Source organism: Daucus carota, chromosome 5, assembly GCF_001625215.2.
Source record: "Daucus carota subsp. sativus chromosome 5, DH1 v3.0, whole genome shotgun sequence".
Classification (NCBI taxonomy): Eukaryota; Viridiplantae; Streptophyta; class Magnoliopsida; order Apiales; family Apiaceae; genus Daucus; species Daucus carota.
In genome coordinates this window covers 10,348,017-10,475,333 of record NC_030385.2, presented here as the reverse complement: position 1 = coordinate 10,475,333, position 127,317 = coordinate 10,348,017, and the positions used below count along the sequence as shown (strand labels likewise).

General features: G+C 33.8%; 17 protein-coding genes across 19 annotated transcripts; 11 read left to right on the top strand and 6 right to left on the bottom strand.

Moving 5' to 3' along the window:
- The first annotated feature begins 4,318 nt into the window (after positions 1–4,318).
- On the top strand, positions 4,319–6,199 carry LOC108223875 (delta(12) fatty acid desaturase FAD2). Its single transcript, XM_017398328.2, has 2 exons — positions 4,319–4,620; positions 4,819–6,199. Exon 2 carries the CDS (start codon positions 4,828–4,830, stop codon positions 5,977–5,979), a length of 1,152 nt encoding a protein of 383 aa, XP_017253817.1. The 5' UTR covers positions 4,319–4,620; positions 4,819–4,827; the 3' UTR covers positions 5,980–6,199.
- An 8,828-nt stretch (positions 6,200–15,027) lies between these two features.
- Positions 15,028–16,689, top strand: LOC108224006 (delta(12)-fatty-acid desaturase FAD2). Its single transcript, XM_017398522.2, has 2 exons — positions 15,028–15,289; positions 15,377–16,689. Exon 2 carries the CDS (start codon positions 15,390–15,392, stop codon positions 16,539–16,541), a length of 1,152 nt encoding a protein of 383 aa, XP_017254011.1. The 5' UTR covers positions 15,028–15,289; positions 15,377–15,389; the 3' UTR covers positions 16,542–16,689.
- A 4,034-nt stretch (positions 16,690–20,723) lies between these two features.
- On the top strand, positions 20,724–27,063 carry LOC108220458 (DNA polymerase delta small subunit). Its single transcript, XM_017394236.2, has 15 exons — positions 20,724–20,879; positions 20,953–21,082; positions 22,255–22,361; positions 22,458–22,584; positions 23,473–23,580; positions 24,259–24,374; positions 24,472–24,555; positions 25,032–25,100; positions 25,174–25,245; positions 25,338–25,429; positions 25,517–25,644; positions 25,864–25,965; positions 26,051–26,118; positions 26,566–26,633; positions 26,733–27,063. The coding sequence occupies exons 1-14, from the start codon at positions 20,817–20,819 to the stop codon at positions 26,623–26,625; spliced, it is 1,326 nt and encodes a 441-aa protein (XP_017249725.1). The 5' UTR covers positions 20,724–20,816; the 3' UTR covers positions 26,626–26,633; positions 26,733–27,063.
- Positions 27,064–27,536: 473 nt separating this feature from the next.
- On the top strand, positions 27,537–29,533 carry LOC108222276 (uncharacterized). Its single transcript, XM_017396196.2, has 2 exons — positions 27,537–28,061; positions 29,308–29,533. Exons 1-2 carry the CDS (start codon positions 27,654–27,656, stop codon positions 29,395–29,397), a joined length of 498 nt encoding a protein of 165 aa, XP_017251685.1. The 5' UTR covers positions 27,537–27,653; the 3' UTR covers positions 29,398–29,533.
- Positions 29,534–32,303: 2,770 nt separating this feature from the next.
- On the top strand, positions 32,304–35,165 carry LOC108220832 (probable protein phosphatase 2C 25). Its single transcript, XM_017394697.2, has 4 exons — positions 32,304–33,040; positions 33,344–33,708; positions 34,173–34,409; positions 34,509–35,165. The coding sequence occupies exons 1-4, from the start codon at positions 32,698–32,700 to the stop codon at positions 34,770–34,772; spliced, it is 1,209 nt and encodes a 402-aa protein (XP_017250186.1). The 5' UTR covers positions 32,304–32,697; the 3' UTR covers positions 34,773–35,165.
- Positions 35,166–39,289: 4,124 nt separating this feature from the next.
- On the bottom strand, positions 39,290–40,003 carry LOC108222509 (protein VACUOLELESS GAMETOPHYTES). The gene has a single exon (XM_017396430.2). It carries the CDS (start codon positions 40,001–40,003, stop codon positions 39,290–39,292), a length of 714 nt encoding a protein of 237 aa, XP_017251919.1.
- Positions 40,004–43,848: 3,845 nt separating this feature from the next.
- Positions 43,849–45,509, top strand: LOC108222505 (uncharacterized). Of its 2 annotated transcripts, none has more exons than XM_017396426.2 (2): positions 43,849–45,186; positions 45,283–45,509. In XM_017396426.2, exons 1-2 carry the CDS (start codon positions 44,101–44,103, stop codon positions 45,343–45,345), a joined length of 1,149 nt encoding a protein of 382 aa, XP_017251915.1. In that variant the 5' UTR covers positions 43,849–44,100; the 3' UTR covers positions 45,346–45,509. The 2 variants fall into 2 exon arrangements, with proteins under 2 accessions (XP_017251915.1, XP_017251916.1); XM_017396427.2 differs by having other exon boundaries at positions 43,850–45,186; positions 45,286–45,509.
- Positions 45,510–47,170: 1,661 nt separating this feature from the next.
- On the bottom strand, positions 47,171–49,354 carry LOC108220368 (uncharacterized). Its single transcript, XM_017394112.2, has 4 exons — positions 48,926–49,354; positions 48,678–48,718; positions 48,152–48,225; positions 47,171–48,028 (listed from the first exon to the last, which is right to left on the bottom strand). The coding sequence occupies exons 1-4, from the start codon at positions 49,151–49,153 to the stop codon at positions 47,313–47,315; spliced, it is 1,059 nt and encodes a 352-aa protein (XP_017249601.1). The 5' UTR covers positions 49,154–49,354; the 3' UTR covers positions 47,171–47,312.
- A 3,253-nt stretch (positions 49,355–52,607) lies between these two features.
- On the top strand, positions 52,608–55,589 carry LOC108220355 (chaperone protein dnaJ 6). Its single transcript, XM_017394096.2, has 8 exons — positions 52,608–52,967; positions 53,826–53,924; positions 54,021–54,122; positions 54,520–54,579; positions 54,686–54,792; positions 54,863–54,945; positions 55,057–55,147; positions 55,242–55,589. The coding sequence occupies exons 1-8, from the start codon at positions 52,863–52,865 to the stop codon at positions 55,453–55,455; spliced, it is 861 nt and encodes a 286-aa protein (XP_017249585.1). The 5' UTR covers positions 52,608–52,862; the 3' UTR covers positions 55,456–55,589.
- A 924-nt stretch (positions 55,590–56,513) lies between these two features.
- Positions 56,514–62,895, top strand: LOC108221306 (uncharacterized). Its single transcript, XM_064094647.1, has 2 exons — positions 56,514–56,654; positions 62,305–62,895. The coding sequence occupies exon 2, from the start codon at positions 62,323–62,325 to the stop codon at positions 62,854–62,856; it is 534 nt and encodes a 177-aa protein (XP_063950717.1). The 5' UTR covers positions 56,514–56,654; positions 62,305–62,322; the 3' UTR covers positions 62,857–62,895.
- A 2,978-nt stretch (positions 62,896–65,873) lies between these two features.
- On the top strand, positions 65,874–70,392 carry LOC108220186 (serine/threonine-protein kinase Nek6). 2 transcript variants are annotated; one of them, XM_017393879.2, is made up of 14 exons: positions 65,874–66,014; positions 66,124–66,249; positions 66,534–66,600; positions 67,084–67,146; positions 67,237–67,283; positions 67,551–67,596; positions 67,690–67,770; positions 67,847–67,889; positions 67,977–68,026; positions 68,106–68,187; positions 68,264–68,313; positions 68,416–68,489; positions 68,736–68,787; positions 68,870–70,079. In XM_017393879.2, exons 2-14 carry the CDS (start codon positions 66,128–66,130, stop codon positions 69,962–69,964), a joined length of 1,872 nt encoding a protein of 623 aa, XP_017249368.1. In that variant the 5' UTR covers positions 65,874–66,014; positions 66,124–66,127; the 3' UTR covers positions 69,965–70,079. The 2 variants fall into 2 exon arrangements, with proteins under 2 accessions (XP_017249368.1, XP_017249367.1); XM_017393878.2 differs by having other exon boundaries at positions 65,875–66,014; positions 66,115–66,249; positions 68,870–70,392.
- An 8,953-nt stretch (positions 70,393–79,345) lies between these two features.
- LOC108222111 (zinc finger protein WIP2) lies at positions 79,346–81,843 on the bottom strand. The gene is made up of 2 exons (XM_017396013.2): positions 80,959–81,843; positions 79,346–79,931 (listed from the first exon to the last, which is right to left on the bottom strand). Exons 1-2 carry the CDS (start codon positions 81,613–81,615, stop codon positions 79,476–79,478), a joined length of 1,113 nt encoding a protein of 370 aa, XP_017251502.1. The 5' UTR covers positions 81,616–81,843; the 3' UTR covers positions 79,346–79,475.
- A 13,384-nt stretch (positions 81,844–95,227) lies between these two features.
- LOC108220109 (target of rapamycin complex subunit LST8) lies at positions 95,228–99,491 on the top strand. Its single transcript, XM_017393784.2, has 11 exons — positions 95,228–95,440; positions 95,521–95,647; positions 96,270–96,371; positions 96,467–96,579; positions 96,662–96,731; positions 97,149–97,226; positions 98,049–98,165; positions 98,277–98,371; positions 98,510–98,589; positions 98,669–98,728; positions 99,194–99,491. The coding sequence occupies exons 2-11, from the start codon at positions 95,537–95,539 to the stop codon at positions 99,316–99,318; spliced, it is 951 nt and encodes a 316-aa protein (XP_017249273.1). The 5' UTR covers positions 95,228–95,440; positions 95,521–95,536; the 3' UTR covers positions 99,319–99,491.
- A 2,620-nt stretch (positions 99,492–102,111) lies between these two features.
- On the bottom strand, positions 102,112–102,600 carry LOC108221305 (uncharacterized). Its single transcript, XM_017395194.2, has one exon. The coding sequence runs from the start codon at positions 102,598–102,600 to the stop codon at positions 102,112–102,114; it is 489 nt and encodes a 162-aa protein (XP_017250683.2).
- Positions 102,601–104,534: 1,934 nt separating this feature from the next.
- On the top strand, positions 104,535–108,519 carry LOC108223669 (adenylosuccinate synthetase, chloroplastic). Its single transcript, XM_017398040.2, has 4 exons — positions 104,535–104,910; positions 105,481–106,173; positions 106,638–106,949; positions 107,934–108,519. The coding sequence occupies exons 1-4, from the start codon at positions 104,644–104,646 to the stop codon at positions 108,102–108,104; spliced, it is 1,443 nt and encodes a 480-aa protein (XP_017253529.1). The 5' UTR covers positions 104,535–104,643; the 3' UTR covers positions 108,105–108,519.
- A 280-nt stretch (positions 108,520–108,799) lies between these two features.
- On the bottom strand, positions 108,800–110,591 carry LOC108223670 (dehydration-responsive element-binding protein 2F). The gene has a single exon (XM_017398041.2). It carries the CDS (start codon positions 109,887–109,889, stop codon positions 108,993–108,995), a length of 897 nt encoding a protein of 298 aa, XP_017253530.1. The 5' UTR covers positions 109,890–110,591; the 3' UTR covers positions 108,800–108,992.
- Positions 110,592–121,486: 10,895 nt separating this feature from the next.
- LOC108222099 (DNA replication licensing factor MCM5) lies at positions 121,487–123,603 on the bottom strand. The gene is made up of 4 exons (XM_017395998.2): positions 122,601–123,603; positions 122,390–122,522; positions 122,218–122,314; positions 121,487–121,940 (listed from the first exon to the last, which is right to left on the bottom strand). Exons 1-4 carry the CDS (start codon positions 122,615–122,617, stop codon positions 121,924–121,926), a joined length of 264 nt encoding a protein of 87 aa, XP_017251487.1. The 5' UTR covers positions 122,618–123,603; the 3' UTR covers positions 121,487–121,923.
- Between the last annotated feature and the right edge of the window lie 3,714 nt (positions 123,604–127,317).

The window sequence follows — 127,317 nt, the reverse complement described above, 5'->3', positions numbered from 1 at the left end:
CTTAAATATCTAATCATTAACATGATCATACAAATTTTTTTTTTGGAATATATGTACGAGATTCTCTAAGATATTTTATTATTTTTAATAGTAAATATTTGTGTCATGCAAGATTCTTTTAAAATATTTGTTTTACCAAAATTCTCTTAAGTACTTTAGTATAAATTTAAATAATAAAATTTTTGTCGCATCAAGATTCTCCTAAGTACTTTAGTATAAATTTGATAAAATATTTGTTTTACCAAGATTCTCCCAAGTGATCGTAAATATTTATTTTACTAAGATTCTCCTAAATAATAAAATATTTGTTTTACCAAGATTGTCTTAAGTATTTTAGTATAAATTTAATAAAAAATTTGTTTTACCAAGATTCTCCTCAGTAATACATAGTAAAATTTTTAAAAATATATTTGCAAAGTTGAATTAAAAAATGTATTATAATATATAGTAGATGAAAGATTCTTTACAATACCCGTTAAAATATTTTTCAAGTGAGGGATCTTTAAAATGTTGTTTCAATATTTAAATTTTATATTAAAAACAAAAGATAATTAAAAAAAACTTAAGTCATTGTATACAATTTTTAATAAATTTGCAATATTATTTTATGATATTTTTCAAGATTGCAATAAAATATTTATTTTAAATTTAATAAATTTAAAACAAAATTTCATACAAAGATCTTAAACCCTTAAATTATATTTTGCTTCCCTTTAATTATATTTTGCTTCTACTATAAAATTTAATATATTTTTTCAAAAAAAATTTAAATTTTCAATTTTATACATCTTGCATCTTTGTTTATGATTTCAATTAAAAAGATTAATTTTGGTGTTCTAGCGGAAGATTAAATTTTTATTATTTTATGAGTATGGATTATACTTATTTTTTTAAAAAAATAAAGATTCATTTAGATATTCAACTATAAATTTAATTTTATTCATTTTTTTTTATGTGCTTATATTTCACTTATCTTATATAAGATTCATTTAAGTGATCTAGTGCAAGATTTGATTTTTTTATCACTATATCTATATATATTTATAATACAAGATTCAATTTATTATTATTATTATTATTATTATTTTTTTACGTAGGAACCCGCAGCCGCTACCCTTCCGGTGCGCACTCAGTAAAGCCACGAGCTCACGCAATAGCCTGCAAACTACGTGAACCAAGGTAAACGGCACCTAAGCGCGACAGGCTCTGATCCAGGAGGCATAATCACAAATTCTGCTCCTTTCGGGAGTCGAACTGTGACCAAGAGGATACTTGTCAAATGATGGTTATTTATTAAAAATAAAACATAAATCTTGTTTTACACGTTAGTTTATTTATTTTCTGTATTTGTGGGTTTAATATTTTTTTTATCGAAACCTTTTAACATCTAATCACAAGCAAATCATTATACAGTGAATTAAAGAAGAAAATTAGTAAAGAATTTTTGAAATTCAAAATTATGAAGTGGAGTGTAGAAAACCGAATGCATACATCATTAATTAGAATATACTGTACGAGATTCTTTAACATATTTTATTATTTTAATTATTAGAATAAAATAATACTACCAAAAATATGAAAAGAAAATCCAGCTTTTTGAGGTTCTGTACAATCTTATTTTAATGACTAATTTATATATTTTTTATATTATATCACTAAGTTATTTTCACAAAATTATTTAAGGTGTTACTTTCACAAGATTCCTTAAGGTGTCGCGAGATAAAAATAGTCTATTTACTTATACCCACCTCCGGTCATGATGTTATTTTAAAAGGAATTTATGAACACTTTAGAATACCTGAGATAATAGTTATGACTCCTTCATTAAACACCATTAATAACCTTAAAAAAATATATATATTCACAATTACTATTAGTTCTTTCTGGGTATGTTGTGCGTATTCCTTGCAAGTTCTTGAATCGAGATACTATCATGTATTCCTTGTAACAATTAAAGCCTTGATCAAGTTCATTTTGAGCCACTGATATGTAGCTAAGTTCTGTATATAAACTCCAAAATCTTCAAATAAACTTGGATCATCAAGAATATTGTTGCTCCAAACACCTATGAATAATAAACAACAAAAGAAGTATGCATGCTTATATATCTGTTTTACAAAAACTTCGAGAACTTGAAAATATTTAAAAACTTACCAGTAGTTGACTGGATTGCTTCATTTGAATCTGTGTTCTCCATTGAAACTTGAGAGAGATGAGAATGCATAACAAGAGTAAAAAAATTGATGCGTAGTGTTATGCAATTATGGAAACAATATGCAATAATGATCTTGACGTTTCTTCTGCAACAGAAACGTACATCATGCAATTATGAAAAAAATATTCTCTACAATCTTATTGCACATTGTAATATTCTGATTGATTATGTGTAATTCTATATTCCTAAACTACCCTTTATTAACTAGATTTAATTGCTTATTTTATAAATTATTGATTAGATCATGATTATAAGATCAACGGTAGATAGACGGGTTCCTCAGTTTTCTTGATAAGCTGGGTTTTCTTAGGATCTTCCCCCCTATATATATATATATATATATATATATATATATATATATATATATATATATATATATATATATATATTTTGATAAGACTAATCGACTATTTAGTAAAAATATGTTTAGAGTCTACGGAACTCTCATTTTTTGGAACAACATGATGCCGAAAATACATGCATCTCACCTGGGTTAGAAAATTAATTCTAAGTGTCAAAAAAAATAAATGACTTTTCTGAAATAATCTCAAATCAGCCTATGCTATTAGAGAAAACAAAAAACTTATATTGGTCCAAACGACGTCTTAGATTATGTACTTACTGAAATAAAATCCAGGGCTACAACTGTTATTATCATCACGTCAATCTCCATACAAAATCGTAAGCGGTTTAGGCGACAAATAACAAATATAACCACAAGCTACACTTTCTTTTTCTGTCGCATATTGATGGATTGTTTATAATGCTCCGCCCAAGCTATTATGGACGTGAAAACGTGTATCCTAGCTAAATGGATATAGTGGCTTAACATTACTTTTCTCCAAGGAAATCTATAGTGGCTTAACTTTATATGCGTTGTACTAGTTCATTCATCACCTGCTACCAATTAACAGGGCTCTTGTTTGATTTATTCTTACAATGCAATAAAATTGAAACAAAGCATCTCCGACACAATCATGCAAGCATTGTGATTGACGAACACACAAAGAAATTTCCTTTAACAGTAGTGAAGATACGGTATCCTCGCACCACATAGTTAAGGATCTGAAAAAGGTTCTTGCACTATACCTTATCAAGATTATTATATCATTTATATGTATTCAGTTCAATGTAGTTTCAAATAGTATTGTATTCTCTTTAAATTGCTAAATATTCAATACAACGATTAAAAAAAATCTAGATGAAGTCGTCAAGTTATTATTGATAACAAACTGTTCAATTTTTTTTTTTTATTGTGAAAAAACTAAAATCCCAACATGAGTGTACAAACGTGTACCCTATATTTATGTCTTTCGATGATAAAATCTTTGTAAAAAATGATTGTCATATCTAATAATTATATTATTTGTACTTTATTTAAGAGATTTTTGCCTCTACAGAGTTTTTTCTTCCTCAGTTTAAAAGATAATGCAGTTTTATGTTTGCGAAGAACGACAAACTACCCCTGTATCAATGTTGGATTCAAAGTCATAAAATTACTACGATATTTAAATGCAGTGGTGTTCCCCTACTTTAACGTGCACTAACATAATTGTAATAATATTATAATCAGTCGGTTCCATCTTTTGGAAAAAATAATTGTTCAAAATACTTGTCATGTCTCTTCTAAAATAATTTTTAACATATGTATATGAATCAATTGATACATTACATTTATCAGAGAAAGATTAAAAAAATGAATATATTCATCTAATATTGGGGGTGTTCGATCGGTTTTAAAAGTCAGGCTTCTAAATTTTAGGTTAGAAATATTTAATTGTACCGTTTGTGTAAAAATCAATAACTACTTATAAGAACTTAGAAATACTGGTTTTCGTTTCATGAATTCTACTTCTTTCCCAAACACTTGAATCACTTATAAATCTTAATTTGCTTCTCACTTCTATTTCACTTCTTTACTTTAATCACTTCTATCTTGAAATATTTCCTTCAAAAAAAATTATCTTAAAATATTTAATATTTTCAAAAAGAAAGGTGCGGCATAACGTCATACACGTTTGATTATTAGTGAACTTGTATGCCAAATCTGACTTTGGAGCTTAGTGATTCGTCTTGAACAGCCGAAAACAACTTCACTCCATTCTCCTGCTCGGGGATCGTGGGGCGCCCGCCTTAAAAGACCTTGGTAATCAAAAAATATGAGTAAACAACATAGTAATATTTTGTTAACCAAATATTCAAATTCATCAGCCGGCGTGACAAAAATTCTACACTTGCGCAAATATTTTCATGCTTGTGGCGGGCGTTTTACGAGCTATATATACTTCACTCCCTTGTGCTTATTTCCCTATCCTTCCTCACACTTATATCAACAAGGGGAGGAACAAAAGAGTACTAGGAGGAGAAGCCCCAACCACAAGCACATTCTCTCTGAAAATATTTTGGTATAGTCCCCCTCATTTCTAACTTTGTTTATTTCTCTTTTGCTTATCAAGTTTCGATCTTGGTTGTCGACAGAGATTGGTGCAGCGGTTGAGCTCTTGGCCCCTTTGCGGGAGATCAGGGGTTCAACTTCTGACGTCTGCGTGTGTAATCAATTTGATAAAATATAAAGTTTCTTATGTTGGTTGTTCTGATTTCAGGATTAACAGATGGGTGCAGGAGGCCGAATGTCGGATCCCCCGGGTGGGAAGAAGACTGCAGCAGGAGCGCTTAAACGCGCTCCTCATGAGAAACCTCCATTCACAATAGGAGACCTCAAGAAAGCCATTCCAGCACATTGCTTCGAGAAGTCTCTTGTCACTTCTTTCCGGTACCTCATCCAGGATCTCCTCATGGCTTATGCTCTCTACTATGTGGCCACCAACTACATAGACCAGTATCTCCCGAGCCCCGTCAACTACTTGGCTTGGGCCGCGTACATTGCGGTCCAGGGCTGCGTCCTCACGGGCGCTTGGGTCGTCGGTCACGAGTGCGACCACGACGCCTTCAGCAACTACAACTGGATCAACGACCTCGTCGGCCTCGTCGTCCATTCGTCTCTTCTCGTCCCTTACTTCTCCTGGAAAATCAGCCACCGTCGCCACCACGCCAACACCCAATCCCTCGAAAACGACGAGGTCTACGTCCCCAGATTCAAGTCCAACATCCGAAACTACTACAAATTACTCAACAACCCACCCGGCCGAGTCCTCGTCTGGCTCACCACACTCCTCATCGGCTTCCCATTGTACCTCATGTTCAACGTCTCGGGGCACAAGTACGAGAGGTGGACTTCGCACTACGATCCCCACAGCCCGCTCTACTCGGACCGTGAGCGCAAGGAAATCATCATCTCCGACATCGCAATTCTCGCTGTCATCTACGGACTCTACAAACTCGTCCTCGCCAAAGGCTTCGCATGGGTTTTCTTTGTCTACGGAGGTCCATTGCTCGTCGTCAACGGCTGGTTCGTCTTAATCACTATACTAAACCACACTCACCCTTCGTTGCCTTACTACGACTCCACCGAATGGGACTGGCTACGAGGCGCTCTCTGCACCGTGGACCGGGACTACGGAATCTTGAACAAGGTGTTCCACAACGTCTGCAACGCTCATGTTTGTCACCACATCTTTTCTATGATCCCGCATTACCATGGTCTCGAAGCGACCGAAGCAATGAAGCCGATACTGGGAGAGTATTATCAGTACGACGGGACCCCGATCCTGAAAGCGATGTACAGAGAAATGAAGGAATGCATTTACGTGGAGAAGGATGAAGGCGAGACGAAGGGAGTGTATTGGTACCGGAGCCAGTTTTAAAGCAACAATAAGGCAAGGAATAAGTGAACATTGTTGTTAGCTATATGGTTTAAGCAAAATGCATGGTTTGTATGCCAATATAAGAACAGCTTTTGTTGTGTTTGTTTCTTAATAATTCGGCATCTCTCAGATTCAGGAACGTTAAGGTTGTAGCTGTGAATATGATTGAAATGTATGCTTGCCGATATACTAGCTAAATAAAATCCAGACATTAAGGTCATATTTTGTCCTCCCTCGGTCACGATTTGTTGCCCTCGTGTTGTTATTACTTACTTGTGACCCATTTTTAAGTCGGTATACACTATATTCTCACAATTGGTTTTTCAATAAAAAATTTAAATATTAAATTTTATTCAGATGAGAAAATGTTGAAATTATATAATAAATTATATTTTGAAGTATTGAAATGTGTGCCAAACGATTCGAAGGATGAACGGAATATTATTTTATGTTTTCATTAATTACTTTCGGATTACATATTTTATTTAAACCAACTTATGAAATGGGAAATGCATAGATTTACTAGTAATATTTGTTATTTTATTTTAGATAAATTTTTTGTGAAGATAAAATTATGTTAGAAAGGTTATATATCTTTTTAACTAAAATAGATTTTTTAATAATTAATAAAGATGCTGATTAATATATTTGTGTTGGGTTATTAAATAACTTTTTTATTTAATATATTAAATCAATTTTAATAGTTAAGTACATCAAAGAATAATTAAAAATTGACCTGAAAAATATATTTTAATATAGTTTAATTATGATAAATGACACATTTTATAAATTGAGGAACCTTGCAAACTGACAAAGAGGCTGGGAATACGGACACTAGTTTTTTAGCATCTTTTTACCGGATCTGGCGAGCAAGAGCCAAGAGGCTGTTAATATGGATACTCCCTCTTTTCGAAGCGTCTCGAGTGATTCTCTGTTTTTCAAGTCTCATTTCAGAAACAAATCAAATACAATCAGAGGGTTGATTAACAGGCCCTTTAAGACTATAGCAGAACTGCAGAAGCACAGACAGGCACGAGAATAGGCTCACTCGAATGAAAATCAGGAATGCATTATACAGTGTGATTAAAACTAGTTAAATCTGTCAATGTGATAGAGCTAATTTATTAAACTAAAAGTGTCATATGAACAACGGCATTAGTATTTCTTATTGCTTTCAAGGTACTATATAAAATATCTATCTATTTTCATTTGGACTGAAATGTTGAATAAAGCTTAGGATTTTTCTTTGAGAGAAAATGGGGAAGGGGCTGCGAAATCGAAACTAACGCCCTGCTCCCGAGTTTGATTAGGAAGGAAAGCAAGTGAAAATGAAGTAAAGTTATGTAACTTTCATCCTGAGTTCTCTAACACCCTGCTCCCGAGTTTTAAGGAGGGAGGAAAGAAAGTGAAGAGAAAATAAAATTTTTTAACTTTCACTCATATTCATACTTTTAAGTTTTTTAAAAGGACGAAAGCAAATGAAAGTGACTGCAAATATAGAATAGTTTCATTCCAAAACTTTCACTCCTAAAGTGGGATGAAAGTGAAAGCACACTTGTTTTCACTTGCTTTCTGTCCTAAAAAACTCGGGAGCAATGCCTAAAAATTTTCGATGCATCTAATAATAGAGAATTGAGACACTGATTTTAATAAGAAATGTTGCAAAAATTAAAGTAACATGCTCCAATATGGTAAATACAAAGTTAAACAGTTGTTAAAATAATATCAAAAATATAGTATAAATGCAAATTAAATCTAGATAACGAATTTTTTGATAGAAACTGAGCCAGATCTGAATAGATTCAATTAAAAGGAGACAAAAAGATGATGAAATACAACTCTGATATCTGGAGAATATTGTTCAGGCTTGCAGTACTGAAGAAGACATAACAGGAATCTCTTCTTTTAATAACCAAAACCACAATCGTTTCATATTGCAGTGTGTCGTACAGCTCGACCCCGGTCCCCCTGCTTCCCTTCTGTCTTCTAAACTTTCGACATTATTGACTAAAAAGTAAAAACAAGTACTCGTAATTCTTAACTTTAATTAGGCTCGACACTATGATGATAGAAAAATGCTTGATACATATAATTGTCTATTTGTACAAAATAACATATGGTGGTTTTAACTGAAATGGGGTTCTGTATCCACATCGATCAACAATCCTAATTAATATATCTCATATCAATTATCATGTTATTATGTACAAATTTTTTATATACAATTATGAACACCTAACACTACTCATAATGATATATCGGGGGACAGGATATACCTCTGTGTTATGACAGATTTTTATAATAAAATTAGAGGAATTCTAATTATTATTTTTAATGGAAGGTGCATTATGTATTTTGATGCATATTAGCAAATTTTGTTGTTTTAAAAATCTTTATTTTACCGCTCATTTTATACACTGATATTGTCACGTGTTGTTAACCATTAAACAGAACATTTATTTTGGTTTATAAGCTTTTTATCTTAAGTCCTTTTCATCGTGATAATATTTGGGTGGATATGTTCATTATGTTGTAATTTTATAGAATACTGAAATCCCCTGTGTTCCGTTACATTTGTTAGGGTGCATTTTGACGGCTGTCAACAAATTGAAAAACGAAGCTAAATGGCGGTCATTTTTTTGTCATTTTTAAAATTCTACCATATTTATACAAATTGATGTTAAATATAACTACATCCATGTAATTTATTTAAATAAAAAAGATATATACATTCAGGAAGAAAATTTAATGTTATAGTGACCAACAAATCTGAAGATACAACCAAATATATAAGCCATATATCAAAAGAATAGCAACACCTACGTAAGCTTGTGATGAATCAAGAACATAGTTCCAAAAAACGCATCAACAATTATTAAATACAGATATGAATCAACTAAAACCCTTGACACCAAAATAGTTGGAATTTTAAACCTACAAATTAATATTTTATAATTGATATCTATAAGAAAAATTGCAAAATATCTGGGATTAGAGCGCATATATATTAAGAACAAGTGAATGATGCATTTCTTCTAACTAATCAGTATTTATGAGCGAATCAATACCCTCCTATCACACTAACTGTCCAATTAATATTAGAAGCAACATATTAAATATAGTAATCTGTAATTTATATAAATTATTCACTTAATGAATATGCATTTATAACTCTCACGTCTCTCTCTCAATATATATATATATGTGTGTGTCTATATATGTGTGTGTATACATAGGCTCGTGATCAAATACAAACCACCCTCTGAATACAAAGTAAAAACCTCTTCTTTTATACTACCCAAAAACTCCACCTCATCTCTTTCATCAACCCCACTTCATCTCCTTCCACCTCTATCACCACATCCTTACCGACACACTCTCACCAACATTGTCACCCATGTCAATATTTCCGATTTCACCATCATCATCACCACCTCTACCACCTGCTGCTGATATGTTTACAAAATTTGGTGATATTTAGATGTACAATTTAGTGATATCAGTTGTACATTTTAGTGATATTCGTTTTAGAAATTAGTGATATTCGCTATATATAGACATTAGTGATATTCGTGAAAATTTCTAGAACTTGATGTAAACCTCAAGAACCTATTCTTGATTGTTGATTTTGGTGGTGATAGCGATGGTGGAGATGGAGGTGGGAGACATATAGGGGGCGGGGGCATGGAGCATGCTGGGATCGAGGTTGATTTGGCGAAGGTAGAGTTCGAGGTGGAGTTATGGCAGAGGTAGGGGCTAAGATAGCGCGCGGAGGTAAACGTGATGGTGGTAGAAGTCGAGGTGGAAGTGATAATGGCAGAGGTCGAAATAAAGGTGATGGAGGAGGTGGAGGTAGAGACGGTGGTGGAGGAGGAATGGTGGGATGGCGGACGTGAACGTGGCGGAAGGAGGTCACAAACGTGGAGGGAGCGATGGACATGGTGTCGCCGGAAGTAGAGGCGGAGCTGATGAAGATGGAGGTGAAGGCGGGGTTGGTCAAAGATTTAGTGATACTATGTTTAGAATTTAGTGATATTGCAGCTGTGTTTTTAGTTTGTAGAATAGGAGGGTTCGTATTAGAGTAGTACTCTATGTGTGTGTGTGTGTGTATATATATATATATATATATATATATATATATATATATATATATATATATATATATATAGGCAAGTGATCAAATAGAAACCAATTTTATTCTAGAAACTAGAAACCATTCCTTGAATTATTGTTTATAACCACATGCATCACTAGTTTTAATGTTGCTAATCACTATTTTATACAGTATATTCATCAGTTTTTAATTCTAATAATTGAGCAAATTTATTCATGATCTGACATTCGTGGTCTCGATTATTGATGATCAATTATAGTTGTAGAAGGCCTATGATGGTAGCAAGTGACTGGATGAGCCGGTCGGTTATGATATTTACATTAAAACGGTGTCGTAACCCCTTCTCTGACGAGTTTATGTAATCCATTTTCCACATAAAATAAAAAAATATATATATGTATATAATAGGATAAAACCGACCGCTAGCGATCGGTTTTGGTTTTCGCGATTAAACGGCGTCGTTCAAACTCATAATTTATTTAAAAATCAATTAAATTTTTAAAAAAACATAACCGACCGACACCGTGGTCGGTTATGAACCGTACACGTCAGACGTAAAACCGACCGCTCTTGTTCTGGTCGGTTATAAAATGTCTGGCCTTGCCAGCAAGGCAAAACGACGTCGTACTGCAGTGTAACCGACCGATTTAGGACGGTCGGTTTTAAGTCGACACTTTTTTTTGGCGGTCGGTTTTAGCCGGTCGGTTTTGTCCTGTTTTTTTGTAGTGGGTGTGTGGTGATGATAGATAGCAATTAGTAGTGGCAAGTTATGATGACAAACGGTGATAGGCAAATAATGGTTGTAAGTGAAGGCGGCAGTAGTGGAAGGGGTTGACAATGATGCCCGGAATTTTATCAATGTAGTACGATTGATTGATTGGAGATGATGATGATATACGTTGTTTATATGTGTATTTATATATCTATATTTGTCAGATTTTGCATATATAAATTAGTGATTTCCGATATACAAATGAGTGATATTTGTAGTTAAGGACAGTGATGAAAAACTGGTCAGTGACTAGTTTATAGGCTAATTTAGTTTCTAGTGGAGTAAGCCCCTATTTATATATAAAGTCCTACTCCAATGGAAACCAAATTAGCCTAAAAACTAAAAACCAGTTTCTGGACAGTTTATTATCACTATTTTTAACTACGGAAATAACTAATTTGTACATAACATATCACTAATATATATAGCATATCTCGCGAATATAAATATATATATACACATATATGCAACGTATATGACCATCATCTTCACCCAAATTGTAATAATGGACCTCTAACCACCATTACCAAACGATTCTATGACTTGCCACCATTGTCTATCATCACCAATAGTCACATACACTTTCCATCATAAATTACAAAACTAACGACTACTTACCATCATCATACAACTTCTTTTGCGGCTTCCTACCACCAAGAACCTTCTTACGGATGATATTAATCATCTATAATCGATTATCTATAACTTAGATAAGTAAATTTTCTCAATTTTGATAATAAAAATCGTTGTTTTCATACGGTATAAAAACAGTGATTAGTGCAGTATAAATTAGTGATACCCGTAGTTATAAATAGTGGTAGAGAAACTGGTTTCTAGTTTTTATTTTAAGAGTAGTTTCTATTTGATCATGAGCCTATATAAATATTTAATCTCAAAACATAAAATTAATATATTTTACTTTTGTGTATAAAAATAAGTCAAATACAGCAAGTTTCAGCACGATTAAGATTCATATAGCAGGCCTAAAACTAAACAATCAGATCCCAACATTGATCGCATGAATTAGCAGAAAATTTTACGTAATTAAATCCCACATGTACATAGTTGAGAACGAATGATGACTGGAAAAATTATGTACAGTACATGGACAATCATTCCAGTGGAACACAATCATCGTATCTACTATCGTAAGTCAGATCAAATTATTTAGATGCATGCATATGTGTTTCACGACGGGAATATATTTGTCTGCCAGGCTGGCATGCCTTTAGGTGATGCATTCATTCTATGTTCCTTTTTACATTTATTCTTTATTCACTGTAGTTACATAAATGAATTTAAATCAAATAGATTATTTAAAAATATGGTTATATGAACACAAATTATCGATGAGCGAGTTTGTTCGTACTTTATCCAGATTCTCTAGATTTGGTGCACAAAGAAACAAATGGCGTTGGTTCTTACAAAGATATCCCACCGTTTAAAATCTCTCTCAGATTTTGTAAACAGAAAATATACGCCAGAGTTATACGTAACCATCGAGTGTTTCGTTGAATAAAATCGAGAGTACCGGTACAACAACACATAGAAATTAGGGTTGGTGATGGTACTCCAACGTAGAATACTCTATTTCGCAAATTGTGTTACCAGCTAGCTAGCTTGTTCAATTTTGTATGCGTGGGATGAGATCCTTTTTAAGTTTTTAATTTCAAATTCTTACGTATCTGCTTCAAAGGATTACCGAAGAAAGTAAGACAAGAAATTGCCAAAAATAAATATATAGGACTGATATTTATTGTGCAAAGAAATTTGCCAGGATCGGGAGTAGAATCCGTAGTAGAATTTATTCACTGTAATATATAGCAAAATGAGAACACAAATGCGTCCAAAATATTGACACACCAGACCATATCCTGGGTCACAATATTCCTGGGTTCTACTTTTCAATATTAACATGTATATATAATAAAAAAATGCAGCATTTAAAACTCTAAATATACTCTTATATATATTTGTTAAAAAAATTGGGTAATGTTAACATTTATTCATATTATTGTGTTACTCCAAATATATAAATATTTAAACTCAAGTTGATTTTATCCCGAACTTTACAAAATAGTGGTTTTATAGATTCAAATCAATCAATATACTTATATAAAGGAGAAGCGAGGGGCGTGTAGGTGGCGTGGCGCCTCTCAGATAGCTCCGTTCTATTTTTCTAATTTTTTGGAATTTTTGGATGAAAGATATCAAAAAAAATTGTTTCAGATTAATTGATATGGTATATATCTTGGCATAAATTAATCTGATTCTGTTTCAGATTATTTATGGAATATAATAAATTGCAAGTATTAATTTGATTCTGTTTCAGATTATTTATGGAATATAATAAATTGCAAGTATTAATCTGATTCTGTTTCAGATTATTTATGAAATATAGTAGTTTGCAAGTTTTTTTAATCTGATTCTATTTCAGATTATTTAATTATGGAAAAGAGTAGCATACAAATCTCTTTGCACCTATAAATACCCCTATAGGTTGTAGGGTTTTAGATCATCTAAACACAACCTACACACCCTCTCAATATCACAGTTAGGGGTGTGCATTCGGTTTGGTTAACCGAAAACCGAACCGAATAACCGAAATAATTTTGGTTCAGTTAATCGAAATTTATATTTCAGTTCGGTTTTCGGTAGCCAAATTTTCATTTTTCGATTATTCGCTTTTTTAATCGCAGTTAACCGAAAACCAAACGGTTAACCAAAGTTTTATTTACTTTATAAAAAAATATCAGGTACAAGTGACATTATCAAATGAAGATATCAGGTGCAGGAACAGAGGGCTAGCTTCTGGCTGAAGACACTTTTTATTAACCTGGATTGTGAACTTAAATATCTTTAACTACTGTCTTAAAGTGACTCATTGGAGACTTGCAGTTATAATTTTTAAGTAACAAATTATCTTAATTCTTGATGTAATGATGTTTATTTCAAATTATTTTCATAGTTTTCACTTTTCAGAAGTTTTCTAAAAATTTCGGTTAATAATTTCGGTTTTCGGTATTAATCGAAATTTAAATTTCGATTCGGTTACAAAATCGAAATTAATTCGGTTCGGTATTCGGTAGAGTTTTTCATAGAATTTCAGTTTCGGTTAACCGAAATAAATTTCGGTTTCGATTTGGGTTAACCGAACCTAATCATATTGATATATGTTTGTTGGTTATTCTTTTGTAATATTTCTTTTGGTCGTCGGACGTATTTGTTGTTGTTTGCAAGCTTATTGTCTGTTTTATTGGGCGATCGATGTATATGGCTAGATGTCATCAATCAGTTCTGTTAAAATGTCGTGTATTTTTTTTATATGCAGGGAGTGGTGTATATGTCTAAGAAGTAGTGTGTGGAAAAATTAATGACAATGTTAGTCAAGAACATGATTAATTTTAAAAAAAAACACAATTAGAATAGTTAATGATAATGTTAGTCAAGAGCATGATTACTTTTCAAAAAAAAAAAAAACACAATTAAAATTAAGATTCGTCGTGCTTTAAATCGTTAATTACATGTAAAAATTTATTATCATTTTTTCACTAATGAATTATAGTCCAGTTTTATAATTTAAATATTAATATTGGTATTGTATCGAGATGTTTATAATATAAAATTTATTTTATTCTACAAATATTAATTTTGAATCATTAATATAATTTTTATAGGTCGCCGCAACGCGCGGCTTTTCAACTAGTTTTATATATCTTTGGATATCATAAAAGTAAATATGAGATCATATAAAGCCGATCCAAGCCGGATAAAATTTTTGAATGCGTTCCTGATCAAAATTCTAATAATATCGGTATACATAGATTGATGAGTAATATGAACTGTCGCAACAAAATAAAGTGTTGCCGTAGATGCTTCTAATACGACACTAGTATATCTGTCACCTTTAGTAGCAGCTTCACTAGTAATGCACTTATTAGTTACTGTTACAAAAAAAAAAAATTGCAAATTCAGTGCAGGCATACAATATATACTTGTTGGTCATCATTTATCAGTTGTACTTATTTGACCCAGGACCCTCTCTAAACAAAAGAGGAACTGACAAATGAGACACTAAAGCAAAAGAGCCGAAGCAGGTGAGACACGTATAGCCAACAGGAGACGTATTAGATAACTTAAATCATGTAGTAGTAAACAAATCAAACGAGGAATTTTAGTTCATGGCTGGCTGGCTCGCTCGCTGCCTGGCGTGCTACTCTCGTTTTTATTAAATTTATTTTTAGTGGAATTTTGTCCATGGCGGGCTACATAATTGACCATACTTTCTGCATTTGCAATGCATTGTGCATTGGACATTGGATATATATATAACTGAGGCTGAGCACTCCACTTTTAATACCCAAAACACAACAATAACTAAAGGGACAGAGATCTTGGGAGAGATTCAGAGAGATTTATCCATTGTAAGAGCCAGAGCATTAAGCTCTGTTTTTCTTTACAACTCTATTCCTCTGTTTTTACTGTTTTCTAACTCTTGTTGTGTTCATTAGGTGTCATTTAACAATGGGTAAAGGTGGTCGAATGCCGGTTGCTGATGGGGAGGTTCAGCAAGCTGAGAATTCTGTCCGGAGAGTTCCTCATGAAAAACCACCGTTTACAATTGCAGACATCAAGAAAGCCATCCCACCTCATTGCTTTGAGCGTTCCCTCATTCGATCCTTCTCGTACCTTGTTTACGACTTGGCTGTCTGCTTCCTACTATACTATGCAGCCACAAACTACATAAATCTCCTCCCTAAACCCTTATCTTACCTTGCATGGACCGCTTATGTCTATGTCCAGGGTTGCTTCATGTTCGCGGTGTGGGTGGTTGCTCACGAATGTGGCCATCACGGCTTCAGCAACTACCATTGGCTCAACGACACGGTTGGCTTTGTCCTCCATTCTCTCCTCCTCGTCCCTTACTTCTCCTGGAAAATTAGTCACCGTCGCCACCACGCCAACACCAATTCTCTTGACCGCGATGAAAACCATATCCCTCGATTCAAAGAAACCATCCGGTCCTACTACCACCACTTCAACAACCCTTTAGGCCGCGTCTTCATCATCGCCTTCACACTCACACTAGGCTGGCCTTTGTACCTAATCGTCAACATAGCCGGCCGAACCTACGACCGCCACGCTTCCCACTTCGACCCCTACAGCCCAATCTACTCCGAACGCGAGCGAGTCCAAATCCTCCTCTCAGACATTGGTTTCCTCGCAGGATGCTATTTGGTCTACAGAGTAGCTCTCGTAAAAGGCTTCACATGGGTGATGCTCGTCTACGGCGCTCCTCTCCACGTCGTAAATGGCTTCCTAGTAATGGTCACTTTGCTGCACCACACTCATCTTTCTTTACCTCATTACGATTCATCCGAGTGGGACTGGCTCAGGGGAGCCCTGGCCACAGTGGACCGAGACTACGGAATCCTCAACAAGGTGTTCCACCACATTGCCGACACTCACGTGCTTCACCATTTGATCTCCAGCATTCCGCATTATCACGCCGAGGAGGCCACTGAGGCGATCAAGCCCGTGCTGGGGGATTACTACCATTACGATGGAACTCCGTTTTACGTGGCCATGTGGAGAGAGGCTAAAGAGTGTCTATACGTCGAGGCAGAGGATAATGACAAGGCCAAGGGGGTTTATTGGTTCAAAAACAAGCTTTAGAGTCGTGGGGTTTGATTATGAATCAAAGATGTGGCACTACCAAGATTTCGATATTAGATGAAAAAGTATCATCAGTACAGAAATAAAGTTGTATGATTGTATTATGTCATCTTCTTTTGAATGGAAATGCATGCACTGCTTGGTGTTAGTTGTTGCCATTAGACACTAATCCACTATCACATTTACATTTTTTTCATATCAATCGTTTAAAACTTATATATCTTCTATTGTGGTTTATGATGATGTCTCTTTCGAGAACAAATGATTCACGTTGAGCTGTTTAGAAAATAAGATACCAGTTGCTGTCCGGCTGATCATGAATAGAGTCTAGCCGAATTTTGACTGAACCGAACTCGTTAACAATTGAGTCGAACACGAGTTTCTTCATGAACAAATATAAGTCGAGTAAGTCGAGCCGAGCGGAAAAAAATAAGATCAAACCGCTACTTGACTCTTAAAATAGAAAACCAAATAAAATTATTTTTCCAAAAATTTTGGTTACATCACTAAAATATATAAATGTTGACATTCATACGGTTGGCTTGATAAAACATATTTTTGAAAAAACTAAAACATCAGTTCAAGACTAAACACTTGATGTGCTAAAAACATTTACTTTAAATATCACAAGTGCACGACCGTCGTTTTAATATTTGATATTCGAACCAGAAATACAATGAATTTATACTCGTAAACCTTAATTTTCAATCTAGGCGAATTAGAACAATTAAAATGTGAAGGGGTATATTTTAAAAACTAACATTGACAAGCTCATGATTTATTGACTTAATGCTTCTCATGCTCAAACATTGACAAGCTGAGAGTTTAAAATATTTGTTCGGATAATTTTGATTATTAATGATTTATAAGTTAATAAAAGTAAAAATAATTTATAGGTAATTTATGTCTAATTATGAGTAATTTTTATAAAAAAAATAGAAAATTAATTCATTGAAAAATTTATCTTAAACTAACTTTCTGCTTATTTATGTCAGTTTCTGATTTATTTCTAACCTTAAATCGGCTTCTGACTTGTTACAAAAACATGTACTTTTCAAACAGCCGGCACTAAATAGGCTCTTAAAGTAGCATTATACTAATGACTTTTAACCGTCACTATAATTACAGAAATGTCCTACTTGTTCTTTTCATTTTCTTATCTAAAAACTTAAATTGATTTAATATTCTGGTTCACTTACAAAAAATTATTTTTATTTTTTTATTTTTCTTATACTTTTTATTATTTGTACGGAATACTGGTATGACCTTTTATATTATTTATTTTTTCAATTTAATATTTATATAAGTTTTTTATGTCTAATTTTTTTATATGAAAATCTTGAAAGATACTTTTACTCTTGCCGCTACTTTACTTGTACATCTATCTTTTATTTTCATTTTCTTATCTAAAAATTGAAACTAATTTATCGTCTCTATTCAATATTTAGATAAGAAAATAAAAATAAAAGATAGGTTTAAAAGTATAGTGGTCGACAAGACTAAAAAATTATTTTTGAGAATTTAATATAAAAAGTTAAAACTAGTATTAAATGTAAAAATAATATAAAAAAGATATAAATAATAAGAAAAGTGTAAAAAGTTTTGAAAATAAAAATTATTTTTTTTGTAGGTGGACTAAACATCAAATCAATTTAAATTGTTAGATAAGAAAATGAAAATATAAGATAGGTGTATAAATGATAGAGTATATTTTATATATATTTTAAATGATTTTATTCTCATATTATTTTGAAAAGAAAATCTTCTTCTATCAAGAGGAGATACTCGTTTATAGTATCGAACCATCCTGCTATAGTATCGAACCATCCATAGCAAGTTCGTGACCCCCGGATGCCGAAGGCGGCCTTGGGGATCTCGTAGTTCTTCCGGAGGTGGAGATGATGGGATCGGTCCATTTATTTTCCTTCTTTTTTTTTGCATTTTGCTTAAAGGGTTGAAGAGAGATAGTGCATCAAGTTGTTCGCAAGGCCAACTTCAATCGAATCACTGTTTGCGACACGTACACATTTTTTTCCTTATCAATAAATAGACCTCTTTACTTAAAGGTCGAAGTAAAAGAATTCTCTTTGATATATTAATAAAATTGATATATTGATATATTAATAAAAAGATGAAGGGAAATTAATGTGATTTCCCCAAACAAAGTTTGCTTTTGATTTGTAGCGATTCCCGGAAACAACTCGCAAAGCGCTGCCGGATTAGCTCGCGCAGCCTCCCAACTTAGGCTTTCTTATTTCTTCATGTTCAAAATAATAAGACTGTTTACATCTGATGGATCTAACTCTCATCCATTTTTCCGTGCTAAAAAAGGGATTTTTTTTAAATGTATACACGATTTATATGAGGAAAAATTAGGCTAGAGTCAAGTTGATAATTTTTCTTACATCTTTTTCCGGAGCCGAGGTATCATAGACACCATCAAAATAAAGAGCTTGGTAGGTGTGATCCATTGGACTTAGATCCAGTTTTTCCTTTTTTATGGATTCTTTCGAATTTAACTTTCCTGTTGATCAAGACACCATTATGTCGAGATATCTTATCTTGTCTCTTCAGGAAAATGGATATCTCCATAAATGACCCAAATGGTGAAAGAATCATCGCATGCCCCGGAGGATAGATTATTACGAGCCATACTTGGCATTCAGAAGTTTCAATTGTCAGAAATGAATTTGTAGACTTCTGGATTTATCGACATTGAGCTCATAATGTAAAAACAACAAAATTTTGCTGAAGTTGTTGCTCATGCACTTAAAGAAAAGAAAGCGGCAAATGGGGGATATAATTGTGAAATGAGCAGGCAAGAAGTTAGGGATGTTACGCGCATACGAATTGGAGATATCGATCAAAGATTCTTCCTGAATCTATGTGAGTCGGAGACTTCGTAATGGATGGAAATCAAAGAGTTTAACACTTGAGGCAAGTCGGCTTAGGACTCCTAAGAATGACTTTGAATCCTAGTTAGCTAACCAAATGTTGACCTGTTTGTGGTACAACCCCGGTTCTAATCTCGGTAGAATGTCCTTTCAATCACAAAGGAGTTCGTTTGGATATATTATTAAAATGATTAACACTGTCTATAAACCTCTTACATAAAAATTTGAATAGTTTTATACGTTGGTAACTTGGTATGAATTCTTGAAAGATGATCTTTTTTTCAGTTTGTATAGCAATTTTTGGCCGAATTAAGAACAAGAATTTCATTTTAATTCTATTCCAAATTCCTTTTCTTTAGAGCGTTCGACACCACGAACAGTTAAATATTCGAATTTGGTGCTTGTTTGGTATCATGGTAGAAGTTATTTCCTATAGTAACTTCTACTTCCAATCTACATTAAATATCAGGGAAGTAACACAAATGTGTTTGGTTAGACATGTTGGATATTTTACTTCCTGCATATTATTTGTTTGTATTTTTATCTTTTTGGATAATATATTTTCATAATCATAATGTCTTTTATTATAATTAAATAATAAATATCATTTTTTGATAAAAGTAATAATCATACAATATTTATATGACTTTTAAAAATTACTCCAAATTATCTAGCAATAGTCCATACTAATAATTACACAAAAAAATAAAATTAATTAATAGCATTTTTTATTTTATATAAAATTTGTATATAAAGTTATAAACAAATTAATTATTCAAACTTATTCCTGACTCTAGATTGGATTATATTTTGTAAATTTTTGACAAAATAGTATTATTAATATGTTACCGTTTTCTTATTATTTTTAAATTAAAAAAACATATTCTATATTTTTAATGAATAAATATAATTCAACAATATAATTTTGAGTTACATATAATAATAATAAATAAATAATAATCTCTAAAAATTTTAATATTTAACTTTTTTACTATTATATGTATCAATTTTAGAATTGTTTATATATTTTCACATGTATACATTAAAGTTAAATCTGGTGGAAGTGTGAGTGACCGAGGGGGGAGTGGGTAAATAACTTCCTAAGTTTTACAGGTATTACAACTTCTCAGCTAGTTAAACTTCCTGTGTTTTTGGTAAACCAAACAACCTGATAGATTGTCACTTCCCAGCCATTTAAAATACCTCAACAACTTCCTGTCAACCAAACGACCTCTTGGTGTCAAAACAGGAAATTTCATCACACTAACGAGGGTAAGATTGTCAATGACACAAACACCAAAACTATTGTTGCAAATAAATAAAGATCTCCCATTTTGAAGAAATTAGGTTTTGGGTAGCTGGAGGTTGTAATTTTCCCGCCATGGCAGTGATGGAAGAAGAACAGTCTGACATTGAAAGAAAGCAATCTCTTTACAATTCCATGGTAATTTTCTTACATTCTTCTTCAATTTCGCTAACTGGGTCTTCAATTGATTGATGGGTTTGAATTTGTCAAGGATGAGGAGTTCAAGATACAAAAGGAGATGTATAGAGGTCAACAATACAGTCAAATTTATTTTGCTCGATTACACTTGATGAGAACTCTCTTGTACTCTCTTGTACCTACTTGGAAACCCCATTTACCTGGTAACTACGTTTATGTCTGTATTTTCTGTTTCTTGGACCAGGTTTTGTGTTCTTCATTTTTTGTAGGTATTGTATCGGGTTTAAAGAACTTCTTTTTTTCCCTTTAATTTTATGTTCAAGAATATATGGATATGTGATTTATATTTGTAAAGTAATGTGTAATGGAATGAAACTTATACTTAGTCCGTCCCGCCCATTTCTTTACATTTGGGTTGGACATGTATGTTAGGAAAAAATGTTTAAAATAGTTTGAAAGAGTAGAAAAAGTGGGTGAAGTTGTGGAACCGATTACTTTTAATCGATAGATTGTGAGAAGTGGATGAAAGTATTGGATCAGAATAATTTTTATATTATAAAAGTTACTACTTTTAGAAAGTTTGAAATGTAACCAATTGAGAGAGATATCCAAGAAAGAAAAGTATAAAGAAATGGGTGGGATGGGCGGAGTATTAACTAGTGTTTTTGGTTGTGCGGTGATCAGTTACTTAGACTTGGGTACAAAGGGTCGGACATGACACATATCCGCGTGTAGGACTCCAAACATCTGAAAATTTGGGACACGGGGACATTGTCTTATTTTTGGACATGGGTACGGGGACACATCATATCATATTAATAAACGAGCATGGTAAGTAGATACCCTGATATAAAGTAACAATCAAATTTAGATTAAACACAATTTTAGAAAGAATTTTGCAAATTGGGGATTTGCTATGCTTATAATTTATTCTTGCTTCTTTCTTTTTGCTCATTTATTTTGTTTGCATTTTATATGCAACTTATTCAGTCAAAGGACCCGACACAGAATAAATGTTGTGTCCAAGTATCCAAGTGTCGGACACGTGTAAAGATGCCTAAATAGAAGAGTCGGAGTAACATAGGCGGTAATTGAGATGTGTTCATGTTAGTTTTGGGTTATGCCTCCGTAATCATGTGGATTATCAGGTCGGATTTGAGTTATGTTTCTGTAGTTATGTTTAGCTCCCCTTAAAATTTTTTGTACAAACCTGTTCTAGTTTTTTCGGTAACATTCTTTAACATTTTATGTAACATGAGGGCAAGTAATTGGTATTTTCAGGAGGATTGAGTAATTAATAATATGGTTATTTATTATGTAAATTATATTGCTTATTAGTTTATGTAATTATTGAGCTCTATTATTTATGACACAGTTTGCACCGTTCTGGGACTTGAAGGAGACAAAGAGTGCGTGATTGTTGGAACACTGTACAAGCACATGAAGCTCAAACCTTGCGTCCTTGATGAATACTCCAAGGAGGTAGAGATTCTGGTGAACGTTTCATGCTGCTTCTGTTTTTCTATGGCTTAAACTATAATAAGACTTTTTTTCCTCTTTTTCTTTTTGAACAAACAGAGATCAGTTACGCCGCTTGTACAACCTCACAATTTCGTACACTCTGATGATTACCTGATTCTTGAAGACGAAAGTGGGAGAGTTAAACTTAGTGGCACCACACTTTCACCTTCTTTTTATGTCACAGGTTGATCTCATGATTATCATATATTGATGAATTACGCAATTTGTATCTGTTTGAATATAAGTTTGTTACAACAGCAGTGAAGAAATGAAAGGTGACCTTTTCCATACGTGACACAGTTATCTGTTTTTTAATCTTTTATATCAGAATTAAATTTGAAATCTTGAAGGACAAAGTTCAGATAAGAGCACCAAAGTAATAAATTTGTATAACTGAAAGAAGTACATAGAAAACTAAAAGACTCAAGTTCATTATATGGTGAGTCTTGACTCCCAATACGGTGAGAAAGTGATATGTTTCCAATCCAACAATGTTGCAAAATCTCAAGCTAATTATTCCTTGCAAGAAATTTTCTGAGAAGCTAAGCTTCTGATGTATTACATTCTATTAAATTAGTAAGCTAGCCGTAGCTTTGACTTGTAACTTGTGTACTAGCATCTTCCTTTTCCCCTAGGAATCCAGTTTCTGGAGGTGCCTATTGTAATGAATAGAAGACGACTTCTTATAAAGTTACACGTGAACTTAGTTCTATAACTGTCTTGTCTGAGTGAGATTTTGATGAGTTTTCAGTATACTCTTATGCACTTCTATTGACCTCTTGTATATAAATTATATAAATTAATGGAATTTTATATCTAATCACAACTCACTTTTCTAGCTTCAACTCCCCTCAGAATTGCAGATACCCTTATATTGTTTCTGGTTTATTAAGCTGTTCTGTTTCTCCATCTACTCACTGTGAAACTACATACATCAAACCTGTTAATTTCTGTGGTATATTAAGCTATAATGTGGCAGTCCAAATATTCTGTTTTTTAGTAGCTAAACAGTTTACTAGTTTTATAATACAAACAACTGCCTACGAGATACGATAATAGTTTGTTGTTATAGGCATTGTGGTTGCTTTGCATGGAAAAGAAACTGGTGCTGGAGATTTTCTGGTTGAGGATGTCCTTGAGGCTGGCTTACCGCCACAACTAGACCCACCAAATAAATTGGGTACTGTAGTGATACAAATACAATTCTGTCTCTTTTATTACAACTTTCTGCTAAGCAGTTACTGTGTAAATAGTTATTTCTTTATAAATTTGCCTCATATGCAATAGTTTATTGTTGGTTCACAGAACTTCACGCTTTGCACTAAATAGTCTGCTGTATTATCACTGAAATTTTTAAACTGACTTCAGATGCAAATGTATATTGTTGGAAATGTAAGTTATAAACGTAAAGGTTATGTTAGGTCAATGTAAAATGTTCATGGTAAGATCTTAATTCTTAGAATGAAATTCCTATGTGAGATACATGTATTCTGGTCTCTTACTAATATGAGTGTTCTTCTGGTTATATAACAAACAGTGGCTGAGATGCAATATACAAGGGTCATGGTTATTTCCTTTGATATCGGTGTAAATATTTAATCTGATCTGTGAAACCTTGTATACTTTTATAAATTGATATAGTGGAGTGTTATTTAACTCATGGATCTGAGGCTTTCCTTGAAGATTTGTGTTCACATATCATATTTGATTGCTTGGGTCATATTATCTTTATCTTCTTGACAGAATAAACACTATTTATTTCTTTTATTGAAGCGGATATGTATGGTTATCTGGAAGAAACAGTAACCGGGTGAATTTATATAAGCTTTCTTTGAAGCTGTGAAATATTTCTGTACAGGAGAAGATAAATATGTTGTGTTTGTATCGGGATTGAATTTGGGAAGCAGCTCTTCTAATCCACTACAAGTTCAGCTTCTCGTTGATCACATTACAGGCCATCTTGGAGATGAGAAGGTTCTTTCTTATTTCAATCCGCATTACTTCTGTTCTTTTTGGCCTACCATATGGTTTTTCCTTTACACTCACTTTTCATGACAAATAAACCGAACAGGAACAAAATAATGCAGCTCAAATAGTTCAAGTAGTTATTGCTGGGGACTCTGTTGAGATACCTCGTGAGCTTCTTAATGGTCAGGTATTTACCCTTTTGAGAGATAGTGTACTATTCCAAATCTGGGTATACTATTTTGTCTATCTGTAGAAGTCATATGAGGAAAATATTTATTGTAATGGTAAATAAGTAATGATTATCAAGTGATTTCCTGTTTAATGTGCTTTCATGGATTTTTTTTGCCTATTGATCTGTTAGAACATGAGATTTTGTCAAAGGGTTTTCCGCTTTTACCAGTGTCGACCATGTTATCTACAATCTTATATAAGAAAATTTTAACTGATCGATAGATGCTGTTCCCTTTAAAAGGGGAACTAAAAGAGCTTTAACCTGTCCTTTAAGATACAAGATTTATTTCATGGACATAAAAAAAATAAATTCTGAAGTAGATCCACGACAAGGTACATTAGGAAAGGCTTCAACTTATAAATCTGAAAAACTAAGTCTGTTGTGTGCAATAGTTTCCTTCTTTATGGTGACTTCTGACTTGATACCTGCAGAATTTGGCACCAAAAGATCAATCTAGGTTGTCAGAGCCAATAAAAGAAGTGGATATCTTGTTGACACAGGTAGGCAGATTCCTTTATGAGTTACAAATCTGATATCAATCAAAATTATTTAAGTATTCATTGTTTTATGCAGATTGCTGCAAGTATTCCTTTGGATATTATGCCCGGACCGAATGATCCATCTAATTTCGCCATGCCACAGCAGGTTTTGACATCCTTGTTTCTCTATATTACCACTATATGTTTCATGTATGATGTAACTAAATGTTTTAGCCTGATGCTCTGTTCATTTTACAGCCTTTACATAGATGCCTTTTCCCTAGTTCTGCGTCCTACAACACTTTTAAATCCTGTACTAATCCTCATTCTTTTGAACTTGATGGTGTGAGGTAATATGTATATTTGGTGATAGATGTCATATGAGAAACAGATGCTCTACGTGGGCTTATATTTTGTCATGTTCATGTGGCTACCAGATTTCTTGGAACCTCAGGTCAAAATATACATGATTTTGAAAAGTATTCTGAGGGGAGTGAGGAAGTTGAGTTTTTGGAAAGGACATTGAAGTGGAGGCATATTGCGCCAACAGCGCCAAATACCCTTGGTAGGTTTTTGCATTAAACCATATTTATATTTTTTTATTACTTTAACTTGTGTTGTGAAGTAAAATGATTGTACAGTGAAGCTGGTATTTTGTCAGCAAAGAAATGGCAGAAAATAACCTCTTTTTTTTCCTGTCAAAAGAATCACTTTACACAGTTCATGACACTGTAATTTGTCTTTATTGTGATTGTATTGACACACTCCATATACTTTTTATCAGGTTGTTATCCCTTTACTGATAGGGATCCATTTTTCGTGGAGAGTTGTCCCCATGTTTATTTTGCTGGCAATCAAAATAAGTTTGGAACTCGCTTGATAACAGGTACTTCAATAATCAAATTGTCAGTTGTTAATGTTCAGCAAATGTCTTCTATAACAAAATAACCAATGGGGACTATTTAATTCAGGTTCAGATGGGCAGGTGGTAAGGCTTATTAGTATTCCAAGATTTAGCAAAACTGGTACTGCAGTTATGGTAAGCTCTTGCAGTTTGATGACTCAAGTACATGGAAATAGGACAGAGAGAATTACATGACACATGACATCGACATAGTTCAGCTCTCTGTATACGCTCAATTTAAGACAATAAAATGTGCAGAAGTAATAGATGAAAAACATGAGAAAGCAGGCTTTTAAGTGCTAGTGTCAGATTTTAGTGCGAGCACTGTAAGTTTATCAAACTATATCACTTTTTAAGTTTTCGAAATGTCCTCAGGGACTGCGAATCTCTGGAATCCATTTATTAAGTAATTCAGTCTGTAGAAAGCTGTTTTTCTTAAATTATACGTGCTTTTTTGTTACTTTGTAAAGTTATTTAGGCGTTCAACACGCCACTTGTAAAAGTGGTTTGAGTGTGATAGAAAAAGTTTATCTGCAACTTGCTATATGTTGACGAGCTTTTTTTTTTCCTGCCTGCTGTTAGTTAAACATGAGAAATCTTGAATGCCATGCTCTCAGCTTCGGGACAGAGTTCAGTTTATAAATAGGAAGGTATGTTATTTTGTTTATATAGAAAATGGAGCACCAATATAAAGTGTTAAGTAATGGTTGGGTAATTATATGATCCTATTGACATGTAAGCTTTGACAGGATTTTGCCTGCTGCCTATTATCAGTTTTTGCCAGGAAGCGTATCTGTTGATTCCCGAAACTCGAAACTCTCTGAGAAGGAAGCAGGTCAAGTACCTGTGCTGGTAACTATCAGGAGAATTAGAAGAGAATCTGCACAAAAATGATGTTAGAGATTGACAAAACCAGTAGCAAGTTACTTCTATGTTTAGTATCAATGTTCATATAAAAAACTTGACGAACTAAACTCCTGTAAAATTTTTAAGGACCATAGTTCTTCGTCAAACTTTATAAACTGTTGTAAACTTCATTTTTGAACTCTCACAAGCATCCAAGTAGCTTTTGTTCATCCAGATGTGTAGCTTCTTATTTCTAGCCTTCGGTGGGATAAAAATTGAAGAGTAAAAATCATCTGTCAAATACTTAAAATATGTTATGTATTTCCTTATTTATTTTTCTATACACATGTACATTCTTGCAATTCAGAGTGAGCAGAAATGAAGTTTTATTTATAAAGTTTTGGGGAACTAAATTTAAAAATTAATGAGTTTTTACCTTTTTTTACTCGAAATTCAAAATTTTGGTTTGACTACCCTGGAATATACCCCACAATCCTATCCAATACAGTAAAAACTAATTTTTCTGTTATTTAAATTAGTTGAACTATTTTGTTTGCTCTTTCTTCTCCTAGTTGAACTGGAGAGCACGCGCTGTTGTACAACTAGCAGGTGTATTGTATTGACCCATCTGATCTGGCCATGATCCCCAACGGCTATAATCTGAATCTTTAGCTTAAATAAAAATAATATCATATTCATTACAAATTTATTCCTCCTTCCCTCCAACGGTTCATTACAAATTTATTCCCCCATTTAAATTTATTCCTCCACTCTTACAACATTATCATTTCTTCAGTCTCTTGTCTTCTTTTTCTTGATAAAAAATGGAAGTCGATGCTGCCGATACGACTATTACTGCTGCTGCCGCCACCACGACGACTACTACTACTACTTCTGCTGCAAGAGTCCAGCATATAACAAAGGCGTCTTCCGATGAGCTTCTCAGTAAATTTGCTCAAGTGGGCGCTACTAGTAATAAACTTGCACTTACTCTTGTCACTAACAAGAAGAATAAGAAGTTACAATTGTCCTCGAAACGCCAGAGAAGTATTGATAGATCAAATCCAGATTGCGAAAGCCCCACAGGTGTGAGTGTTGCTGATAGGAAACTACTGCTTCCTCCTGCCAATAAGAGAGGCGCTGCCACTTTCATTCGCCGCCTTGGAATAGGAAAGGCCAAGCTCAGGTCCAGGAATATCAACAACAAGTCCCTTCTAGGAGGCATCGAAAAGGTCAGTTAAAATCTACTACTAGTATTTCTCTGCCTCCACTTAGTAATCAAGATATCTTATTGCTGCTTATTTTCTTTCTATGCTTGCATTCTATATGGATATCTACTAATTAAAAACCATGCCAGATTTGCCCAATTATTCAATGCATAGTCCATCATATTGTGATTCTTCGCGCTATGCCACATTGCTACAAATTCGAGTGAGGTTTACAACTATATAGTCTATATGTGTTAGCATTTGTGTTCATATATATTGGAAGAAGCCAAAGGACTATATGCTAATGTACTATGTTCCATTAGCTTAACTAGTTCCCTGTCCAAAATTTCAACTAACAAATCATCAGAAAGATCATAGGAGCATTTTTTTTCACATCAGCAGTAGTTCACTTGAGAATTTCAGAAATTGAAACATCCAGTTACGCAACAGCAGTAGTTGACTTGAGAATTTCAGAAATCAAACAGGATGTTTTAGGGGATTATGTTGCTAGTTTCCCCATTTCCCCCTGGTTCTTGCAATTTGACTTTTGTCTCAGAACTATGATACGTTTAATATTCCCCAAGTTACTGTAAACAGCATTTCCAATATATGAATTAGATTCAGAATTTAGGAATATAAGAATGAGAGGCGATTATTGAGCAATTCTATTGATTGCTTTGACCTTCAGATTTTCGTTGATATTGCATCTGTCATAGTGATTAGCATTGTTTAGCACATATGATACCGGATAAAAAAATTATCCATAGCTTCTTATCACCTGTACATCTTATGTAACCCACCTACAGAGTTCCTGTGCTGTCAATCCATTTTTCATACAATGCAACAATGATGCAAGTCTAAGCGAGTCAGTCCTTAGTGGAAAGCTTAAGTCCGGACTAATACATTTGTCATGGTGATTAGCAAGGTTTAGCACCTCATATGTGAAACTGGAAAGAACCATTCCAACCTTCTTATTATCACCTATCATATTATATGTTTCCGACCTGCAAAATTCCTTGTTCTGTCACTTCCTTGTTTTTTATATAAATCATGAATCACCAAATCCAGTTTCTGTATAAGCATAGCAGTATTGTTATATCTCAATTTTCACTTGGATTACGTTGTACATGTGTTGGAACTTGGAAGAGTTATTTGTAAGAAGGGAACTGTGTGCTTAACTTGTCTCAAAATTCAATAGACGATGTAACTTGAGATAAGGAGTGACTGTTGCATGAATTGATTAGTCTAATCTTTCCTCTTTCTTCTGTAGACATGGCGCAAAACTCTGAAAGGCGCTTCAAAGATCCTCATTGAAAAGCATTACAATCAGCACAAGCGCTTAATCAGTGACATTGCTTAGCTCTATTCACAATTTTTCTGGAAAAGAGCTGTCATTTTGTTTGCCTTGTCGTAAATTTCTCTTCTTATATTGCTTGTTAGATAGTAGTATCCCTTTGCTTGTTATTCTGATTTGTTTCTAGTTTCTGGAGTTACAATTGCAATATACATTAATTGCTTTAGCACATAGTTCTAGTTTCTGAGAAATGATTCAATTCCTAAAGTCTTTCTCTACATACTAAAATCTTGGTTATTATTAATATTATAATCACTTATTACCTGATATTTGATGAGAAAGTAACATATTATATCGAAGATTACAGTGATCAACTTTCAAATAACTTGTTGTAATTAACTTTCAAATTGGAATGAAAGTTTCTGAAATGACCAGACATGATTCTTAGCTAGTTACTTATTATCGCTGAACACTTTCTTAATCAGTCATGTTGTATAACAAAGACCACACGAATACAGAAGATGCTGTCATCTTTCTTAAACAAGTTGAGCAATGTAAGAGCAACTCCAACCCAAGTGTAACTTATGGTCAAGACTAACTTCACAGAAGTCAAAGCTGATTTCGGTTTAGTTTGTGGGATAAAATTGTAATTTATAATCTGCAGATATAGCCCCTGTTTGGGGATAGAAGCAAGAGCTGCTTCTGCTTCTTGCTCCTGCTTTTCTTGACCTGTTTGTGTAAAGAAGTAAGAAGTACTATTAAGAAGTCGGGAGAAAAAAATTGGAAGTAGAAAATGCTAGCTTCTCTTTGCAACTTCTGCTTATTTTCCAAACACTTTAACAACTTATAATTAGTAATTTATTTCTCACTTCTACTTCACTCCTTTACTTTAAACAAGAAGTCACTTCTTTAAAGTTAATCCAAACGGCCCCATAATCCGTAGAAAACAAGCACAGAAGTCAAAGTTTGTGGTACATGATGAAGTCAAACATTAAATGAAAAAGCAATTGGTCAAATGTTTGATGTCAAGAGTAGCATCTTGCATGAAACATGGGCAGGAGTGCAGGACTAACATATGTGGGTGAACAGTAGAAAGATGAAGAAAAAGTGAAAACATGGACGTTTTATACACTGATTAATGGCAATAAAGAAATTCACGAGTCACCTGTGAATTATCATCTCATATGTCTATCTATAACACCAGCAAATAATTTTAGAGTTTCTGGATAACATCATGCCTCTCTTACATGTGTCCTAAAAGTGCAACCTTTTCCCTTTCTTTAGGCATGAAACTATTGCTGGTTACCATCAACCTAAAGTGCACTTTTGTGTGGATGACAAAAATTAGGAGGTGATAGAGTATTACAATATACGTTTTTGGACCTAAGAAATTCAAGTTCAAAGCAAAAAGTGCTCATTTCAGATTAATGTAGTGAAAGATTTATGCACAGCCCAGATTGAAATACATATCTACACAAACGTTTGGTTCATGGTTAGTAAGTCTAGTCAACAAGAATCGGAACCTCAAATCCATATATTGATGTTTGGATTAGCAAAGTTGTGACATGGAATAGGAACAACAATCTCATTTGGAGGATAAATCATTCTCTGCACTTCCTAATTAGGACACCCATTCCCATACGCCATACCCCTCATTCCCATAACCTTCATCCTCATTCCCGATTCTCATTCTCACTCACAATGCGAACGTCCCTGAGATTTTTTTATGAAATATTTCAGTCACCGAAGTAACGTCAGCCCCGACCAATGAATTAATTATGTAAGCTGCTTCATGGCGGTGGTAGCTAAAAAGCAGCTGCTTTGTACTAGCAGGTACTGAGGGAAGGACAAGTAATACTATTACAAGAGAAATGGTCCATTTCCCCCCGTGTTGATCTGGTTGGTTCACACCAACAAATTAAAAGAAAGAAAAAGTGGTGAATAAAGTGTGACTATTTGAAACGAAAACCTCTTTTTCCCCATCTTCTCGGAGTTTACGTGAACTGTAAGGAACCCCTTATCTTCTCTCTTTTCATTTTCCTCCTGTTTTTTCTTTATCACTTCTCATTTCATTTCATTGTCCCAATCCACATATCATCACCTCAGGTCTAATAACATGTTCTTCTCACCGCAGGTTTTAATACGAGGGGTTCACTACTTATAGTTATATTTCAATGCTCTTTCAGTCTATGCTTCACTCTATATCACTCACCTCGTAAGTTTTACTAAAAGGACACTACACTGTTATATAAAGCATCCTGAGCAAAGTCGGATAAAATGGTTGGTTAAATTAATACTTGGTTAACATAAAACAACTCAACCATGGGGCAAATAAACAATTTAGTGAGAACGGTAGTAGAAATATATCTATATTATGGGGTCAAAGGGGGCAAGTACCCCCACTGCCCCCTAAATCCGTCCCTGAGTCAAGCTATATGTCCTGGGAGATTTGACAAATTTAATCAAATTGTTGAAATTTCAGCTAAACATTTGAGATTCTTGTATTGATGCAATTTTAAAAAAATGCATAATTTATCGCACATTCAATATATTTTGTTTGCTGTTCTAATATAACTGAAACAAACATAAATGATAATACAAATAACTTTTATTTATCGGTTCTCATTTCTAAGAAAAGTTTTTTTCGAAGGACTATTATAATCTTCCACTCCTATAATTCGAAAACTCATTTCTAGGTTGAAGAGTACATCACAATCGTCAATTTTTGAATTGAACTTAAATACTTCTAGCTCCAGCTCTGATATAATGCAATTCTTCTAAATATCTGGTGTGCTACAAAAATACCTTTTCCGCAGAACATTGTAATTTAACAGCCTCGGCAATAAATAATTTGTTGTCATGCGGCCTCTCACCAGTATGCCAGCTCTGCTAGCCGTACTCTCCCTACCAAAAAAAAAAAAAAAAAAAACCCCTCTGCAAAATTTTATCTGAGTTTTTTCTTCTATATATACGGGTCTGCATCTTCCTTATCTCTTCTACATCTACATTACATATCATCTCAACTTTTTCTGTCTTGTATCTAAAATTTCTACTGTATCCAGCTTGTAAGCAAATTGTATTACGTTCTTCTCCCTTTGTGTAGCCTATAATTTATAAAAATATCTTAATAAAAACCAAGTTTGTTACGGAAATCAATTTATTTGTCGTATAAAGTTTCCGTCTCTCTGCATAAGCACTTTATCTGCTTTTGCATGAGTTTTGGTTTCTCAATAATCCTCTGTTCTGATCCTTGAAGTCCAGAACTCTGCAATTGAACTGGTTTTATACTTAAATCTAATATTTGAGGTATTCATATGGTGTCGTTGTTGATAGTTTATATGGGCTTGTTGAGGTAGGAAATGAGGGATGTTTTCTTGGTTGGGAAGGATAGTAATGGCTTGTTGGCGACCGGTGAGTCAATATGCCCGTATGAACAAGGATAGTAATGGTAACAGTAACAATAGTAGTCATAATACTGATGATAATGATGATGCTAGCGTTCTGGCAGACCCTCTTCTATGGTGCAAAGACCTTGAAAAACACTTTTATGGCGAGCTGTCGTACGCCATAGTACAGGCCAATGAGGTTATCGAGGATCACAGTCAGGTTGAGACTGGCCAAATGGCCACTTTTGTTGGAGTTTATGATGGTCATGGCGGCCCTGAAGCATCCCGTTTCATTCGTGATCACTTGTTTCTTCATCTAATGAGTAAGGCCTCTTCTTCCTTGGACTTTGATACAATATCATCTACTGTGTCTGTTCTAAAAAAAAATAGCAGATATGTACAGAGGCGGATCTAGTAAGAGGCATGGGGGACATGTGTCCCCCCTAAATTTTTTTTACATGTTTTCACGACTCTAAATTTTACAATATTATATAAGTGCCCTCACAAACTTTGAAAATATACAGGTGGTTAATTTTGACATTGTTTTTTTAAGAGGGTATCAACAGTTGTTCAATAGAAGAGAGTTATTGATTTCGACTCATTTGAAGCATGTTTGGTTATTTCAGCTATTGCACGAGAAAATGGAACAATATCAGAAGACAACCTGAGGAATGCATTTTCCGCCACTGAAGATGGATTTCTCTCTCTTGTGCGAAGGACAATTGAAATAAAACCTTTAATGGCATCAATTGGTTCTTGCTGTTTGGTGGGAGTTATTTGGAAGGGAATATTATATATAGCTAATCTGGGTGATTCCAGAGCTGTTATCGGTTCTGTATCTAGATCTAATAAAATTGTTGCAGAGCAGTTGACTAGGGATCATAATGCTAGCACGGAGGAGGTTAGGAATGAACTCATTTCAGCACATCCTGAGGATTCTCATATATTAGTTATGAAGCATGGCGTGTGGCGCATAAAGGGAATCATTCAGGTTCACTTGGATATCATTTTTTAGCTGATTCTCAGTTTACTTGAATTAAATGTTATTGCACGAAATGTTAATCTAACCACCCATTTTTTCCTCCATCATACAATTGACACATTTTTGCAAGCAGCTGTTCAAAAGGTTCCCTCTATTAAAATGGAGTTGTGGGGAGAAACTTTAATTTTCTAGAATACTAGAAGGCCAGTTTAACAATGAAAAATTTGTAGCTCCCAGAGATCAACCTTTAACTTCTTTCAACTACAGATTAGGTTTCAGAGGCTTGTCTTGTAACTAATTGATTTTAAAGAATATAAATTTTGATGCACATGAATATTTTTCCCTTCTCATCGTAGTAATCAATCATACTTTTTTCCCTTCTTACATTCTAAAATCGTATTTGAATTTTTCATATTGCCTCATTTTTAGCAACTGACAACTGCGTATTTGGTATGTTGGGCAACTGGTATCAGGTATCTAGATCCATTGGAGATGCTTACTTAAAAAGGCCAGAATTCTCCCTGGATCCATCATTCCCGCGCTTCCACCTTCCTGAGCCTATTCGCAGTCCAGTACTAAGATCAGACCCATCTATCTGTACTAGAGAGTTACAACCCAATGACAAATTCATTATATTTGCATCTGATGGCCTTTGGGAACACATGTCAAATCAGGAGGCAGCTGAAATTGTACACAATAATCCCAGAGCAGTATGTTTCACTCTATCTCATGCTGTTTGTATTAAATTCATGTTCATATGCTTAACTATTAGTGTTGTAAATGTATATTGATTTTTATTATTAATTTAGGGCATTGCAAGCAGACTTCTTACAACAGCTTTGCATGAAGCAGCTCGGAAAAGACAGATGAGGTACGATGATCTTAAAAAATTACAGAAAGGGGTGAGGCGTTTCTTCCATGATGATATCACTGTTGTTGTGATCTTCATGGACAATGGGTTGTTGGAGAGAAGTATGCATGCGCCTCAACTCTCTGTACGAGGGGGCATCGACACCATTGGGCCATCAAGGTTCAACATTGTACAGACTGATGGAAATGCCAACTCCTCTTAAAGAAGAGAACATGATCTCCCTGATTTTATTCCAGAACATCCTAAACGGAATTCTTGAATTATTTGGTGGAAGGGGGTCTATGACCTTGGTTGTTGCACATAACTAGCGAGTAAACAGAGTGATGATCAATAAGTGTGATGGAAGTCGTCACCTAGCTTTTTGGGTTGAGATAGACCCAATAGCCCCTAGCGGTGTTATGGCAACTCAAGTTTTAACGACATCATGTGAAATTTGAATGAGTTTAGGGTAGCTTGTTCATGTGTTATGGGATTATAAGCTGCAGGTTGTCAAGCTTTAATATGTGAAATCCGGCCTCATAGACGAAATGTATGTTCTTCTTTTCCCGTGACTCTGCCCTGGGGTTATAATATATTTCCGACATCTTTTTGTTTCTGCTGTGACTCATAGAATCTGAAACTTTGAAAACACACACACATATTTGCTGAAGTTCTGTGACTAAATTACTGGTTATCACGGATGAGAATCATTATTTGTTACAGAATATCGATTACAGATCTCCTTGCTGGGACTATTAACGGTAGAAACACATTCAACAAATCAATATATTCAGATCTTGAAATTCTAAACATAAGTTATTAAGATCATTTGCATATAAGTATCATCATCATTTGTTTCCTTCACAATAATAGGCCTCCGCAAATCCTACGAGGCATCCACAAACAAGGCAGGCTTCACCTCGTTGGTGCCACAAAATGTGTGTACCCCAAAATCACATTCAGCACAATAGTAGCTCCAGTGCTTAGAGTCCAACTGTGTGGTACAAATGTTGCAAATTTCCCGTCCAGCACGATCCGGGTTGCCAGTAGAGAGCTTAAGCTCATGTCGATGGCACCTGTGAGTTATCTTCAACGGCATAAAAGCACATTGTACATGAAGATCCACCTGACACACTGCACAGCAATAAGAAAATGCACTTCCTGCTTTGCCACAAGCGTCACATAAAAATGAACCGGATTCGTATGTCGGGGATGGGAACAAAATGAGCGGGTGCGTGACATCTGCAGGGTGCATTATATGGCGATTAGCATTGCCACAGTGCTCGTGGAGGAAAAAACTGCAGTGGAAGCAAGCGTAAACGAATCCTGAGCTGCAGTCTGATTCGCAACCAGAGCATCGTATGTTCTGGCCCTGCTGAACTTGATGAAATATTAGATTATGATCATGGCTAAAGTGTTTATACTCCATTAATCTCTCAAACAAACTTGTTTCCTTTCTTGTGCGCGATTTTTAGGTGTGGATAGGAAGCATATATATAAATCCTTTCAGAATAAAATTCTATGGGATTGTGATAACAAAAGGCGTAAAGTCAAATGTAAAGATTCTTATCTAAACAATTGAAAGAATTAGCTGTGCATAAGCCAACTAGTTCTGGTTTAATCAAGCACTTCCAAGAAAGGGCAATTTCGAGGATGGATCATGGAAGAAACCAATGGGTTGACTTGTAATCTGATTAGGTAAAAGTCAACCAGTCGATATAGTGGCCAAGTGGGAGATGCACCATAGTCAAAAGTCAATTGGTGATGCATCTCAATGAGTTACTTTCTCATTAATCTTTTCCGTGATGAGTAGTCCTACTTATCCTAAATTCTATTCCCAAATGACGTATAAGACAGTTGATATGCATATAAGAGAATTTGATAATACTTTTTGGGATACCTAGCATTTTCCTTCAGTGACAAGGTATTTCTATAGTTTGGCAATTTAGAGAGCTCAAATTAAGTTAAATGCTTACTTGATCATTCAATTGACTTGTTAACAAGTGTTGTATAATTCTAGATGCAAGTAATGCTTGCGCATGAGATGCATGTTTTTGATTAGTGAGAAAGAACATTGAAGATGCATAAATAGGCATAATCAGATTTTGTTAGAAGAATGAACATCAACAAACGAATTCAAATAAATTTACATTGTAAACAATGCAAGCTCAAGATTTGATCTGATCAACGGTGCAGACTAGTGTTATTGATTATTACAGCAATTAATTTAAGAAATATTGAATCAGTTCAAACTCACAAAGCACGCAGTAAGTTTACAATCCCACAAAGCACGCAGCAGTATGAAAATGAACTCCCAGTTTCTCCACAAGCGTTACAGATGAATGATCCGCTGCAGTAAGTTGGTTTCGGGATGAGAACAAGAGGGTGCTGGGTGTCGGATAGATGATTTTTTATGTAACGCACAGCATTGGCACAATAGTCATGGAGAAAGTAGTTGCACTGCAAACATGCATATACATTGTTGTGGCAGAGCCTTTCACAGCGGGAGCAGCTGACGGTTTGGCCTTCTGTCAGTCGGTGGTTCTTTAAGTTGTGCTTGTGGCTGAAGTCCTTGTAATCCATTGTCTATCAAGTTAAAATTGCAAAGCACAGTAGAGACTTGAAACTTCGTGATGGATAATGTAATGTGTATAAACGGGGGAACTAATTTAAAATGTATTGAGAAATGTAAACGAAAGAATGGGCGAGTACAGAGACCATGATTATTGTAGTTCCGTTGTAGTGTGCTGTAGATTCTTTCAGCTGCATGACTGCCAAAAGTCAGTCGTCTAGACATCAAAGAGCCGGCCATTCGGGCGGGCCGGGGCGGTTCGGGCCGGTTCAGGCGGTTTCCAAACCGTCGCCAGTGAAACCGTAACTGGCACGCCAAGACTGGCGGTCCGGTCCGTGCCGGGCCGGGCTGAAGAAAATGAAAGTCGTAACCGTGTTATACGGTTCACATGGGTTAGGCGGTTTTACGGTTTACACGGTTAATACGGATTCGTGGTTCACGGTTCGCGCATTTGACGGTTCAGCATGCGGCGGGTGATATCAATCTGCTCGTGTACTTGACTACTTGTAAGTTGTATCTGTGACTGTGTGTGTAACAGCGTGCGTGCGTGTGTTTTATGTTTTTTTTTTTCTTTTTTAGTTTATTTTTTTATCACATTCTTTTTACTTTATTTAGTTTTATAGTAACAGGTTTAAATTTCATTAATTCTTAAATTTTAAAAATTCAATAATAAAATTGTTTTATATGATATTAGTTTTGGAAATTATTTTTGTTAAGTATTATTATGTAACTAATTAATAAACTGTAAACTAATAAATATTTTTTTTAGTAAACTTGAAAACTAATAAATTGTAAACGCAAGGTAATTAATTTCTAATTCAAAATCAAAAAAAACAAAATTAAATTAAATCTAAAAGCTAAAACGGAAAAAAACAACTAAATTTAAAAACTAAAATGCAATAAAATTGACAAAATTTAAAAACTTAGACAAAATAATATTAATAAGATAATAGTACTACACAGTAACACATGTGACTGTAAGAGAAGACAGCGGATTCGGTTCGGGCTAGCCGGTTCCGCGGTTTCACGGTTCGAACGAGCCGGTTCCGCGCGGTTCCAACGGTTTCGGTTCGGTTCCACCAAATTTCAACCCGTATTCGCCCCGTGTGTAGCAACGAGTCGTGCCGGTTTCGAACCGGCCCGCATTGACACGGTTCCGGGCGATTCCAAACGCGGTTCAGGGCGTGCCGGTTCAACCGGTTCGGCCCGAATGGCCGGCTCCTGTGCTCGCATGTAGGTTTTTGTGCAAATATGATAATCTGTTAGCAAACAGCTAGCAAACCTTAATATGACCGTGTTTAGAAATTAGAGGTTTGAGGTAAAATTAGATATTTGGGGTGTTTTAGAGGTTTGACCATTTCAATCTGCTAATGCTATTGTTTGATAGTTAGCGGATGAAATAGAGGTATGAGTTTAAAAAGCTACTTTGAGGAGCCTTTTGGGTTGGAGATTTTGGTATGTGTCACAAAAAACTAATCAAACAGTTATTTACCAAACAATTTTACAAAAAACCGGTAATTCAGCCCGCTAGTCAAAACATCTATTTCAATTAGTTAGTGAAGACATCTAATTCAACCCACTAACAGCTAACCGTTAACCGCTAATTCTCAACACATATTTTTGAGGTCGAATCAACTTCAGAGTATTGTTATAACGAAGCAAACTTGATTAGTACAAAGTTTGAATCAACTCAGTGTGATTAAGGCTCCGATTATTAGAAAAAAGTCAATGAATACACATACTGGGCAAGTTGAATATGCACACGCAAAAGTCAAGAGTCGTATGGTAAACATTTGAAAACAAGTGAGCTGCTTGGTGCTTACTGATTGCTAAATTAAGTTGTCCAATGTCATTCTATCCAGTTTAGGTCCATGCCTGCTCTATGAAAAGATGAGCAACTCTTACTGATTGCTTGTGAGGTCTAATTTATATATAGTCACATTCATATTCTTATTCATATGACTAAGTTAATTTTGAATGCCTTAGACATGATTTAATGAAAAGTACAGTAAACCAACTTTTTTTCCTTTTCATAATTACAGAATCCAATTTCTTAAGCTGAAATCCAGCTTAAAATTAGACCTGACTGAACTGACAGATGCACAGAAAAAACAAGCAATGAACAACATTTATTAATCATCACAGAAATTGATTCAAAATAATTCCAATCAACTTAGACTTGGATTAAACGAGGCCATCATCTGAGCAAGTCCCTGAGCCATCTGCATTTGAAGTTGAAGATTATACAACTCTACAATCACCTCTTCTGCAGTTGGTTCATTCACCGCAGCAGCCTGTGTATTAGACGACGTTGCCTCAGTATTAGCCACCGAATCATCAACCACGTACAACTCTGGTTTGACCTCATTGGTTGCACAAAAAGTGTGCACACCAAATTCACAGTCAAGACAATAATAACAAAAATTCCTAAGGCTCAACACCTTGCTACAGATCTTACAAAACTCATCAGGAACTTCATCCTTCTTATTTATAACACCAAGATACAACTTGAGCTCATGTTGGTGGGACTTATGGCTGACCCTAAGAGGCAAGAAAGCACAATGCACATGAAGATCAATCTCACAAAGCACGCAACAATAAGAAAATGAGCTCCCGGTCTCTCCACAAGCATTACATATGAATGATCCGCTGCAGTAAGTTGGCTTCGGGATGAGAACAAGAGGGTGCTGAGCATCTGATGGATGTTTTTTTATGTAACGCGCAGCGCTAGCACAATGGTCATGGAGAAAGTAGTTGCACTGCCAGCACGCGTAGACGGTGCTGTGGCAGAGCTTTTCGCAGCCAGAGCAACGGATGGTTTGGCCTTCTGTCACTTGGTGGATCTTCAGCTTGTGATGGTGGCTGAAGTGTGAGTATTCCATTGTGTAGGAGCCTGTTGAGACTTGGAAACTTTGTGATGTAATTTATGTTTGCAATTTGGTAATTCCAGTTTGATTAATATGAATAAAGTCAATGTAGAATGCAAATTCTTTAGTTCTTGATGTGCAAAGTCAGACGTTTACAACTCTACATTATTGACTAGGGAGGGGATATAATATATTTTCGTTTACATAAATAAAAACAAAACTTCAAGAGGTCTGTATAATAACGTTGACATGACAAAATGATAGACTACAATTAGGAATGATATAATTGGTTTAGCATCTTACTTTGTTATGAAAATAAACCAGACTAAGAAAGAACGAGTCAAATTTTGGAACATTCAAATCTTTTTATAGACGAAATTATATTGTTGGATGATATTACTTTCGACTCTGCTCACTAAATGGACATGTTGAAATTGTTTTCTTTGCTAATTTACAGACAAGAAAATGAGCTACAAATAACTAGGGGTATCCCTTGTGAGGCGATGAAAATGAAAATATGATCCTCGACAGCTATAACTAATGAGCAACAGCAGCTTCGCAAATAGAACCTATAAACCATAAATTCTGGGACATGCTTCATTTTTTAGTGACGCTTTCAGGATCAATCCGAGACACTGAATCGTAGATAGCGGGGCTCCTTCACATTCATAACCAACCCAAACAAATCTTTACAATTCTGACCATCCAAAAATTCACTTTTCTTGGGCTCGAACGGACACAACACGCTGGGATAAATTTTCAAACTGCCCATACAGACACAAAAGTGAGGAAAATTTTAAAATTTTGTGTTCGGCTCCTACCTGGCGGATACACTTGATGTTAAGTGTTGTGTCCGCCCCAGACAAGGGCGACTTTGGGGTGGGGAAAATTCAATTTCTTCTTATAAAAAAACAATATAAATTAAAAAACACTATAAATTCTATTCTAATTTTTTACTATTTTAATTTTGAAATATTTATTAAGGTTATATCAATAATAATAACGGATAAAAAATTAAAAATTTAAATTCTTAATTTTTTATCTAGTAGGCAGATTAGAATAAAAGTAGTAGGCAGATATTAAAACTTTTAATATTTGAAATACAAGTAATTTATAATTTTTAATTTGAAATTTTATATAAATTATAAATAATATTTGTTTTAAAAATTGGACCGATTCGGTTTTTTCAGATCGGAACCTAGCTATAACCGGAACCGAACAATCGGTTTCGGTTTTTAATTTTTCAGTTTCGGTAAGATTTTATATGGTTTGATTTTTAGCAGTTTTTAGCTGTTTCGGTTTCATGTTTTATATTTATTCGGTTTTTTGCTCACCCCTAACTTCAGCTACCAAATTTTTACTCTATCTGTTTGTGTCTAGGGACTTTGTTGATGTAGTCTACTAGTCTGTCAGCAATCTTCTTTCAGCAACCAGAGTTTGAACCATGTTAGCTTTAATCAACCTTAGCACTGGACCATCCCCATATGTTTAATAGATGGTAGCCCTTAGATAGTTTATCTTGTTTCTACTCATGCTCTCTCCCAGTCTGATGAGTCAAGGCCTTTGTGCCTCTTCATTGAAAACTAAGTGATATGTATCAAGAATGGTTTGCAGTCTAGCACTTTTTCTCATCATCTCAACTTCTAGACCAGCATCTAATATGTACTTAGGAATGTACACATCATCAGTCTTTACTCTTAAAGGATTTTTTTTGTCCAACATATATAGCCTTCTTGATATCATTTATAAGTAGCTTCATTCTTCACCTCCAAGAGATATAATATGTGCTCCAACTCATTTCATGTTTTGTTAAGAACATCAACATCTGAAAGCTTGTACACAACTCCATTCTCCATAAAATAAGTCATCTTATATTTATATTTATCACCATCATAAGAGTCTATCAAAAATTGAACAAATTCCACTCTCTTCAGATGCTTTAGAGTTATCTGTTCATTAGTTTTGTCAGTCAGAGAAAATGGATCTCTTATGACCACATGTCGTTTGGTGTATGACCTAGATTTTTTTGAACCAATCCCCTCTTTGTTACCAGCTTGCCTTCCTTTAGATTGAAAAGTCATAAAATCTTGCAAGATTATATTTTCTCTGATACGAGCTGGTTTTCTGAAGAGAAGTTTCCTCTTTTGCTCAAGAGTCAGAGAATCCAAATCAGCATGAGTAGTGTTAGAGGTTGCAGGAGCTGTAACAACTTGAGTAGTGTCAGAGGCTATTTTATTGAGATCTTCAGAGTTTGTGTTTTCTGAGACTTAAGTCTTTTGAATTTTGTTAACATGAGTAATTTCAAAGGCTAACTTATCAGAATTTGTCTCTAGCATCAAACTCTTCAAGTCTCTTTCTTTTCTTAGTGATTATCTACCAATTCTTCTTTCTATATAGAAATGTCATCATAATTGTGTATAACTTGCATAGAAGAGTTAACTCTTACCTTTGGATATAAATGTACAATATTGACGGGAAGTATTGATGGCTCATCAATTTTTTCTTTACTTTTCTTTTGTTTCCAGATCAGCTTCAGAGATTGCTTGAAATCTTGTCCTTGTCTTATTGATCTCTGAGCTATCTGTTTCCTTAATTATAATGCCCTTCTTCTTCTTGGGCCTGAGAGGCTTCTTACGTCTTTCAGACTTTGTCTCGTTCTTCTGTGCAGCAAGCCTTTCTCTCTCTTTTTTATTATTGTATTGTAGCCGACATTATTGTTGGATTTGTAGCATCTCTCGAGAATTTAATTAATACGATTATTTCTGGAACTTGTCTTGTTGTTTAATTACAGTTAAGAGCGAACATAAACAAAACTATTCCATAAATCAAATTTAAACGAACAATTTGGTAAGTACATATTCAACCCCCTATTAGTCTACTTGGGACTAATACTTAGGAATAAGAAAAATCTTATAGAAATATGTTTGAAAGTATATGACTCAATAAAATGTGTGTATATGATAATCGTAAAAAAATGTGCTTATATGATTTAAAGTGAAATGGGTTTGGACGATATTTTGTTGATATTTGTGAAATGATTGTTGACGGGAAATGTTGAGGTAATGTGATATAAGAGTTGTTTGGGCGGGCTTAAAAGTCCGGCTTCTGGATTTATGAGTTAGAAACACCTATTTATATCGTTTGGTAAAAAATCAAGAAGTTTTTATAAAAAATTGAGAATACTAATTTTTGTTTGATGAGTTTTACTTCTTTCCCAAACACTTTAATCGCTTATAAGTCTTAATTTGCTTCTAAATTCTACTTCACTTCTTTGTTCTAAAAAAGAAACATTTATTTTAATCTGACATAAACGGCCGCATAATATTCCACATGACTTTGTGCTGTAATCATAAACAAAAAATTGAGCTGGCATGATATTATAGAGCGATTAACGTGAGTTTTTTATTTTTAATCAGAAGATAATAAGATATCAACCATAATGCATTCAAAAGCTAGTGTTGGTAACAGAAATATCATTGCAACGTTGGCTTGCTTTCCTTTGATTTTTGCTTCCTAAGAAAATTTTAGAAATCAGCAGTGATATAGCAAAAACCTATAAATAATTTATCAAAAAATCAAGTAATTCATAATTTAACCTTTCGTACCGAGCCCCGGCGATGTTATTTGTAAATATCAATCTTACAGCAGATAGCATTTGACTCTTTCTTCCAGCTTGCCCAACATCGGGTTATAATTCCCCGTCTCCATTTAAAATGAGTGTGCAACTATGATTTCATATCTAATATGACAATGAAATCCAGACAAATAAAGACGGACTTAACATAAAACAGAAAGCCACATGTTCTAACGATGCTTTGTCTTTGGACAACCCTGCCGAATGTCAACAAAACAATCGCTTTCCCTTGAGCTCACAACCTTGTGTTTCACTAAAAAATTAGTACATGATTTGATTCTCTTGCCGTTTGTCTCTACAATCTCAGCTCTACATGTACTTACATTTCCAGCAGTAATTTATTTCGTCCGTCGTCTCTTGGCAATGTAACATTTGTCTCTCTTGTGCCATTCGGACCAGAAGCCTCTCGTGTTTCCTGTAGTATCCAAGGTCTATGCTCCCATATATAACACTATTCGTATTGTAGATAATCCAAGTGATGGGGAAGCCAAAAGAAGAGGTTCTTCTATCACACCATTTCAGCCATGAGCATCCACTTGAACTCACCAATTCGGTTTCGACGAAAGCCACTGCCTGCTTTGGTTGCAATCAGACTATATTTGCAGGCAAGTACTACTACAAGTGCAAGAAATGTCCCTTCTACCTTCACCAACTATGTCACAACATGCCTAAGACAGTTCAACACCCGGCTGATCCCGACCATTATTTAACTCTCCAATCTATGATTAGTTCTTCGCCTAATTCCAAATCATCCATCGACTGCAAAGCTTGTGGAGAAAACTTGTCAGGCTTCTACTATAATTGCGACAAATGTGGAGATTTCTACCATATCTTGTGCTCTGCCGTGCCTTTATCTGTCAAAACACCTACCCACCCACACGTACTGAAACTTGAGTACGAGCCACCATATGATTTCCAATGTGATTCATGTCATAGGCCTAGTTACACCGGCTGGCTGTATCGTTGTAGCTTATGTGAATTTGATGTTCACATAGCTTGTGCTATCACAAATAAAGGAGCACAGCTGCGATCTCCTAAGGCTATGGAACACAGTCCTTTGAACAAAGAGGAAGAACTAATGGAATTACTTACACGAGGACTTGGCAAGGGAGAGGCTGAAGAAGTTGAAAGGAACATGCCTCATCAAGATCAACCAAGCCTATTAGGCTCCGAACAGGATCCTTATTGTGGAAGCTATCAGTTTAGTGATGCTTGTTTCTCAATAGATTTTGCAAAATCACTTCTAGCCAGTGAAGATGGATCAACCCCTCAGAGATTTAGCAAGCTGGGACTAGCACAAGTGAACGAAACAGAAACTCCAGGGATCAACAAGATATTAGGTGATCATCCAAAGCATACCAAACAACGAAGTTCAAGCACTCATATTAGTCATCCTCATTCTAGAAATTCATCTAATGATTCGAAAATAAGACTATCATCAGTGAGTATTGGTTCCCGCATCTTACTGCATTTGGACTCCGACGCAGATAAGAACAACGGCTTTGGCTTCACACTAGCCAAGTCTGCATCTACCAGAGAGTACCGCAGTACTGCCTCAGATAATGTAAGTAATTTCATTATTTAAGATTATTTAGCCTGCATGTGCAACTTACGCAGGAACATAAACTAATTGATCATGGTTTCATCTATTTCTATATAGCAGGCGAAGACAGGATGTGGGCTACTGAACTTCTTGTACTGCAGACGTCCAAGAGCTAAATAGAGATTTCACAATCTTAAATTTTTTATTTTGAGTTCGATCCAGCTTGTATCACGCCCAAATTAAAAGTGAGATATTTTCTAGTTATCTTCGTAAATGTAATATAGTTTCAGTCTCGCGGATATGACTTTTCTCTTGACAACAGAAATCTAAATATTTGATTTTCATTCGGACCCCTCAAGAACCCGAAACAACTTATAAGTGATTTTCAGATCTTCTAAACAATTAAAGTGACAACTACTTGGTATATAGAAGTTAATAGTATAATGTACAAACATACCATTATTAATTGAATGCAGGCCTAAAGTAGAGCAGTAGTTGAAACTAACATGGCGATACAACAAAGTTAAGCGAAAAACAAAGAAACAAACAAAACTAAAGAAAAAGAGCATCAACGAGAACTTTTGCATAAACAATGACAAGGAAACAAATATGTAGGAGCTGTCATGGGCGCTAGTATAATTAAGAGGGGTGCAGTTGCATTCCCCTCACTCTCACAGCACTGTCCACCACTCCATCTCTTTGTTGTTAACGCGCACACAGCCATTGATTCCTCGATACCTTGTGGACCTCTTCGATGTTGATCCATCTTGACACTTTGCTCATGTTCCCATCAAACACAGATTAACATCAATTTGACTATATTAAACTCGATTTGCTTCCCATACATGTTAATACCAAGTACTTGCGTGAAAGAGACGGATTTAGTAAAAGGCACAGACCTAAACGAGCCGGTTTGACGAGTCGAGTGAGCTGGTTGTATAATTTTACGCTTAATCAAGCCTAAACCTTTGCCCAAACTCAACTCGTTTAATTTCACGAATCGAGTCGAGCTGGCTATTAAACAGAACGGAACTTGTAATCGAATTCGACGCGTTTAACGAGCTAAGTTGAACGAGTTCGAGCTGGACGAGCTCGCGAGCCGAGATCCAAAGAATACATATAAACTATGTAAACGATAAGTCAACCGTTACAAAGAAATAAGGAAACCGGTAATTGCCTGTTCATCCTCCCAAGCCTTGATCATAGAGTGGGTGAACAAGTCATTATTCATTCTGGAATCAACAACCATGAAGCCTGTTCGGTTGATTAAATATTAAACAGATTCAATTTTGCCTCAATTTGACCGTTTTAGCATAATATTATAATAATATAACATAATCTTGTATCATGTGGAAGCAGTACTGAAGAAGTAATTAAACATATTTTTATCCCTTGCGTTAGTTTAATAAGGCCATGCTTTAAATTCATTTTCTACTGGCACGAATAAAATGCTTATACTATTTTCATAATAAATTCATGGCTCGCCAGGTTTGATATAACAATCAAAGCAAAGAAAAAACAATATAAATGTGTGTAGGACCAGATGGTGGGAGATGGATCGAGAAACACATTAGTCATCAAAATACATTTCTGCTATTCACCAGAACATACTGCATCAAGTATGTAAACTATAACTTGCAGCTTGCTGGCTTGTAAACATTACAGATCTATACCGGTAGTGGAAAAGCGGAAATCGGATTTAATCAATGAAATCACAGAATAAGGATTAATCGAAAATTAATTGAATTGATCATGAACTACTCAGATGATTAATTGAATAATCAAAAATTTAATCAGTTTGACAAATTACAGAACATGGATTAGTTGGTGATTAATCGCCGACTTTAATTTTAAAATAGAGATCTATACATGTATAGCAGTTCACCACTCAAAAATGGCACATGCATAATGAATCGAAAGAAGCTGGCTGATGATTTAAACACATGTTCATTTTGTTATAAATAGATATTTATATAATGTGCGATCTTCAAAATAAGAACAATGGTAAAACATCAAGTACCTTTTTTCACGAATTGTAAGCGTACGAATAGTATATGAGTAACTGGATTCAAATTCATGAAAACACACTGGTCAGGCTTCTATGCCATTACAATATCCTCGTCGCTTGTTATTCTACCTCTGCATAGCTAGTTTGTTCGGTTCAGTAAGCTGCTTAAAGATCTAGCTTTCACCATACCCACCTTCATCCTCTTCTTTTTCGCAACTACTGGCTTCTTCGTCTCTTCCTCGTTATAATCATCATCGTCGTCGTCATCTTCATATTTGTCCTCCTCCTCATCATCATCATAACAGCTACCATCCAACAACATTGTGTTCTTACGATCTCGAGGTCGAGGTGATTGCACTACTGGTAAAGAGACCGGTAATTTCTTGGACGATTCATTATCATTGGTGGTATTAGCCTTAGAGGTACTATCATTAATAGAACTATCAGTAGTGACATTCTGAGGTGCAATGGTAGCAGCAGCAGCAGCAGCAGGTGTCTTTCGGCCTTTGACGTTTGAAATGCTACGAAGCCTTCCCTTACCAAGATGATGTTCGCACAAGGAATAACCCACAAGTGTTTGCTGACAACACCTCCAGCCTCTTCCATTCACACGACTGCAACGTGATCCCTCCATAATTGCACCGCCTCTCTTGTTCATCTTCTTGACAGTATTGTTGTTCAGGGTTGAATTACTCTCATCACTGCCCGCTTTAACTTGATTTTGTTGCATGCCTGAAGTACTAAATTTCTTGTTGGCCTTCGGCTTCATCTTCAACACTGTTTCTTCCTCCTCCACACCCCCTTTTCTCTTCTTCGAAGGTATCTTTTCATCCCCGTCATCCCATCTTCCCTCAACTATATATAGTCCAATCGCAAATTATTAACACAACGCAATGCAGTGAAAAACAGCTTATGCTATCAATGAACAAACATTTTACTAAGAATACGTAGTGCAAATATATGAGTACTCTTGTGTACCTGGATGAGAACTCAACGATGGCAAAACTCGAGTCTCTCCAACCGTTCCAACAGCTAAAAAGTTGTATTCCTTCCTAAATATTTACACAAATATCAATCCAAACAAGAGTTCTGGCACACAGGAGGGACGAGAATATACGCAATTCTACTGAAACCTCAAGATAGCTAGAGAGTGCAATGTATAACACATAGAGGAGGGGACGAGGATATACGCAACTGGATAGATAAAGCTGGGGACCAGCATTGATCCCACGCTAACATGCACCACATGGACACATAAATTTGTTTTTATTTTGTTGGGTAAAAAGGAAAACAAAAAGAGTAACTCTAAGTAGATTCAGATCAGATACGAGAGTTGATCCATGGTGCAGATGATCATAATCCATATTACATACATACAAATTACACCTTAAACATATTTCCACTAAGTGCATATAGACAATTTTATCGTATTTCACTTTTTCACTAATATAAATCTACAAGTTGAAGACCATGACAACACTTTTTTACTTTATTTTATTTGTACCTGGAATTGTTGTTGCTTCCATTTTCTTCTTCTCCTTCTTCCTGAAAATCATCCCCAACCAAATATAAATGCTAGTGCAATTCTAAGAGGGCTTTTTTTTTTAATTTTTTTTAATTCAAGTGCACAATTATATTACACAAACCAAATCGAAAAAAACCAAACAAAAAACTTGTGTATTGATTGATACTATCTACTATGTACATAGTATTATATAGTTGTGAAAAGACGCATACCAAACAGAAACATACCTTATGCTTGATCTCGAATTTATCGGAGTGCAAGGAGTTGTTCATCGTCGCCGGTTTTTGATCGGAGGAGAGACGGTGAGCGGCAGGATCGGAATCAGCGCCACCACCCATGTTTTGAATTGGGTGCAACGGGGAAGATGTTTGTTGCACCAGAGTTGAGCGGTTGAGTTGTGGATCTGAGACCGGAGGCGCCGTCGATAACATAGAGAATCGCTTCCTGATCCTCATGATAAATTGATAGAGGCAAGAGGAGAGAGTCGAGACTCAGAGAGACCCAAGACAAGAAACAAGTCTTGGGTAGAGAGTGCAAGAAGTTGAAGATAGTGCAGAATTTGTAGCTTTTATTCACACAGCACAAATCTCTCTCTCTCTAACTTTTGATTAGTTGCACCACACAAACAGTCTTCAACAACAGTACGAAATACATATACTGGGGAAATTAGGCTAGAGAATATAGATGCTTGGCACGTGCGAAAGGGGTCAGACCAGGTCGCGATGAGGTGACCGGGTACCGGTAAATGTGACCGGGTAACGCGAGTACGGAGGTTGACAGGGTGGATATGGCGACTACTACTTTTTGAGATGCAATGCGTGGGGCCCCGCGACCAAGATACACGGGTTTACACGTCATTTACTGCCTTCAAAACTACTCCCACTTTTGGACTGCGAAACTCGACTCTGTTTCACTTGTTCTAGATAATGGGCCTCAATCAACTTCCAAGCCCACCACGGGAACGTGCTTTTGCACTCACAATGGAACTACAAATTACTGCCTCCCTCCCTTCATAGATTGGACCCGGGCACGCATTTAAATACTTTTAGAATCTATTTTTATAAATTTATTATTTAAATATTTTCTTAAAAAAATTAATACTTTAATGTTTTTTGGAAAATGAATTTAAAAGATAATTACGAAATTATAGTTATAAAAATATTAAAATATATGTCGAACAATGAAAGAAAAACATATAAAAATAAATAGTATATAAAGTTATTTCTCAATTTATTATTCTTGAACTTAACTCAACTTTTTAAATAACTTAAAACCAAATGACTCATTAATGGTAGGGGTGAGCAGAAAAAACCGAAACCGCAAAAAAACTCTGAAAAAACCGAAAAACCAAACCGAAAATAAAACCGAAAATAACCGAAATAAAAAAACCGAAATTAATGGTGCGGTTTTATTTTCGGTTTTATGCTAAAACCGCACCGAAATTAACCGAACCGAAATATATATATATATATATTATTAATATATATACTATTATTAATATATATATATATATATATATATACATTTATTTATAATAGTAATAAAGCACCTCAATCATTTTTACACTTCACATCTTAGTTTATATCGAGGCTTCGTGTCCAGAGACACTCACTTGTTGAGTCACTTAAATAACTAAAAGGCCGCCCAAATATTTGGAGGAGCGCTTACTCGAAGACTAGGACTACTGTAGTTTGCCACATAGCAGAAATATTTATGTTGTTAATCTGCTAATCAAATTTTATTATGAAACCTATTCTATTCTTTTTATTTATATACTTTTTGAAGACTTTTTATTTGAATTTTATGATTAGTTAATATTGGATAATTATATTGACTTGACATCATCTAATTTCTTGTTGAAATATGTATGTTTTAGTTTTTATTGTGTATTAAGTTTTTTTAGATGAAAGTATGTAATGTTTCCTATATCCTCATATATGGAAACATGAGTAACCGAACATATTGTACATGTTTATGAAAATTTTATATTTTTAAAAAAAAAATTATTATGGACAACAGTAGAAAAACCGAAAAAAAACCGCAACCGACTAATGGTTACCCGCAACCGAAAAACCGTTTTAATTGGTGTGGTTACGGTTAATGATGATTAACCGAACCGAACCGCATTTAACGGTTTGGTTACGGTTGATGTCCGGAACCGCACCATGCACACCCCTAATTAATGGTATGTGTAGAAATGCTTTTACAAATTACCGTTCTGTCAGAAAAAATGCCGGTAAAAAAAAAGTGATGTTGCTGTTTGATAATTTTTTGATATGTGTTAATTTTAAGTTAAGGAGTTAAGTTCTATGGAGTACACAAAACATTGGAGTATTGGAGTACAAGTCTTAATTTTTTAGTTTAATCATAAATAATATATTTGATTATGCAAATTTATATACAATCTATCATTTATAAGTTGTCTTGCACATAATTGTCTATCAATCGTTAATATCTTTCAACTTTAACAAGTATTAACATTATTGTTCTGCTTATAAGTTATATTGCAGAACATAGAGTCTTGTAATTTATAAAAGTCATTATTCTACCTTTTGATTACAATGTTTATGTTGTAGAACATAATGTGCAGGTTATTAAATGTTTACGAATATTATTGAACAAAAAAAATTGAAATTTAGATGAATAGATTACATTTTATCCAACTTTGTACTCCAATACTCCAATATTTTGTGTACTCCATAGAACTTTACTCTTAAGTTATAATATAAAAAAATAATATTTTTGGTGAGATTTGAAAGTGATCTATAAGCTTCCTACAAAAACTGAAAAGTAGTTTTTTTCAAAAGTATGGGGGGCTGCTTTTTCTAAAAATAGCTTTTTAATCAAAAACTGCTTTTAGATTTACCAAACAATTTTCTGTTTGTTTTTCAACAAAAAACGATTGTTGCTGTCAACAGCAACGCTAAACATTACCTAAATAGCTTAAATTTAAGTACAATCAAATATGTTTGGGTTCGATAATATATAGTTTTAGATGATATCATATTTGTTTAGGGTAAATTTGTTCGGATTGATCGATTTTGAGTCGTATTCATATAATATTTCGGATTGTTTTCGAATTGTCCTTAGATTTGATTATATTGAAATAAATTCTCGGATTATTTTTGGTTCGGTTAAATTTTGAATTATCGTTCTTGAATATGAATTTGGATCTTAATTCCAAATATATACTTGGATATATCGGATCGAGGTTAATTCGCCGGGTTTATTGAGGAGACAAAGAGCATCTCCGGTAACCTCCTGACTCTCTCTTAAAAATAATAATACAAACAATGTGATTTTTAACAAATTATTACATAAACCTTGAACTCTAACAACACCTTTTATTCTTATTCTTTATTTATATTTAATTCATATATTGAATTCCATTATAACAAAGATTCAAAATATGAGGTAAGTGTTGTGAAATGATAGAACTCGGAAGGGAATGATATTTTTAATAAAATATAAGTTGAAAGTTGTGTATTCCTCTTACAACTGAGGAGAGCCGAGAGCTTCTTAACTTCTTCTTTTTTATTTTTTAAGGAGTCACTAAAAGGTTGTTAGACTTTCATTTTTGCTCATATTTTTTCATTTTTTAGCTCAAAAACTTGAATAAAGAGTTTATTGGAGATGCTCTATACTCCTTCGGTACCAATATATATTTTACATTATTTTTTGACATATATTTGAGACTTATATAAAATATAATTCCACAATATTTTTTTATTTTACTTTTTTTTGAATGAAAAATTAACTTTTACAATTTAAAGAAAATAATTAAAAAAATTATAGAACTATATTTCATGAAAATCTCAGAATACGTGAAACAGCCGACTTAAACGAGTTGACTGGATGGAAAGAGGAATGTGTGTTTGAAAACTGTCCAAGTGTTGATAAAAAAATAGAGCCTTCCACCTCAAAATTGGTAAGTCCCAGGCCTAAGGACCAAGCCCGGACGAATAGCAGGCCGGGTTAAATAAGCTGAGCAAAACCCACTGGCCACTGCTGAATAGAAGAAAGACGGGAATTATGAGCAGGCGGGAATTCTTGAAATCGAGGAATATTAACGCGGGAATCCAACCCTCTCTACATAAACCCATTTACACTCTCTAATAATCTCAATCCATCTAGTATTTGGAGAGAGATCAGAGATACAAGGAGATGGGTAAGAGAAAGAAGAGTAGGGTTTCTGAAGACGAGGAAGAACAGCAACACGAAGATCCCGGCCACTCGTCGTCTGTGTCCAACGATAAGAGCTTGTACGAGGTTTGTGGTGTTTGCAATTCTTCAATTTACCACCTTAAACACTCTATCGACAATCATCTTGGTCATGTTTCTTCAATTTGGTAGCCAATTTAAGGGTGGAAGATTAGATTTGAGTTACTACGGTAATTGGTATAACAAACCAGATTTTTATTGATTTGGTTTGATGAAGAAAATTAGTAGCAAAGAAAAATAGACATCTTTATCGTTTTGGGGGAATTGGGTTTTAGTTTAAATTGATGGTATCAATGGAATTATAGTAAGCAAGGAACGCATTGAAATTTCAAATAGTTACCTCCAAATTTTCCAGATTTATATTTCATTTCGTTTCCACTTTCCAACCCTATTACGCTCCTTCCTACTAAACAGGTTAATAGACTTGATTGTACCTGATTTTGCTATATCTACCTGATTGTAGCTTTGGTGGTTTACTTTTGTTTATTGGTAGTTTGGCATGTGTTTAGTTACTGCGATCACATCACTTAACTTTCTTATAAGTTATAAATATCCCATATTTATTAGATAATTGTAATAATACTATAATACTTGCAATTTAGCTGCATACAAGTTAAGAGCTGGATGACTTGAAAAAAAACAGTTAAGAGCTAGATGGCTTCTTTTATTTTCTTATAAACGGGGTGATTGAGCAGACACCCACTAATTTAAGATAGTAATAGTTTTTCCTCCCACGGTACAAATTATTAATTAGTATATGAGCTTTCAAACCAAAAAATATACTTGGAATAGTTATCATTTTATATTTACTCAGATCACCAAGAACTAGCTCTATTTTTTGCTTTGGAAATTTCAAGCTCCGACACAAAGTGGAAACATATGCTGAACAAGTTCTGTACCTTGCAGGTTCTTGGAGTGGAAAGGACAGCAACTCAGCAGGAGATAAAAAGAGCATATCATAAATTGGCATTGCGACTACATCCTGATAAGAACCCGGGTGATGAGGTAAAACTTATTTTGTTATTGCTTTGCAGTTTATCCCCTCTCATTTACAACTGTACTTGCTTTTCATTTAACTATTTATCAACTTTGTGTCTGCAGGGGGCCAAAGATAAATTTCAGCATTTGCAGAAGGTGATATCAATTCTTGGTGATGAAGAAAAGCGGTCACTTTATGATCAGACTGGCTGCATTGATGATGCTGTGAGTTTATATAGATCTACTACTGTGGCAGCATTTTGTGGTTTTGTTTATTTTGAATTTGAGGGACATGTCAGATTACAAGTTAGTCATAACTTTTGTTGGTGCAATACATAATACACCAATTAACGAGTTGTTATACTTATATTTTAACCAGTTAACGAGTTGTTATACTTATATCATACCAAAGCTTACCTCAGAGGATTTGCTTTTTCTTTAGAATCAGTTTCCTATTTGTTAAGTGCTGACCTAAAGAATCTTCTTACAAGATACTATTGTAATACATTTTTATTCTTGAGTTCCGTTTAGTGGTCATGTATACTGCAGATGAAATAATATCTCCATAAAGGCCATCTTGTAGCTGGGGCAAGGTTAATCTTTTTGTTGTTCTTATACTCAGGAACTTGCAGGAGATGCTGTTCGAGATTTGAAAGAATTTTTCCGAACTATGTACAAAAAGGTTTGTATATATGAGAAAGTATTGCATATACTTTTTCTTGCTTATTTGATGCTGAGAGTTACTAGTTCCTTGAATAAGCAATGATATATATGCATTTCATTTGCAGGTGACTGAAGAGGATATTGATGAGTTTGAAGCAGAATATAGGGGGTCAGACTCTGAGAAGAAGGATTTAATCGACCTATACAAGAAATACAAGGGTAACATGAAGAGGTAACATTTTAGTCATATGTATATCCTATAAATTTTGTTCATTTGTCCTAACATAATTCGCTGTTCGCAGGCTTTTCTGCTCTATGATATGTTCAGATCCTAAACTGGATTCACATAGATTCAAGGATATCCTGGATGAAACCATAGCTGCAGGTGAATAGACATCTTTTTTTTTGTGTTTTAACTGGTGGCTGGTAACGACATGTATCAATACTAGCATAGTGTGTGGTCATATTAATCTGTGTTGTTACTTTATGTTTCAAGGGGAAATAAAGTCAACTAAAGCGTATCAGAAATGGGCTGTCCAGGTTTCTGCTATGAAACCACCCACAACACCTCCAAAACGCAAGGGAAAGTAAGTCAATATGTTCAACCCAAAATAATTTCAACTCTCTATAGTACAATATTACATGATATATTAGACTAACCATGCATTCACCGGATTATAGATCAAAGAAAGAGTCGAGCGATTTATATGCTATCATCGCTCAACGACAGAGCGAGAGGAAAGGCCGCTTAGATTCCATGTTTTCATCTGTGATTAGCAAATATGGCGGCGCCAGAATAGCAGAACCGAGTGAAGAAGAATTTGAAGCAGCCCAGGCTAAAGTTGATAGTCGGAAGGCCTCCAAAAGTTCCAAGAAAAAAAAGAAGCTAAACTAAGCTTGTGTAATGATTTCAGATTTCTTTGGAACAAGTTCAATTTAAGTTGTATTTGCAAGTGCTACTTTGATTTGATTAGTAAGTTACAAGAACATGCTTTTGCTATATATGGAAATGCAGTTCTTTTAATCCAACCATCTGAAACCCTTGATGAGTGATATTGTCAAGAGTAGATTACAATCCTTTCTCTGTAGAACACAAGCAACCCCGTGTTAGTTACCCCTCCTGGTTCTGGAATGAAATATATAGTCTATACCGGTTGAAGGGAGTTAAATCACAATCAGTTCCGAGTTCGGACAGACTCATTTGTAAATCTATATGCATTTTAACTATTTGACTGAATAGTGTTGATTATAGCTATCTTTACTCAGAACAAGTACTCCAACCGTATTCACCCATTAGGCAAATTTTTAGCTATCAGAGTTTGGGACGCTACTTCTACAGATTGCAACCCTCTCTTTTATATTAATCCAGCTCATCTCGCGCTCATTCTCTCTCTCCCACAACTTCTATTTTTCTCTCCATCCAAGTTCTTATTGCAGAGGTGAGTTTGTATTTACTTTTTTGATTTTATCTTGAATCAAAATTGTTGATATCTTCTGTATTTTATTCGATCGTATGTGTATGTAATTAGGGTTTTGGTTTAGAAAGTCTATTTTAATAATGATGGAACATATATATATATATGTAATAATGCAACTAGGGTTTTGGTTTAGAATTTAGGGGTTTCCATTACTTCACTCATTCAGTTCTTGTGGTGTTGATATAGAGATGGAGGGCTTATTTATATCTTTACTTAATGAAGGATCAATCTCAGAATTTGAAGATATGATAGTTTCTGAATAAACTCAATCTCGATCACAGCCCCAAACCCATCCCCCAACCCCAAAAAGAGGTTCCGAAACTAAAGAAGCGCAAGAGGTCAATGAATTTTTTTTATTGAAGAGGATTTGTTACTTATTGCTGTGTGGCTGAATGTTTGTATGGATCCCGTGCAAGGAAATAATCAGACACATACAAACTATTGGGCCAGGATTTAAAAATATTACGATGAAAATAAAGAAAGGCTAGAGAGTGATCAGAGTGCTAATTCGTTGTGTAATCGTTGGTGCACAATAAACGAAAAAGTGGCCAAGTTTATTGGATTTTACAACCAGATTTTGGGAAGAAATCAAAGTGGATTGAGTGAGCAAGATAAGGTACATTGTTATTTACTTGATACTTTATAATTAAAAGTGTTTGTTATAGTGCTGCTACCATAAAAAGTTATGAATTATATGATCATGTGGATGATGAGATTGAGAGTTTTGTGAGCTTTGTCAATGCTCAGCTATTAGGCAATCAATTCATCTGTCTATTTTTATTTAATCTGTTTAGTGATGTTTTAACCAGAATTTTCGGGTTGAATACTAAGCAATTTAATCAATAAAAGTGTGCAAATAAAGTAAAAGAACACAAGAAAATGGTGACGCGGAAAACCCCGAAAGAGGGTAAAAAACCGCGGGAGGGCTTGGTCCTGCCAAATAAATGTTTCACTATGTTGATAATTCGAGTACAAGACTTGAGGTGTAGGGATTGTGTTTACTGCCCTTTGATTACATACGTTTATATAGCCTCAGTTACAACTAAATTATCCCTACAATTACTCCATGTTAGCCCACGTTCCTATCTATCAGCATAAGTTGGTTACAAGGTTTATCCTCCCGTTTGACTCGGTCTTCTGCAACTCAAACCCATTCTTATCCGTTAGCATGACGTCTTCGCGGCTTGGCGTCCATCAAAGGCGTCCGTCTCGTCGCCTCTACTTTACGCTCCAACAATTAGCCCCATGATTTTATAATTAATTATTTCACGTAGTATTTGTAAATTTTGGATATAACAATAGCCCCAGATTTTATTAATTAATTTAATTAATTAATAAAATCTCCTCAAATCACACGAAGCGTTTCCTTGTTTGACGTTAGCGCGTGTATCTGAATTCCATCCAAGGTTGACAACTGATATACTTTGCATCCAACATGTCAAGTTGTGACGTTGCTTTGCATTATATTTGTAAAGCCCCCTCTAGATGTTTTCTGACATGTGCAAGATATTGTTTACAATCTCGTCATTGTTAGCTGCATATTCCTATGTGTCCGTGACTTGAAATTGGTTCATGTGACCTCTTAATTGGGAGTGATTATGACGTAATGGATAGGAGTACCAACACGTAAAGTGTTTTGTAGCATGTCTTCCGTCTGTAATGTATAAGTTGTAGACATGATGTGTATCTCGTCATCATAACGTGATATGTTGTTTGGAACTGTATATGTCACTTATAATTATAATGTGTGACATGTGGTTTAATTTGTCATGACACGTGTAGGTGGTGACATGTAGAAATGTATATTGTGATCTATATGTAATGTGTCAAACTAAGGGTCATGACTAGTGTAATTTCGTGGAGCATTCGTCGTCATTATATGTTAAATACGTCGATGTATATAAACTTGTGATATGCGTAATTGTAGTCGACAAATTTATTTTTTATAACGTTGGTGCACGTAGTATATGTATTCGACAAATATATATATTCAATGAATATATAATTTTCAGACGTTGATGCATGTAGTATATGTATTCGACAAATATTTAATTTTCAAACGTTGATGTATTCGACAAATATGTTTATTTTCAAACGTCGATGCATGCATTCGTAGGCTAGTTAAAAGGCCTTTCCCTCTTGAAACTTAGCTCGTAATTGTAATTGTGATTATGTAATGTTTAAATACATAATGTTGAAATGCATCATTATTCGTGGCGTCGTAAGTTATATGTGTAATGTCTAGTGTTGTCGTCACCATCATTCGATAATGATCAACCGTAGTAGGATGGGTGATCAGCCCTCCTTGTCTATTAATATGTATCTAAAATATACTCATGCAATATCATGTCACAATAAATATCATGATGAAGACGTCAACTTTAAGCAGTTAAACATGAAGACAATTTGGAATAACTTGCATAACATATTTAATCAAGTAGAGTGGCAAGTCATGTAAGAAACAAGACCATGTAACATCATGCTTAGATAGGGCTGTAATTCGAGTCGGGCGGCTCGCGAGCTCGCCCGGCTCGAACTCGTTTAAGTGGGCTCGGCTCGGCTCGACTCGTTAAACGAGCCGAGTTCGGGTAAAGGTTTCGGCTCGTTTAATTAAACGAGCCGGCTCGACTCGACTCGTGAAATTAAACGAGCCGAGTTCGGGTAGAGGTTTGGGCTCGATTAAGTGTAAAATTATACGAGCTGGCTCGCTCGGCTCGTTAAAACCGACTCGTTTAGCTAAACGAGCCGGCTCGACTCGACTCGTGAAATTAACCGAGTCGAGTTCGGGCAAAGATTTAGGCTCGATTAGTTAATCGAGCCGGCTCGGCTCGGCTCGATTAAAGTTGGCTCGAATTAGGCTCGGCTCGGCTCGAATTACAGCCCTATGCTTAGATCACGAATCATTCAAGCAAACATTTACTCGAAGCATAAAATAACATCTAAATGGCATAAACTCAAGCAAAGATCGTTATTAACTTATTATCATATTGCTAATAAGCTGAAAGAGTAAAGAGGGTGAGTTCACTTACTTGTGTTAAAGTTTTTAATTCGACGTGTTCCAGCCCCCAGGGACTTGTGATTCGTACACATGTATCATTATATTGTGATAAAGATTTAAATGTAGTGCATCATTAAAGTAGCAAAATTTCCAACAACGATGTCAACCATGTTTTGAATATGCTATATTGTCCCCTTGTGGCGATTTTAGGAGAAGTCCCAATCATGTCCTGTTGAGATAGTAGACTTGGACTGAAATCAGCCACAAAATTAGCAAAATATGTGATGTCGATCGTTGTTTGTGACTCATAAGTGATAATGTATTCGACATGATCTGTCATGTTTCTAGAGTTCATGTCTAGCTGTCACGTCGATCATCATGTCAAGACTTCATGTCCAACTGTCACGTTGTTATTTTTATACAGTCACCATGTTTGCTAGTCATTCTGGATATTCGACTTCATGTATGATGTCTCTTTTAAATTAGTTGTCTGCTTTCCGACTGATTATCATAATGATGTTTGCTTTCCATTTGACATGTATGTGGTTTGAGTTGTCATCATTTAACTTGTATATGTTAATGTCGAGGCTGTTACCCATCGTGTCATCGTGTTCCCAATCGAAGGTGTCCATTCTTTTTGTCAAAAAATCAATTATGTCGGTCTCTCTCTTTGGTGTCACGTCATGTCCTCTTGTGGTGTTGCTTTTTGTCGTGTAGATGTCATCCATGCCTTGTTGGTTGTGTTGCGTCACGTGTGGTTTACAAGTACCTATCAGACGTGATGAGATGAGTGTAACTTGTTCCTATCGTACATGTCATGGTCGTTTGTGGTCACTTCCGCTCTGTTTAGCCTAGTCAAGTAATATCTTAACGGCTCCCTGTGTCGTTGCACTATTTTGTAGAGATCACTCGTCGTTTTTCTTCAAACACCCTATTACTAGTGAATTGTAGATTGAACGTGTCCATCAAATCTGCAAACGTGTCTATAGATTCATTCGGCAAGTTGACAAACCGTTGAAGGGTTGGTCCCGTCAACGCTGCACCATAACCCTTTCACATACATGCTTCCCTTAAGTCCCTTGTGATCAGTACTGTGAACATACGTTGTTTACATTGGGTGATGTGTTCTAGAGGATATGTCGTCCCGTCATAAGACTTCATCGTAGGTACCGTAAATCATTTTGGTATCTCGACCAGTGCGATGTTGTCAAAAAGGGGGAATCAGCGTAGCTTGTGGGAGTTGCTTTCTCCAAGGGCTTAAGTGCTCCCGAAATTCTTTAGATCATCTCTCGAAGCTCTGTTAACTCTTTTTTCACTGGTTTTAAGACGTCATCACGTGACATAGATATTTTGCGTCGTGACCTTCGTTCCTCACGATCAACATCATGTTCTTCCATGTCATCATCATGTCGTTCTTCTCGACGTTTGTCAGTGTTCCTATCGTCGGTAGTCATGTCCCTTTCTCCAATTGGTGGTTCCTCATTGTAAGCATTCTCTTCAGGTTAGTGTTTCTCAGTATCGTCCATCTCCAGGCGTCGTGCTACACTCCTCAAGACACTCTTTCTCGTTGCAACTGTGTTGGACCGCGCAGTGGTCAAATCCCGACTTAATGTTTCATTTTCCGAGCGTAAAACTTCCATCTCAGCTTGCATTTTGTTCACACCAATTTCCGCTGTAGGAACTGTTGTGTCTGACCGTGGGTTATTGGATGTCGTCGTCGGATTAAATTGATGCTTAGTAAACTTCCCACAGACGGCGCCAATTGTTTTAACCAGAATTTTCGGGTTGAATACTAAGCAATTTAATCAATAAAAGTGTGCAAATAAAGTAAAAGAACACAAGAAAATGGTGACGCGGAAAACCCCGAAAGAGGGTAAAAAACCGCGGGAGGGCTTGGCCCTGCCAAATAAATGTTTCACTATGTTGATAATTCGAGTACAAGACTTGAGGTGTAGGGATTGTGTTTACTGCCCTTTGATTACATACGTTTATATAGCCTCAGTTACAACTAAATTATCCCTACAATTACTCCATGTTAGCCCACGTTCCTATCTATCAGCATAAGTTGGTTACAAGGTTTATCCTCCCGTTTGACTCGGTCTTCTGCAACTCAAACCCATTCTTATCCGTTAGCATGACGTCTTCGCGGCTTGGCGTCCATCAAAGGCGTCCGTCTCGTCGCCTCTACTTTACGCTCCAACAATTAGCCCCATGATTTTATAATTAATTATTTCACGTAGTATCTGTAAATTTCGGATATAACAAGTGATTCTTTGAGGACAATAATATGAGGCTTGCTCTCTGTGACTGTCAAAAACCATGTGTATGCAAACGGTATTATGCAGGACAGTATTATGGAAATGGTGGTAAGATTGACAGAATGAATCAAATCACTAATTGGGTTGGTAGCAATCCAGGCATAATCTTTTCCCATCATCTGCATCTGCATCTGCTCAGCTTTCTGAAATAGACGAATTGCCAATTTTCGAGATGTATGACCCACAAAAACTCTAGATTGGTCATTTCTGAGCCTCATAAGCTCTGTGCATAATAGTAACCCTTTGCCGATTCCAAGTCTGCACAATTGCTGCTGCAGAATTCATCTGTGCATAATGATTAACTGTTGAGGCTTGCACAAGTAACTGTCACAGTTGTTTATATCTCTTATCTCTATGACTATGCATCTAGTGGTGTAGTATGAATCATATAGTTTTTGTGAAACTTATATGATGAGACACATTGATTGCAGAGTTTCAATCTTGCTTTTTCTTCTTTTTGTTCTTGTAGAGAATTTAAGTTGTAATGTGAATGTCAGTTTGGTCGAAAACTAGGACACTGGACTAGAAGTGATAACAGAAGATTGTTATAAGATGGTGTTTGATTGTTCTTTGAAAGTTTTAATAAAATAAATTTCAAAGATGGTCTAAATTTGCAAGGAAAAGAAAAAAAAATAAAATTAACCAGTGTTAGCCTAAATTTCTTGGTTGTAAAAGTTTTGACGTACATGAGTAGTAAAGAATTCGACTATTGTTACCCATTTCTACAACTCGAGATGATTCTTGCAATGTATGTGGTCCAAGAATGATTTGTACTTTCTCTACTAGTCGGTCTTCTTACTGCACAATTTATATCAGCAAGTGAATCAAAAAATTTAAGAAAATAAAGATTTGGTGCTTCCTGTGCAGATCAGTAGCACTCTTGAGTGCAGAATTTACTTGCTCAGACTACTTGTTCAGGAACATTTTTATGTGCGTCTATTATTGTGCAGGTCGACCAAACAGTAGAGATGTATGAGCGGGTTATGAAAGAGAAATTTATGTTTATACGTCACTGGAATGCACTAAAATTTTCGCCAAAATATCAAGCTAGTTTGGCAAAGAAAAACAAGCCAGCTAAAGACAAAGATGCATCTTCACAATCTGTTGATAGTCAGATTCCTACAAGCCTAGAATCCGATGAAATGATGGAACGTCCAATTAGAAGGAAAGCTACAAAGAGATTGAAAAGAGTTGTCAATGAAGCAAAAGATGAGGAGGGCTTAGAAATTCTTAAAACAATGCAGAAAGATACATTGGCCATTGCTTCTTCAAGAACAGAATCAGTTCAAATGAGCTTGCAATTACAGAAGGAAATGAGGCAGTTACAAAAAGAGAAGTTGCAGTTACGCTTAGCTAAGGAGGAGCGGGAGAGGCAAAAAGAGGAGCGAGAGAGGCAAGTTTATGAAGCTTCCATCATGGCGATTGATACTAGTAAAATGCTACCAGATCAAGCTAAATATTATGATGCACTTAAAGCTAGGATAAAGAGAAATATATCATGATATGTTTTCATTTTATGTACTGACTTTAACGTGCGAATATTATGTGGGTGTTTGGGAACTATGCTTCTCAGCTTATTTATAAAAAAAGCTGACTTTTATTATTTTAGCACCGTTTGGCAAAATTATGGAAGTGCTTATATTAGACCGTGAGAAGCCAAAAAAAGAAGTTAGCTTTTCTTGCTTCTGCTTATCCTGTGAACCACTAGGTAACAATATTGATAGGAAATACAAATACAGATAATACAGGAATATATTAATGCTCAATCCAATTATTTAGAAAAGTTAATTGACCATTCAATTCTCTGCAGCTTTCTTTTTTCTGTGCTGATATGGTTTTATTTCTTTTTTATTATAATAGAGAATTATATTTTGAACCTGTAAAATATTTCATGTATTAATGATAAGGTGTTGTATTATTATGATTATTCTTTTAAATAAAATAATATTATATTATTAAATTACCAAACTATGCTAGCTTATAAGTTAAGTTATCCAAACAGTACTAAGTAACTTATAAGTTAGGGTATCCAAACACCCTTAATAACTTATAATAACTTATAAGTCCAAACCAACTTTTCACTTATAATCAATTTCTTTATTTTAATCTATAAGTCACTTTTTTTAAGTTCAGCCAAACGGCCCCTATGTATTAGACTTGTTTTAACAATGTTAAGTGATTTCAAAGCTTCAATGATGAAAAATTAGAGATAACAGATCTTGGGATGATGAAGTTCTTTCTCAAATATTGAAGTACCGCAGAATGCAAATGGCATTTTTATCTGCCAAAAGAAATATGCAGCTGAAATTATGAAAACGTTTATAATGTTGGAAGGCAAAGCTGTTTGTAGTCCAATTGTTCCTAGTTGCAAGTTACACAGTGATGAGCATGGTGTCGCAATCGATGACTCTTTTTACAAGCAAGTACTAGGAAGCTTGATGTACCTTTACTACAACTCGTCCAGATTTGATGCATAGTGTTAGTTTAGCCAGTAAGTGTATGTGTAAACCTACTAAACTTCACTTCACTTATAAGCAGCTAAAAGGATATACTAGGGTATGTAAAAGGAACAATAGATTATGGAATTATGTACAGTTAGTTTAAGGGAGGGTGTGAAAGGATTGTTTTGTTCTTGTATTAGCAATATAGGACTCTAGATAAGTCATTAGGAATAGGGTAGTTTGATAAGTTTTTATCTTTATCAAAGATAAACTCTATCTGTTAGAAATTTTAAGTTCAGTTGTAAGGCTATATATAACCACAAGTTATGTCAATAAAATCAACTCATTTTATTCCAGATGTGTGATTAGAATTTTGATTGTGATCTTATACTCAACACAGTCCCTATTTGCGTCCGTCCATGCAGTTCGAATAACAGTGCATTTCACACAGTTGCATCGATTTATCATCTAACTCTATATCAGCTTCTGTTCGTGTATATAAAAGAGGTTCTGTGTCTGTGTGCTTCTTCATAGCATACATACAACATCAGCATATGTATATATACATGAACATGAGGCAAGTAAATAGCTTGATATTAAAGCCCTGGCTATAATGGTTGGCTTAATTGAACATATAAAATTTGTTGAACCTCAATTTGTTAAATTTGTAACCCATTTTATTTCGATGGGGTTAAATTTTAAATATCGCATGTTATTATTATTTCGAATTATTATAAATAACAGTAATTGATAACGTGACATTTGCTACATATCTGTAGTGGTTCAATAAATTAAATTATATACATTTAAATTGTGATATTTTTTGTAAAATTATTTATATATATTTATTTTTTATATAACTCATTTTTTAACTAAAGATTTTTTTGACCGGAATTATCGTTCCAGATTCTTTACCTCTATGACTCTATCCATCTGCCGCTTAAAGTCAACTGACGGTAAAATGTGTGAAATGTGCAACTTGCATGAGATTATAGAGTTGATATCATTAACTGTCATGAATAAAAATGAAGATTGTTATTTAACAATACCCGTGTTGTAAAAAGCGGGAATCGGAGTTAATTGGTGAAATTACGGAACAAGGATTAATCGGGGATTAATCGGATTGATCGATGAGTAATCGGAGATTTAATCAGTTCGATGAGTTACGGAACAGGGATTAATCGGTGATTAATCGTGATTAATCACCGACTTTTAGAACAGAGAACAATACAGATAATGTAAGTAGATTGTTAAAAGCAACTTCTACTAAATATATGTGCAAAAATAAATATGATAGAATTAAAATAATATTGTCCAAATTGTAAAACAATCATTCATGTCTACGCATTTAGAGAATAAGTTAAAAAATAAAACAATCACAATATGAAATCATTTATAACAAAATTTCCACCAAAAAATAAAAATTCATTCATCTAGCTTATCACAAACATGAATATATATAAGATAAAAAAATTATACACAACAATTTGCTCCTGTCAAAAGAGTTAATTTTAATAACAGCTTACTAATTTTGTTATCTTAATTATCTGAGATGAAGCAGTTAGAGCATCTCCAACCATACAAAGCCCTTTGGCTAAAAAATGAGTTGGCATTCCAAAATTAAAAAATATAGTCAACGTCGTGAAAAAATAGCACTCCAACCACGTGAACCTGTTGTCTATAATTTTAGCCAACCTCTTATGGATGACTAAACTTGTCGAACCTCTACAGATCTGTAAAAAATCTGTAGGAAGATTGCACATCATTTATTACCATATTAAACTGATATATTCTATTTTAACAATCTAAAAAATTAATAACATACTATTTTTAAATTATAGCCAACCAATATAGCCAATACTATTGGAAGCAAAATGTATTACAGATTTACATAATGTATTACAGGTCCAATTTAGCCAACGATTACAACCAAAACCGTTGGAAATGCTCTTACGGCAAAGCTGGGCTTTACCAAATTTGTTTTGTTAATTATTTCAGGCCAAGCAGTTACTCCTTGCACGTCTTTAATGTGTTTCACCACCACCTCTCTGTTTCTCTCTCATATTTGTCTCTACACATCGCATAGATGCTACTTGAATTTATTTATCTATCTTCATTCAACTCAAACTCAACAACCACATTCTCAAGTGGAGCCATTTATTTCCTACATTTCTTCTCTCTTGGACTCAATTTTTCTCCTTTTATTTCTACTCTACCAGGTAACTCTTAAATCATTAATTTTTTTATATAATATTCATGGAATCTGTAGATTTTAGTAAATCTTGATAAACCCATATGTCAAAATTTGACCTTTTGAAGTTTATAAAGTTCAATGGAGGCTGAGAATGGCGATACTGATAAGTCCAAGATAGAGGGTTATCAAGTGATTGAGCAAATTGGAAGAGGGGCTTTTGGAGCTACGTTTCTTGTGCTCCATAAAAATGAAAACAGAAGGTATGTATTTTTTTATTTGCTTGTGTATCTATATTAAATCTTTAAGGCCCATTTTTCCCATTTCCTTAAATTCATTTATGAATCTTGCTTGTCTGTGTTTAAGGTTTTCAGGATTAACATGCTTATTGGTAACTTTGGTGTGTATACTGTACTTATCTGATGTTAGTTACCACTTACAACCCATGATACTAACTTTTTGTATTTCAACAAGTAATATGTGACATAATTTTTGGATTCCTTTTGATAGATTGCAACTTGATCATCTATCTTTTGTATTGTAATAGGTATATTCTGAAGAAGATTCGCTTTGTTAATCAAACTGAGAAATTCATTGATGCGGCTCACCAGGAGGTTATTTTCATCTTTTTTCCCTTCTTTTTAGTGTACTGAGCCAGTATTAAGGACATGGCCAGAAAAATAAGGATTCTAACTTCATATTCTGAAGTAAATGATCTGCTGAGCTTTGTTATCGGCAAAGATAGACATCTTATATGAATGTGTAACACATTTATTTAGAGAAAGTCTAAGATAGCATCAGAAATGTGTGATATTTGTTTAGTAGAATCGTGATATCTTATCTCAATGTCAATCATGGGAATCTACATTCATTATCATTGGAATTTCTTTGTTCTTGCCTAATTGGGACTGTCTTTAGATAGTTCCTACTTAATTTGTTATCAACACCTGCGTCTAGACGTCCATATCTGATCCAGTAAATATTAAACGTTGGCTGTCATCTACTGGAGTACTGGACTATCGTATTGTGTGTTATGAGTTACATTCCTTGGCATACAATATATTGAGTTTGAGAAATATATTTTTGTTTGATGCCAGATAAATTTAATTTCAAGATTGAACCACCCTTATGTCGTGGAGTACAAAGATGCTTGGGTCGAGGTAACAAAGTGCTAAACATATAGCCAGTAAGCAACATACACTAATTCTATTTGAGGCTTCTAGTGTACCTAAATTTGCTTTATTTTGCAGGGTTCAAGTGTGTGCATCGTAACAGGATGCTGTGAAGGAGGAGACATGTAAATGACTAACCTTAGATTTATCTTTTTCTTTAAGATAGTATAGTGTTGGCGAGACCTTCGTAATGTATTGATGTGCATAGTTTCTTATATTATAAAATCATAATCTGAGAGGAAATTAATCATTTGAATATTTTTCATCTTTTGGTGAATTCCCTAAAATATATATATGTGTCTGAACAAATAAATAATTCCAATCAGCATGATGATAAGCCTACCTTTTTATGAACACTTGGATTAGGTAATAATACTTTTCTCTATGATCAGGGCCAAGTTTGTTAGAAAGGCTAGGGGTGCATATTTCCCAGAGGAGGTAAGAGTAAAGAACTATTAAATATTCAAGCTTGACTAATATACTTGCCATGGCTATTCACATGTGAATGTCTTTTTCTTTTTATTTCTGTAGAAACTCTGCAAATGGCTAGCTCAGGTGTTATTAGCATTGGACTACTTGCATTCAAATCGAGTTCTTCACAGGGATCTTAAGGTGTATATTTATTCCACCTTTACGAAAATATGCCTCTTTGTTGCACAAAATTTAACATGAGTTTATCTGATCACAGTGTTCCAATATATTCCTCACAAAGAGTGGCGATATACGTCTGGGTAAGAATTCGAAAGGAACTTCTAAAGACTAATTTGTGTCTATTTATTCAAAAAATTTATTTACTCTCCACTTTCTTGGATGAACAGGTGACTTTGGACTAGCAAAGCTGCTTCAATCAGAAGAACTTGCTTCTTCGGTATTTGCTTTAATCGTCTTTTTAGACCAATTTAAACTTCTCATAACAGCCTTAACATGTGACTTCGACTTGTGTCTAGGTTGTTGGCACTCCCAATTACATGTGTCCTGAGCTCCTCACCGATATTCCATATGGATACAAATCTGACATATGGTACCTCGGTAGGAAATACAAACTTCATACTTTGCACCATCACTGTAAGATTTTTACTTAATATATAATATATTGTATGATCAGGTTGCTGTATGTTTGAGATTGCTGCACACCAACCTCCATTTAGAGCCTCGGTAATTTCTAAGCCACATATGTAAAATATACAGTTTGCACTTAAACTTAAAACTAATCTTAAGATATGCCTTCTGATTCCTATTATTAACGGCATTGAACAGGATATGACTGGACTTATTAACAAGATCAACAGATCCTCTTTTTCTCCGCTGCCAATCGTATATTCCTCAACGTTGTAAGTGTTTTGTTCAAAAATGTTTTAGTTCTTCGGATAGTACTCACCCTTTACATTATTTCGAGACCACCCCCCCCCCCCCCCCCCCCCCACCCCCCCACCCCCCCAACCCCCCGCGTGTATAATCAGGTCTATTACACATACATATCAGCAGTCTCACACCATCAATCATGTTTCATACACACTATCCTTGATTTTTGTCTTAGTTTACCGCCATAAATTTTCAAGTGAACTTAAACGATGCAGGAAGCAGATCATCAAGAGCATGCTAAGGAAGAGTCCAGAGCACCGGCCAACTGTGAGTTTCAAAGAGAATAGTTGAATCGATTGATGGATTTTCATACCAGATTTTCCTAAATTATTATTTGTAAAAATTATAGGCTGCAGAACTTTTGCGCCATCCCCATTTGCAGCCTTACCTCCTTCAGTGTCACAACCCGTCTTCTGTCTTTCTTCCAGTGAAGTCTCCTAACAGCACAAAGGAGAAGATAAAAAGATCACCAACTCGAAAACCCAGTTGTAGCAAAGGGATCATTCAGAGAGAGGTCAGAGTGCTGAATGACATGGAGCCACTTCCATTATATGAAGAAAATGCTGATGTGCTATTAGCAAATCCAGCTAAGTACGACAATCTGGAGACGAAACGCGTTGATCCAACAAGCTATTCTGCAAAGATTTCTGTCAGCAATGAAGACTCCAGGAGTGAGGTTACAAGTTTTGCAACAACTATATGTAATGGAGATGAACAAGAAAGTTTACATTTTCTAACACCAAAAGAAAGCACTGAGACTCAGAGTTCTATAGCTGGTACATCATCGCAGCATGGAGAACAAGAAGAATCTATCAACGGAAACAATCCACAGGATCAGGAAAGTGGTTCAGAGAGAGAAACAGAAACAGAGATTGAAGCATTATGTAATCAATGTGTAAAAGTGGAATGGTATACTAAGAAGGAAAATTATATTTTGGAAAACCACAGTACGATGACAATGTCTAATGCAGGCTGTAGTAATAAGGGTGCTTCCATTGCGGAAGAGAATTTATCATCAACAGCACACATTTTTGAAGCTGACGCAGAATCAAGACTCAATGTGGACAGTTCAGTAGAGGTTCCCTTGGATAATTTGTTGCCTGAAAGTAACAGGAGGACAAATGTAGTGGAAGCAGAAACTGGTTGCAAGTCAATGCAAACACCAAGAGCTGACACTCAGGTCATTTTAGAGCAGGTAAGTGATACTTCAGTACGGATTACAACTTCTGCAATTGGTGATAATGATGGGAAAACCGGATGGGCTAATCCTACACAACAAAGAGCAGATGCTTTAGAATCTTTACTTGAGTTATGTGCACGGTTACTAAAACAGAACAAACTTGATGAGCTTGCAGGCGTGCTAAACCCATTTGGGGAGGACGCTGTCTCATCCAGAGAAACAGCAATCTGGTTGACAAAAAGCCTTATGACTGCACAGAAATAGAACAATGAACTGTAACTGCTATTGAGCATTTCGGATGGCCGCATACTTATCCATCAGCTGATTGTAAGCTTCTGTGTTTTGTGCACGTGTTTAACAAAAATTGCTTTTATATAGTCATATCATTAGAAGTGTGGCCATGGATACATAGAGGTTTAGCCCCTTAGGGTAATGTTTTTAAGTTAGCTGCACTCTAGGTTTTTTTTCGAGGCACTATGGTCGTTTTAGAGTGAAAGATGTTTGGATTCTGGCAAAACAGACGTCCGCATTTAGACATCAGCATATGCTTGTATATCCTTAATTTGTCACATGTTTACCTTGCAGACAAGTTGAGACTCCTAATGGGAATCTGGCATCAGTTGAGAATTTGTAAATGTGAGAACTGGTGTATTTAATTTAGAATATGAAAATTTTTACTGGTGCTTTTTAAATTATTTTGACTTGTAGTCTTATTTTTTTTTGTGGAGATTACAAATGAGGATTATAATGGTCCAAGGCAAAGTGCAATGAAGGTTTTAAAACTGATGTTATATTATCTAATAATGCATTCACCAAAAAATGCAAACACTATTGAGATGCTAAACTTGATTTCAAAATAGAAAATACTATACTATTGCTAAATATAGTTACAAATATGGAACTAAGTATAGGTTTTAGTATAATTACCTCATACTCATGCTCATTGGCATGTAAGTGGGAAAGTGAAAGAAAATAACAAGTTTAGGCATGTAGTGGGAAAGTGAAGGAAAATAACAAGTTTGTTAACTTTTGTTTCATTTCATTTATGACGTGGTTGAGAAGTTAGTTAAATATAAATCTATTTTCAGTTAAAAAAAATAAAAAATATATATCTATCAGTGTTGTGAAAAGCGCAAATCGGTGTTAAGCGGCAGGAGGACCTTATAGCGCTTAAGCGGTAAAGCGGACGCTTAAGTGGAATTTTAAGCGGGTCACTAAGCGGATTAATTAAATATAATTACCTATTTAATTATAATATTAATATATTTAAAAATAATATTATGTTGGGTTAAGAATATGCATTTTTAATATTTTTGATAAAATATATTTTTTTAATTTTATAATATAATTATAGTTATATTATTAAAAAATTAATATTTCAAAATTATTTTTAAAAAAAATTAGCAAGTCAACATCATTTTGACCGCTTAATTACCGTTTAATCCGCTTAACGACCGCTTAATCCGCTTAATTGTCCGCTTAATTTTCAAAAACGCTTAATTTCCTGTTTAATACAACACTGATATCTATTTAGTGCTATTTAAATCTACTCCTTCGTCAATCTGAATTGTATATATCCGGGGACGATGACGCACTTTAATAAATACTCATGTGAAATAAATTTAATAGAATTATAATAATTTGAGCCTTCGAAAAAGATCATAATTAGATATATTTTGAAGAAAATATTGGTAAGACATGTTAATTTTTGTTTCCAAATATCAATTCTAAATCTTCTCATGTATACCGGGGTGTTGGCAGTAGGGGTTAGCAAAACCGAACTGAAACCGTAAAACCGAACCGAACTGTACAATTTCGGTTCGGTTCGGTTTCATTTTTTCCAGAATTTCGGTTAATTCGGTTTTTTGGATTGAACCGAATATAATTCGGTTCGGTTCGGTTCTTGATATAATATTTCGGTTTGAACCGAAATAAGCGAACTTTTTTTACATATAAAATATATATTTTTTATATACATCAATATATATATATATAAAGGAGGATGCGGGCGTCTCTAGAATTGCTCGATTCAGTCTTCTAATTTTTCTTAAATTTTGGATAGAAAATATAGTTATAATTCAAAAAATCATGTTTAAGAATTCTAAAAGTTCTTTTCTTATAGAATTCTAAAGATGATACAATTTTTTTCTTATTTAGTATTTCCTATGGAATTCTAAAAGGAATAGGATTTTATTATTCAAACTAATAATAATAGATTAAATACAATTTATATTTAAGATTTGTAAGGTAATATGTACAATTCTTATTTTAGTTTAATTTTTCTAATTTTTTTGAATATGTAAACGATTCTTGATTAGTATCGTGTTTGAGGGGAGAGCGGCCCAAATTAATTTTTATCTGATTAAATAACTTTTCTATTAATATTATGTTTAAAGGGAAAACGGTTAAAATAATTTTTTATCTAAGTTATAATGTATTTTTTTTATTAAAACGGGACTACGGCTTAAAATAATTCTTATCCAATTGTAATCTTGAACTTTATCATAATTATTTTATCTATATTATTATATTTAATTTTATCATAATTATAATAATTATTGATTAATATTATTTTCGATGGTAGGGTGGTTCAAACAATTTTTTTTATAAGTTTGTGTTTGATATGAGGACCACTTAAACAAATTTTTATATTTTTTATTAGTGATATGTTTAACGAAAACATGACTGAAAATAAATTTTATACGATTGTAATATTATTTTGTATCAAATTTATAAAAAAAATCATAACACCGCCGCGAAGCGCGGCTTTATTCACTAGTTATGTATAAACTTAAATACATAAAACTCTCTTAATTACTGAAGAGCGAGGAGCCTCTCTGAAGTTGTAGTCTGTTTCTGCTCTGGTTTGTACTCTGGGTTGTTTTATACAAACTGTTTATCTTCTTGAGGAGTATATAAAACAATCTGCCTGCTCAGGCTTTATATACTAGAACCCTCGGCACTTTGTAGTTGTGATTGGTGAGTGATTGGTGAATAGTATATGGCAGCAGATAACAAATTCTTTACACATTTTAACTTGGTTTCTTCATACAACAATCAGGTATGATTCAATACAGACTACAGATCTACATCTAATTGCAATAAAGATTTTTAAAATTTCGGTTTTTTTAATCCGAAACCGAACCGAACCGAAATAATTCGGTTAGTTCGGTTCGGTTCAAAACCATAATTCAGTTCTGTTTGGTTTCAAAAAAAATGATAATTCGGTTTTCGGTTTTTTCGGTTCGGTTCGGTTTTGAACCGAACCGACCGAATGCTCAGCCCTAGTTGGCAGAGTGCGGCTGACTGCTGAGCAGGCTTAGTCCATTGTTCCCAACAGTTGGGCCTCCTTATAATTTTTCATGAGATGTCAGAATTTCGAACCCGCAACGTTTATGTTGAAAGGATTGTTGGACTCTTGACGAGCCGTGTTGTCAGTTGTTGGTACATACTCTTTACCTAGCAACTGGGGCGTGTCAAATTCTTAGGCTCAGATGTTAGGAAAATTATATATGAACCCACCGCTGTTTTAGACCTAGAGCCTGTTTGCCCCAGCTTAGAGCTGGGGCTTAGAGCTGTTTTCAGCTTTCAGAAAAATGTTTGTTTGTGTTATGAGTCAGAAGCCGGCTTAAAATCATATATAAACCAGAAACTGACTTAAAATCACGAGTTAGTTTTAGGTACTTTTTTCAGTGATATTTTATTTTTTTTGATAAAAGCTATCTATAAGTTATATATAAGTTACTCATAAATTAATTTTATTTTTTATTATTATGTTTTTAATAACCCATAAGTCATCAACAATTCAAAAATTACCGAAACAGACATTTTAAACTCCCAGGTTATCAAATAAGTCACGTTAAGTCATAAGTCACGTTAAATCATAAATCATAAGCTCACCCAAACGGACTCTCGTTCTCTAACATCAGTTACTGTTTATCTATCCTTAATCTAGCCAGAATTTTCTCTTCCCATTTGTAAGAAAAAGTGAAACACAAAATGTAAAGATAGATGCCCACGGCTCACAAACAATCAAACACGGCATTACATACATTATTATACCACTTAATATTATTCTAACAGCATGTAGGTATGGCTTTAAGAACAAAGTGGGGTGTTTGGGCGGAGCCTGGAGTTTTAAGTTAGAAGCACTTGTTCATACCGTTTGTGTAAAAAGTCAAGAAGCATTTATAAAAAGTTAGGATTCCTAGCTTTTGTTTCATGACTTCTACTTTTTTCCCAAACACTTTAATCACTTATAAGTCTAAACTAACTTCTAACTTCTACTTATTTTTTTTACTTTAAGCAAGAAGCACTTATTTTAACCTCATCCAAACGACCTCAAATTAAAAAAAAGGCAGTCAAAGATGGAATGCTAAACTTAGTGACTGATTGTTCAAAGAGAATGGGAACAGAATCTGTACAAATATTTTAAGATGTAGTTCTTATAAAAGTGAATATATATGGTCCAAATCAATAATGCACATATTTTTTAAATTCCCTCAATAATACACTTGACATTTGTACCTTATTGCTGCTCATGCGGGCCAAGTTGAGGACATATATGAAAACATAATGTTAATTGTCTAAGTATCTTAAGTTATATGATCTAGCTAGTAGAATTTAGGTTTACTGAGAATATGTGTATCTGTTCTGTAATTTGTCTTTAGATACTGATCATATCTCCGATTTGTTCCTTGAGCAAGAAGTTTCTTCTATATTCTTCCAGCTAGCAAGACATATCTAATCTGCAAGAGTACTACAGGACTACAAGTTGGGGAATCTATAAATTATGATAATGATAATGATAACTTTAACAGAATGAAGAAGATGGATCACAAGAGGGCCAAGAATGAGATATATGGCAGACATAATAGCCATGCATGGTGAAAAAGATCTCTGTGGAATTATATAATTCTTCAAAAGCAAAATTTTGTTTCCTTTGTCCTTTATTCATATAATATACTGCCACTGCCAGTACAATATATACATTTACTTTCCAAAGCTGATCATGGCCAATATTTGTTTTTGCCTTTTCTTCACTTTCTCTCTTTCACCAGGGGACCTCTTCTAAAGTTGTCCTCAGGTCCTATCTGTACTAATATACACAAAGTGAAAAGACAGTGCATATATATATAGTTATATATTGGTGTGTATAAAGTTTAGCTTGAAACATGGATGAAATGAAATATGTAGTTTTGAGCTAGCTGGTACAGTGTTAATTATCACCAAGATATTTTATATCCAAATTAATTAGATATAAAATCTTTCACGAAATGATCACAGAGATTAAATTTTGATTCAAATAGACGCATATATTCACATAAATAATATCAAATATTACTACTCAGTTATCATGTCATTTATGTAACTATTTTTTTATCTTAATAAATCAGAAAATATTTTAACTGAGGGACTTGAACTTCATTTCACACATGCTGCTGAATCCAGATCTATATTACTACATTAAATAAAAAAAATTTGTCTATTGTATACTCATGGGCACATGCTATTCGTATTATTAATTTGGTTGGTGTGAAGTGTCCATGAGCACACACTAGAAAAACCGATAAAAAAATTTCTCATTAAAAGACTCCTTAAACCGTGCGTGCATTAGGATTAGAGAAGGAGCCATTCTTGAAACAAAGAGCAGCGTAAAGAAAGCTAGTGATTCGGGCCAGGAGACATAGTTGTCCCCTTGTGTACGGGAATAAAAATACAAGTTTGAGAAGAATGATACATCTCTGCATACATACACGCAAATTCTACAGCGTGTGTGATGTTTGGTCTCTTTGTCAAACCCGTGTTAAAAACAGACAACAACTAGCTCGTATTTCAACATTACACGGTACTCCCTCCGTCTCAATTTATAGGTCCATTTTGAAATAAACACACATATTAAGAAAAAAGTTGGTTAGATAGAATCTTATCTCATGTATCATTAATTAGTGCATTGATAAGTGAGAATATAGTAGAGTTTCAAAAAAATCACAATAAATATAAGGATTTAGTGCATTGAGAAATGAGAATAATGTTGAGTTTCAAAAAAATCACAATTAATATGTTGATAAATTTGTATTGAAAGAAGAGAATGACAAGTATTTTGGGACAATTTTTTTTCCAAACTGGACCTATAAATTGAGACGGAGGGAGTATACTCTCTCCGTTTTGAAATATAAGTTGTTTGACTTTTCGGCACATATTTTTAAATTCTTTGACCGCATAGTTAAAATTATTATTTTCAAAATTTTCTATTTTTAAATTATTATATTAATCATATATTTTTATTCAAAAAAAATTCCAAATATATTAATGATTTTAATTATGCGGTGATAAGTGTGTCAAAAAGTCAAACGACTTATATTTCAAAACAGGGTGAGACTAGATTATTTCGATGAACTTTTTTAAGTTTGTTTGGTGCATGGGAAATGAAAGGACAAAAGGAGGTCATTGGGATTACAAACAAAATAGTGTTGCGTACTGCTATTTTACGTAGAGCAATTGCATGCTGTATTCTACTGTTTAGTACTGTTATTCACAACAGGAAAAATAAATAAAAAGGGAATAAGATATTTTATATTGGGTAAATGTCTTTGTAATTGCTTGAATCCTTAAATAATTGAACAAATATGTATCCAAATTTTCATGTTATTTGGGTTATATTATATATTTATTTAATAAATAATAGAAGAAAAGGAATTGACTTTATAAAATTCAAGGTTGGAGAAACACTTTGTTGTTATTATAATAAATTAATATATTTTATTTAAAATAATTTATATTATTTTTAAAATATAATCAATCAATATAGTTAAGAAACTTATCTTAAGATTAATTAAATTTACATATAATTTACATCTAAAAATTTTGCTAATCATTTTAAAACATGACTGTTATCACACAGTTGGCAGGTATTCTTAAATACTTTTACTATTAAAATGTAGTACTACGCATGGGGACTATCCATTAATGAATTCACAGCAGATGTGTGTTCTTGAATTCGACAAGGAGCTGGTGTCCGACCAAAAATGTCATGGGCAATAAGTATTATACTGATCTAAACAGGAATAAACTCTATGCATGGTGATAGGAGCAAACATTACGTTGATTGAAGCAAGGGTAGAAACTAGAAAGTACATGCATAGTGTTATAAACAGCATGGTTAATTCTCACGATAGTAAATCGATCTAACTGGACATAAAGCCTGTTTGTAACTGTATCTAACTTTAAACTGTCTATCTATCTGTGTAACAAGTCAGAAGTCAATCGGCTTGAAATCAGAGATAAACAGAAGCCGACTTAAAAGATAGAAGTTTGTTTGAGATATTAGTTTTTTTTCATGACTTCTATTTTTTTTCAAAACATTTAAATCACCTACAAGTTTTAACTTTATTCTAATTTCTACTCCATTTATTTATTTTAAACAAAAAACATATATTTTAAACTTATCCAAACGGCCCCAACATCTTGTTTTATGTATTAATAATTTATCACACGTATGAATAGTATATATACTCATTTGTTATCTTCTTCATAGTATTCGTCCTTTGACCCTTCATAAAGGTACAATTTATAATCATGGGTTGCAGACTTGTGTGCATAAATACAAACAGATACTCCTCCAATACTGTATACCAATTACCAACACATAGAAATCACAGACCGATATGCCTGTAGAGATTCAAATATGAAGAGAATTAAAGACAGAGAGGAAGAGAATGGTTGATACGTCGTTTCAAACAACAATAGTTACAAGTCAGACATGTTGGTGTATTGTTCATGCAAGCACTGTAGCTAAAGCCCCATCAAACAATTATCACTTGCAGCAACAGTAAATTTCTCCACTGGCATGCATGGTGTATATATGTTGTAATATTTCCCAACCAACTCGGTAGGGCTCCTAAATTTAATGCATGCTTAACACTTCAACGTGTTTCCTACCCTATCTTCAACTTTGCCCTTCCCTAAGTTCCTATTTCTAAATTGATTTTCATCATTGTCAAAATATAAGATTCATTTAAGATCTTTTTCTAATATTTTATATTTTAGATGTACCGGTTGTCAACATAATATCAGAAACTTCTGTTTAGTAGATAGGTCACATATATTTATATATTCTAATACTCCCTCTGTCCTTCTCATTTCTTTACGATTACTATTTTGGATTTTGGGATATTCTTCTCATTTTTTTATGTTACTATAAATAGTAAATTTTTCCCATCATTACACCCACTATCTTCCCCTACTATCTCATACTCCTATTTAACAATAAAAACTACTATTACATCCACTACTCTCCTCCACTATCTCAAATCTATTATATTAAATATTGATAGGTCCCACCACTTTACTCACTTTTCATTTAACTTTACTCATTTTTATACATTGTCTTGATCTTCGTGTCCCCCTTCAATGTAAACAATTGAGGGGGACGGAGGGAGTATTAATCAGCAACCGCTACGTACTAATAATCATCATATGATCCAAATATTCCTTTACACAAGCACACACACCATATATAAATTAAAATATATTCTTAGATATTAAATGATCAAAAAGTAAATGTTAAAGGGTATAAGTTCCATTCATCAACAGAAGAAGAGACATCCTTCACTCCACTAATAAAGCAAAAGGGCATCATATGCACCCCAAAAGCTGGTGTATATATTTGCAGGATAAAAAGCTTATAATCTATCTCAATGTACTCTCTTAAACAACATGACTTGAAACAAAAATATACCACATCTCCATGTCTTGTTTATCTGGCATCACCCTCCCTCTGCAAATATAATATCTTATCATCTTTCCCATTATTACAAACTTAAGTGAATCAGTAAAGATACAGTCTTAAAAAAGAAAAAGCCACTTGGATTGATCAGCCAATACATGTAACATCATCATCATTTTTAAAAGTAAAGTAAAGTAGATCTTGTTATTGTCTCCTTGTTAACTTATTTCCTTGCATCTCTCCTAACATTTACTATCATCATCTGCCTTCAATTTCTCAAAAATTAATCTCTGCATGCTGTTAATCATCTTAATATAGCATGCAATCCTCTTCCAATTAAATTAAGTTCGTGACTGAAAATAAACAAATATTCAAAAATTTATGTGTGTTTGTCTGTATGCACCTTGTATTTATTTCAAATACTTTGCATACATACAAGTGCCCCTATTTGCCTTTCTGTACTTTCCCGAGCTTTGTGGTGCTATGTTTCCCATGTACAATTTAACCTACAAGGCTACATTTATAAATTTATTAAAAAAATGTGTGAGTGTTTGTTCGTATATAAAAAATTGTGAAATGATCAGTGCAGGAATATTAATCTTATCATTACAAAGTCAGGCCATAACCATAATTAACAAGTTAAATATCGAAGTGGTTACGGAGTGAAGGTCATGTATCATTTTAATTACCAATCTTAATCCGATATTATTTTCTACACTAAATTTATAATAAATATCAAATGGATACCTCTATATATGTGTTTGGGGCGTAAAAATTAATATTATTGAATTTTTCACATTATTGTTAAATGTTATCACAAGCAAGTAAAATGTTGTGGATCGTAATATTTTAGATAAAATATACAGGTTTAAAACTTTATTTACTATTTATTTTAAACTAAGAAATTGCAAGCCCCATAATTAACTAATAAAGCATATGTATATAGGTAAAAAGATACATAATTAATAAAATTGTATTTAAATATTACACTGCTAAGAAAAACTGAAAGACCGAGTACATAATAGTTGATTGATGCATGCTCAATATCTACTGCAAAGAGGATTGATCATCATCATCTTGTTCAACTTCTGATGCGGGGTCATCATCATCTTCTTCTTCTTCCATTCCTCCGACGCTATAAGATGCATGGCCATGCCCAAAGGCCTTGATATGATCTTTGAGAGACCTCTTGTGCTTAAAATCCGAACCGCAGATGCAGTACCACAATTTTCCACAATTCTTCTCATGAGTTCTCCAATCCCCCCTCACCGCAAAGACCTTGCCACACTTTCGACACATGAAGGGCTTGATACCATGCTTTCTCTTGTAATGTGTTTGAAGGGTGCGAAAATCTTTAAGGGGTTTTGCTCTGGGGTGATCAATGTTGTTCCTGCACCCTGGTGCACAACAATAGCAGGGAAGTTTCAACATTCCTGTTGGTTGAGTCCCTTTTAGTGATTCCGGGCCTCTTCTGTATTGTGATCCATGCCCCCACATATGCATCTGGGTATATAAATATACAGCACACGCAGATGAGATCTTATTCTTAATTTTTTTTATCAGATAAACCAGATCAGAGCACATTTTAAAAAAATTTAATTTCCCAACAATTCTAAGGATGTAATATCTCTAAATGTATCGAAGTAAGGAACCCTAAATCATTATCAACAAAGAAATGAAATAACAACATAACAAATTGAAATTTATTTTCAAACAATTCTACAGTTAGTAAATGTGTAGAAGAAAAGAACCCTAAATTAATATTGACCTAATTTAATCAGGATTAATTGATTACTAACAATTACATTCATGAGATACAAGCTTGGAAGTGTACAGCAACATTTATTAGCTATAGCGCCCGTTTGGTTAATTAAGAGAAGCAAAAATTATTTCCAGCTACTGTTTTTTTACCCGTTTGTGTAAATAAATAGAAGCACTTTTAAGAAGTTGAGAATGTTAGCTTTTCTCTCAAAATTCTACTTCTTTCCCCAAAATTTTATCAACTTATAATTTCTGACTTCTAATCCACTTCTTTACTTTAAGTAAGTAAGAAGTCAATTTTTTTAAGTATACTCAAACAGCTCCGCAAAACAAGACTATTAGTCCTATAAATTCTATAATACAATAAACAAATAATCTAAAAAAAAAACAAGGATGAAAGGAAGATTTTGTGTCTGAAAAGAAAAGGCAAAGTTTTCAGTTTTACTACCACTATTACTGTACCACACTTTATAGTGTGAAAGCGAAAAGACTGCACAGATTTCAAGGAATATGTACCCAGAAAAAACAATGCAGTGATCTTTGTTGTTCAGTCTCAGCAGAAAGCAGTGTGTGTATGTTCAACATGTGTTGTTCAATCACCATAAATATACTCCATGAATTTAATACCTACTACTGCTCCATCCTTATTGTCGATCTATCCTAACCTTAATTTCAGCATCTTCTGTTAGTTCATTTTATCAAGAATTAATCAAACTTAACCATAAAGATTCACACAGAGCTGAAAGAATCGAAAAGAAAATAAATAAACCTGCATATTGTTGTATCTGTTGAAGGTCTTGTAGCAAACTGGACACGAAAACTGAGTAGGCCCTATGAGAATCTGCGAAGGAGTAGGAATCCAATACTTGCTAATATGCTGCTGATGCATACCTGTAATTGTACTGTTACTATCGTTATTATTCGAAGAATAACAAGGAGTACTCATGGTTGAATTGGAATTTGAAGAAGAACAGGAAGCAGACAAAATATTTTGCATATTGTAAGCAGCCATGTCAGCAGCACTAGGGTTGGGAAGCCCTATTTGCAGTGATACTGTAATCTCTTCGTCTTCTTCATTTTCGTCTTTAGGTTCGGGTGTTGAGTAAATGGTTTTGTAGTCCGAATCCATGTAACTAGGAGTATTTAGGTCGAAACCAGTAGTATTTTTATCTAAGAAGTGATTTTCTGTTTTTCGGATTGGACTCGAGGTTAGTAAAGGTAAGGCTTCTCTTAGAGGAGGTGAATTCGGCCGAGGAGGAGGGCTGACAAAATAATTAGGAATATTAATAGTACTCGTAGGAGGCGGAGGCAGAGGCGGAGAGTTAGAAAAGTAGGTATAGTGGTGGTGGTAGTGATGTTGATGAGGAGGTTGAGGAGGGTTGAATCTGAACCAGTGGGAGTAGAGATTTGAGTAGGGATCGGTCATGGTGATTGATGAAAAAGGGAGAACACGAGATTTAAAGGAGCTAGGGGGAGAGTAGTTTAGAATGATGAGGTTTGATTTTATAGAGATAGATGTGGTACAAGATGACAAGGGGTGGGAGGGAGGATTATTGATGTATAATCAGGAGTCTGACCGATCGGTTTCAACTCTCAAAGAAAGTGTGTATACTCACTCTCTTGTGGGTATCAGTGCGTATACTACTTGGCTACATGCACACAAAGGATATTATTTTATCGGAAGTCACACGTAGAATAAGTATATGTAGCCAAACATCATCCATATACTTAGGTAAGGCACGTTTCATCATCATCAAATCCCATAAAATGCATAAACCATTTCTAAACCATCTCTACCGCACCATAAAAAGCGAGTTTTAATTCTTTTTTTATGATTGTGGGTTATATTTTTCACAAATAACACAATATAATGCGAGTTATTGTTCGACATTTTATTTTAAGTAATTGAATTAAGAAATAACAATAATTGAATTAAGTAATGTTTATGAATTATTTTAACAATAAGTAATATTTATGTGGATTTCGTCTTCTTTTGATTCAAACGGATTTAAGAAAAAGCATGTTCGAATGAGTTTCAGTGGATCAACCCAGCTACTTTACCAAGACCGGCCTCTAACACATATGTATATTATACTCCCTTCCTCCCATTTTAAATGTCATGTTTTGATTTTTAACGATCAAATTGATCAAATTTTGGCCAAGTATAAAGAATAAATTTGTTATTATTTTAAAAAACTAAAAATTACATTTTATAGTATATTGTATGTACTTTATAGTGACATAATTTTTTTTACTTTTAAAAATTATATTATATGTGTAAATTCCAGTCAATATTTGGCCAATTTGACCATTCAAAAGTCAAACATGACACTTAAAATGGGATGGAGGGAGTATTTGTTTGAACCCATTTCAAATATAATTTTATATTATAAATTAAAATTAGTTCGATATTATAAATTTAACATTATTATGAGACCAATTCTTTTGGAACGAATCTATTATTATGACTAACTTGTAACCCGTCACATACATGGATAATTTATAATAATTATTATTTATTTTTTTATTCCGATCATACATTTATGTTTGGAATAATATGTGATTTTAACTAATATAGATTTCTATATAATGAATAAGCATGTTTGGATTAATATAATTTTATTAAGTATGTTAAATTAATATTTTTTGTTAGACACCTTAAAATTTCAAAGTGAAGATCGTCAAATATCTTGTAAATGAATGGGAGAGATAAGTTTAGATGAGGATATCTATGTGATTTAGTTATAATTAAAAAAAGCTCATTAAACATATTATAATTAAAATAAAAAGGCATGTAAACTGACCTAACATGTTATAATGTAAAGAGACCCATGACCCAGTTTAAAAACCGACTAACCATAGTACACGTCTTCAATCGTACACGTCACGTCTCAATCTTTTACGAGAATAAAATAATACTACAATCACTAAGCAATCTATTGATTCTAATCTGTTCTTACCAAACTCTGTATTTATAACTTATTGCATATACATATCACGCATATCGATAAACACTTATCAGATAATCAGAAATCAACCTATATAATCTTTTTAAACTCATCAGATATTACTTAACATATATTTATGCTTTGACCCTATCATATAGTCAAATCATACTCCATATGGCATATTACCATTCAGTAATCATATCGACAATCTGACAGCATCTCGTCTATTTATTGGACTATCCACATGTTATCCTATTCTGACCAACAACCAATCAATCACATCAGAACTCTATAATCAACATAGCGTTATCTAATATCCGTCAAGACATAATATCATATTACTCGAATCGTTTATCACGTGTATAACACCAGAACTAAACACATACTGTCCAATTAAATCCCACATTAATATCTATAGTAATCATAATCTAAGTTTAAAATCTGGGGTATTACATTTTTAATAAGACAAATTATTAATTGATTCTGTCGAAAGTCAAATGGTCAAGTCTAGCTCAAATATATTCTTTCAAACATATTTATATCAAATATAAATATAATATATATTCCTTGTTTTACCAAAAGATTTTTTAACATTTTTTCTAAGGAGTGATTAAAATTTTAAAACCACAATTAATTGGATAAGAAATATCGCTTAATGATATTTTCTTGTTTTACAATTGCCAAAGCAAAATGTCCAACGATTGATAAGGGGAAAGACAAATTGGTAGATGATGAGACGTTTGACTATGGTGGAGTTGATGATATATATGTTTACCATGAAGAGTACGTGCCATCATATATTAAGTTGGTGAGATGATGAGGAGTGGAGATGATGACGATGAGCTAAAAGAAAGTGAGATAGCTCCTGTTGATGATGTTTATGGTGATGAACTGGCCTTCCATGATAACTGTCTGCTAACTGATGAAAGGGAAATAGATGACTTAGTGGTGATAGTTGACTTCAAAGTAAACTTGCTGGAAGGAAGAACTTGAGGGAGAATTTGGAGAATCAAAGACAAATTTAAAGGAAAAGGAGAGAGGACGCATTGAGTAGGGTAGGAGATGAATGTGATAAAGCAAGGGACTTGTTTAAGTTACCTGAGATGGATGAGGGCAAAGAATGATGCAGAGGTGAAGGATATCTTTAAGATATCCATGGGAGATCGTGAGAATCTTCATGACTATCACGAGGTTTGAAATGATATCATAACATCTGTAAGTATTGGTGAACTCCAAGATCACGGCTGGATGGTAAATATTACATTTGACATGAAAAGTCAAATTCATAGGTTCAAGCAGGTTACTCAGGAATCTAGCACTTACCAAACTCTTTGTTATCAAGAACAAAGTTATCTTAATCGGAAGGAAAGCTAGTGAGTCTTCATAGACAAGGTGGAAGAGTGGATAAGAGATATTGGACTTGAAATTCTGAAATTAGTTGTAGAACATGATATGAGATTCCAGTTCAGGCTAGTCTTGAATTACTAAATATTAGGAAAAATTCATTAGACATTGGAAGAGCACAAGTTGTAGTGAATTTTTCCGAAATAAGTTAAAAGACACCTCCACCAAACCATGGGGCAATTCTGTTTCTATTTCAAGATTAGCTGATTTTACTTAGCCAACATTGCATGAACATTGGTTCAAAGCAGTAACTACTTATAGCATATGACACCTGATTTCATATGACCGGAGAATACCATCTCAACTGTTCGTCATTCTATAGTTCTGAAAGTTTCAATGTTCATAACTGAGCTTGCTTTATATTTCTTTGATTTAATACATATTAGGCTATAATGAACTTACATCATACACATACAAAATGTTGACATATAAACATAGGAATATATACCTATACGAAGTATGTACAAACATAAATATACATATTAGGCTAAAATGAACGGTTAGTAAAAAATTATCACAAAATATTTTTTAGGCATTTGATCAAACAGTTTACAAGCAATCTCCAACTAAAGCTTATAAATAAAAAATAAAATTAGAGAACTTTATACCAAAATTATTAATCAAACAAACCATGAAAATGAGATTCAACGTTAAATTGACCAGAGATTTTAGGACATGAGAACTTACACAAAAACAACAGATGAGCATACGACTTCAAGCTGTCAATTGAATAATGGTAGACGACTTCAATCCCAACTTCAATAATGGAAGATACTGTGCAGAAACATTGTTGTAGCTTCAAGGAGAGGCGCGATGGAGCGAGCGGGAGAGGTGAGCGGGCTGTTCGCTTGTTTTAGTGAAATAATATATAAGTTAAGTACTCGATGAGTCGATGTATTGCTTATAATATTTTTCTAAACTTTTTCGTTTTTGAATTTTGGCATCACTGGATATTGGCGTCGCGAATATGACCGATGCCTAAACTAATTATTTGCATTGTCTTAAAAACAACTGATGCCTAAAATTATTTTTAACATTGACTCATATAAAACCGATGCCAGTAACTGGTATTTACATCGGTTTAATTATAAGATGACGCTAAATCACTTAACAGGTGTCAGTGGCTGATTTGACGATGTCTAAAATTAAGATAGGCATCGGGTACCTTTGAAACCGATGCCAATAACCCGATGCCAAAAGCAGGTTTTGTACTAGTGTTCAGAATGAAATGGTACAAAATGCTAACTTGAAAGATGAGAGTCTATTTAGCTACAATCCTAGAACAATGAAGTTTCTTGAAGGACAATTAAGGATGAAGTGTTCACACATGAGATAAGGGAGAAATGCAGTTGACTTTTTATATACAACGAGATGACTTATGTTGATGTTAGGAACTAGAATCTGGAGAACCTAAATAGACAACCACCAAATCTATTCCCTATACTAGATCCCACCAAACCAATTGAAGCTAAAGTTATTATTCTTTTTTAATTCTTACAATTTAAACAATTACTTTCTGAAGAGAAAAGAAAAGAGAGGCTTGCACTCTGACACTTGAGAATATTGGAAGTCTACCATCTAAAGACATACTCGGGGCAATCAGGTAGTCAAGGTCTCGTGCGCAATATAAGATAAAAAGGTGCTTAGAACTTAGTTGGAGCTTCTGAAACTGAAGAAAATTAAAGTAATTATGTACGACAGTTCAAGAGTTCGTGGTTATACATCCCAGATCATCATAACAATCGGAGGTACGGATCTTAAGTTGCCTTTCAGGAAGTTGCGGGAGATGAGACACATTCCACAGTAGAGAAGTGACAAGGCTGTCGCGTGCCTATCAAATAATAAAATATCTAACCAAACCTCCTAACTATGTAGTAGGGTAAGTCAGAGTCGATCCCACAGAGACAAACGTATCAAACACTAGTTATTCTTGATTCAATCCAACTAACAAGTAACATAATAAAAATATGGAGGTTATTAAACTAATATTATACTAATACAAATAAAATCTAGAAAACAATTAAATAAAAATATCTAGAATCAAGTATCCCCACTAGCATGAATTAATGCAATTACGATTTTCTCCCCCAATTAATCAGATAAATCACCCAAGAGGAAAGATGCGCCCTATAAAATACCAATAACCTCTTCCGAGTATTAATGGCTTCTCTAAAATACAATCAAGCCTATTTCCATGGTATCATGCAATTTAGAGACATTAAACACAGCATCCTAACTTCCAAACAATTCCTTCTACCTATTTCCATGGAGAAGTTCATGTCCTTATTGGATAAATCACAACCATCTAAATCCAACTTCCGATGGTAGATAGATATCGGTTCAAACAATATACATAATCACGTCTGACCTGCAATTGTTAATTAGCACAACTCAATAAGCAAGAGCAATTAACACAATCAACTAGAGATCATCGAAAATCATGCATCAACCACAACTAGGGTTCAACTCAATTCCAGAATAAAATCTACTCTAGCATAATAAAATAAATAAAAGATGGATTATACAATGGATTCTTCAATCCCGAAGTCTTGAAGAAGAAGAAGAGACAAAAGTGTTTTTTAACCTAACCTAATTATACAATCCTATCCTCTAATGTCTATTCTCCTAATATATGTATGATTTTAATGCTTACAAGGAAATACAAAACAGTTTCCCAAACAGAATTGGTTTTTCCAATGAAAATTCGCAGCAGAATATTCTGTCCTTTTTCTGGGCTGATTCTGTTGGATTTTGGATATTGGACCACCTTTGAATAATAGAAAATTCTCTTAGCTTCGCGTGGGCTGTAAGATCACCCAATTCTGACTTCTAGAACTCAAGATATGGCCCAAACAGTGAGTCAAGTGCAAACAATCCAACAATTCTGAATTTCCTTCAAGTTTAGGAACTCCTTGCTTCCTACAATAAAACATTAAAATCTATTAAATAAAAATCCAATTCAATGCAAAATATAATAAATATGAGGAATTTAATCATATAAAATATATGTAAAAATATACTCTATCAAACATCCCCACACTTATCCTTTGCACGTCCTCGGGCAAATAAAAGAAATAAAAATATCATAACTAACTAACACCACTTTCGTAGATGACACGATTGCATTGAGCGCATGCAACAAGCCGTTAAACCCCTAGGCAGCCCTAGTAGGACGAGTTTTGTCTCGTGAGGGTTTATAGAAGATATACCCACAAAATCAAATATTTTTCTGCCAAGTCTCAAACATGCAACTAATATGAATGCAATCTAAATGAATATGCCTAGAACCCAATCATGAAAGCATTAACCTCGTCAATATATAATCTTCAGGATATGCAACAATCAAGGCATTCATCTATCTCACATATTAGTCATGCAACTCTTCCACTGCAATGTACGGAGTGCATCGTGTGTGCTTAACATGCTCTCTAATGAAACAAAACAAAGACCAACAAACTTCAATAGAGTCTTAACCATGAGCCGTTAATCAGAATAAAGCTTAGACACTTCGTTACTTTAGAGTCAACTATAGCTTAGGGTCACAAAGGAACTTTTATGCCTCTCTTATTTTTTTTTCTTTTTATGCTCGGTCTCAGGTCGGGACGCTTCTCAGGGTAAGTGGGTCACGACCACCATAAGACTACGCTAGCTCATTATTTCTCTTTTTTTTTAAGTCAAGTAATTCTCCAGTAACCAAGGGTTGTGAAAAGTCACCAAGAAAATTTTATTTCTAGTACATCACTTAATACCAGCACATGTACATGGATCGTTCCCTTCACATGACATTATATTGTCACCCATTAATCTCAAAGGAGTACTCGATACTTTATTCTCAATATTCTCTTTTTTTTTCTCTTTTTTTTTTCTAGAAAGGCATATACATCCCAAAGCTTCCCCAAACTTAAGATTTACATACTCTAAGCTCAAAAGAGAACAGTCAAAATTTTACGCTCGACTCATAGCAAAGATTCAAGAATTAAGCTAGCCTAAGTCTCATCTCTAGAGCATATATAGTGTAATTAAAATTTTCCGCACAAGCAATTTCTAAGCATACAAGACATCACATATGATCAAAACTACTAGTCAAGAAATTATGCAAATAAACTCATCATAAGAAATTAACTCGGTATTATATACTTTCATGAATTATGCAAATGCAAACTAAATAAAAAAAATATAAAAAATGCATACAAAATTAAATAACTACATGCTCTAATTTAAATGCAACTAACATGAATATCCTACACTTAAGACATGGCAATATACAATTTTTTTTTCCGATTTTTCTATTTTTTTTAATTTTAATCATATATAATTTTTTTTTGGATTTTTATTCATTCATTAAGAACTCATCCCCACACTTAAATGGTTCATTGTCCTCAATGAACAAATTATAATAATATATTCCTAAAATGTACAAAAAGAAAAAAAGGAAATAATTATACAAAGAAAGGATAGAAATACTCCCCAAGTGCATAAGCACGAAGTGTCTCCCGAAAAAGAATTAAAGTGCGGCTTCATTTAATTAATTATCCAGCTCCAAGAAAGCTCCAAGTATTAGATTTTCATAAGTATAAAACAAACATTCTGTTGACTGAGTGGTAAGCGACTGCTCTTGGAATCCTGAAGACCAGGGTTCGATTCTTTCAGGCACTTAAGGTTTTAGGTGATGGCAATGGGCAATTGCAGAATTGGACCGGTCCTCGAGGAGCTTCAAATGGACTGGGCCTGATTTAGCTTAACTTGGCTGGATGACTGGACTGGGCTGAGAATGAGCACGCTGGATTCAGGTAGAATAAGGTAGAAATACTTGAATAAAGTAGTTAATTGAATTGACGGTCCATTTATGCGCGCATGGAAAAATAATAAGGCGTCACCAGTAGCTTCTGCACGGGCGGCATTCATCCGCACGGCCAGCATAACAATCCGCATAGACTTCCAGAAAAGTGCGAACCAACAACAAATTTTGTGCACGGCAAGCAGAAAAATGCAGTAGACAGCCGAAAAATTATTCACCCCAGCCATCTTATAACTTTTTTTATCACCTCCAAAAATACTATAAATTATTAATTTATTCCTGAAACACTTCACAGAAATTGTCAAGGCATCTTGAGGGAGTAAAAATAATCTACAAAATTAAATTTTAATCTAAAAATATAAAAATAAAAATAAAAAAATTACTAACCTTTAAAATCATGGGTTGCCTCCCAAGAAGCGCTTGTTTATTGTCATTAGCTCGACTTATTTAAATAACTAATACTCATCAATGAGGTGAAAAAGCAAACAAATGTACATATCTCCTAATTTCAATTAATCTATTCATTTGAGCACCAATCAAATTATGAAGGAGATATATAAATGGCCACCCAAGACTTACATGGTGCTCAAAATATTTGGGCATGTGAAAGTATTTTGAAAAATCATCACTAACACGTTTATAGCTACTTTTCACAAAATCCTCCCAAATCGGATCGACATAAGGCATATACAGATTCTCAATCCTAACATCAATTGAGTCAATCTCATTCAAATTTGATTCTATCTCATCTACCACAATTGAATTCACAATATCCTTATTCGAATCAATTTCCACCACAGATATATTATCACCCTCATCAAATAGCATGCAAAAAGAGTCATCTAAGAAATCAACATCATTATTACCACAAGATTTTCCACATAAGTTAATTTCTTGAGAAGCATATGGGTCAATAAGAGTAAGACTTTCAAAATCATCATCATCATCATCAAAGTCATCAAAAATCATCTTACCAATATTTATCTCATTTGTAGACTCTTTGATCTCCACACCATTCGACAAAGTTGCATCATCAATTTGACTTGTAGGTTCACTATCCGTTTGAGTGCGCATCTCTACGAGTTGAGTTACCTGTTGAGTCATTTGCGCCATATGAGCTTGTATCTTATTGAGATGTGTCTTAAACTCTTCATTCTTTTTCTCTTGTGATGAAATAAATTCTTGCAAAAGAATTTCCAAATTGGAGTTTTGTGGTGGTTGAGGGTAGATGATTTCAGGTGGTTGAGCTTGGCATGGACTAACTTGCATCTCTTCAAACTGAGGATTAAATTGTTGATTTTGAGAAAATTCGGAGATAAAAGCTTCCAAGGCAGTTTCCAAGCTAGACTTTTGTGGTGGATATGGGTTGTTTTGGTAGGAAAAATCAGGATAATTTTCCCAACCAGAGTTGTATGTGCTAGGATATGGATTGTACTGTGGTATTTGGTTACATTTGTAATTGGTAGTGTAATTAAAATTACCATCCCAATACGGTGCTTGGTTTGGATAATAAGGGGTGTTAGATTGGCAAAAATTTCGAGTGTGACCCCGCATACCACAAACTTCACAAGTAGTAACCAAATATGAAGGTATAGACTTGATTTCATCGATTGTCCGAGATAATGAATGCATAGCCTTAGTCAATGCCTCCATGCTTTCTTCTTCTTCCTCCATTCACTCGCTTCCTTTCTTGTCGTAAAAACCTGAAACTCAGAAATTGCAAGAAACAAGAAAAACCACAAGTGAAGGATTAAACGGAACAAGAATAATAGCCGAAGAAACAGAAAAGAATATTAGTTGGATCTTACCAAAAACAAACTAATCTAATACCGCTTTGTCCCCGGCAACGGCGCCAAAAATTTGACAAGGCTGTCGCGTGCCTATCAAATAATAAAATATCTAACCAAACCTCCTAACTATGTAGTAGGGTAAGTCAGAGTCGATCCCACAGAGACAAACGTATCAAACACTAGTTATTCTTGATTCAATCCAACTAACAAGTAACACAATAAAAATATGGAGGTTATTAAACTAATATTATACTAATACAAATAAAATCTAGAAAACAATTAAATAAAAATATCTAGAATCAAGTATCCCCACTAGCATGAATTAATGCAATTACGATTTTCTCCCCCAATTAATCAGATAAATCACCCAAGAGGAAAGATGCGCCCTATAAAATACCAATAACCTCTTCCGAGTATTAATGGCTTCTCTAAAATACAATCAAGCCTATTTCCATGGTATCATGCAATTTAGAGACATTAAACACAGCATCCTAACTTCCAAACAATTCCTTCTACCTATTTCCATGGAGAAGTTCATGTCCTTATTGGATAAATCACAACCATCTAAATCCAACTTCCGATGGTAGATAGATATCGGTTCAAACAATATACATAATCACGTCTGACCTGCAATTGTTAATTAGCACAACTCAATAAGCAAGAGCAATTAACACAATCAACTAGAGATCATCGAAAATCATGCATCAACCACAACTAGGGTTCAACTCAATTCCAGAATAAAATCTACTCTAGCATAATAAAATAAATAAAAGATGGATTATACAATGGATTCTTCAATCCCGAAGTCTTGAAGAAGAAGAAGAGACAAAAGTGTTTTTTAACCTAACCTAATTATACAATCCTATCCTCTAATGTCTATTCTCCTAATATATGTATGATTTTAATGCTTACAAGGAAATACAAAACAGTTTCCCAAACAGAATTGGTTTTTCCAATGAAAATTCGCAGCAGAATATTCTGTCCTTTTTCTGGGCTGATTCTGTTGGATTTTGGATATTGGACCACCTTTGAATAATAGAAAATTCTCTTAGCTTCGCGTGGGCTGTAAGATCACCCAATTCTGACTTCTAGAACTCAAGATATGGCCCAAACAGTGAGTCAAGTGCAAACAATCCAACAATTCCGAATTTCCTTCAAGTTTAGGAACTCCTTGCTTCCTACAATAAAACATTAAAATCTATTAAATAAAAATCCAATTCAATGCAAAATATAATAAATATGAGGAATTTAATCATATAAAATATATGTAAAAATATACTCTATCAAGAAGTTGAATGCAAGGATTTAGAATCCTCCTCTGGAGAATGCACTGGAACAAGTTGTTTTGAACATCATCAAATTGAGAATTGATTATCTAGTGTAGAAGCGAGCAGAGATCAGGGAAGAGAAAACAGCTAAGAAGAGAGTCGGGGAAGCTACTTTAAATGGAAAAGCCAAGAAAACAAAGAAGAATGGATCATACTAGAGGAACACTTTTAGGTCTTTTTTTTAATTTAGTCTTGATAAAATCTGGAAATCGTAAAATATGATCCAGAGTGTACTTATTATTATTTCTTGTCTTTAAGTAAGTTGTTTTTTCTTCTGTCAGTTGAGTTATCCTCTTGAAAAATTTGTTTGTCAAAGTCTAAAAAACAAATATGGGGAGATTATAAGGCAAAATGTAACATAGTTTGTAATAGCGGTAACCCAACACTATAAACAAGACAAGAAACAATAACTAGGTAAAATATATGAACATATTGGAGAATGGGTATGTACAGAATCAAACGATCAAATAAAACTAAAGTAGTCACGGAATCACTGGAAGAAGTTCATGAAGCACTTTTGGGCTTATAAGTCACGAGCATCTTATTCATATTGTTTGGCAAAATAAGCAGAAGTGCTTCTTTTGGGTTTTTGAATCCCGAAGCCGAAAGTTATAAATGCTAGTGTTTTTTTTTTAAACTTTTGTCATTTGCATTTTAATATGAAATTGTTAAATTTAAGATATATAAGAAATTTTATTTGCCTTAAACCCGTGCAAAGTACGGGCGGCTATATAATTTTAAATTTATTATATATAATTTAAAATTTAACATCAATTTAATTAGTGTTTTAGTATTAATAAATTGAAATTTTATTAAATTATATTAACAGACCGGTTACATTAAAATTGAGCTTTTGCAATAATTCTTTTATATTTTTTATTATTAATATTTGATAAGGTTTTGTTTGGAGTAAAAAACATTCACGTTCATTTACACAAATTTTTATATGACTTTTCGTTTGTCTTATAAGTTATATCTTTATTTATAAGTATTTTGAATATTAGTTTATGTTAATAATGATAGTTTTAATTTCTATATGTTATTGATATTAGTCTTACATCCTTCTTTTTTTAACTAATTATGAATTAATAAAAAAATAATAATGGATTTTTTGTGTTATAACCTTGAACCGTGTGAGGCGCGGGGGAGTATATAGTTTTTTCCTTTTTTTTAACTAATTATAAATTTTATTTTTATTTTTTCATTTTTTATGTTTATAAAAAAATATATTATTATTCTAGAGTAGAAGACATTAGAAAAAAATGTATTTATAAGTTATGCATATATTAATAATTATTATATAATAGTAATATATATTAATGATACTAAATTTACTTTTTTATTTTTTTTAACTAATTATAAATTATATTTAAAAGAATAATGGCGGAGTTTTTATCTTGTAGTATATCAAACTGTTTAGAGATGTAAGATTATGAGAACTCTAGGTGTAGACTGTTAAAAGATGTAAGACTATGGGAACTCTACGTGTAGCAGATTTTTAGTTATAAAGTGAATCACCAAATCAACATGACGAAACCAAAAATTTGTACGACTACAAATTATACCCATGTTGACTTATTATAGTATATATATATATATATATATATATATATATATATATATATATATATATATATATATATATATATATATATATATATAGATATATAATAATATTATATTTTTATATATATGTATCTCGTGTTAATCATAAAAGATCCGTTTTTTAGTTAGAATATATAAAAAAGATGATGTGTTTTAGCTAAAAAGGTAATTACTATGTTTTTCGATATTATTTCAAATAATGGAGTTTTTTTTGTTAGAAAATATGAAAAAGATAACATATTTTAGTTAAAAAGAATAATTGATATATAGATAGGCCCGTACTTTGACCCAAGAACCGGCTGACTAAATTTTCAATGTTTTGGTTTTAATAATATAGAATAGATGCGTATATATTTTTTAAGGTTTGACTTTAATTTTTGGTATAGTCAAATAGGTCTTATATTTGTTTATGTTTTGATCTTATATTTGTTTTATGTTTTGATTTGTTTATATTTTGTTTGAAACCCACTAATTTTGTTTGAAACCCGCTAATTATAGAAGTCCGTATAAAAGCCCGCGTACCGACCGACCAAATTTTTAATGTTTCGGCTTTAATAATATAGTAAGTATAGTATTTTTTAAGGTTTGACTTTAGTTTGGGTATAGTCAAATAGGTCTTATATTTGTTTTATGTTTTGATTTGTTTATATTTTGTTTGAAGCCCACTGATTTTGTTTGAAGCCCGCTAATTATAAAAGTCCATATAAAAGCCTGCGTACCGACCGACCAAACTTTTAATGTTTCGGCTTTAACAGTATAGTATAGATTTCTTGTATTTTAGTAATTTGATTTTTTTTTCTTAATTTATAAATTTAAATTACCAAACACTCAATTCATTTATAAATAAAATTATTTAAACAAAATAATAACTCATAAGTCAAATTCAATGGATTATGATGCTCATGTTTACTTTAATCAACATTACTTCCTCCGTCCAGGCCAATTCGTTACGTTTGGTTTAGGCACGGAGTTAAGAAATATGCATAAAGTAGTGGAAAAAAAATGAAAAGTGAGTATTTTTAATAAATAAAAAAGAAATAGTAGAGTAAAATTAGTGTGGAAAAAGAGTAAAATTGAGAATTATGAGACTCATTATCTATTTTTGATAAATTTTGAAATATGAAAAATTGGATTGAAAATCCGAAAAAGGGCAAAAGGAAACAGTAAAGAGTTAAAATTGCTGGGACACTTTGTTGTCAACAGGACTTTATTTTACCTCTTCCTTCCTGAGAATCGCATCTGCATCACTGTGGAGGATCGGTTCAGGGCAAAAGCATAATCAAAACCCTCGTCATAAATACTTCAACACCATATAAACCAAATTAATTGCTGCCCTTGAAAGCCCAGCTACTTCTTTCAGCATTTCAATGGTTTAAAGGTGATTTAAACTCTAGTTCTTGATCTTTTTTTACTGCTCTAATTTGTAATTGACATCGCTTTTTTACTCTCTGTGATTAGGGGGAAGTGAATCAAGATGACCCAACAACCATCTGTCATCTTAGCAACTGCCAGTTATGATCATACTATTCGATTCTGGGAGGCCAAAAGCGGCCGATGTTATCGGACTATACAATACCCTGAATCGGTATCAGAAAAAAACTTTTCTTTATAATTTTTTTTGTTGTTTTGGTTTTTGTTGAGTTTAAGTTGAGCTGGTGAAAATGTTTGATTAATTTGTATTTGAGGAGTGCAATTTTTTTTAATCAGTAATCGTGATTGCTTGTAATGGTGTCTGAGTTATTGCATCTGAAACACGTTAACTAGAAGTGTGTTCATCTGCAGTCAAGTGATGGCCTGTGTTTGAGTTTAGGTTGTAGTTGGGAAATGATTAATATCGAGTTATTGATCAGTACAAACTTCTTAAATTACTACATTTTATTGCTTATAATGGTCTCGACGAGATTGTGCGTCCGAAAAAATGTGCTTCGCTTTGTGTTTTTATGCAGTCAATAGATAGTCTCGTTTTTGTAATTACTATACAAAATATAGAAAAATATGAACATAATCAAAGTTGAGAATTCCTGGTTCCATCGACATCATGCTCCTTCAGTTGTAATGTAATTGCTGCTACATTATTAGTTGACTACTCCCCAATACCGTAGGGAAAGGGGAGCACTTTCTTATTGTTGTATTAATTTCAGCTTTTTATATAATAAAATTCTGTCTTTCGTATATTAACTCTGATTTATTTATTTTTATCTACCCAGCAAGTTAACCGGCTTGAGATAACTCCAGATAAGCGGTACCTGGCTGCAGCTGGGAACCCCCACATTCGATTATTCGATGTTAATTCAAACAGCCCTCAGCCCGTATGTCTTCACTCTTCATTGCCTTTGGATACCTCACTTTTGTGTTTCTTCCTTATACTGTCAGTCTATGATATCAAATATTTGCACCATTACAGGTAATGAGCTATGATTCACATACAAACAACGTTATGGCGGTGGGCTTTCAGTGTGATGGGAACTGGATGTATTCAGGTTCTGAAGACGGTACAGTAAGGATTTGGGACTTGAGGTACAATCGCAGTAACTTTGTTTCATTGTATTGTGCACCATTTTTGAGATTCTAATATCTTCATATGTTCTCAAAATGAAAGAGCTCCAGGATGTCAGAGGGAATATGAAAGCCGTGCAGCTGTTAATACTGTTGTTTTGCACCCTAATCAGGTCTGCACTTCATCTATGTTCCATGTTATGCACTTTGGATTAATCTGTGTTTTGCATCATTCTTTTATCGGATTTTCTAGTGTGTGCCCATGGGCACACACTAACAACCACTTTTTAAGTAGGTGGAGGTCTTCTATTGGCTAAATCTCATTAATAATCATGGCCCCCTGCACATGCACAAAAATCATGACCAGTAAAATCCCTCCACCTCAACAAAAAGTAGTTGTTAGTGTGTGCCCATGGGCACACACTTGAAAGACCCTTCTTTTATTTATTTTTTGAGTAGCTTTTATTTTTCTTTATGTAGCTTAAATTCAATATCCGGTTGTTTACCATTTAGTGGTTGTGTCTTTTCTTTTACTTCAATTGGAAAGTGTCCTGATATGTTGACTTCATTCTACTAACCTGGGTTTGCAGACTGAGCTGATATCTGGGGACCAGAACGGTAATATTCGCGTATGGGATTTGACAGCAAATTCATGCAGCTGTGAGCTGGTATGTATTCGTTGATATATAAAAGACAGGAAGGGTACCTGAGTTTGTGTTGCATGATCCTATATTTACTATTTATGTTTTAAATATGTTTTCAGAGTTTGAAGACTTTCATATGAGCATCTACCATAATTGTCACATCATAATTTGAGTCGACGGTGGTCCTGCTTGTCGACTAGTATTAGTGGCTAACTAGTTATATATTGCATACACGTGGTTTCTAATAATAAAAGATCAACATTGCCTTGTTTATATTAATACGAACATCTCTTCTCTTTTTTCCATTTGATATACATATATAAGCTGGCTATATACATACGCATATATATTAAATCTTTAAATAATCTATACATATATTTACACACACACACACACATATTTGATTTAACAGAAAATAAAAGTGAAAAAGAAAACTGAGATAAGTATGCATGTTTTAGTTGTCTCTGTTAATTAGGTTTCTAGATAATATTTATCTTATATCATTTTATTTAAGGACTGGATTTTGCTTTAGTCCACCGACTAGTCGACAAGTTACTCGACTGGTCGCCTATATCAACTGACTAGTCAACCTCTAAAGTTGACCCTTGAAAAACGTCTTGTCGACTGCTGTAATTACAATGGCATCTGGTATACTGAATGAATGCTGATAAAGTTGCTTAAAAAAATAGATATAAATCCTGAAGAATATACAGTAAGTGCATGCATGCGACCATGGATTATAAAAGTATGTTTGGTCTTAAAATTTGTGTTTCTCGGTTTGTTTCTTCGTTGATATGCATATTACAATTGAGCTGTTCATAATTAAATATGTATTACATAAATCAGGTACCAGAAGTAGATACAGCTGTTAGATCATTAACTGTAATGTGGGATGGGAGCTTGGTCGTAGCTGCAAATAACCGTGGAACTTGCTATGTTTGGCGTTTGCTCAAAGGAACACAGGTAGTATTTTCGTTACAAGCTGTTTGTGCCTATACAAAACTCATGGTGGGATACAAAACTCATGGTGGGAAAAATGGAAATACAATAATTTTAAATTTGCTTCTGTTACAGACTATGACCAACTTTGAGCCACTTCATAAGCTACAGGCACATGATGGTTACATTCTTAAATGTCTCCTTTCACCAGAGTTCTGTGAGCCTCAACGGTTAGACTAGTGACTATCCTTTCCCGGCCTTCTATTAATATGTATTAAAATTTAAATGTTTTCCAGTATGTAACATAGACCTAATTACTTCATTATTATTGTTATTATACATAATTGTTACATGAATTATTTTTGTAGGTATCTAGCCACTGCATCTTCCGACAATACTGTTAAAATATGGAATGTTGATGGTTTTACTTTAGAGAAAACTCTAATTGGTATGAGTCACTATATGTTTGCTCTTTAATTTGTTTTCCACTTGAAGTGTTTGATCACTCAAATTAATGTGTTTTTCAGGACACCAGCGTTGGGTGTGGGATTGTGTTTTCTCTGTTGATGGTGCTTATCTCATCACAGGTAAAAACATCTATGATAAAAAATATGGGAACTGAGGTGGTTCCTTTGACAAGGACCTTCATCTATAAATTTGAAGCGAAACTATTGAGTAATTTGCTCTAGAACAACTAGGATAATTCTTTGTGGTAGGGGATCTGTACAACACCTTGGTTTTGGAAAAAATATTAGTCATGTGCCAATCATGCATTATATTCTGTGTTTTATTAAGACATCTTTTTTATTTTGAAGGACATATTCAACGTGATATGTCTGATCTAGTGCAGAACTAAGAAATTTTGAACTTTCAACTATCTGGTTGCCTAGAGACACGTACTAGTCAAAATTTTGATCACCCGTTATCCGTTACAAGTCTGATTATCGTGTCTTAATTATTCCTTGAATGCTTGAAAAACCTTGTTTAGCATTTGTTTATACTTGGTAGATTTTGAAGTGTTCTTTTCTATTCTTATTTGTTCCTCCAAGCAGCCTCCTCTGATGCAACAGCTAGACTATGGTCAGTGTCCACAGGTGAAGACATGAGAGTATATCAAGGCCATCACAAGGCAACTGTCTGTTGTGCTCTCCATGATGGGGCGGACACTCCAAGTTGATTATAAACTTCTCCGTGTTGGTTTTTTTTTTCTTCAGTTGTATTTTCTTTTCTGCTATCTTCTTTTCTTTATTTTTAATGATTAATGTGAAATGGGTAATACAAATTGGACAGATATTGTATTGTATGTACAGTGACATTTGAGTTGATTTGCTATTTCTGTTGTTTTCGGTACTTCGTTAGTTATATTTTTCCTGTCTTGCCAAATACATCTTTTCCTAGTACGAAACATGACTTGCAGCATCTTGCAAATCTTAAATTGCACTACTTTTTCTATTACATATTTTTTGGCTAAATATTTTCATACTCTTAATTTTAACTAGTCTAAATACTGCAGATTCATTAAATTTCATAACCGACTTTAAATTATTTTTCTGAGAAAATAAATGGCTTTTTCCAACTCTAATACACTAATTTGCAAGTTCCCGCAGCCGTCAATTTCAAGGTCAACTATCTTAGACTTAAAGAACTCCTCAATTTTTGCATTACACTTTAACTTATTTTCAAGATATTCAATTTTATTCTTAAAGTTAGTGTTAATCAGCTTCGCTGAGGCTAATTCATCTATACCATTTTCTAGTTCAGTTATCTTTAGAGTGAGACTAATATATCTTTGATTCTGAAGCTAATAAACTAGTGTGAAAATTATACATCTCTTGTACTAGTTCATTTATAGCCTCTTGTAATTAACATCAGACATGTCATCACAAAAGTATCAGGAGATACCTGAGATGAAGATTCCTCTATCATATTTGCCATTAGTGCATATGCATAGTTACTCTGGACAGGCTCTTCGTCAGAGTCAGTGTCATCCCAGCTTCTCCCCTCAGCAATGTAGGCCGTTCATTTATGCTTGGCCATCATCGCTTTCAGCTTCTCATTTTCTTTCTTCAGCACCTGATATGAATTATTCTTCTCATAAGAGGTGGATTTTTTTTTGGCAGAAGCCGTCTTGGGTTTCCTGCACTCTGTTGCAAAATGCTCCAAGTTATTGCACTTGTAGCATATTATCTTGCTTTTATCGATCATGTTTGTTTTGAAACTGCTACTGCTCCTTGAGCCATACCCTGCTCTTAAATATCTACTTTACTGTGGAACTTGCTTCCAAATGCTTTCTTGTAACGAGGGTTCTTCCTGAATTTGATATGCTTGAACCCGGCTGCAACTATAAGCCATGAACTTATCCTCTAGTTGTTCAAACTCCTAGAGAGTATCGAACTCATACTCCGGATCCATAGAAGCTTCATCAATTTCAGCCTTAATAACTTTGCAAGGGTATATTCACATTTGACCGATGAATAATCATCTTGGCAGATGAGTACTCAGGTTGGCCAAAGTCCATCAGCGCTTGATAGGCAAAGTATGGCTCATCTGCTAGGAGAGAAGTAGTCTTTTGCATAGCCTTATGCTTGGCCTCTGAGTGTTCCCGATCAATATATTATCTTTCATTGTTCAAATTCCATCTCGAATGTCTTCGATATTCCATATAGCCTTTCAAAAGATATTGTCTTGAAGTCGTTCCTTTCACGGATGGTTCAGTCTTGTTCACTAGATATGGTGGCATCACTAATGCGAAAATTCTGTTTATCACCCTTTGTGGATATACTCTACCATGAAGAGTCAGTTCATTCAATAACATGATCTTCTCATAGATTTGTGAAATAGATTCACCAGGTAAAGATTTGAAAGCTTCATATCTGTAGATAAGTAGAACGTATCAATTTGCTTTACTTCTTCATACTCTCCATCAAAACCTCAACCTCATTCCACATTTTCTTTGTTGTTTTGAAGCTCGGTATATGATGAAAAATTATTTTATACATAGCTTCTACAATAACAAGTTAAAGATTATAGTCATGAGCCACATATTCCTTGTCTGTGTTAGTGAATTCGCTATTTTCTTTGGGAATAGATTTTTGAGGTATGAGAACACCGTTCTTAACAGATTTAGGAATGATTTTCTTTGGTATGCGCGGACTATTTTCCAAAAGCCCAATATAAATTGGGTTAGCAACTTGAATGTACAGAAATATTTTCTTTTTCCAGTTATTGTAGTCGTTCTTGTCAAATATGTACCTTGATTCCCAACTTTGGGATTGTCATCTTAACAGACTGCAGTTGACTGTCTCGGCTGAGTTCCAATATTTGATTTTTTAAGTTTTTTATAATAATAAAATCATTTATTTGTCATAAAAAAACTCAATCTTCTAAAATAACATCGATCGACATAGTAATTACCTTTTTACTTAAAACATATTATCTTTTTTAGATTTTGTTGGTACTTAGGGTCGAAATATGGGCCTATTATATAACCAATTATTCCTTTTAACTTAAATATATTATCTTTTTATATTTTCTAACTAAAAAATCTCAATCTTCTAAAATAACATCGAGTAACATAGTAATTATCTTTTCAATTAAAACACATTATCTTTTTTAGATATTCTACCTAAAAAAACGATCTTCTACAATTAACACGAGCGACATATATATAAAAATATAATATTATTATATATAATTATTAATAAATAACCGATGATATTTTTCAACTAAATACATTAACATTATTTTTAAATTCTCTGATGATCTCACTTTAACAGTAATTTATCAATCTATACTATACTATATATTATCATATTATCAAAGCTGAAACCGGTGATATTTTTCAACCAAATACATTAACATTTGTTTTTAAATTCACTGATGATCTCACTTTAAAAGTAATTTATCAATCTATACTAGATTATATATTATCATATTATTTTTTTTTGTTTTTGACAAAGAAAAGATTTCATTACTTGGATAAATCAGATAACAGGGTCTCCAACAGACAATTTGGAGGAGACGTAAAATCCACATGGACATAAGCAGAACAAAGATAACGAGCTAACAGGTGAGCTGCCTTGTTTGCTTGATTCCTAACAAAATTAATAGAGACATTTGGCATGATTTGCATCATTGAGCAGCATTCTTTTATAACATCACCTACCTCCATCAGATTTAAGGTTTGACATTTCAAAGCTTTAGTAGTCAACATGGAGTCAGTCTCGACTTGCACTCTTTCCTTATCCATCTTCCATTCAACCAGCCATGACAAAGCTTCCTTCACCCCTATAGCTTCTGCTTCAAACACCGAATCAACTTTAGGCAATGTCATCGTTCTCCCAACTACAAACGAGCCATGGTGATCTCGAACAAGCATCCCTATAGAAAAGGTTTCTGCCTCAGTAAAAACAGACGCGTCAACGTTTAACTTAAAACCACCTTCATAGAGGGATGCCATTTTCTCTCATATTTTTGACTCGATGTTTGTTTTGCACTGCAGCTAGTTGATTTTTCTTCGCGTCCTTCCAACCTTTTACTATATTGAGGCTGCTTTGCATGGCAAAATCAGGAGATACATACTTGCCTTCCCAGACTCGTTTGTTCCACCAGAACCAAATCCCCTAGATGACAGTACAAATCATCACCATCTCTGCTACAGGGGCCTCGATAAGTTTTTGGAGTAACCACTCTGAAACTTCATCCACATTGCTCATGTCATAATGGAGATTTACTGAGTGCCAACACTGAGAGGCGAATTCACAGTCAAAAAATATGTGAGTCATATGCTTGACATCATTAAAGCCGAAACATGAAATGTTCAGTTGGTCGGTGATAACGCCAGATCCCGTTTCGGTGCTTCCGCCGCCGTGTACTGGTGTCTCGAGGTGCAGCTGTTGGAAGGGTAACTGCAAAACAATGCCGGAGGGGGGTTTGAGCCTCGCGGCGCCTCCGGCGTGAGAATAAGTACAGGTTTTGGAGATAAAGGGACAAAATATGTGTTATCTAAAAATATGGAGGGTGGTGTATGGTGGCTGTGAATGGTGGCTGGGTGGCTTTGTGTTTATGTATTTAAGCTGAGTGCTCAGGTGTGTGCAAAATATATGTGTGAAGAGGATGTAACCCCTAAACCCTTCTTCATTGGTCTATTTATAGGCCAAGGATTAGGGTTTAAAGGGACGTAACTTGGATCGTGATCCTACACGTGTAGGGGTTTAATCCCCTACACGTGTCCAGGTGTCAGCGTGAGAATAGTCTTTTGGAATGTTCCTTTGTTTGTCTCTATCTCTCCGTAGTTGACCGTTATGTGTGGTCCTTATCATGTCAGTCTGTGTCCTGCACAGAAGTTATCGGCTTAGCCTTATTCAGGTCTCCGAGTGACTAGCTTCGAAGGTACCCGGGTCCGGGACTAGGCTCGGGTTAGAGCTCATCAGTCGTGAGTCGGCAAGCTTCCTGATTAGTGCGGGGTGGAGTATCTGGATTCTACCACTCCGGATTACACCCTATCAGTCGGTCGATCGATCGATCTTTCGAGTTTGGTGAGCTGGTTGGTATTTAACTCATTGACCTCCTTAATTTATAATATATTTTTTTATTATCTATTAATTCAAAATATTAAAAATTAGGTTAGTATGATGGGTCAGTATTTGGGTTTACACTTCGTTTTAACTTTTAATATGTTCAATACTATATTATTAATTATTAATGAAATATTAAAAGGTTGATTGGTTGGTTTATATCTGCATTTATAAGTCTCCTTAAATTATAACATGTAAAAAAAACATATTTTAACATTCTAATTAAAATATGTATATTCGACCTAATTTTTATTTAGCAATTTCATGAACTTAACTATTAAGAATTTATTCAACTGTTAAATAATATATATATATATATATATATATATATATATATATAATCATATTATTCTATCATGATTTTATTTTCAAAATAAAATTAATTAAACTTAAAATATATATGATAAAAAAATATTATAACCGCACGGTTATAAGCTAGTTTTATTTAAGATCGAGGTCTAAGAGCATCTCCAAGGGTGATAACAAAAATTGTTAGCTAAAATATAATAAAATAATGATTATATAAATTTTTACCTAAGGGGAAGGGTAGCCACTCCAATGGTATTATGTATAATATGATAGCTAAAATTATACCTAAAAGGTTTGTTGATTTATCAAATATAGCCAATCAAAATATGGTTATCTATAATTTTTACTAAGGGAATATGGTTGGAGTCCAAAACTTTTACATATTCTCCAAAAATTGACACCTAGATGCCACCTAAGTGGCATGCAGACATTTTAGCTAAGAGTTTTGTTCCCTTGAGATGATCTAAGGAGTTTAATTATCCACAACGAATCTAAAAAGGTTTGAACTTTTTAGTAAAAAAACAAATAATATTAGTCTATATAAAAAGGAAGTGGTGAGTGCGGCCTCTCCTCCGTTCTTCCCCACTTGCAAAACCCTCTGTTTCTGAAACAGAGCCATGAATATCTCATACAGCTTGAGAGCCGAAAGCAGCGTCTTGGCCGGAGGTGGGTGGAGGCTAAATGGGTCCCACCGCAACAGAGGAGTGGTGCTGTGCTCTTCTACAGCAAAGCCACCGGTAGCGCAAATAAACAAAGAAAAGGTGAATCGAATAGGGGCACTGAGTCAAGTGTCTGGCGTCTTGGGTTGTCAATGGGGCGATGAAGGTAAGGGCAAGCTTGTTGATATTCTTGCCAATCATTTCGATATCGTTGCTCGTTGTCAGGTAATGCCTTTTTTTTCTTTTTTTTAAGTTTTTATTGCGTTTCTGCAATGTGTGTTTGTAATTTTGCTTGTAAGTTGGTTTTTATAAATTCAGAGGCTTTGTAATAATGTATTGTTTGGTCATTTGTGATGAGCTGATGAAACTCCTGCTATGTACCTGTGTTACTAATTGAAAACGCAATGTGGTTACATGTACAATGACATGTATGAATTTTTGGATTCCGGAACTTCTTAGTTCCTGGTTACCTCCTCAAGTTTTTCTGGACTAACAACGTAATTATATACTTCTATAAAAGAAGAGGAATTAGTGTGGGAGTAGTTGACGAAGAATTAATTAGGCGGTCTTGTTTGGCGAAGTAAATAGTGCTTGTTTCGTTTCTCCCCGTGAGTCTTGAATTGTTTTGCCTATATTAGTGTTTAGGGTTCTTGGGTGTTGTAAGCCTCTGACATGAATATTCTGTCAAGTTTCCTGCCAAGTAAGAGTGGTCTCAAGGGCACAATAGTTATGGTTATAAGCAGCTTGTTATGTGTGATTGCAGTCGTACGGAAGTTTGTTTTTATTTTGTTGCAGGGTGGTGCTAACGCTGGACACACTATCTATAATGCTGAGGGCAAGAAGTTTGCCCTACACCTCGTTCCATCAGGAATTCTTAACGAAGATACTATGTGTGTTGTGGGTAACGGAGTTGTGGTTCATCTACCGGGAATTTTCAAGGAAATTGATGGTTTGGAAGCTAATGGGGTTTCCTGCAAAGGAAGGATTCTGATATCTGACCGAGCTCATCTGTTGTTCGATTTTCATCAAGTAGTTGATGGCCTCAGGGAAGTGGAATTAGCTAAATCCTTTATTGGTACTACCAAGAGAGGCATTGGTCCTTGTTACTCGAGCAAGGTTATCCGCAATGGGATAAGAGTAGGCGACTTGAGGCACATGGACACATTTCCTCAGAAATTAGATCTTTTGTTTGCAGATGCAGCTGCAAGATTTGAAGGTTTTAAGTATACCCCTGACATGCTTAAGGAAGAAGTTGAAAGGTATAAGAGATATGCAGAAAGGTTGGAGCCATACATAACTGACACGGTACATTTCATCAACAAATCAATCTTACAAAACAAGAAGATTTTGGTAGAAGGTGGTCAGGCAACCATGTTGGATATTGACTTTGGGACCTACCCTTTCGTTACCTCCTCTAGTCCATCAGCTGGTGGAATCTGCACTGGACTTGGTGTTGCACCTAGGGTCCTTGGTGATATTGTCGGAGTGGTAAGTGCTAATAGCTTTCTTTTTGTTGTCTGTATTTTTAATCTATTAGATATTTTTAGCAAATATTTACTATTTCAAAGGGACAAAAGCAAGTGCAATTTTTCTTATAATATATATTTTTTCAAGCAATGATATATTTTAAGCAAGAAAGGGGAAGTCAATTGATATCCAGTTCCCTGGGTGATTTTTGTTCGTCTGCCTCATCATAGACTTTTGGCGGGGGAGGTGGTTTTAGAGGGCAAGTGATTTCTGGTGTATACCACTATCAAATGATGCTTTTGTGTTTTGCAGTCTGATGCCCTTAATTTTAGAAGCAATTTATGTTGTACTATTACTTCTGTGCTATTGCAAAAGGAGTTTGATGCCCTTAACTTTAAAAGCAATTTATGCTGTACTTACAGTAGGCACATAGAAACACTATTCCTCCTGCCTAGTCATAATTCCAAACTGGTGTCTTAATGCAGGTCAAAGCTTACACTACAAGAGTCGGATCTGGTCCTTTCCCAACAGAAATATCGGGTAAAGGGGGAGATCTTCTTAGGTTTGCTGGACAAGAGTTTGGCACAACAACTGGTCGTCCTCGTCGTTGTGGATGGCTTGATATAGTTGCGCTTAAATACTGCTGTCAAATTAATGGCTTCTCTTCCCTGAATCTTACCAAACTTGATGTCTTGTCGGATCTCTCTGAAATTGAACTGGGAGTTGCATATAATTATGTTGATGGAACTCCAATTGAATCATTCCCAGGAGATCTACGCGTTCTTGAGCAATCAAAGGCAAGTTATTTACCCCTTCTCTGTTTTCATTTTTTTTAGACTGCGGGTTGCATCTCTGGATACAATCAACTAGATTGTGAATGCTAGGTTGCAATCGAATCTTATCATGTGGTTTTGCAATGTATAAAGAGCCTTAATATTAGTAATAAATAATAAGTGCATGATCTGTACTCTTACTTAAAACTATATAGACAATTGTGTTAATATTTATATTTCTTCTGCCTTTGCAAAAGAGAGGTATTCATGAACTTGTCATTTTACATGTAGCAGGACTTGTGCTTGATTCATTGAATGTGTATTAATGGCTTGATGTAAATTTTCCAGTTTTATTTACTTTTATAGGAGGTTGCTGACCTTGGACTTCCAAGAATCTGTCCCTATTTCATATTATCTCATATATATATCCGGATTACTATAACTACCCTTTGTCACCGTGTATACTATAAAGGTTTGGTATGATATCTTGGTATTTTGTTAGTTTGTTTCCTGTCTGCAGATTGCCTGTTACTTTCTTTTTACTTAACTCCATCTGTTCAGTTGGAAGGATTAAAGTAAATTTTAGGAATAGGGGAAGGGGAATTGTAGCTATAGGCATCTTACCTATTTCTTTAGGCGAACTTATAGGGATTTAAGAGTAATAAGATTGGTGGAGTTGGAGTTTGGAAGAAGATGATAAAATTTGCTGAGAGTGGATAAACAAATGCATATGAGAAGAAACAAGCTATAACAATGATTTATAATTTTACTTTCAGGCATGAATCCCATACTTAAAATTAATTATATCTATATTAGGATATGTTAGTCATCTTGGTATGGGTTCTTTTACCTAGTGAAAAGCCTCTTACGGATGCAATCTGCCTATCTATCATACTTGGTTAGACAATCAAGCTTGCTGAAGCTGCAGGTTGACTGCAACATTATGCTAAAAGTATTACACATTTTGTTAACTAATTATACTCAATTTTGTTAATCTTTTGTGTTCAGGTTCAATATGAAAAGATGCCTGGCTGGCAAACCGATATTTCTTCTGTCAGAAACTACTCTGACCTGCCAAAGGCTGCACGAAATTATGTAGAGAGGATAGAAGAGCTTGTTGGTGTACCTATTCATTACATAGGTATAGGGCCTGGACGTGATGCCCTTATATACAAATGAGACCAATTTCTTCTGACTTGATTTTCGTGAAGAGATTAAGGTGGCTGTAGTTCCCATCTTTAATATAATTATTCTTCTGAAGTAACAGAAATTATCAAGTTGATGACATGAAACTAATGTATGAAATACAGCCTCCACATGCAAAAGCTGCTTTGGAGTTTTTTTGTAATTCAATTCATGTAAACAACTTTCATGAGCTTCTGATAGTTGTTTGTAAGTTACCAGTTGTTGATTTGCTCGACCTTGTGCCCTGCCTATAATGCTTTATCAGCAGCGACAACCTTTCAAGGCATGTTTGTATTTCACGAGCAGGTGTAGGAAGGCAGTACTAGTTGCTGATTTTGTACTTGAGTTGATGAACCTTGGCTTTGAATAAATTATTCTCAATCCTGAGTGCCATATTTCCAATGTTAAATGGTCCTGGTACGTGAAGTTTTTTGTGCAAAATATGGGATGTTTTTATGAATTTTATCTGTTTGGCATCGACCGAAAGTTAGGTTCATGGTTTTTGTTATCTTCCTGCTGGCTACTTGGCCCTCTGGATTCCTAGTTGCCTATTCTCATCAAAGGTATTTTACTAGCTGTTCGACTATAATGGTTACTTTCTGGTGAATATAATGGTTACTTTCGAGTTTTAGTATAATTTTCTTATGAAGACTTTGTAGGAGAAAGATGTTATGAAGACTGTAGGAGAAAGATGTTTGGTGCACCATTTTTTATGGAATGTATCATATCAGCAAACACAAAAATAGTAAGCAGCTGTGGCATCTAGGATTGACATGTTAATTTGACATTTTCTTTCACTGTAACAATGCAGCACTATATTATTATTTTCTCTTCAAGGATTGCTTCTTGCTTCAGGACTATATAAGTGATCACTGATCAGCTTTAAATGTTCCAAATAGAGGAAGGGCAGCTCAGTTCTTCAGGGATATAAGGTTGGAAGTTGATAAGATCCCCTCTTTGATGGTCCTGCATATGATGCTCTTCACTTGACGTGTCCCGATGATCTTGCATCTGATGCACTTCACTTGACATGTCCCAGTTGAAACAAGTGTCGGCATTTGGTGTAAGTCCATCATAATCCGGTAAAGAACTTTCGAGTTCTGTTAAGCTACTAGAGACCTCACTTGTATCTGGCTGGTCATCTTCTCTAATAATGCCCAATTGCTGAAGAAACTCATTAAGGTCAAGCTGAGGTTTCTCTCTATGGTTTCCCAACACATCTGCATGGAAGTTAACCTCGTTAACCTCTTTACACTTGGCTCCAGTATAGTTTGAAGAGAATTGGCCACTCACCATGGAAGCTTCATATCTTGGGTCATTAGAGGACGAACTAGATGAAGCTGACTGTGGAAACGCAGCATTCTTCTTAAGTTCTTCGAGCCTCTGATGTATGACATGAACGCTTGGCTGAGCACTCAGATTCAGCAGCCCACTGGAAGGTAACAATGAGATGAACTTGTTGGAAGGAAAACATTTAAATTTCTGTGATTTGTTTGAAGGATTAAAGTGGCTTCTCAAATGGGGTAAATTGAGGTGAGTATCTGGACCGTATAACCTCCTCGCAGCTTCGTCATAAGCCATAGCTGCTTCTTCAGCCGTGGAAAAAGAACCCAACCAGATTCTATTTCTCTTCATTGGCTCCCTTATTTCTGCAACCCATTTGCCCCAAGTTCTCTGTCGAACCCCTCGATACTCACACGTAGAATTCAGAGGTCCCCCTTTGCCTCTCGCAGGGCCTTTCTTCCATGATTTTACTGTAACCTTCCTGCTATTTTCCATACTAGCTTCGGGAGAATGAAAGTGAGTCAAGTAGATGACACATTGTGGTTCACTGGGGCAGGGGATTATGTAGCCAGGTGAATGTGATCCGGGTTAAATGTTGTCACGTTTGGAGCCACTTTACAATTTCACTTCATTCCAAAAACTAGTTTGCCCCTATTGCTATTAGACATACTAATTCAAATATCAAGCTTCATTGTTTTTATTTATATATCATAAAATAAACTGCAAGCTTCTTACATCCTGGTGTCATGGCTTGCATGAGTTAATATTTAAGATCATTTATATCTCAGTTTCTGAACTCTGATATTGCAGCAGCGTCCAAGCATGTAAATAATATGACTATATGAGAGCTCTTAAATGTCAATGCGTGAACATATGCATTTTCACAGTGACAGCAGCAAGAATTTCCTGGAATCATAGTATAGTTCACCAACAGAATAGATCAACTGTGATTGTTTTAAATACAGTCATCGATTCCACCTGGGCTACATCCTTTCCTTGTTACATCCCCTCTAACAGAATGGATGTCACGGAGATTAATATCAAAGTTGAAACAACTTTTTACGCGAACATAATACATTAACAAACATAATACATTAACAAATATCTACTTTCAAATAATCCCTCTGATTCCGGTTACTTGATCCACTTTTAAATTTTGACGAGTTAAATTAACCAAATTTTGACTAGAATTAAAAATTATTCTTATAAATTTCAAAAATCTGAAAATTACATTTTAAAGTAAATTATATATGCCTTTTAATGATATAAACTTTTATATTATTTATTAAAATATAATATATATATATATATATATATATATATATATATATATATATATAATTATATATATTTCAGTCAAATTTGAATCAATTTGACCAGTAAAAAGTCAAAATAGTATTAATTTTAAACATTTTTCTTTAAAAGAAAATTATGCACTCCTTCATCCTTGTTTGTAAACTGTTATACCATATTTACCAATTTAGCTAATAGTACAACACCTGCCAATTTATAAACATTTAGACAAAACAAAACCAGCAATATAATTATAAAAATGCTATTTTCATCGAGTTGAAAACTACACATGATAAAACTTTCAATATATGTATTGTATATTTCGTGATAAACTACAAGCATCAATTTCTCAAGGTAAAACTTCTTTCACATCTTAATTACATTCACAGCAAAATGGTAACATAAAAAGAAATACCACATTCCATCCTCATTATGAAGGCTAAACATTTTACCTAAACTCAATACTTACATTTCAACCCAAAATTGGGCGCCAATTAGAATTTTATGAGTTGGGACTTGTGACAGTCTGGCAGGAGGATTTAGTGGTACTTGACAATATAGTAGCCGAACCATATATAGCAAAAAGAACAGTCTCCACAGGCACAGGACTCTATATATATATATAAAAAGTGAGACTCCTATCTAGTCCTGCACAATATCCTGTCGATTATAATTCTTTGAAAAAAAATCCAAAATTTACATACCTCAGGCACCAGGACAATGATTAGACTAGTATATTTGCCAAATACAAAAGGAGTAGCTACCAGTACATAAAACAAGCTTCTCAATAAGGGAAAAAAAATAAGATCCATTAGCATGGAAAAAGAAAAGGATGCATCAAGCACAACAGGCAAATTTGTACATAGGCCTTACAGGATTCACATTTAAGGCATTGTATACCGTTACATACCCAAGGACATATATTTAGACATACAAAAAAAATATAATCATGTATTTTCTGTGTGAACATAAAAAAAGATATACAATGTACTCTGCATTTAAGAGCAGTTTAAAATGCATTAACCACAAGGAATGACAACTCATGAGTTAAGAACAGTTTGTGCATTGACCACAAGAAATGACCTACCTCATGCTCTATCATGGGCTGTTAGTGACTACGGCTGTACCTAACTAAATCAATCCGGTTTGCCAACGATCTGATGTCAGTTTTAAATAATGTGAAGTTGTAAAGGTAATTCTTTTCAATTTTCCATTTCATTTAAACATGTAATATGGAGATTATCAGATATAGACATCTAAGATTCTATCTCCTATTATTCCATAAAAAAGATTCCACTTGTCGCAAGAACTTGGTGTTACTTGTACAAGTTTATCATGCATAAATTACTTATTGCACCAGTCAATGGAATTCTGAATTCAAAGTCTGGCTTAATCAATCATTTATAGTTGTATGTGAAACATGTCTTCAGTATCTATACATGAAAGTGTATGAAAAAACCTATGAACCCAACAAGGCTAAATAAACACTACAATTGCATCGACTGGTATCTGAGTTGTAATAAGTAATAACTCAAATAATTTATTTTTAACTTCATACTGACCAAAACAAGCCACATTGATTCCTAATTGAAACTTAAATTTACTAAAATTAACTAGCAAAGGTCCTTGGAGGATGGAAGAATCTAAACTTGGCAAAACAAAAACTAAGGTTTAAATCTTTAAGCTGGCCAAAACTTAGGTTAAATGTCATAATAATATCAGCCGATAGAAAGAAGTCATATATTGCATTTTGGTAAATAAATACACTAGTCTACAAACAACAAGCTTAGAAACAACCATGCTTCCAACAAACGATCGCCGCATTCTCATATTGAAAGACAAGTCTCAAATCTTTCAATAAAAATTAAGTCAGTCTATGCACACTGAAAGCTAGTGTCATGTTCTTCACCTATATTCATATCATATTCATGTAATAATATTGACTTCCAATATTTATAGTGCATAAAGCTATCTTCACTACAATTATGCATGAAACTGTTTATCATCACATTACTAGCCAGATCATGAATCAAACCCATATACTACAAATGCACAACAATATGAAGAATTAAAATGAAATATGCTAAGTTCGGATTCATATCTATAAACAAAAACAAACTACATTTTTCCGAAAAGATATGTGGCATTGTGTTTAGCTAAGATTCAATTCCTTCAGATAGAACTCCTTTTTCATCCCACACTCCTCTGTCACTTTCTCAATATCATCCTCGTATTTCTCTCCAGACCACACTTCACATATCCATCTCCTTCCTTCACCACAACTCTCATCTTCTTTATCCACCAAAAAACACTCCTTTATTCACTCTCAGCATAGGTTACCTTATCTACTCAAAAGCTTGTTACTATTGTGCAGCTGTATCTTTGGCAGCCGCCTGCATTGTGCGTCGTTCAGAGTGAAGCGAGAGAGTTATTTTTAATGCATAAAAAGAGGAGAGGGATGGTGAAAGAGATGAAATGCAGAATGAGAAGCGTAGTCCACAGAGGTTAGGGGATAATTTTGAGAAAGTAGAGTAGTGTGGATGAGAAACAGGTTCTAAAAGGTGTCCTGTATAAACTAAACACGTTTCTGCATATCCACACACACAATTCGCATTGTTGCAAGAATTTAGCAAGAAAATGGTTCTTTCTGTTCTAAATATGATAGTCTACATAAGAATGTGCTGAAATACCTATTTTTCGAATATAGCTGCACCGACTTTACACAACATACCCATCCATTTCATTTAAAACAAACCGAGTAAATTGTTTAGATACATGTTACCATCTGAAAACAAAAGCTTTATCTTCTTCCCCACTTACCATATTGGCAACGTTCAATATTTAACATTTTGAAGCAGATATAACTGCGTTCACTACAATTATGTATCAAACACAAGAATCACTCAAATTCCTTATTTCTTGCCAGATCATGACTTGCTACATGCACAATTGATTAACAAATTCATAATCCACAACACAGCGAAATTCCAGATAACCAATCTCGAAATAATCGAATAAAAAATTAAAAATTCAGCTGATTATTAATAATCACAAAACAAATTACATAATACACAAATACACATACAACACAAGCTCCGATCAGACTCACATCTCTATACACAAATTTGACAAACACGATAACAATTACATACAGAAGTAGATAAAATAAATATCTACCTCGGGAATCGAGAGAGGAATCTTGAGAAAGCGATGCGCAAACGGTGACCAAAACGGAGACGGTGGAGAGAATAGACGCCGGTCTGGCGGAAAAGATCGTCGACGGAGACGAGAAATAGGCAGAGATTTCTGATCGGCGGGAGATATAACGTTAACGGCACGGCGGAGAATGCCACGGTTAGAAATAACGGCAACATTTTTTGGTGCCGAGTTGTAACGAGGTTTGGAGTTCTTTTTTTATTTGTTGAGTTGATTGCGACTTGTTACTTGGTAGTCGGTGTTAATAATTTTAACATGAAACTAAAGAAAGTTTTATAAAGAAAAAGAAAGTACCAAATGTTAGTTCTAAATATTGAGATGTTAGAGCAACTCCAATGCACCCACTCCTTACCTATATTTAGTCTACATGGACAATATTTGAGGATTGAGAACAAAAAACACAACTCCAACGCAACTCCCTATCCCTCATTTATTTTAGGTGAGAGAAAGTTCAACCCCTTATTTGAGGGATGAAAAAACAAACCCCTATATTCTCCATGTCATCACCAGCTCATATATCCTCTTGTTTTTCTGTCATTTATGACTGCAATTTCTCTCTCTATTTCAGTTGCATATGTGAATTTGAAATATAGGGGATCAATATAGGGAATACCATTGGAGCAAAACAATTTTTTTGTCTCCTATATTTTAGGTAACCATTATTATATAATATTTTAGGGGTTGAAAATAGGGAATTGCATTGGGCTTGCTCTTATATAGTTATAATGAAAACTAGCTTAAAAATTCGAGTTACATTCGAATTTTTTTATTTTATTTATTAATTTTAAATTTAATTTAATTATTTTTTTATTTTTAAAATATACTTATAAATTTATCCATATTTTTCAATTGAAAAATGCAAATAACTTTCCATGTGAAATTGTTAACAAAATTTGTAAATCAGTTAAAAGAATATTGACGATGTTGTTAACAAAATTTATAAATCAATTAGATAAAGAATATTGACGATATGTAGTTTTAGAGACTGAAACGCATATCAAAGATGACATGCACAAATTCTTTTTTTTTTTTATTCAAGTGTCGAACTATTTATTAATTTTAGTTTGAAATTGAACATTTAATTTTGATGTATCAGTAGTTGAAAAATAATCTCGTTCTCATTTAAGCCGGAGGTGGAGTTATTAAATTAGATAATAAATATATCAATTAGTGATTCTAGATCAATCTTCCAAAGTCATGAGCTGTATAATCTTCATAGTGTCAGTTTTCTATATATAAAACTGATCCACTCCTAAAAGCCAGCTTTATCAAACTCTGACAAATATCTTCTGTTGGTAAACTCTGATATTTTCAGTGCTTGACTAACTCGGATCTTTATATAAACTCTAAACACCAATTCTGATTCTAAATACTGATAAGAAAATCTGATACTTTCAAAATTTCGACTAACGATAGAATGATATTTTTGATACAAATTTTTTTAATGAGGGTTTAATTTGAGTCAATTTGGAAAGCAGTAACTCAATTGATATATTTGGACGAAACGAGTCACCTATTTGATATTTATCCCATTAAATTAGAGCATGATCTATAAAAAAGATAAAACTCGTATAGAAGGAATATTGAACCATGAGTTGTATTAATCTTAAAGAATCCTTAAGGGCACTGCTTTGTTTATTTCCTTTTTAATGGAGGAATAGACCACTCAAATTATACACACCAAGTATGAAAAGATATGACACAATCCTCAAATGTGCACATTCTAAGGGGTCATCAGATGATGACTGCCATGCTGAACCTGTTGTAATTATAAGTTTCAGGAGCAGAATCTGATGGAGGTTGGATGGGTCAAAATTATTATTGTCTTTGTAACTCGACTTATTGTGAAGTTGTATTCCAAAATTTAAACACTTGGTAATGGTCTAGTGGGTCTGCGTCATGATCTAACTTTTACCTATTTGCAAAAGTAACATGCTTTGAGTTAAAAAGTGTACGTGATAATCTTATTACTGTCCAAATCTCGTCTAGATTATTGATGATTTATTTTATTAAAGAAAAGGACCAATCTCGCATTTCTGGCCAAGAATAAGAGTCCAATACGTTGTTAAATTGGTTCTTTCATTTTTATTTGTCCACTTCGTTTGCTAAACTTATCAGTCCGTTAAAGCAAAGAAAAGAAATTAACAGAAAAAGAAAAGGCAAATAAAAGAAAAGAAAGAAATTTCCTTATAAAAGAAGGAAAAGAAAGAAAGTATATTGAACTTTCTCCAAAAATAAAGAAAGGGAGAATGAAGATCAAAAGAGACTCCGATGGTGACCGAAGATTTTGGAATAATGAACAGATAAATATACCAGTGCTTCGGATAAAAATTAAGTTAGTATATTATATGAAACATTAATTATTTATTTTTACCTTCATTAAGAATTATTTAGCAAAAAAAAATTCCTCCGCCCTCCTACCATAAGAGTTGGCCTCAAACTATAGACACTTGTTTTTTTTACAAGGAACTATAGACACTTGTGGTGCGACCAACAATGTACAAATTTGTTGTTAACGTTGTATTCGATTAAGATTTTGTTTTTTATAAAGTTTGTAAATATTTAATTTAGGTTTTGAAAAATATATCAAAATCTTGTGTTATTTAATTAGAAACTCGGATTTTAAAAAATGTATCAGAATTTTGAGTTATTCAATTTGAATTTTTAATTATGTTAGAAAGTCTGAAGATTCAATCATGATTTTAAAATATACTTTAAAATACGATGATATTAAAATTGAAATTATTTAAAATTCATTAAAATCTTATAACATTCAAATGTTGATGATTTTTTATGAATTTCATAAAATAATGTATTTTGCGGGAGTGTTATTAATTTCAAATGATAAAGTATAGTAACTTATAAATATAATTTAAGTTAATATTTATATAATTTTTATTAAGAAATAAAATAATAGATATAAATCTGAGAAATTGTACAATTAGTATAATCTGAAAAATATTATCGTTTAAAATTATAATCATTCAAAAAATTAACTCAACAAATTTTATTTTAAATTGCTTTTAGTTTCTGTAAGTTTCATAAGTATAATTTTTACATTTTAAAATAACAAAACTAAAAAATACTATAAAGCCCAACTTAAAAACTTTAACCACGGATGCTCCAAATCGCCTTTGATTTTGTCTGAATACTTATTTTTTCATGTGTTTGTAACTTGTAAGACTATTTGTTTCTTAGAGTAGACAATTAAGTCAAAATGTCATGTTGCCCTAGTTGCAAGATGATTCCCAAAAATAAAAATGAATTTATTATCAGAAATATTGACTCGAATGGAATAGGTGAATGCATCTGTGAGGACAACCATTCAATATCTCCCTAAAATAAAAAATAACAATAACCGAAATAAACAAACAGTGCATGATTGGTTAATTAGTATCATGTCATGTGTTTCGTTCTAAAATATGCCACTGGCTGCACATATTCTAAAGCTTCCAATTACTAGTTCGGCTATTGATATTCTACCGTATCAGCTACAACTACACTACAATTTTCAAAATTTATGCTATGTAATATATGTTTTGACCTCTTATATATATTTTATGTATGTAATGATCGAAAAATTCTCTGATTCAGTTTTTATTATATTTGATTACAATGAACTTTTTGACCAACACAAATACTAATGATCTCGAGGTGTAGTCAAACTATTTTTAAATAAAAATTTATAGTTCATAACAACTTTAGTTAACTTAATATTTTCCAGTCACGAAGGTCGCAAATTTCAATCGTGATAGATTGGTATATATATGAGAAGGTATTACCTGACAAGCAATTATTGTTTCTCACCTGTATTTGCATATTATGACAGAAAAAGATAAATCCCTATATTTGCATATTATGATAGAAAAGGATAAATCTTAGATAAGTGTAAAATTACGGATAGAGTAATATACTAATATTTCCTACATCACATAAAAAGTAATGGAATTCATGTCTTCCCATTATAAGAATAATAAATAAATTATCGTAAACATCACTTAATCAAAGGACCACACCAATATAAAGTACCACACCTATATAAATGTATTAGGGCAGGCTGGTACGTAATAACCATGGTTAAAATATAAAGTATAAAATAATCTAATGTCTCTGTGTTAATATTCTTCGCTTTAAGTAATTTTTATTTTTAAGTTGAGAAATGTATTTGTATAAAAAAAATCAGAATTGGCTTACATTTAAAAATAAATAAACCACAAACTAATGTGGAGTCACAAATTCTTTTGAGATATTCTTCAAACACTCTGTGTGTTGTTTTTTTGAGATATTCTTCAAACAAGGGGTTTACTTTTTAAAATAAGTATGTAATAATTTGTCTGTCAATATAGATTTGAAATAAAAGATCTAAAAAGGTATATACTTTGTTGGACAAGGTTGTAAGTTCGACTCTAGTTTACTCGGTAAAATGAACACATACTCAAATGGTAAGATTATAAGTCATATTAGTAAAAAAAAAAAAAAGTTCACTATGTAAGTTTAATGTGGTTATTACATGTATATTGATTAAAATATAATATATGCTAAAATATAATTTATGTTAAAATATTCTTTTTTTTGAAACAAAGGTGTTAATCTAATAATAAAAGGCCATACGGCATCTACACCAATGATCGAGTCGAACAAACAGTAAATTGCAATCGCCTGTTCTCATAAAGAGACAGTTAAACGATATTTTGAAGAAAATGTATGTACAAATACAAGTACCCGCTTCATGCATTCTCGTTGAATTACTGGTACCCTCTTCATCATGCCCCGATAGAGCTATCGTTTGAGCTATCGACCAGAACTGCGATTCCATACAAACTTTCATCACCAAATCAAACCCCGCTTACAATTAAGAAGCGAAAAACAAAGCTCTCACCAGGGAGAGAAAACAACCTTAGATGAAACCACAGAAACAAGAGGAATCCGACTGAAAATCCACCCACTTGAAATAGAGGAGAAAACCAGCGAAATCTCCGATGGTTTTAGATCTAAGAATCCCCCGAGAATAGATCTGGAGCAGAACCACAAAAACAAGAAAAATCGGACTGCAACTCACCCGCTTGGAAGAGAGACAACGAAATCTCCGATGGCTCTGGATCTAAGTTTCTCGAGAAGAAGTATTATTCAAAAACTAAGAATAAAATAAAGTAGTTAACTGATTCGGGGCTTTTCACCGGTGAAAACCGATGGAAGCCCCAGGCGGCTACGACAATAGAGAGGCTAGAGAGAATTAGGGTATTTTGAGAGAGAGGAGTGCTGTATCTATATTTTTTCTAATATTGATGTTTTGTTAAAATATTCTTAAAATGAAGAAGTTTATAAAAGAGGTGAAATGAATTAATCAAAATTTAATAATTTGACATAAATGATAAAAGATAATAATATTATATTTAGAAAAAGGAGCTTTTTTTAGGAAACACCCCTCATACGGCAACATTTTCCACCTCTTGAATGCTTTTTCATTCATGTCGCATATACTAGACCAAAAACTTTCAATTCAATACATTTCATCTGGTCATGATAATAATGTTTAGTTAACGATTAAATGCAAATACAATTAAAAATGTTGCATGCATCATTAACTCTCTTTCCACATTTTACTGCTGAACAAATACAACTAAAAATGTTAAAAAAAAATGTAAGTGTAAATTTTAGTTAATGCATTTAAACAATTTTTACTCCATTTAGCAATTATGTATATTTATAATCAATACTTTTTTTAGAGAGAAATTTATAATCAATACTTATTTATAATGATTAACATATTAATACAGTAATATCTAGCGTGACGGCAACTACAACCACATTGTGTGTTGTCATAAAATATACTTAATACAAAGATACTATTAAATTACAGTATTCTTCATAAAATGAAAGACTCCAAATATGTTTTTTTTTAAAACTATTCCAAATATATTGTTAGTACGTAGTTGGCGGGCAAGAAAAGATTGGCAAGACATACATGGTAGGGTAACTGAGTGCCAAATATGTTATCATTTTGATTCAATATATTCCGAATTCACTATACATCATCAAAATTACAAGCAAGCTCATACAAGTTTTAGAGACGTGCAAGCAGGAGCCCATATTTGCCGCACCCGATTTCATTAAATCAGTCCAAACCATCCCAAAGTGCATCCCCTCAATTTATTCTAATATTTATTTAAAGAAAACTTTATATATATAAAAAGAAATTATACCATTTTTTTTCTTTTATACAAAGATGGTAAATTTATTTTAAAGCAATTCTAGCAAGACCCCACCTATTTATTGTAGTGTACATTTGTCGTGTATTTTCTACACTGCTTACAAGTTACAACTCTATTTATAGAGTGACTCTAACATTCAAATTTCCCCTGTCGACGACGTTGAGGAGCTAAACTTCCCCTGCTTATCCATCTAACCAACATTGCTACCCACTGTTGGGCCGAGCCCAGAGGAGAGACAGCCCACCAAAGTACACAGCCCACGACCGGAAGCCCAAAGCTGTAACACACGCAAGGCACGTGAGAAAGCAGTATAAAAGCAGAGACGAGAGCAGAAGAAGCGGTTACAAATCGAGAAAGAGAATACAAACATAACTTATATACTCATTGTAATCCAGTCCAGCACCCACTTTCCGATCTCCACATTGATCTCGTCCACTCTAGCAAACTTTCTAGCAAACTTGTGTGCTATCCTGTGAGCCTTCTTTTAAACAAACCTAATCGACACCCTACAATACTATCCAATCTCCGCCAGTCGACAATTTGTTCATAGTTGCAGCAGGAGCCAGGAGTCAAATTCTTGTAATCGAAGATTAGTGGCAAATCAAACTCCCCAGAGCACACTCGAAATCTTGCTCATAGCCTCGTCTGTATAAGGTACTATTCCTTATTATACTCCAACAATGAAAATAAATGCATTCAATTCAGTATATGAATATTGCTTGAAGTGATCATTTGATCCCCACCAGATATATTTTGAACTACTACTACATAGATAGATAGATAGATAGATAGATAGATAGAGGGGGGCTAGCTGGAGAGGAGAGGAAGGCGGAGAGGTAGCGTAACAGCTATTCCAGTAAGAAAACCAGGCCTTGAAGCCTTTCCTGAAACACGCGAGTTCTAATAAAATATGGCTCGCGCAGGGGCATGCAGCCATGCACATTGTCTGCTTCTTTATAGTTTTTTTTTTCAAACAAATCGCACATTTCAGGTATATTCAGTGCTCCTTTAATCAAATAATTTTATTGAGAATTTGATAAAAAGAAATAGTTCGATTATTTTTTTGAAAACAATTCAAGCAATAATTTTAACTAAACTATTTAAAAAAATTGTTTCTCAACGTCAAATTTTAATGTCAAATTCTTTAAGGTGCCGTTTGGAAACATGGATTTCATTTCAAATTTAGGATTTTAAATCCAGAATTTCAAATCCAGAATTTGAAATCCAAATCCACTGTTTGGGAATATTAGAATTTCAATTCCTGGATTTGAAATCCAAATCCACTGTTTGGGATATCTTAGTATTTCAAAAGCTGAATTTGGAATTTAAACAAATTTTTACATAAAAACTTAATCATAACTCCAAAATTCAATCACAAATGCGTTTTTCAATAATTATCTAAATTAATATTTTGAAGTAGGTGATACATGAGATAAATATTTAATCTCGTTCAAAATTACAAATAAAGTTTAAGATAAAATATTCTAACTAACTAGTCATCATCGATGTGTAACAAAACCCAATTTAGTTTATCTAGGCTAAAACTTTTCGCACCCTTCCTTTCCGGCAGTAATGTAGCTAACAAATTTGATGTCATCATCACACCCTTTGAAACTTTCCTGCTAAAAGAAACCAGAAATTGGTTCTTTCTCTTCGAATGCTGCTGAATGAATAAGCTTTCTGACATAAGGTCTGATACGAAACGACAACAATCCTTGGAAACACTTTCCAAACCAAGAAGTTCCCTTGTCGGTAATTGAGACAGAACGTTAGCTTGTGCATCCCTGTTTCCTGGCCAGCTCTCCATCTTATAGAGTCAAGATAGCTGACAATTACACAAAGTTAGGATTAGGACAACTAAAGAAGCAAGTATGCTAATCAACAAAATGAAACTAGTATACTTGAAAGAAACAAAGATCCATGATCAAATTATGTGTGCTTAAAGAAACCTAACGACGAGATATCGTATTGAATATTTGGAACAAATACACAAATGAGCATTCAAACATTATAATCATTCTGAAGAAGAGTAAGTTAGAAAACTATTCTGAACCACAATGACCTCAAAAGAAAAAAGGGTTGAAAAACATAAATTTCGGTACCTTGTCTTGGCTGTACATCCTGATGTCCTTCACAATAAAATATCAAATCAAATCTTGAAAGAATTGTCGTCTGTAGGTCAATGTTATCGTGTGCAGTCTGGAAGATGAACTTGTTAATATAAGCAGCACAAAAGAGAAAAGATAAGTTTTTGGAACCATAATAATCATCAACCTTTAGATCATCATAACGTCCTGATGGAGGGTTTGCTGCTGCAAGTACAGATGTTCTAGGATTCAGTACTGTTGTTATACCAGCTTTGGCAATGGAAATGGTTTGCTGTTCCATGGCCTCATGAATGTCGACCCTGAGCCAAAAGTACAAATTATTAAATAAAACATAAAATGAGAAGGAGCCATCAAATTAGAACTTGATAATAGAGCACCTGTCCTCCGCCCTCATTTTGTCAAATTCACCAATGCAGACATAATACTTATATATTATGTTTAAATATATAAGTATGGGCTATGCTGCTAATTCTATTTCTATTGTTATGCCTGTCCTACGTATTACACGCTCGCTACCCTACAGCACTACAGAAGCCCTGTATTTTCTTATGTTAACAAGTTTTTTCCACACCTTGGACTCTATTAGGAAGAGCTTTGACTACTATAATTTGGGCACCAGGCCCATACAAGAAAAGCATGTTTCTCTGTGTACAAACCGAGACCACACTAATAAGCTAAAAAAACATTCCACCAAATTTCTACACCGCATTATAGTTCTGGATATACAGCCAGAGTTTTAGGAAATTGAAAGCAGCGATATCATGATTTGGGAACCAAGTAAAGGAGCAACCAAATTGTTAAAATCTTCAGATTCTATCATTTCCATGCCTTCTTTTCCTCTTTTAAAAACACAAATCAACTTGGCATACAGCTGCTGAACTCCAAAACATATGGCTTAAATGTCAATCAAGTGTTGCCCCCCAGAATAGTAAACTAAGACAGGGTAACTACAGACATTCTTAACTCTAAAGGCTGTGACATCTGGAAGATAATGCGACACAAGGATAAAGAAAAACAAGCAACTTCAATGTTAAACCCTAATTACAAAAATTAGAGCAGTGAAATCAATTACACGCACATATATACATATAGATATCAAATTAAGCAATAAAATGACAACAATCAATGTATACAGAGAGAAAAGATGCGTATAATCCAATACTAGCAAGAGAGACAAGGAGAAGGATAGATGCAGAGAGGGAGAGGGAGAGGGGGAGGGGGAGAGAGAGCGAGAGAGAGAAGAGGAGCGAGGAGAGAAGAGGAGCGAGCAGCCCGAAGTGAAGGCATGAAGTTTGTGTTCTATTTTTTGATTTCAAATGACATGTTGCTGACTAGTATTTCAAATTATTTTGTTTTGGCTTTTGTTTAAATTTGATGGAATTGGACAAATCCAAATCCAGAATTTACAGAATTTGCCAAACAGTAGATTTGAACAAATACAGGATTTGAAATCAAATCAAGGTTACCAAACAGGGCGTTAGAATTTATATTAATTCAAAAAGTTCCTAAACTTTGCTCAATATTTAAAAATATTATTTACAAGTTTATTTCGTATACATATATATAGGTAAGTTTATCTATTTATTAGTAAAAAATATTAAAAATACATATATTTATTGATGGAATAAAAATCTACAAATTATATATGTGATTAAAGTCAAACGTGTTGTTAATAAATAAAAGGGAGCAATAAATTATATTTCTAGTTATTATTTCTTTTTTAGTTTTCTTATCTATTTTTAGCTTACTTTTATATGGCCGCCTCAAAATAAAGTTTAAATTAATTTTCACTAAATATAATATGGTCAAAGGGTGGAAATTGTATAAGTATATTCATATGGATTTTTTTATTAATATTTTGTATTTATAAATTTTGTAAGGAATAAGTGGTAAATTAAACAAAATTCTGTTAAAATATTATGTGCATATAAAAACTGAGAAGACATATCTTTTACATTTTACATTTTGACTCTGGTACTAACCTATATCTCGTGCAAAATGTGTAACTTTTAACATACTAATTTCGATAATTTTCAAAATTTATGAAAATTCATTTGTGAGTATATTTTACTTGTAAAAATCAATTTATAATAGTTTAAACATAGAATAACATATTTAATTAATAATTGCTCAGTTTATATATATATATATATATATATATATATATATATATATATTATATACGAGTACTTGTGTACAATTTAATATATTAATTTCATTATATGAAGAAAGTATTCAGGTTGATTTATAATTTAAAACTAAAATAATTATTTATAAATATATTAAATTTTTATTGTCACTTATGACGTAGATAATAATATTATTTGTATTTTTGTGTATTATTTAAATTAATTGAAATATGGCATAATTCAAGTTAGTACTTGTCAGTTTACAGAAGAAGTGTATGTAAGTGTCAAAGTTTTGAAAAATAGAGTTAAAATACTTTCACATAGAAATCCGCCCCTGCTTATAGGATGACGTCTCCTCTGGGTTTTAGGAAGTGTTTTATGCTGAAAGCATGAGATGAAGTGCTTAAGGAGCATGGTGAGTTCTTTAGGTTTGAATGCCGCTTTTGGCCTTAGTGTAGGTTTGAATTCCTTCCGTATCTCCTTTTTCTACCATAAGTTGGACATGTGGGGGAATGAACTGATTATTTGCATGCAGGAAGTTTAGCATAAATATAAAATTTATGAAAGAGTATTAACCGAGCTATATAACTATATAGATCTAGTGTTCCAAATTATAGTAATCTAACCGATAAAAAAGACGAATTTTGATTATGTGATTGTTTCTATCTGTAAATATAGTATTTTTTGCCTACCAAATTTATATTTGGCAATCGGATAGTTTTATTGATTGCATGTGTTTTTTACACTTTTATATCTAAATTTATACGGTTTTTGTACAGGAAAAAATGATGAACGATCATGAAGCGAGTACGAGTGGCACGAAAGAGGAAGTTGAGATGACTCGCATGTACTACTGTAAGTTTTTCTATAAAAAATGTAACTCTTTACATACCGTAAGTTTTTATTATTTACAAACAACATATTAATGTCAATAAAGAAATAATTTGATTTATTTTAAAATAGTAAAAACAAAGCAGTTTTCACTAAAACCAGTTTGTATTAGCATATGTAAGTATATTATATACAATAGAGAAAAGAATACAATGATCATAACACTTGTACTAAGTTAAAGTAATTATAATCATTAACAATTTTTTTAATATTATTCATTTTTGTTTTATAGTTGAGACTTCAGACTCTAGCGATGAAGATTGTGACAGACACTCGTATGTTTACGAGATAGACGAGGATGCCGAGGGGGAATTGATAGATATTCCCCCAAATAATGTCCCACTGGAAAATATCCATGTCCCACCGGAAAATATAATCCCCCCTCCTCCTCCTCCTCCTCGTAATCATCATCATTTCAGTATCATTCCTTATATTTTTTATGTTTGTTTTCTTATTTTATTTGTTCTTTCCATATCAGCCTATACTTATATGAAATATAACTCACAAAAAGTCGTCTTGCATCCTTTCACGGCAAATATCATCGGTTTTAAACCGAATGGTAGCCGTGAACCTTTAAATGTGAGTTTTTCGTATTTGTTTTACAATCCAAATTCTATATTGAATTTGGATGTGCTTAATGGGACAGCAGATGTTTACTTTGGTTCTCATGGACGTCTTTCGACTAGTATTCATCAATTGTCCCTCCAACCTCGTCAACACAAAGATGTTGACTTCATTTTCCCCCATTTTAGATTACGTAGGTATGTAGAAGATTATTATTTCAAGCTTACAGTCAAAGTCAGAACGATAGTTTATTTTAGGTATATTCCTATATCTGTTTCCAGTTCTATCGAACAAACATGTCATTTGCATATCGAGGGACAGTTTTCTATCAGATCTGTTCCTGTTCCTGTAAAAAGATTTTCTTGTCACTATGAATAAAATTTGCGTTTTACATATATTTGCCTCTTATTATTGTCTTATGTTCCAAAAAGCGGAAAGAAAAAAAAATATTCTCTAATTATGTTCGTACAATAGTCAAACTATCAATATTGCATATGATCATAGTAAATCTCTTGTAAAGAAAATGCTGATATTAAATTAATTTTAACAAATGTGGGACAAAATGTGACAAACATGATTTTAAATAATTACTACTATCTTGCAAAAAAAAAAACACAGAATAGCATGGTTAACACATAATTACTACTCACTCGAAATGAGAGTATTCAAACCGCTACAATTATTATAATTTATCAATATAAAATTTTAATAGAGAAAAGAACAATTGAATGTTTATCATCTCTGCCCACCACAAGACAAGAAATTGATTGTATGGTTTTAAAAGAAGATTGTATATGAAGATTCAATAAAAATTTGCGTTTTACAGATTTCTGCCTCTTATTATTGTCTTATGTTCCAAAAAGCAGAAAGAAAAACAAATATTCTCTGATTATGTTCATACAATAATCAAATTGTCAATATTACACATGATCATAGTAAATCTCATGTAAAGAAAATCCCGATATTAAATTAATTTTAACAAATGTGGAATAAAATGTGACAAACATAATTTTAAATAATTACTACAATCTTACAAAAAACACAGAATAGCATGTTGGTTACCACACAGTGAAATAATCTAAAAACACGATATCACTTTCTTTATGAATATATCTAAAAGTACATCGGCTCTAAAATTTGACAAGATCGTTAGCATACATTATTATAAATCATTTATTGTTTTTTACATCTTTGCACTCACTCGAAATGAAAGTATTCAAACCACTACAATTATCATAATTTATCAATATAAGAATTTTAATAGAGAAAAGAACAATTGAATTTTTATTATCTCTGCCCGCCACAAGGCAGGAAATTAACTATATGACTTTAAAAGAAGATTGTATATGAAGATTGTACCGCTAAACACTACTGAAAGCTGAATTGAACTTATTCGACCTCGTAGGTAGTAATCACACATATGTATCCTCGACGGTGCTCTGTTTGATCAGGTTTGTGATTGTGAAATATGGGTTTAAAAGACTGTCGCATAGAGATTAAAGCATTGTTA

Bases quoted from the DNA above. Each gene is read 5' to 3' on its own strand.
- LOC108223875 (XM_017398328.2), top strand. From the start codon at position 4,828: ATGGGTGCAGGAGGCCGAATGTCGGATCCCCCGGGTGGGAAGAAGACT.
- LOC108224006 (XM_017398522.2), top strand. From the start codon at position 15,390: ATGGGTAAAGGTGGTCGAATGCCGGTTGCTGATGGGGAGGTTCAGCAA.
- LOC108220458 (XM_017394236.2), top strand. From the start codon at position 20,817: ATGGCAGTGATGGAAGAAGAACAGTCTGACATTGAAAGAAAGCAATCT. The intron at 20,880-20,952 runs GTAATTTTCTTA...GAATTTGTCAAG, and splicing joins AATCTCTTTACAATTCCATG to GATGAGGAGTTCAAGATACA. The intron at 25,430-25,516 runs GTAATATGTATA...TGTGGCTACCAG, and splicing joins TTTGAACTTGATGGTGTGAG to ATTTCTTGGAACCTCAGGTC.
- LOC108222276 (XM_017396196.2), top strand. From the start codon at position 27,654: ATGGAAGTCGATGCTGCCGATACGACTATTACTGCTGCTGCCGCCACC. The intron at 28,062-29,307 runs GTCAGTTAAAAT...TTTCTTCTGTAG, and splicing joins TTCTAGGAGGCATCGAAAAG to ACATGGCGCAAAACTCTGAA.
- LOC108220832 (XM_017394697.2), top strand. From the start codon at position 32,698: ATGTTTTCTTGGTTGGGAAGGATAGTAATGGCTTGTTGGCGACCGGTG. The intron at 33,041-33,343 runs GTAAGGCCTCTT...TGGTTATTTCAG, and splicing joins CTTGTTTCTTCATCTAATGA to CTATTGCACGAGAAAATGGA. The intron at 33,709-34,172 runs GTTCACTTGGAT...AACTGGTATCAG, and splicing joins GCATAAAGGGAATCATTCAG to GTATCTAGATCCATTGGAGA.
- LOC108222509 (XM_017396430.2), bottom strand. From the start codon at position 40,003: ATGGAATACTCACACTTCAGCCACCATCACAAGCTGAAGATCCACCAA.
- LOC108222505 (XM_017396426.2), top strand. From the start codon at position 44,101: ATGGGGAAGCCAAAAGAAGAGGTTCTTCTATCACACCATTTCAGCCAT. The intron at 45,187-45,282 runs GTAAGTAATTTC...ATTTCTATATAG, and splicing joins GCAGTACTGCCTCAGATAAT to CAGGCGAAGACAGGATGTGG.
- LOC108220368 (XM_017394112.2), bottom strand. From the start codon at position 49,153: ATGAGGATCAGGAAGCGATTCTCTATGTTATCGACGGCGCCTCCGGTC. The intron at 48,719-48,925 runs GTATGTTTCTGT...GATGATTTTCAG, and splicing joins AATTCGAGATCAAGCATAAG to GAAGAAGGAGAAGAAGAAAA. The intron at 48,226-48,677 runs GTACAAATAAAA...GTAAATATTTAG, and splicing joins GGAAGCAACAACAATTCCAG to GAAGGAATACAACTTTTTAG.
- LOC108220355 (XM_017394096.2), top strand. From the start codon at position 52,863: ATGGGTAAGAGAAAGAAGAGTAGGGTTTCTGAAGACGAGGAAGAACAG. The intron at 53,925-54,020 runs GTAAAACTTATT...TTGTGTCTGCAG, and splicing joins ATAAGAACCCGGGTGATGAG to GGGGCCAAAGATAAATTTCA. The intron at 54,580-54,685 runs GTTTGTATATAT...TTTCATTTGCAG, and splicing joins TCCGAACTATGTACAAAAAG to GTGACTGAAGAGGATATTGA.
- LOC108221306 (XM_064094647.1), top strand. From the start codon at position 62,323: ATGTATGAGCGGGTTATGAAAGAGAAATTTATGTTTATACGTCACTGG.
- LOC108220186 (XM_017393878.2), top strand. From the start codon at position 66,128: ATGGAGGCTGAGAATGGCGATACTGATAAGTCCAAGATAGAGGGTTAT. The intron at 68,027-68,105 runs GTATTTGCTTTA...ACTTGTGTCTAG, and splicing joins CAGAAGAACTTGCTTCTTCG to GTTGTTGGCACTCCCAATTA. The intron at 68,188-68,263 runs GTAGGAAATACA...TTGTATGATCAG, and splicing joins ATCTGACATATGGTACCTCG to GTTGCTGTATGTTTGAGATT.
- LOC108222111 (XM_017396013.2), bottom strand. From the start codon at position 81,615: ATGACCGATCCCTACTCAAATCTCTACTCCCACTGGTTCAGATTCAAC. The intron at 79,932-80,958 runs GTTTATTTATTT...TTATATACCCAG, and splicing joins ACAGATACAACAATATGCAG to ATGCATATGTGGGGGCATGG.
- LOC108220109 (XM_017393784.2), top strand. From the start codon at position 95,537: ATGACCCAACAACCATCTGTCATCTTAGCAACTGCCAGTTATGATCAT. The intron at 97,227-98,048 runs GTATGTATTCGT...TACATAAATCAG, and splicing joins ATTCATGCAGCTGTGAGCTG to GTACCAGAAGTAGATACAGC. The intron at 98,372-98,509 runs GTTAGACTAGTG...TTATTTTTGTAG, and splicing joins GAGTTCTGTGAGCCTCAACG to GTATCTAGCCACTGCATCTT.
- LOC108221305 (XM_017395194.2), bottom strand. From the start codon at position 102,600: ATGGCATCCCTCTATGAAGGTGGTTTTAAGTTAAACGTTGACGCGTCT.
- LOC108223669 (XM_017398040.2), top strand. From the start codon at position 104,644: ATGAATATCTCATACAGCTTGAGAGCCGAAAGCAGCGTCTTGGCCGGA. The intron at 104,911-105,480 runs GTAATGCCTTTT...ATTTTGTTGCAG, and splicing joins ATATCGTTGCTCGTTGTCAG to GGTGGTGCTAACGCTGGACA. The intron at 106,174-106,637 runs GTAAGTGCTAAT...GTCTTAATGCAG, and splicing joins TTGGTGATATTGTCGGAGTG to GTCAAAGCTTACACTACAAG.
- LOC108223670 (XM_017398041.2), bottom strand. From the start codon at position 109,889: ATGGAAAATAGCAGGAAGGTTACAGTAAAATCATGGAAGAAAGGCCCT.
- LOC108222099 (XM_017395998.2), bottom strand. The intron at 122,315-122,389 runs GTTGATGATTAT...TTCATCTTCCAG, and splicing joins GACGTTATGATGATCTAAAG to ACTGCACACGATAACATTGA.